At 50.6% G+C, this 140903-nt stretch overlaps 4 protein-coding genes and 1 long non-coding RNA gene across 11 annotated transcripts; 1 reads left to right on the top strand and 4 right to left on the bottom strand.

Moving 5' to 3' along the window:
- Positions 1-34228: 34228 nt before the first annotated feature.
- Positions 34229-44261, bottom strand: Dyrk1b (dual specificity tyrosine phosphorylation regulated kinase 1B). Of its 6 annotated transcripts, XM_038338332.1 has the most exons (12): positions 43339-43552; positions 42150-42313; positions 41347-41466; positions 41061-41249; positions 40618-40765; positions 39158-39444; positions 38452-38598; positions 38230-38370; positions 37918-37953; positions 37638-37833; positions 37192-37292; positions 34229-37106 (listed from the first exon to the last, which is right to left on the bottom strand). In XM_038338332.1, exons 1-12 carry the CDS (start codon positions 43415-43417, stop codon positions 36735-36737), a joined length of 1980 nt encoding a protein of 659 aa, XP_038194260.1. In that variant the 5' UTR covers positions 43418-43552; the 3' UTR covers positions 34229-36734. The 6 variants fall into 6 exon arrangements, 5 of the variants coding, with proteins under 5 accessions (XP_038194260.1, XP_038194262.1, XP_038194259.1 ...); XM_038338334.1 differs by lacking the exon at positions 43339-43552 and adding an exon at positions 44110-44261 and having other exon boundaries at positions 37638-37953; XM_038338331.1 differs by having other exon boundaries at positions 37638-37953.
- Positions 44262-44487: 226 nt separating this feature from the next.
- Positions 44488-53533, bottom strand: Fbl (fibrillarin). 2 transcript variants are annotated; one of them, XM_038338336.1, is made up of 9 exons: positions 53404-53533; positions 48920-49111; positions 48714-48821; positions 48526-48620; positions 47595-47765; positions 46330-46462; positions 45255-45367; positions 44693-44838; positions 44488-44596 (listed from the first exon to the last, which is right to left on the bottom strand). In XM_038338336.1, exons 1-9 carry the CDS (start codon positions 53411-53413, stop codon positions 44572-44574), a joined length of 993 nt encoding a protein of 330 aa, XP_038194264.1. In that variant the 5' UTR covers positions 53414-53533; the 3' UTR covers positions 44488-44571. The 2 variants fall into 2 exon arrangements, with proteins under 2 accessions (XP_038194264.1, XP_038194265.1); XM_038338337.1 differs by having other exon boundaries at positions 49037-49111; positions 53404-53530.
- A 56-nt stretch (positions 53534-53589) lies between these two features.
- LOC119820225 lies at positions 53590-58162 on the top strand. Its single transcript, XR_005286449.1, has 3 exons — positions 53590-53864; positions 56420-56542; positions 57128-58162. It is a non-coding gene; the product is annotated as an uncharacterized LOC119820225 (long non-coding RNA).
- Positions 58163-59759: 1597 nt separating this feature from the next.
- Positions 59760-92408, bottom strand: LOC119821866 (IgGFc-binding protein-like). The gene is made up of 18 exons (XM_038340970.1): positions 92354-92408; positions 88836-89185; positions 86876-87446; positions 84456-85060; positions 82081-82642; positions 80144-80736; positions 76192-76777; positions 75886-76085; positions 72826-72967; positions 71256-71593; positions 70457-71030; positions 69538-70154; positions 68661-69198; positions 67168-67736; positions 66068-66641; positions 64551-64750; positions 61514-61897; positions 59760-60035 (listed from the first exon to the last, which is right to left on the bottom strand). The coding sequence occupies exons 1-18, from the start codon at positions 92406-92408 to the stop codon at positions 59760-59762; spliced, it is 7734 nt and encodes a 2577-aa protein (XP_038196898.1).
- Positions 92409-96799: 4391 nt separating this feature from the next.
- On the bottom strand, positions 96800-139841 carry LOC119821865 (IgGFc-binding protein-like). Its single transcript, XM_038340969.2, has 20 exons — positions 139787-139841; positions 135538-135887; positions 131818-132388; positions 130566-131170; positions 127139-127706; positions 125303-125895; positions 122181-122766; positions 121889-122088; positions 120551-120692; positions 119314-119654; positions 118212-118785; positions 117302-117912; positions 116272-116818; positions 114776-115347; positions 113868-114441; positions 109915-110114; positions 106928-107311; positions 104278-104549; positions 103766-103909; positions 96800-97067 (listed from the first exon to the last, which is right to left on the bottom strand). The coding sequence occupies exons 1-20, from the start codon at positions 139839-139841 to the stop codon at positions 96800-96802; spliced, it is 8157 nt and encodes a 2718-aa protein (XP_038196897.2).
- Positions 139842-140903: the final 1062 nt, after the last annotated feature.

The raw sequence follows: 140903 nt of genomic DNA, 5'->3' as shown, positions 1-140903 counted from the left end.
TAATTGACAGACTACAGACCATTGTCCCAAACCATAGGGTGCTATGGATCATTGATTAGAATATACAGATTGATCATTTTGCATAAACTGTAGAACACCTTCCTGAATATGCATTGTGTCTTCCTACAGGACCAATAAGGGCAGCCTCTATACGTCTCTGTCCAATGTGGATAGTCATCTCTTGTTTGATTACAGAGAAAACCAGCAGAGGAGACAGGTGTTTTAGACATCTATTTAGGTGTTATAAGGACAAACCGCCTTTGGCAGCCTGCTGGTGAGCAGGAGTGGTCTGGTTGTGGTCTGCTAGAACCAGTAAGCTTAGCTCTCCTGAATCGTTGACATTTAAGCGTGACATGACAATAGCTTAGATGGGGAAAGAAATCAGACACATTTTTCATTACCTTAAAACGCTTTCCTAGACCTTCAGACCTTCCTTAGGCTTTTGTGGCCTCTGACTTTTTACACTTTCTTAGCCCCTCAGAGCTACCGAAGCCTTTGGGAGCTTCAGGCCTGCCACACAGTGCCAGCCTCACTTCCTCTCCGTGACCCCTTCATGTCTTTTTAAAACTAATACCACCTAGGTGACTCTTTTTTTCTATATTTTTCCTTTTTTATTGATTTTTATTGAGCTCTACATTTTTCTCTGCTCCCCTCCCTGCCTCTCCCCTCCCCTTCAACCCTCTCCCAAGGTCCCCATGCTCCCAATTTACTCAGGAGACCTTGTCCTTTTCTACTTCCCACCCAGGTGACCCTCACCTTTGTCACACGACAAAGTTCGGCTAGCAGTATGGGGCTCATTCCTGTATGAGTACATGAAGGTTCAGCATTAATACCTTATGTTTTTTAAACCCTGTTTTTATGATTTTTGTTTTCAGGACAGGGATTATTATACAAAAAAAAATAGAGAAAACTGGCATGGGGGTAAACCTCAGTGAAGGAGAGATGGATAAGGGAGTTCTAGGCATCGGCCTTTGACAGCCTGCTATAGAGCAGTTTTCCACCCTATTAGGATGGGTTATTGGTTAGAGGTGGGAGTCTCCATATGTAAGAGCTACCCTTGATAAGTGTAGTGAGAATAAAATAGAGGAAGAGAAAGCAATTTTATCTATAAAAGATTTTCAGATCATTTCTTTGTGCAGTGGTAGAAGTTGCCACCGGGGAAACTCAGGTGGGCCAGATTAGGCTATGGAAACGCACTGAGAGCAAGCTGTTTGTAACAACGGAGTGAGACTTCAGTGCAGGCTGGCGGGGGCGGCGCTCGCCTTTCATTCCAGCACTAGGGAAGCAGAGGCCTCTGAGTCTGAAGCCAGCCTGGTCTACAGAGCTAGTTCCAGGACTACACAGAGAAACCCTGTCTCCAAAAACAAAACAAACAGAAAATCCGAGTCACTGGTTGCAAATTGAACTCCACTAGAGGGGGTTTGTGTCAACTCCAAGTGGGAGCTGAGAAGGAAGAGAGAGGCCCAGGAGGCTTAAGGAAGCTGCAGGATGTAACAGGCAGCTCCTTTTGGGAGGCAAGGAAAATCTCCACACATAGGAGCAGGAAGGCACTAGGAGAGATGGCACAGGTAGCTTTGAGGGAAGGGGGGCCAGGACAGGTTACAGAACTTGGAGCATGTAGGCAGCCCCTAGGGGGAGGTGAGGAAGCCCCGGAAAGACCTGAGAGGACCCATGAGGGATCAGAGGTGTCATTTCAATCCAGGGCATCCTCAAGTGGATTGAGACTTGTCAGAGAGAAATGTCTCAAGTCACAGATGAGAGGCATCTCTTTCCACACGATGGGGACCCAGTAGTGCAAGAGGAAGCTTCCTGGCACACTGGCGTGACTTTTGCAGTGAAAGCAAACAAAGCAGGGAGCTCCACAGCGACATGGACCCAGTCAAAGGGAAGAGACGAGTGGTTAGAGCAGGTTGGGAGCCAACGGCTGGAGAGAAGCCTTGGTAGGTGGGATTGTCCATGTGGTGGGGCCTCAAAGGGCATTGCAGGGAGAACTGCCCACTTGGTGAGCAGCCCAAAGGGCATAGGATGTTTGTCTGTGGAAGCCAGAAAAGGGTGCTGCACTCCTGGAACTTGAGCTAGAGATGGTTGTGAGCCACAGTGTGGGTGCCGAGACTCAGATCGAGGTCCTCAGAAAGAGACACCATTGCTCTAAACCACTGAGCCGTAGCTCCAGGCTTACTGGAAGTTTTAGGACAAAAACCCCAGCTTAGGCTGGGCATGGTGCCCCATGCCTTTATTCCCAGCACTCAGGGGGCAGGAGCAAAAGGATATCTGAGCTTGAGGCCAGCCAGGGAGTCTACCCCTTTTCCTGGCTTCCACGGACACCAGACATGTGGGCGGTACACAGGCATACTTGTAGGCAAGATACCCATCTACCTGAAACAATAAAGTCCAGGGACTAGAGCAATGGCTCGGTGGCTAAGAGCACCAGTTACCCTTGTCAAAGATTCCCGTTCCTTTCCAGAAGCCATAAGGTGGCTTGGAACTGTCTGTAACTCCAGTTCTGTGGGCACCAGGCATGCAACTGGTGTGCACACATTTGTGTGGGCAAAGCACGGAGCACGCCCTTAATCCTAGCACACTGGAGGCCCAGGCTGAGAAAGGTGCATCTCTGAGTCTCAGGCCAGCCCCGTCTACATAGTGAATTCCAGGTCAGGTATAGCTTCACAGTCTCAAAAAGTCTGAAACTTAACTGGCAGGAGCCACGTGACTTCTTCAGGGGATGAGACCTGAGACTAGTGTGAATGGTTCTTGCGGCAAGACCCTGGAGACTCAGAGCCACTTGGCAAGAAGCTGTGGACTGTTTGCTGCCCAATTCTGGGCCTGAGCCGTGGGAGCATGTTTACCACCTGCTCTCTCCACCCTTTCACCTCGGTCGGCCTGAATGAGTCACAGTAAGTCATGAACTTTCAGATTACATATTTGCATAACTGCTCTGGAAAGAATGATTTTAACCACTAGGGTCTTTGAGAAATGTTATTAAATAGATGATATCAAGAGCTAATGGGAAAGGCAAATGGATCTCAGTGAGTTCAAAGCCAGCCCAGGGTAGCCAGGGTTGTTACATAGAAAAACCATCTCTCAAAAAACAATCAAACAAACAACAACAAAAAGATGAACTTAACTGGGCAGTGGTGGCACACGCTTTTTTTTTCAAGATTTATATATTATGTATACAACATTCTGCCTCAATGTATGCCTGCACGCCAGAGCAGGGCGCCAGATCTCAGTACAGATGGTTGTGAGCCACCATGTGGTTGCTGGGAATTGAACTCAGGACCTCTGGAAGAGCAGCCAGTGCTCTTAACCACTGAGCCATCTCTCTAGCCCCCTGGCGCACACTTTTAATCTTAGCACTCAGGAGGCAGAGGTAGGTGAATATCTGTGAATTTGGGGCCAGCCTGGTCTACAGAGCAAGTTCCAGGACAGGCTCTAAAGCTATAGAGAAACCCTGTCTTGAAAAATCAAACCAAAAATAAATAAATAAATAAATAAATAAATAAATAAATAAATAAATAAATAAATATAAAAATAAAAAAGAGTTAGTGGGAAAGTACAAGGAATGAAGCAGAATCGTAGAAGTCCACAGCCCCTCATTTCTGATAACCATGCCAATAGCCCAAGTAGTCAAGGGAGATGGATGTGAGGACAAGGGACAAGCAGTGCTAATTATTAAGAGTAAATTTCCAAGTTATGTTGCCTATAGAATAAATAGAAAAACCTGGCACATCCCAGAGGAAATGGAGTGGCCCAGAATGTAGAACGGAGTGGTCCAGCTTTGGCTGGGGAGTTGGTTGTGAGAACCCAGCTGCTACCACAAGAGACAAAATGGTCTCTCACCCTGCGTGATGCTGTAAGTGCGTGTGCTGCCAACTGGGCACACTGTCCTACCTGTAGGTGTGCCTCATTAGAAAACTCCCTTTGTGGCTTGCAAGACTTCTTATGCTTCTAACAGTGGAGCTATAGATCAGAGAGGTGTAGTGAGGAGCTGCGGACCGCGTTCCCGCCGCCCTGCTCCCGGCTGCCCGGCTAGCTTATGCGCCGAAATAACAACACACAAACCGTATTCATTTAAACACTGCCTGGCCCATTAGTTTCAGCCTCTTACTCACATCTTGATTAACCTATATCTAATAATCTGTGTAGCACCACGAAGTGGTGCCTTACCGGGAAGATTCTAGCGTACGTCCATCTTGAGCCGGAGCTTCATCGCATCTCTCTCAGAGAGGAGAGGTATGGCATCTGTCTGAGCCATCTACCTCACTTCCTTCTTCCTGTTCTGTCTACTCCACCCACCTAAGGGCTGGCCTATTAAATGGGCCAGCGCAGTTTCTTTATTAACGAATGAAATCAACACAAACAGAAGACTCTCCCACATCAGAGAGGTAATGGCTTACCCATGGGAAAGTTGGGGGATGGAAGAAGGAAGAAGCAAGGAACAAACTGGTAATTACGTAAGCATTTTTAGAAACTTAAGGAAGCAAGGCTGATTGTAAACTTGTTCGTGCAAGCCATTGAAGCTATATTAATAATGACAGCTGAGGCTATCCCGGGCCACTTATTTGAACAACAAGAAGTGGTCACAATTTCTACATGGGTCAGCTCATCAAACCTGACTTTAGCAAGGCTTTCTGCACTTAATGTACTCAGTTGAAGGGAAATATCATGCAGAACTATACTCAATGCATGTGCGTTAGAATAATTAGGATTATTAAAATGCCCAGGGGTTAGAGAGATTGTTCGGTGCTCACGAGCACGCTTCGCTTTTCCAGGACCTGATGAGAAAAGGTCCCAGCACCCATATTGATCAGCTCATTAACTGCCTATAACTCCAGCTCCAGGGAACCCTATGCTCTCTGGCTTTCTCTTCCCTTTCACAAGTGCACAGAGTTAAGAGTTAAGAATAAATAAGCCATGCTAGGTGGTGGTGGCGGCGCGAGGCAGAAGTAGGTAGATATATGTGAGTTCAAGGCCAACCTGGTCTACAAAAGCTAGTTCCAGGACGGCCAGAGCTGTTACACAGAGAAACCCTGTCTTTTTTTTTTTAAATATTTATTTATTTATTATGTATACAATACTCTGTCTGTGTGTATGTCTGCAGGCCAGAAGAGGGCACCAGACCTCATTACAGATGGTTGTGAGCCACCATGTGGTTGCCAGGAATTGAACTCAGTACCTTTGGAAGAGCAGGCAATGCTCTTAACCACTGAGCTATCTCTCCAGCCCCAGAAACCCTGTCTTGAAAGAAAAAGAAAACGAAAAAGAAAAAGAAAAAGAAAAAGAATAAAAGAATAAATAAATAAGGCTTTAAATAAAGCCAGGCGCGGAGGTCCATACCTGCAATCCAGTACTTAGGAGGTGGAGACAGGAGGCTCAAGAGTTCAAGGTCATCCTTAGGTATGCTATACACATCCTTAGCTACATTTAATACCAGGAGACTAGTTCTCAAAAAGCTAAAACAGAGCCAGGCTTGGCAGTGCATACCTTTAGTTCCAGCACGCAGGAGGCAGAGGCAGGTGGATCTCTGAGTTCAAGGCCAGTCTGGTCTACAGAGGAGTTCCAGAACAGTCAGGGCTACACAGAGAAACCCTGCCCCCCTCGAAAAAAGCCAAAACACCAAAAAAATTAGTTTCATGCTAGTGAGATGTCTCAGGGCTAAGAGTGTGCACAGCTCTGGCAGAGGCCCTGGTATGCATCCCAGCATCCACAAGGTGGCTCACAGCTGCCTATAATTCAGTCCCAGGGATCCCATGGCTGCTGTGGCACGGGAACACACAGACACACAGAGAAAACAGCTGCTAGCTAGCTGTCAGAGCTTTTGTCTGAGGAGGACCATTGTGGGCTTCTGTTTTCTCAAGTGGAAGATCTCTTGGGGCTCCTGTGGCTGTGTCCATTAGAGTAAGAGCCGTATCTCAGCAACAACTGACCTGTGCTCACAGGGAGTCCGAGAAGTGTTCTAATTTCCCGCCCCCATCATTATTCTCACTTGGGATGTTAGTTGCCATTACCAAGGTCTGGACCAGAGGGACCCCCACAGGTCCTGTGTTCAAGGCCACAAAGCTCCCTTCCCCAGCACCTTCCGGTTGCTAGTGGTTGGTTTAGCTCCTGGGACAAAGGACAGTCTGGAATCAGATTTCCGATTCCAGTGACTTCAATTATCTGGTCTCCTAGCTATCTATTTGATATCTATCTATCTATCTATCTATCTATCTATCTATCTATCTATCTATCTATCTATCTATCTATCTATTTATTCAGGGTCTCATTGTGTGGCCCTGACTGTCCTGGAACTGTACATGTAGACCAGGCTGGCTCAGCGTGCACAGAGATCCCTCTGCTTCACCCCTGTCTCTGCCTCTCAAGTCCTGGGATTAGCCGTGCGTGCTACCGTGCTTGGCTTGCTAATTTAATTTTGAGACAAGGTAGCATGTATTGCAGGCTGGCTTCAAACTTTCAATGTTGGTGAGGCTGGTCTTGAACTAGTTCTTCTGCCTCTACCTCCCAAATGCTGGGATGGCAGGAACACACCACCATGCCCAGTTTTGTGACCTTCCTTGGGTTCGTTGCCACTGTAAACACTGGCCAAATACGAGCCCAATTTTCCAGAGCTGTCTGTTCCTAGGTGTGTTGGTGCAGCAGGTGGGTTGTTGTATTTTAGCAAGCATCTGGGTCCCATGACTCCTGACTTCTCTGTACGAACCAACACCTGGAGTCTTGTGAGCGGCAGTGTCGAAAGCTTAATTCAAGTGTTGCTTTCCCTTGAATAGCAGATTTTCCTGGTTAAGAGCGGTTCTTCTGCATTCACCAGGGTCAGGAGCAAACTAAATTCTTAACTGCGATCCTGAGTCCTTAGCCAGCTTTGGGAACCTAAGATCACCACTCAGGGACTGGGGTTAGAAAACATGCAGTGTGCAAAAGTAGCCACTGGGAGGCGACAAAGAGCTGCTATTTATGCTCAGGAAGACTAGTCTAAGGGCAGTGAGAGACTTGAGGGATGGCTGGGTGGCCTGGGTTGTTTGGGATCCTTAAGGATTGCGGGATGGGTACACAAGAGCCACACCTGACTGAAGCTCATCTGTAATCCCAGTATAGGGAGGAGGAGGCGGGATTACCAGTGTAAGGCCAACCTGAATTACAAAGCCAGACCGTGTTTCTCTAGGCTGGAGAGATGACTCTTGTCGAGGACCTTAGTTGGATTCTCAGCGCACACACAGCGGTTCAGAAGCATTTGTAACTCCAGGAGATCTGACGCTCTCTTCCGGCCCCTGAGGGCACTGAATGCACACGGCGCTCAGACTTCCATGCAGGCAAAAATCCTTGCGCATCCTAAATCCCCAAAACAAAACCCCACACACCCATCAAGGGCTGGGACTTAGGTGTGGGGATGCATGCCTGTGGTCTTAGCACTGGGGAGGCTGAGGGAGAGGAATCCGCATGAGTTCCAGACAGAAAAGCCAGGGCTGCAGCGTCTGAAATCATCAAGCAACAAAACAAAACGGCAAGGGTTGGAGCTGCAGCTCAGTAGTTAGGGCCTGACCAGGATCCTGTTCTCACCACCACTCAAAACAACTAAATAACACCACTTGGCCCTGAGAGAGGGCTTGTTTGGTAAAGTTTGCTCTGCAAGTGAGTATGAGTTTGGAGTCCCAGGACTCTTATAAAAAGCCAGGTGTGCCTTGTACCTGTGGAGTTGGAGGACCTTTGAGACCTGCTGGAAGCTAGGCTACCTGTATCGGTGACCTTTAGGTTCAGTGAGAGACTTTGCCTCAAAAAATAACATAGAGCTATTGAAGATGAGCGTCAATGCTGAACCTCTGCCTGCACTTGCACGCACATACATGTTCACCGGGTACCCCCCCTCCCACAGGCACACATGGAGAGATGGGGGAGGAGGAATCATGTTGGAGACTGTCCATGGCACCGTATGTGTCCTAGACCTATGGAGGCTGGGGGCAAATAGACACCTCAGATGTCCTGTCCCACCTAGACATGGTCTTGTCCAAGGTCCGAGGCAGAAAAAATACTGAAGGATTCCTGAGGCATTTTTGAAAACTGGGCAATTAATCTTCAGTTTTCCACCCTACCCAGATGGCTGACATTGCTTCCTGGGCTGGGGAAGGCTGGGAGGTTTGCAGAGAATGTTCAGCCCCATCCCACCCTTCTTGGGATAAACTAATACTGTGCTAAGTCCAATCTAGCCTTCAGTTCATGATCCTTCTGCCTCATGGTAGAGCCCTTGCCTAGAATCCCCCAGTGAGGGGCTGGGGTGTGGCTCAGTGGTAGAGCCCCTGCCTACATACACAAGGCATGAAGGTTCCATGCCAAGAATCAAGGGGTGGGGAGATGGGTGAGAAAAGAAAAAACATTGCCATCTAAAGTTTGATCTCATAGTTTTCCCACAATGAAACAGGAGATCTAGAAGATTCCAGGAGCCTTTTGAGAACAAAAGTGTTAGCTCATGGCTTTTAAACCTGAGCTAGAACTTGGTCCTTCCCATCTTTTCTCTGGCATAGATGAAATTAGGGAGGACCCTGCTGTATCGGGATGGTGACAGTTCTCACAGAACATTAAAAGTAGACACATGTTGGAAGTTGGGGGTTCCTGTGTCCCTCCTTCTTGGGTGAGTAACTACATATAAATCTTTAGGTTCCAGAAAGATCTCAGATATCCAGAGAAGAAGTCATGGTTTTCACTGTGGTTTTGGCTTGGCAAGTATCCTGTATAAAAAGTCATCGAGTTTTATGCTCTAGCTGTAGACTGAGATTTCACTGAGGTGAGATGTGCAGAGCAATAACCCACACAGACACAGGGACATGTGGTTTGCAGAGCAATAACCCACACAGACACAGGGACATGTGGTTTGCAGAGCAATGACCCACACAGACACAGGGACATGTGGTCTGCAGAGCAATGACCCACACAGACACAGGGACATGTGGTTTGGAGGCTGGGAAGTTGGGAATAACTGGTTTAATGAGTGAGTCTAGGGTATGTTTTGGGTAAGTGGTGGGTGGTGGGAGAGAATAGCAACATCTGGAATTACTGCTGATGACTGCAAGACTCTGGGGACATCTGGAATTTACTGGTGTGTGTGTGTGTGTGTGTGTGTGTGTGTGTGTGTGTGTGTGTGTGTGTGTGTATGTGTTACTCTGTCCTTCTCCCATCTCTCCCCCATCTTGCATTCCTCCTCTCTTCCCTCCATATTTCCATCTGTTTGAGATGGGGGTCTCATTCTATATCCCAACTGATCTGGAACTCATGACATTCATCCTGTATCAATAGCTTCCCAAGTGCTGGGAGAACAGGCATAGGCCTCCAGGCATGACTTACAACAGTGAAAGTCACAAGAGATGAATTATGTCTCAGTCTGCCACTAAAACTTTACTTCAGATATGAGCAGCTTATGGTATATCAATTACATGTGGTAAAGCTCTATAAATCTGGGTCTGGAGAGGTGGTTCAGTGGTCAAGCTGTTCTTCCAGAGTAGCTGGGGAGGGAGGCCAGAAGAGTGTGTCAAATCCTTGGAACTAGAGTTACAGACAATTTTGAGCCACCACGAGGTTACAGGAAGTTGAACCCAGTACCTCTCTGCAAGAGCAGCCAGTGGTTTTTGTTTTGTTTTGTTTTGTCCTGTTTTTGGATTTTTGAGGCAGGGTTTTGAGGCAGGGTTTCTCTGTGTAGCGTTGATGCCTGTCCTGGAACTTGTTCTTGTAGATCAGGATGGCCTTGAACTCACAGAGATCCACCTGCCACTGCAAGCCCCGCCCAGCCACCACCACCGCCGGCCCAGCAATGCTCCTAGCTGCTGAGCCACCCTCTGCTCTCCTCCATTGCTTTTCTCCCGGGAGCTCGCTGATCTCGTGGGTGGGTATAACATAACCACTAGCTCTTCGATCCATCTGGATGCTTTCAGCTATACTTTTAAGATCATATTTTGGGAGATGGTAGTCCGAGGTAGCATGGCTTGACCTACTGCTTCAGCCTCTGAAATGGCTAGGACTGCAGGCGTGAGCTGCCACACCCTGCTTCGGGTGTATCTTAGACTCAGTTTCTGCCCGTTTCTCCCTCTCCTCTCGTGGCGGGAATCTGTTCTCCATAATGATATCCACATTTTGGGGGGCGGTGGGGCTTTGCTCATTTTGCCTCATTCTTTTTTCCTCTCAGTTCTTTGGACTATGTAATTGCTCTCTGGAAGTTTGAATAACATTTTCCTGCGAGTTCTACTGTTGGCTCCTCTACAGGACTTGCGTTTTGGCTAAAGAAGCTCCATTGTGTGCTAGACATCCATCATGGTACCCATGAAGCCGTTTGTCTCTGACCCCAGGCCCTGGAACGTAAGTTCCTGGTAACCCCATCCAGAAATGTACAGCTGTCATTATCTCCTTGTTCTGCTATGGCTAACTGCTTTTTTTTTTTCTTCTGTAACTTGCTTACACAGATCCCCAAAGGTTGTTTTGATTGTCTTACCACTTAACTTGGCAGAACAGAACAGACTTTACTTGCTTGCATAGATATTGAAGGTCTTCATGTGGTTTCCCCTTAAAAGTCCTTCCCCAAACCTCCCTCCACGGCAGTCTCAAGTTTGGTCCCGTGATGGTTCAGTCGGCTAGCAGCTAATCCACAAACCGTTCATTATAATTAGATTGAGTTTATGGTCTTTTCCCAAGGGTCCACAAACGCCTCAACATTTGACTTTGTTGTTTTGTTTTCTCCAGCCCCACGGTTGCAAATTTGTTCTACTTTTTAAAAGTTTATTTATATTTTTAAATGTTTTATTTATGATTGTGTTTTTTGTCGTGTGAATGTGAGCATGTGTATGTGGCTATGTTTATCTGAATGTAGATACCCGTGGGAGCCAGAGGCATCAGATTTTCTGAAGTTGGAGTTCCAAGCAGTTGTGAGCTTCCCAACGTGGTCCTGGGAACAGCAGTCAGTGTTCTGTAAGAGAATTACACTCTTAACCCTGGGGCCATCTTTCCAGTCCCTTTAAAGAGTTCATTTATTTTTAATCTTGTGTATACTGGTGTGATTTGAAAAATGGCCATAGACTCCCAAGGAGTGGCATTAGTGGAGGTCTTATTGGAAAGAGTGTGTCCCTGGGGCTGGGCTTTGAGGATTCAGAAGCTCAAGCCAGGCCCAGGGCTCAGTGACTCTTCCTGCCGATCCAGTGGAGAACACTCAGCTACCTCTCCAGTAACCTGTCTGGCTATGTGCCACTATGCTTCCCGCCATGATGATAATGGTCTAAACCTCTGAACTGTAAGCCAGTCAGCCCAATTAAATCTTTCCTTTATAAGAGTTTCTGTGGTCGTGTGATATGGGAGTCCCCTCTGTGTGCTGTGATTACCATTAATGAATAAGGAAACTGCCTTGGCCTGTTGATAGGGCAGAACTTAGGTAGGTGGAGAGGACTGGACTGAATGCTGGGAGGAAGAAGGCAGAGTCAGGGAGAAGCCATGGAGATAGACATGCTGAATGCTTGCTGGTAGGCCATGACCTCATGGTGATGCACAGATTAATGGAGATGGGTTAAATAGAGATGTAGGAATTAGCCAATAAGAAGCTAGAGCTAATGAGCCAAGCAGTGATTTAAATAATGTGGTTTCTGTGTGATTATTTTGGTTCTGGGCGGCGGGGACGAACAAGCGGCCTGCTGTGACAGTCATGGTGCCTCTTCACAGCAATAGAGACCTTAACTAAGACAACTGATGTGTTTTTATGTGGAGGTGTTCGTGTGAGCACAGGTGTTTGAAGATGCCAGAGGGGTTGGATCCTCTGGAGCTGGATTACAGAGGCAGTCACCCCAGGTAGGCGTTGGGAACTGCACTTGAGAAAGCAATGTTCACTCTGAAGCACTAACCCATCTGTCCAGTTCCCCCTCTGTGCTATTTTTTTTTGTTTATTTGTTTGTTTTTTTGTTTTTTAAGACAGGATTTTTCTGTGTAGCCCTGGCTGTCCTGGAACTAGCTTGTTAGACCAGGCTGGCCTCAAACTCAGAGATCTGCCTGCCTCTGCTTTCCTGAGTGCTGGGGCTTTAGGCATGTTTCTTTATTGTTATTTTTAACCCGTTCATACTTTCTTTTTTACTACTTTATTCATTTACAATATCTTAAGCATTGTGTGTGTGGTGTGCGCACATGTGTGTGTGTACAGCCGTGGTCTTTGGTTCCTACCTGTCAGAGACAGTATCTCTCCTTTGCTGCTGTGTACGCCAGCCTCACCAGTAAGACTTTCTAGCTCTTCCTTCTCTACCACCTTTGTCAAGAAGTGCTAAGACCACACAGGCATCCACACATCGTATAGCTATCACATAAGTCCTGCGGATCCTCCCAAGCTGGGTCATTTTCTTAATCCCCTTTTATTATTATTATTATTATTATTATTAATTATTTTTGGTTTTTCGAGACAGGGTTTCTCTGCAGCTTTAGAGCCTGTCCTGGAGCTAGCTCTTGTAGACCAGGTTGGTCTCGAACTCACAGAGATCCGCCTGCTTCTGCCTCCCAAGTGCTGGGATTAAAGGCGTGCGCCACCACCGCCCGGCTTTTCCCTTTTATTATTTTAACAAGATTAATTGTATCTAGCTATTTTATATGCGTGTGTATATGTGAGTGTGATTGGCCTTGATTTCCCATCTTCCTGCTCCTCGAGCCTTCTTTGTGCTGGGATTCTGCGTCGGCTGCTCAGACATATTTACCTTTTTGTTTCATTTGAGACGGGGCTTCACCGCTTGGTACAGGATGGCCTCAAACTCTTGGCCATTCCACTGGTGTGGCCTCCTGAGTACTGAGATTATAGTTATGATCGGCAAGCCTGACCTATCTGAACAGGTGTCTAGTGGTTATCACAAAGATTTGGAGCATTCCATGAGACATCTGGTTAGTCTCACAACTGCCGTATGCCACTTGCTAGCGTCAGGGGCCACGCTTTCCTCTTCTAGATTCCGCACGATCCCTCTTTGCTCACCTGTGTTTCCCAACGGAACACTCCGCAATGATGGAGGTATCCACCTGCCTTGGACCGTGGGATGCCAACTAGTTAAATGTTACCATGAGCACTCGCGATGCAGTAAGTACAAATGAGAGATTGGTTTAAATATTACTTTGTTTGGATTCACCTAGATAGTCATATGCGGGCTGGAGATGTGGCTCAGTGGTTAAGAGCACTTGCTACTCTTGCAGAGGGCCCAGCACCCACATTAGGTGGCTTCAGGGGATCTGCTCTGGCCTCCTTGGGCACCTTCACCCATGTGATGTACACACACACATATATAAATAATTTTTTTTTTTTTTTGGTTTTTCGAGACAGGGTTTCTCTGTGGCTTTGGAGCCTGTCCTGAAACTAGCTCTTGTAGACCAGGCTGGCCTCGAACTCACAGAGATCCGCCTGCCTCTGCCTCCCGAGTGCTGGGATTAAAGGCGTGCGCCACCACCGCCCGGCTATAAATAATTTTTTAAAAATTACTTAAAGGCTAGTGGCTATTTTCTTAGACAATGAGGTTCTAGGTCACACACTGAGTTCCCAGAACCCTAGAATTCCCTGCCCACACATTCCTGACTCAGTTTTTGGCTTCCATGTTTGCCTCTCTCAGGTCTGTAGCTCACCAACAACCAAGAAAGACCAGGTCTCAGTTCAAGGGGTGAGACTGTGTGATCTACAGGGGATGAACGAAGTTCCAGCATACAGACTTGGGGTTCCTGTACATATGTGGCTGTCCCCTCCAGAGTGAGGGCCACAGACAGGGCTGGGTTACAGGGAAGGAGCTGCAGTTTGTCTCTTTATCTACACTCTTAGTGATACGACTTTTGTTGCAGACGGGGCAAAAGGTCTCATAGTGTTACTGGCATGGAATTCACTGTGTAGCCCAGGCTGGCCCTTTACTCCCAGCAATCCTCCTGCTTCAGTTCTCTAGATGTTGGAATTGCAGGTGAGGCACTGCATTTGGCTTTGGGGATGCATGCTTGCTGCTCACATGCATGTATGTGCTCCTGGAGCCTTACGGTGTCTTTATTTTTGAGACAGGGTCTCTCACTGAACCTGGGGCTCACTGATTAGGCTAGGCCTGGCTGGTCACTGAGTTCTGGGAATCCACTTGTCTCTGGCTCTCCAAGGCTGGGTTACACGCATGCTGCCACCTCTGGCTTTTATACAGGAACCGAGGATCCAAAATCAGGTTTTCTTTTTTTGTTTGTTTGTTTTTGTCTTTCCAGACAGGTTTCTCTGTGTAGCCCTGGTTGTACTGGAACTCACTCTGTAGACCAAGTTGGCCTCAAACCCACAGAGATCTGCCTATCTCAGCCTCCCAAGTGCTGGGATTAAATGCCTGTGCCACAACTGCCTGGTGGGATTTTTTTTTATTTTTTTATTTTATTTTATTTTTTGGACACAGAGTCTTGTATAACACAGGTGGCTTCAAAGTCACCAGGTAGTGAGTCTGGCCTTGAACTCTGAGCTCCTACCTCCTCATCCAAGAGCTGTGATTGCAGGTGTGTACCACCGTAGGACGTTAGGGACGGTTCTGACGGGCTGCTCTCTTCTCATCTCTATGGTGGCTATATGGATGCCCGATATAATTTTATTTACTGTAAATGGAGAAATACGCACATACACATAGCACAATTTTGAAAGTGATGTTTAAAAACTAAGGACTTTTCAGAAGAGAGTGATAAAGAGCTTGTAAGAACCAACAACATTTTCCAGACTCAACAGATTAAAGGCTTGTGCCACTACCGCCCGGCTGTTTTTTTTTTGTTTTGTTTTGTTTTTGTTTTTTTTTTTTTTTGAAATAGAACATGAAGTTGGGTAGGGAACACAAAATATGATACAAAATAAAGTATAAAGTTATGAAGGAGTAATATTTTTAATGATTAAAAAATAAACAGCTGGGCACATGCCTTTAATCCCAGCACTCAGGAGGCAGAGGTAGGCGGATCTCTGTGAGTGTGAGGACAGCCTGGTCTACAAAGTGAGTTCCAGGACAGCAGGGTTACACAGAAAAACCCTGTTTTGAAAAACCAAAACCAAAACAAACAAGAACACCAGGAAAACCAATCAAACAACAAAACAAAACGAGGGATTGGGGAGCCGTTCCGCAGTTGAGGGGACCTGGGTTTAGTGGCAGCTCACAACCGCCCATATCTCCAGTCATAGGGAATCTGACGCCCTCTTCTGGCCTCTCTGGGAACTGATTAGAATAATTTACAGACACCTGAAGGTAAAATACTGGGAACACAAAAAGGAAAAGCAAAGCAAAGACCACGGTCAGGCTCAATCTCGAGCTCTCCTCACAGACCCATAGAACCTGCACCCTTCATTCCACCCTCAACCTGACCCCGGTCACCCTTGCTCATGCTCGGAGCCCCAGCCATGCTGACCTTCCGGCCCCAGCCAGGAAGGCCGAGTTACTTCTTGGAGGAGGTTTAATTGGCTCTTTATTTAAGGCCGTTCGTTTTAGCGGGTCCCCTGGGAATTGAATTAAGACTGGAGTGGGACAGCTGGTGTTCCAGGAATAATGTGGTAACTGCAACTTCCCAGGGGCTGGAAGAAAGGTGTCTACTTATATAAGAAAGCTGGAGACAGTTCTGAAAGCAGCCAAAAAAGGAGCAGGCGTGGTGGATGGAGCCATCAATCAGGTGCCCTGAACAGGTGGAGGCTGGGGAGACACCCAGCGGAAAGCCTGGTTCTGAGCTCCAGTTACCCGCTGTGGAAATTCAACCATGACAGCTGAAGCCAGACAGGAGGGAGAGGAGGAGGGGACAGAGGCCTGAGTCAGGGAAAACATCCAGTGCAGATCACCTGAGGTGACTGACTGAAGAACCACCAGGCGGGGCCTGAAGACCAGTATCCGGAGAACCCCATCTTGTGATTGTCACAGTGGGACTCCCTGGGTCAGCAGCATCAACTTGACCACAGCTCTTGCTAGAAACACGTTCCCAGGCTTACCCTAGCGAGTGTTACGAGGAAAAAGAAGGGGGTACCAGTCATTTGCTATCATCTTCTACTTGTTGGTTATTTTCTTCCCCAGCAGTGGGGACTGAACTCAGAGTCTCCTGAAAATTGGTGAAAGCTCTACCACTGAGCCACACCCCAGCCCCTCACTGGGGGATTCTAGGCAGGGGCTCTACCTCTGAGCCACACCCCAGCCCCTCACTGGGGATTCTAGGCAGGGGCTAGAGTCACAGTCTTAACCCCTCACTTGGGTCTAGGCAGGTTCTCTGTTGCTAAGCTTTATTTTCAGACCTTAAAATTTTGTTTTGTTTTGTTTTGACATAGGGTTTCTCTGTAGCTTTGGAGCCTGTCCTGAAAGTCACTCTGTAAACCAGGTTGGCCTTGAACTCACATAGATCGCCTGTCTCTGCCTCCTAAGTGCTGGTATTAAAGGCATGCACCACCACCACTGCCTGGCAAAATTTTTTTTAATGGATTTTAAATTTTTAATTAATTTTTGAGACAGGTCTCACACTGTGCAACTCTGGCTGGCCTGGAACTCGATATGTAGATAAGGTTGGCAGGGAACTCAGAGATCCTCTTGTGTCTGCCTGCCTCTCAGTGCTGGGATTATTAAAATCATGTGCCACCATGCCTGGAAGTTTTTAAATTAAAAGCAAGTAAGCAAGCAAGCAAGCAAGCAAACAAACAAACCAGAGTCTCCCTAAGTTGCCCAGGCTGGCTTTGCGCTCATGAATTCACTGCCTGTAGTCAGCCAGCCTTTGAATTTGGGATCATTCTACCTCAGATTCCCAAGTACCTGGGATTACGGGACTGTGCTACCAGAATGGGCTTTTTTGTTGTTGCTGCTTTTGTTATTTAATAAGTTACATTTTTATTAATACATTTTGAGTTTCATATATATACAGGTATATGTAATGAATTCTTGGTTGCTTCCCCCCATCCTTTCTTATTTTCCTCCCATCCCCCTTCCTTTTTCTTTTTGACTCATGGGCTCCCTCAAACTCACAATCCCCCTGCCTCTAGCAGCTAGAGGCTAGGATCACAGGCACGCAATACTGTGCCCACCTGCAGCCAATGTTTTACCAAGTCCTCTAGTTGAATTCATTGCCCAGTAAGTCTGGGAATCACTGATCTCCCTTTGAATTTGACTCGATACAAGGCACTGCTTTGAACATTTGCCTATGTGAATTCACCAACTTACATAACAACACTGTAAACTAGGAGTCCCACCATCCATCCCTGTTGTCCTGTCTGTTGTCCTTGTCCTATGACCATACGCCTACGCCCTCTCTCTCTCTCTCTCTCTCTCTCTCTCTCTCTCTCTCTCTCTCTCTCTCTCTCTCTCTTTTCCGATACAGGGTTTCTCTGTGTAGCCTTGGCTGTCCTGGAACTCACTCTGTAGACAAAGCTGGCCACAGATTGACAGAGATCCGCCTGCTCCTGCCTACAGAATGCTGGGATTAAAGGCATGTCCCACCGCCGCCCGACATTTGCCTTTTCTAACAACAAAGCACGTCTCAGTCTGAGGCTCTTAGGATGTGTGCACCTACCTAACAAACTGCTAGTAACACAGAGCCCACACCTGCATCCAGCTCCGTGCACACCCTTTTCTGAACAAGGGGGTAATTTTTTCCTTCCCTTCATCACCATCATAATTAGATTCTATTCAATTTTCTTTTTCTTACATCTTTGTATGAGAGCAGAAAGGCCTATCCAGCCTGAACTGGTGGGTCTGGGTATATGAGAGATACAGGGGAAAATAAAAGTGTCCACAAGTGAACACTTATTAGGGAGCATCTTCTAGTTAGTAACGATTCTGCAAAAGGTGAGAATGCACACGACTAAAATCAGATGCATCATGGGACATATGCAGTAGAAGAATTATCATATAACCTTAATCTATTAATCAAAATAGAGGACCAGTCAGGCCGGACATGGTGGTGCCAACTTTTAATCCTAGCACTTGGGAAGCAGAGGCAAGAGGACCTCAGAGTTCAAGGTCAGCCTAGTTTATAGAGTTTCAGAACATCCAGGACTAGGCTGAGAGACTCTGTCTAAAAAAGAAAGAAAAAAGAGAGCCGGGCAGTGGTGAACACACCTTTAATCCCAGCATTTGGGAGACAGGAGGCTCTCTGTGAGTTTGAGGTCAGTCACGTCTACAGAACAAGTTCCAGGACAGGCCCCAAAGCTACACAGAGAAACCCTGTCTTAAAAAACAAAAACAATTAAAAAGGACAACTAATTCACACCCTTTAGTAGCTAACATCTCCTTCCTTTAGACCTCATTTAAAGATCCCCCAGGCTACACTCTAGGAATCTTGAGTAGCTTTAAAAATATTTATTGTTTTTATTTTATTTTTTTAATTTTTAAAAACTTTTTCCCATGATATTTATTGGGCTCTACATTTTTCTCTGCTCCCCTCCCTGCCTCTCCCCCCTCCCCACTTCAATCCTCTCCCAAGGTCCCCAATTTACTCAGGAGATCTTTTTATACTTTCTACTTCCCATGTAGATTATATCTATGTAAGTCTCTCTTAGTGTCCTCATTGTTGTCTAAGATCTCTGGGATTGTGGTTTGTAGACTGGCTTTCTTTGCTTTATGTTTAAAAACCACATGTGATAATTGTCTTTCTGTTTCTGTGTTATCTTACTCAAAATAATGCTTTCTAGTTCCATCCATTTTCCTTCAAAATTCAAGCTGTCATTTTTCTGTTGTATAGTACTCCATGTGTAAATGGACCACTTTTTTTTAGCCATTCTTCCATCAAGGGGCATTTAGGTTGTTTCCAGGTTCTGGCTATGACAAATGAAGCTGCTATGAACATAGTTGAGCACATGTCCTTGTGGCACGATTGAGAATCCTTTGGATATATACCCAAAAGTGGTATTATTGGGTCTTGAGGAAGGTTGTTTCCTAATTTTCTGAGAAATCGCCACACTGACATTCAAAGGGGTTGTACCAGCTTGCATTCCCACCCTCCCTTTTCCCCACAACCTCTCCAGCATAAGTTGTCATCAGTATTTTTGATCTTGGCCATTCTTACAGGTGTAAGATGGAATCTCAGAGTTGTTTTGATTTGCATTTCTCTGATGACTAAAGATGTTGAACATTTTTTTTAAGTGCCTTTCAGCCATTTTAGATTCCTCTGTTGAGAGTTCTCTGTTTAGGGCTGTACTCCATTTTTATATAGGATTATGTGATCTTTTGGTGTCCAATTTCTTGAGTTCTTTGTATATTTTGGAGATCAGACCTCTGTCTGATGTGGGGTTAGTGAAGATCTTTTCCCATTCTCTAGGATGTCATTTTGTCTTGTTGACCATGCCGTTTGCTTTACAGAAGCTTTTCGGTTTCAGGAGGTCCCATTTATTAATTGTTTCTCTTAGTGTCTGTGCTGCTGGGGTTCTATTTAGGAAGTGGTTCCCTGTGTCAGTGTGTTCAAGTGTACTTCCCACTTTCTCTTCTATAAGGTTCAGTGTGGCTGGCTTTATGTTGAGGTCTTTGATCCATTTGGACTTGAGTTTTGTGCATGGTGATAGATATGGGTCTATTTTCATTCTTCTACATGTTGATATCCAGTTATGCCAGCACCACTGGTTAAATATGCTTTCTTTTTTCCATTTGCTATTTTTTGCTTCTTTATCAAATATTAGGTGTTCGAAGATGTGTGGATTGATATCCGGGTCTTCTATTCAGTTCCATTGGTCCTCCTGTCTGTTCTTATGCCAGTACCAGGCTGTTTTCAGTACTGTAGCTCTGTAGTAGAGTTTGAAGTCAGGGATTGTGATGCCTCCAGAAGTTCTTTTATTGTTCAGGATTGTTTTGGCTATCCTGTTTTTTTTTTCTTTTCCAAATGAAATTGAATATCATTTTTTTTCGAGGTCTTTGAAGAATTTTGCTGGGATTTTGATGGGCATTGTGTTGAATCTGTTATTGTTTTTGAGCTATACATTTTTCTCCGATCCCCTCTTTCCCTCCCCTTCCTGGTCTGCCCTCTCCCATGACCCCCACACTCCCAGTTTACTCAGGAGATCTTTTTAGGTTTTCTTTGCTAATTCCTACTTTTTCATATGAATTTGTTCCTTAAGGGCACAGTTTCAATAATTGCTTAAGGACGGGTTTGATATACAACTTGAATTAGATCATGTGACTAAGTCATATGCCTGTGTTCTGATCCTGACAACTCAACAAATGATGCCTGGATTGACTGAAAAGAGGGTGACGGTGGTCGAGAGGGACCATGGATGTAGGCCGTTTAATTACTCTTCACTCATGCATTCTAACACGTGTGTGTATGTGTGCGCAGGTGGGCACAGGTGTGTGTGACCCATACGTGGAAATGCATGCAGAGGACGGTTTTGTGGCTTTGTTCTCCAGGTGTGGAGACACGCCCCTTTTCCTGCTGAGCCACCTCTTCCTCCCCTCTTATGCCTTTTGCTTGAACACGTGTTGGCCATGTTTTGCTCCGCAGCCCATCTTTCTTTAGGCTGCGAGGGAACTGCTGTGCTTGGTTGGCAGTGTTGGTAGCAGACATGGGCATGCTTGAGGAATCCAAGCACAAAAGAAGAAGATCCAGGGCTGGAGAGATGGCTCAGAGGTTAAGAGCATTGCCTGCTCTTCCAAAGGTCCTGAGTTCAATTCCCAGCAACCACATGGTGGCTCACAACCATCTGTAATGGGGTCTGGTGCCCTCTTCTGGCCTGCAGTCATACACACAGATAGAATACTGTATACATAATAAATAAATAAATATTTTTTTTAAAAAAAGAAGAAGATCCAATGGACTGAGTCATTTTAAAAACCACTTTTGTAGCATCATTCTTAGTAAGAGATTTTCACATGGAATTCCTTGTTGTAACAACATATCTAGGATTTGTATTTGAATTTTTTCAGAGTGGTATGATTAAATCCCTTAGAAGCTTCAAAACCATCATTATAAGGTATAATTAATCACTTCTATGCATAAGTATAATGAAATAGCTATTTTAAGCATACAGATTTTTTCTGTTTTTTTCCCCTTTTTTTCTGAAACAGTGTTTCTTCTCTCAGTAGCTCTGGATGCTGTCCTGGAATATGCTGGCCTCAAACTCAGAGAGATCGACCTGCCTCTTCCCCGTGAGTGCTGGGATTAAAGGTGTGTGATACCACTGCTTGACTAAGCATACAGATTTTTCTATTTTATAGTAGACATTTTTTACATTGATATCCATAATGCATACTACATGTCCTGTTAGAATGGACTGTTACAGATGAGTCATATGGTTCTTCTTGTGCACACTGACTAACAATGTGGTGGACGTCATCTTGTTCACAGTGGTGAATAGTTTGTGCAAGTGGATCAGTCTCCCCAGCGAGAAAAGCACTATTTTAATGTAAAGAGTCATGATCATTTGGTCACATGTGTATACATGATTTGTGGGGTTCCAGTCTCATTTTTATTAGCATGTTCCAGGAAAAGATTTTATTCCCTCTTGTTTCCTTTCTGTAACAATTTTGGGGACATTAGTCTCTCTCTCTCCTCTCTCTCTCTCTCTCTCTCTCTCTCTCTCTCCTCTCTCTCTCTCTCTCTCCTCTCTTTTTCTCTCTCCCCTCTCTCTTTCTCTCTCTCCCCTCTCCCTCTCTCTCTCTCTCTCTCCCTCTCTCTCCCCCCTCTCTCTCTCCCTCTCTCTCTCCCTTTCTCTCCCTCCCCCCTCTCTCTCTTTCCCTGTGTATGTGTTTGTGTGTTTAGGAGCACATGTGTGAGTTTCACTTCCTAGTCCTTCTACCTGGGTTGTCATTCTGAAAAGCAAAGCTGTAGTTTTAATCAGGAATGTATTAACAAACAGTAACACCTTTGAGGAGTATCCATTCCTTTCAGGTGGAGCTGTGATGAAGTTCAATAGATTCTATATAACTTATATTGACTTGTTTCTAATGTATTTCAGACTGTGGACAGTCATTCTGAGGAACTTATTTCCTGCACTGGGCCTGTTTTCCTCACCGGACCCCTGTCCATTCTCGCCGCAGAACAGGGCAACTCTGACAGCTGCCAGACCCTGACTTTATGCCCCAGGCTCCTGCAGGCTCTCTGGCCTTTGGCTCTTGCTCAGGCTTGCTGAAGTCTCAAGGCTTTCCAAGTGACTTAGTGTGGACAGAAGTTTCTGTCCTGCCCGGTCCCGCAGCCCTTCAACCCCAAGGAAACACACAGAGGTCTACATTAACTATAAACTGGTTGGCCTATTAGCTCAGGCTTCTTATAACTTTTATAACTTATATTAGCCCATAATTGTCTGTGTTAGCCAATTTTGGCCTTTTGAGAATTATCCATACTAATATCCACAGCAGCCATCCCGGTTTACAATCCCACAAACTGAAGGAGCCTCCCCCCTTTATCAACGTCCTTTCCAGCATTTATTCTCAGTTGTTTTCTTGATTTTAGACATTTTCTGAGTTGGTAAAAATGAAACCAAACATTCTTAACAATTTGCATTTACCCAATTGTTAAGGACAATGAAAATTTTAAGGTATTTCTTAGCTATATTTATTTTTTTTTTGAGAACTCTGTTCAGATGAATAGCACATTTTCCCATGACCTCCACACTCCCAATTTACTCAGGCGATCTCGTCTTTTTCTCCTTCCTATGTGGAAAATTAATTTTTTTTAAGACAGGGTTTTTTTGTAGCTTTGGAGCCTGTCCTGGAACTAGCTCTTGTAGACCAGGCTGGCCTTGAACTAACAGAGATCTGCCTCTGCCTCCCGAGTGCAGGGATTAAAGGCATACATCACCACAGCCCAGCAAGAAAATTAAAATTTTATAATTGTTTTGTCTGCAAGCGTGTATGTGTACCATGCATGTGCCTGGCGTCCTCTAAGGTCAGAAGAGGACACTGGAACCCTGAAACTGGAGTTAGAGGCAGCTGTGAGACACTGTGGGTGTTGAGAACTAAACTATGTCTTCTGTGAGAGCAAGAAGTGCTCGTAACTGCTGAGCAGTCTCTCCAGCTCCATTTAATGTGTGTGTGTGTGTGTGTGTGTGTGTGTGTGTGTGTGTGTGTGTGTGAGAAATGGATTTCCTTTGGTTTGAGCCTATGTAGCCAAGTCTTTCTATCCACAATCAAAGAGGTCTTGACTGGAGCCCACAGGTCAGTGTATCATAGTTAACCTTTTGGAGCTTGTAGGTAACTGGCCCTGTGTTGAGGCCTGGAAACTGGGCAGGAGGACTGCAAACTGTGGCGTAGGTAGTTCTAGGACAGCATGGGCTACATAAAGAGGCCCTGAAGAATTTTTTTTAAAGACAGGGTTTCTCTGTGTAGCCTTAGAACCCTCTTTGTGAAGGGTCTAGAAATAAGAATATAGAAATGTAGGTACCAGAAATTAGAATGTAGAGAGAAAGACATATAAAGTTGTAAACCTAGACAAACTACCAACAGCTTTCTCTGGAGTTTAAGGATCGATTATCCACAGTGGCTTATTTTCTCAGCTGCTTAAGGATCTATTGACAGCAGTGGGTTATTTCATTTTACAACTGGCTGCTCTGTTTACAAGACCAAGCATCCCTCTGCGAACTGAGAGTCCTAAGATAACACCGCAGCCACCCAACCCGAGATTAACAACAGATATGAGCTGAGCTAACTTTTAAATAATGGGGTGTACCTGACTTTTGGGTTGTGCATTTTCCTATAACCTTCCCTGCTGTACGAAACTGGCAATGTCAGGGGAGTGCAGAGCTTTGGTAAACACCATCAGGGAATGCTAGGGAAAAACAATGGACTAAATACAAACACCAGTCTAACTAAAAAACTCTGGAAATGAAAATTGTGAAAAAGAAAAAAGAAAAAAAGGCAATTTGTATCTGTTTTACCTCCAGATTGTAAAGACCCCTTTGTTCATGCCTACTGCTCGTTGCTATAAAAGGGGGAGTTCGGAAACGGTCCTCTGCCACAGCCTCCCAAGCCCATCTCTGGCTGTGGTCTCTGCTAGCTATTAAGCTTTTTGTGCCCTATGGAGATTTTTTAATTTTTTTTCCTGGACTACAGTTTGCTTCTGGTTTAATAGACTTTGGTGGTCTGTCCCCATCTTTGTGGGACCCCCATAGACCCAACACTTTGTAGACCAGGCTGGCCTCAAACTCACAGAGATCTGCCTGTCTCTGCCTCCTGAGTGCTGGGATTAAAGGCATAAGCCACCACCACCCGGCATTTTATATATTTTGTTTGGTTTTGGTTTTTCGAGACAGGGTTTCTCAGTAGCTATGGAGCCAGTCCTGGAACTCGCTCTATAGACCAGGCTGGCTTTGAACTCACAGAGATCCACTCTACCTGCTTCTGCCTCCTTCATTGAATAATTTTTTTTTTAAAAAAAATATGTAGTATGCACACACACATTTCTATCACCTAGTACATGCCCTGTTGCAGTGAGTGGACCAGTCACTCAGCATTACTCAGTCCTCCTGGGAATGCAAATGTGTGGGCCCTGCCCCAGGTCAGTCCAGGGCTGTGAGGTCAGAGCATCCTTTCAGGAATGAGCACAGTGACACCTCCCACTGATTTCATTTGAGCTAGCTAGCTAAACTGGCCTGCCTCTCCAACTGCAATTGCTGTTGGTGTCTGGGGTCTGGGTTGGGTGCTTCCAGGTTCTTAGGCTTCTCAAGACTGTCATAGGCTGAAGAGATGACTCAGTGGTGAAGAGCACCACACAGATTCTGAGGACCTGCATTCAGTTCCCAGCACAAACCAGGCAGCTCATAACCTCCTGGAAGTTGAGCTCCAGGGGAGCTGACACCTCTGGCCTCCATGGCTCCTGCACTGGTGCCCGCTCATGCATACCATCTCCTTCCTCGACAATGAAATAAAAGCCTACACAGATTTCAAAGCAGCAAGGAAACCATCCAAAGCAAAGTGACAGCACCCATCAAAATACACTGCAGGACAGCAGTGGGTGACAAGAGTTAAGACACTCAAGGGTGGGGCTGTGACGTGTTAGCTCTTGCTAAGGACCTAGGTTGGCTCACAACTGCCTAACTTTAGTTCCAGGTGATCCAATGCCCTCTTCTGGCCTCCACAGTCACATTCATAAAGACACATAAATAATAAACCCAGAAAAAATAGGTGGCCAGCTCCTGAGGAACACCTGAGATTGTCTTGTACACACACACACAGTGTAACTGGACATATGTCAATGACTAACTGAAGAATATCAAAGGAAAAAATGGATTATTTTATGCATAAGTGCTCTGTCTGCATGTATGTTTGTGTGCCACATATGTGCCTCGTGGTCAGAAGAGGCTATCAGATCCCCTGAACTGGATTTACAGTTGTTAACAGTCATGTGCATACTGGGAGCCAAACAGTGTCTTCTGCAAGAACAATTGTTCTTAATCACTGAGCCATTTAATCAGCTCCTTTCTGACAGGTTATTTTTTGGTGACTTTAAAATGGGTGACTGTTCCAGGGACTGGAAGGCAGGGAAGGGGATCCTGGGAGCAAGCTGGCTGGCCAGAACAACAGCATCCGTGAGCTCTGGGTTCAAGTGAGAGACCCTCGATGCTAACTCACGTACATGAAACTGCATGGACTTCTCTACATGTGAAGACACACACATAGATGCTGACATTCATGTGCATGAAAATGCATGGATATTTCCACACATGAAGACATACATGTAAATGCTGATACTCATGGACATGAAAATGCATGGGCACCTCCACACATGAAGATAAACATGTAAACATTGACACTCGTGTACATGAAAATGCATGGATACTTCCACACGTGATACACACACATAGATGCTGACAGAGGGGCTGGAGGCTAGCGGAACTCAAGTCCAGTACAAGCTCCTGAGACCTTCCTTGGGAAGACCGTGGAGAATCTCTGGATGAGACCCTTTGTTTGAGACAGGATGTAGCCCATGGTGGCCTCAAAACTGTCATCTTGCTGTCCTAGCCTCCCAGAGGGCTGGGAGTACAGGCATGTGTCACATCTACCCAGGAAGAGACAAATAGCAAATTCAGACACCTGGGATGAGCAGCTGGGAGAGAGAAGCAAGAAGAACGCACCAAAAAGAACACACACCAAAAGCAGCGACGACAGGAGGTCCAGAGGACCCTGGACCAGTGTGGCTCAGCTGAACAGCCAAAACACAAACGGTCAATGTAATCCCAATTTATTATTAAAATTTTGTTGCATTAAAAATTTACATTTTTGGGTACGAATGTCATGTGCCACAGCACCTGTATGGAAGTCAGAGAACAAGTTGAGGGTGCTGGTTCTTTCCTTCCATTATGTGGGTCCTGGGGCTTGAACTGAGGTCCTCAGGCTTGGCAACAAGCATTGTCATCTGCTAAGTCATTTTGCTGGCCCTAATTTTAAATTTTCTAGTAGCCACATAATAAAAATAAAAACAATATAAGTAAAGTTAATTTTAATAATATATTTTATTTAACCCAAGATATCCAAAATATTACCATATCAACATGTGAGCAATATAAAAAATTATTTTTTTTTGTACCACATCTTTCAAATCAGGTGGGTATTTTACACTTAAAATATATCTCAATTCACACAAGCCATATTCTCAAGTGCTCCAAGCCACACTGATCCTGGTGGCCAATGACTGAACAGTACAGCCAGGCCCTCACTATGCCAGGCCGTCGCATCCTGGGCCCCTTAGAAGTGTGGTATCTTGGGCCCTTTCCAGATCCCAGAGAAGTCAAATGCACATTCAAGACTGAGGAAATGAGCCAGTTCTGCTAACACTTCTGTGGCTGCCTATTGCTCTCGTGCTAAGTGCCTAGATACTGAGCTTGGCAACCATCCATCCATCCATCCATCCATCCATCCATCCATCCACATCCATCCATCCACACATCCATCCACACATCCATCCACCCATCCTCCATCCATCCATCCATCCATCCATCCATCCACCCATCCATCCACACATCCATCCATCCATCCACCCACCCATCCATCCACCCACCCACCCATCCACCCATCCATCCCACTCAGGCATCATCCTAATGTCACTCACTCCACACATGGTCCCTGAGCACTGAGTGCCAGGACCTATGGTGGGTGGTCTGGGTGGTGCGGGGACACAGCAGGCAGATAGGCCTGACTCGCACCTTTTGAAGGTCCCAGGCAGGCAACAGTGATCATCCGTGACCAGTGTGGATGCCATGTGCTTCACAGTTTCTGTGAGCGAGGGGCATCCCAGGAGGCCTGACCTGGCCAGGGTGGACAGGGATCCAGAAACTAAGCCAAATAAGGGAAGAGGCCACAACTGTGGCAAGCAGCCATCAACAGATTAAATGTCCTACTGCAGGGGACAGGACTGCCAAGCAACCTAGCCTGCTGTTAAGATGGATCACTTTCAGGCCGTACAGAGGCAAGGAGACAGGCCCCAAGCATAAGATTACAGGAAGATCTCCAGGGCGACATGACACCATGCTCAGAAAAGTGGGATAAAGGGGACAGAGGACTAGGAAGGTACTCAGCTGGCCAGCAGAGGAGTAACCTGGGTCAGAGAACCCTGGTGAGCCTTTCTTTAAAAAGTCCTTCCATTAGCCAGGCATGATGGCACACACTTTTAATCCCAGCACTTGGAAGACAGAGGCGGGCTGATCTCTGTGAGTTCAAGACCAGTCTGGTCTACACAGTGAGTTTCTACCACGACTACACTGAGACTGTAGCTTAGGCTCACTGTGTGGTTCTTCTATGAAACATACATGAGTTTGCTCTGACATCTGAGCAGGGGATCAAACAGCAGGAAGAGATGAATGGGGGCTTTGGGGACACAGGGGTGTGAGTCTTCTGTGTCCTGTTTTCTTCAGGACAGCGGAGGACTCTGGAGTTCCAGCCACTGGTGAAGGAAGGCATTGACACTCCTCCTCTCACAGGTATCAAGGAGGGGAGTGTCTAACTGGCACCCAGGACCCAGAGAGCTGCCTTCAAATTCGGAACCTGAAAGCTTGAGCCTGGAGGCAGAGGCAGGAGAATCCGGAGGCAAGGTCAGAGCACACAGTGAGCCTAGGCTACAGGAGACCTTGTCTTCTCTCTCTCTCCCTTTTGAGACAGGTCTCACTGGGTAGCTCCCAGTTGGCCTGGAACTCTCTGTGTAGACCAGGCAGGAACTGAATTCAGAGCTCTGCCTGACTCTGCCTCCCAATCACTAGGATTAAAGCTGACCCACCATACCTGGTTTTTATTATTTTATTATTATTTTTTTTTTTTTTGGTTTTTCGAGACAGGGTTTCTCTGTGGCTTTGGAGCCTGTCCTGGAACTAGCTCTGTAGACCAGGCTGGTCTCTGAACTCACAGAGATCCGCCTGCCTCTGCCTCCCGAGTGCTGAGATTAAAGGCGTGTGCCACCGCCGCCCGGCTATACCTAGTTTTTGGAAAATATTTTCTGTGTATGAAGGTTTTGCTTGCATGTATGTATGCGCCCCACATGTGTGCTGGGCCCGCAGAGGGCACTGTGCTCTCTGGAAGTCAAGTTATGAGCTCCATGTGGGTCCTCCATAAGAGCGGCAAGTGCTCTCCTTAACTGCAGTCATCTCTCAGCCCCAAGACTCCTCTCTCCAGCCAACAAACAGGTGATAAGTTTACACTCCAAATGCCTCACTGAGAATCCGGGAAAGCAAAGGTGACTACCCACTGGGGCTGTTCCAAGGTGACTGAATCTTGGCTGTGGTGTGGCTGAGGCTCCAGGCCCGGGTTCTATTCCCAGTGTGTCTTCTGGGAAAACTATGCAGTAACTGCAAGCTTACGAAGGGCTCAGGACTGCTTGGTTTGGAGAACTTGTCTACTTGGAGTAGGCAGTTATCATTGCAATTTGGGCTTCTGAGACCAGCTGGTCTCAACCTTATGATCTTCCCGCCTCTGCCTCTCAAGTGCTGGGACAGGCCTGACTCACCACAACTGGCCAGCAGCCACTGTCATAGCAAGTGTCCACCACGCAGATCACTCTGAGACAGCCCAAGTAGCCACACTGACAATCATGGACGCCAACCTGCTATCCTCACGGCGGCCAACACCCAAAGAACCCGTCAGCTATCCAGATGCTGCGACACTGGCACAAGTCAGGTGACATCTGGAGATGCTTGGTGGGACAGCTGGCATGTGTGTAAGGGACAGGAGCTGCAGTGTAGATGTGTTTCAAGAGGCCTTGCAGGCCCGACTGTGACACACCCCTTCCCCTCTAGGGCCTTGCAGTAATGAAGCAGTTTTTGGAGGCTCTTTTCCCTGTGGCTAAACACTATCCAACTTCTTCAGTTAACTCTTCCTTACACCAGTTATACCGGGCTGGAAAGGGGGTTGGGAACGGGAAAGAATCGCAGAGGATGAGGTTGAGTGACAGAGGGAGGTGGAAGCTCCAGCAGACAGACTGGGCGGGCCGATGACCATGCTGCGGTGGCGAAGGAGACAAGCTCAGAATGAAGAGCAGGCTCTCTCTGGTGACCATGCAAGGGCTACTCTGAGAGAGGGTAGGGTGAGGCAGCATGTAGAAATTAGGGCCCAAGGATTAGTAGGGGCAGAGGCTGTTTACCAGGTTTCAGGGCCAGGAGAAGACAATACCAGCAGAGGCAGGAAATGATGGCCCAGGGGTGAGGAGAGCCCTACATAGGAGAAACTGGGGAAACGGGGATTTGCTGGATGCTGTCTCTGGGACCAGCAAAAGGACAGAGTCTGGTTGCAGGGAGAAGCCTCAAAATGCAGGCCTGGCCACGTTGCTAGGTTCCGCAACACAGACTCCACAGAGCAGTCAGAAAGGACAAAGAAAGGACAAAGGAACAGGAGCCTGTGTGGATCCTGGGTGCTGACCTGGGTCAGAGACACGCACACGGGAACACAGCTGTGCATATGTGTGGGGCTACAGATGCGTGATATTAGCTGACAGCAGGACAGGAGGCAGCCACACATCTCAAGTCTAGACCTGAGTCTAACACCGCTCTCCTGTAGAAGGGTTCAGAGTTGCTGAGGAAAGACCGAGAGCCTGCAGCGTGATGCAGCGCAGAGAGGAAGCTCAAGAAGAGGAGGCAGAGAGAACGCAGGAGTCTGCCTGGAAGGCAACAGCAACTTGAACAAAACACACGGAATCACAACAGTGCTCTAGACCAGATGGTAAATGGATACCCTGAGAGTTTATGCTGACACAGACTGTTGCAGAAATAGACAAAGGGAAGGCAAATACAAGAGTTCTCATTAGGACGCCACAGTGGTCGCTATAGGCCAGGTCCCTGGGGAGCACCAACAGCATCCTCCTGAATTTGTTAGTTACTGCGGACTATGCCCTGGAAGGTGTGAACGCAGCTCAGGTGCATGTGTTGGAAGTTTGGCCGCCTGGCCTTCACTATGATGAGGTCACGGGGTGTGCTCTCCAATAGAACTAAGTTCTTGTAAGACCCCAGTTCTCTCAAATATTAGTAAAAAAGCAAGCCTGCCAGCTCCTCACTGTCTGGCTTCCTACCTCTCCATCGACCCCTTTCCCACATGTTCCTTGCCATGATGATGTCTACCTCAAATCATGAAAAAAGGGGGGCATCTGGTCTTGGAGTTTCAGTTTCCCAAACTTAGCTCTTCTCTTTATACATTACCCAGCCTCAGGCACTTCGTTAGGGCAACAGAAAGCAGACCACTGCGCTATAGTTGAACACACGGGCACAAATCCTTGTGATAGCTTCTTCCTTCGGGAACTGCAGCTTAACGCTCCTCACTCTGAGCGTGGACTGAAGTCAGTGACCACTTCTTACAAAAAGAGGATAGGAGAACAGAAATCCTACAGCTGGGAAATCTGCAGACTGAGTGAAGGGTCATGGTCATCGGCACCACCTCAGCACACTTTCCAGAATTTAAATCCCAACCTAACCATGAGAAGAATACCTAACAGACAGACAGAGCAGCACGCTGTGCACTCCTGACCACCATCTTTGGAAAGCATCATAGAGACAAGGGAAGAATGAGAAACGGTCCCACAAGGAAGGATACATGCGCTATGGCCTCCTGGGCTGGATCCTGAACAGAAAAAGGGAGAGGTGTGGCTAGGACATGGGTGAAGGGAGTGCCAGTCAATGGGGGGGGGTCTGATGAAAGACACCGACACCAGGGGAGCCAGGTATGCCTGGGGACAGCCTCTGCATGACCCCGACATTTTCCCACAAGGCTAAAGTGATGGATAGGAAGTTCCCCCTCTACTAACTTGGCTACAGTGGTCCTGTGCCCTCATTTGACTTCTGTAGACCTTACCCATGTCTCCCGGTGCAGACCGGTCCAGGTGTGGCCCCTGGGTTTCCACCGCCCCCTGCCACCATGCCTTGCCCAAGCCTGTTTTCCTTGCTCTGCCTTGAGCACTCTGCAGGCGGGCTGCTGCCCCTGGCTGGTATGTTCTGTGAGCTCAGAGGCTGGCCCTGTCATCACTGTCTGGCTCACAGGGATGCAGGTAGGAAAGAAGAAACTGGGCCGAGAACGCTCCTGACCTAATCTTGAGCCCTTCTCAGCTCAGAGCCTGCTAGACTCTACTTTCTACGGGGATGCCCTCCAGGGTGTTTCCCACCCACTTCTCAGGTCCACACACCCGAGGCAACATCAACGGTTCATCCCACACACCCCTCCCCCAAAACAGGGCCAAATCCTCAACCTATTACACCAGCTGTCAGCACACTAACTGTGAGGCTCGGGGTGCCTGCCGAGCACAGAGCCCTTTGAAGAGGACACACATCACAACAGGAGCCCTAACGGGCAGCAGGTCTAACAGGGCTGTACTCCTGGCCCCTGCATTTCAACCCTGCTGGCCACATTGTGACCAAGAATGGAGGAGCTGTAGGGAACTGAGCAGGAAGGCCACACAGGGCTGGGGCAAGAGTTCCCTCAAGAGCAGCCAGCCACCTGTGCTGAGAGGAAGCAGTAGGTGCTGAGAAGTGGGAGCCTTGGCCTGGCAGCCGAGAGCCCAGGCGCCATCACAGGTCCTAACTCTCTACTCCCAGGAGGGCCTTCCCTTCTCTTGATGTCACTGCTCATGACCAACCCATGAGGCAGGGCGTTCTGAATTCAACACTACTTAGACTTGGCAACTGCTCACCACACCGTGCCCTGGCCCCCACCAGCCATCTCACACAGAGATTACCGTGGCCTTCCAGTCTGAGCTCCTGCTCTTATTCTTAACCCTACTTCCATCTTCCCCGTTCTGATCTCCAGGGCTCTCACGTTAGCAACATGGTGACTGCTCTTCCACATTCAGCGGCCAGCACGCTTCCTCCTTCCTCCTCTACTCAGGCTGCTCCAGACTTTTCATGCAAGCCAACACCTTGCATCCGACACCTGACCTCTTCTGCTACCACCATGACCAAGCTACAGACACCCACACTGACTGGACTGTCTGTCCTGCTGGAATGTTCCATGCCTCTGACGCACGGCTCTCAGAGGCCCTTGAACACTGCACTGCTCCCCATTAACTCAAAGGGATGATGCTTTCCATGACACTTGGCATCCAAGTCTAGTCCTCCCATGGCTGCTCAGGGACCCCCTTGTCCCTGTCACTCCTGTCTGTTTAGCTTTAGTTTCCCGACAGGGATGTCTTCCTTAAAGAACACACGGCTTCCCCTGGTGGCCTAGTCCTCTAATGCTTTCCTTACCGTCTCTGTCCTCCAACCAGTGTCCATGGCTCATCTCCCTGGCATTTCACTGAAACCTACCTTGTCCCGGGATGCAGGTTTTGGAACGACAGGGGCGCTTGTTACCGCTGTAGCACTGCCCCCCCCCCCAACTTGCTCACAAAGTGACCAGCGCCTGCGACAGGATAAATCAACAAGCAGGGAACAGGAACCAGGTTCAACCAGGACTTCATGCTTCCTAGCAACAGGAGGCTCAGTGTGACTTGGCTCTACAAGCCGCTGATTCCCCGGGAGCGAGTCAGAAGCAAGCGGACTCCAAGGCACTCCACTAGAGCCACCAAGGACTCACTGCTCTCCCCGTCTCGCCAAGGAAACGAGCTAGAACTACATTCCTAAAAGGTGGTTAACTATGCTTTCATTAACCTGCCCACCATCTCTTCAACATCTATGAAGAACTTAATTCTGATAAACTCCTTGTTGATATTAATGCTCGAGTACTCGGGACAGACTAAGGCTAAGGAACCTCACAATGCTTCAGGGATATCTCTGTGTCTTGATTCTTTATCTGCAGGATGGTCATAACAACACTATTTAGCTGGGAGAGATTCAAGTAGCGATCCCATAGTTAGATGACATCACCATTGAATGATTCTGAAAATACTGCTTTACTTCAGTTAGCTATTGCTAGTAGCAAATCATCCTGAAAGTGTTATAAAATTGCAATTGTTTATTTCATGATTCTGGAATATGAAAAAGGTTCAGGGTGTGTGGCCTGAGGACTCAAGTCTGTTCCAGGGTAGTGCCAGCTGGGTCAGAAGGTCCACGAGGTCATGCACAAATCAGGCCCAGCTGCAGTAGGTGGGGCAAAGACTGGACCTCTCTCTATAAAGACGGTCAGGGCACCAGGGTGAACGGAGAAGCTGACAGACTTGTGAAGGCCACTGGGCTCAAGTTACTGGCCCAGTCATTACTCAAGAGGAAGGAGACTCCCCATCTTGAGTACAGACAGCAGAATGAAGGCTGTCTTTAAGTGTAGCCATGGTAACACCTGTCTGGAACCTTTTAAAATATACAGCTGGGCCTAGAGAGTTGGCTCAGTGGTTAAAAGCTCTTGCTCCTCTTCTACAGGACCCAGGTTCAGTTCCTAGCACCCACACAGTGGTCCACAACTATCCCTAACTCCAGTTTCAGGGAATCCAATCTCCTCTTTGGCACCAGGCATGCTCATGGTTCAGACATACCTAGAGGCAAAATACTCATACACATAAATAAATCTAAAACAAACAAACAGAATCCCAACACAGCTAACCTTGCTTTCTGTCCTACTGTTTAAATTTTCCTGCAAGTCTCTGTACAGACAGTGGGGACTCACGGTCCTCTGAGAAGGACAAGGTATGACCTCAGCCTCTGGGTGTCAGTCACCACACACATACTTCTTTCTGGGTGGAGCCGATGCCAACCCCATGGGCTGGGATCTCTTATTGGAGCCAAAAGCACCTATCAAGTTTCCCTTCGATGCCCTTGATCCTGGTCACTCCCCATAGCTGTGCTATCTGAGTTCTTTCATGGCAGAGACACACCCTTTCTCCTCTGTTGTTTCCACATTGTATACTGCAGAAGCAAAATCCCTGCTGACTGCCTTGAGCTCTCAGAAACATTCAGCTGTACAGAAGGGGATGAGTGGAGTCCAGATCTACGCCCTGCTGGTGCCACATTTTCTTCTGTGTGGGAGAAAAAGCATAAAGTGACCCAAATGCTTGCTTCCAAGGACTTCAAGGGCTCCTGGAGGGGGAGGCGGTTGGCGACAGATTTCAGCATGTGCCAGCAATATGCCTGACCCAAGGAAAACGTTAAAGAAGGAAAATGAAGGAAAACGGACAGGGCCGTCAGAAGGACGACTCAGCAGAGTGGTCAGGCCGTGCTGTCCAGAGACAAACGATGCAGGCAATGAGAACACCGCGCACCCAGGTCCTGAGGCTAGCTAGTGTGGTTGGAGCAGAGACGAGTGATGATGGCCCCGCAGGTCATGGAAGGATTGGGCGTTCACCCTGAGTGAGATGGCATCTAGGAGGCTTCCCAGCAGGGAGGGACAAGTAGGTGGTCAGAGTTTCTTTGGTTACATGGGGAACGATGAAGGCAGGAAGACCAATGAAGATGTCATAGATGTTCACCGGTGTGAACTCTGAGTACCCTGGAGATACCCAAGGAGGTATCAGGTCAGCCTGGGGCAGTTCTCAACCACAAACAGAGATGGCGCCCCACACCCATTCTACATTCCTCACAGGGCCTACATGATTTGGTCCTGCTGAGGCCTCCAGGCTCAAATACACATTGCTAAATCAATTTGGACTGGTAAAAAACACACACACACACACACACACACACACACACACACACACACGCCAACCTGAGCCTATCTCCTATTCGTGTGACCCTAGGCAAGAAGTAACTTCCACCTGCCCTCACTATGCCTAAACTCGGAGAGGTCACCGCAGTTCTGGTCTTCTAGGACTGTTCAGTCAAAGTCTTTTACTGGGAGGCTGGGTGTGTAGAACACTTGCCTAGCATCTGGGGTTCCTTGGGTACCATCCCCGGCACCACAAACACACACACAAAAAAAACAAACCAAACCGATACTATCAATGGGGCAGGAGACCTCCCTTCCCAGGCCCTCTCTTCCTCATCCTTCTACTCAGCCTGTCAATGCAATCGTCTAGAAAGTTCACCTGTCCTTTCCTGGCCTCCTCAGCACCTCCCCTGCCCGGTTACACCGCAGACAGCTCCTGCCTAGGGGCCTGCCACAAGCCGCCAGACCCGAGTCTTTTACTGCAGCCTACTTCTATGTTTCAGAAAAACTGGGCTGTACACCTTCCTCTCATTGTGCTTCAGCCCCTTCGAAAAAGTCCAGCTCTCCACATAACCAAAGATCCCCAATAAATCTTAACCGGCATTCTCAAAAAGATCACTATCACTAGTGACCCACAAGTGACCAAGACCTTGCTCACCGCGGCCTCTGCAAGTGCCCTCCATTGCCCCGCCCAGGCACTGTAAAGTGGATTGACTACTCCCAGCACCACGACCCCCCCGCCCCTGCACACTATCCAATCACTACCCGTCCTCCTGACCCGCCAACATCCGGGCCCTAATGCCGAAAGCTCAGCGAACACCAGGCCCCAGCCACGTGCGCAGAGACTTCTGGGCTTTGTAGTTCCCCAAGAAAAGTGAGCATAGAGCTAGCCTAGCAGAACTCCATCTCCCAGGAGTCACCGCGCCCGCCCGTTGTGAGTGCTTAACAGTTTGAACCAGGTGGTTCTTCCAAGACTGATTGGGAGACAGCTGGTTCCAAATTGCCATGAAACAAAAATCACTTACCTGAAAGTCAGGGAGCGTCTTTTTGCCCGAGAATCTCAATATTCTGCAATGACTCCAGAATGGGGCTGGACACAGGTGGGGAAAAATCTGTCCCCATGGGCTGTCTGGATAGTACCAAGGAAGGCCCGTGGAGGACACCCAGAGCCTGACACAAAAAGCCACTCCTTGGTGGACTCTATGAGAGCCCTGACAGATGAGTGCAGGATGTTACTATTTCCAGCAATAGGCCAGAAAGGGGCCTTTTACCCTGGAAAAATGTGGGCCAGGATCGTTGTATCCAGGATGTGTCTATGGTTCTACAGCCCAACTTCCCACTGCCCCATGCCTGCACCAAGTATGATGTCCCCAGGAGGGATATACCCACACCACAAAGCACCCTTTCCCACACAACCTTCCCCACCATGCCTCTGAGGGTCAGGAGAGGGAGCCAAGGCCCTGCAAACGCTCAGGCAGGCATGTGAGAAAGCTCTTTACTGGGGGGTACAGCAAGGAGGAGCAAGGCCATCTCCCCCTACCTGCCCCCACCCCCTCCTAGGGCCCTAGGGTGAGGGGCAATCTCCCCTCTACCGGACCACCACTGTCTTTGGTACAATAAATAGAAAACAAGGGGGGAGAGGGGGCCAAGGGTCCAGTCTTAGTGGGGAGGGTGCGGCCAAAACCCCTCTCCCTTGACCCCCTGCCCTGGGCCCCAATCAGTGCAGGCCTCACCCACCCCAGCTGGGTAGCAGCAAGTCCAGTCAAGGGGAGAGATGAGGATGGGAGCCCAGGGCCCCCAGATGGGGGGGGGGGGTATGGCTTCAGGAGGGGCCCCAGGGAGGGGGCAGGGTCATGAGCTGGCTGCTGTGCTCTGGGGTACGCCATGGAGGCCCAGGCGAGGCCCCAGAGTGGCAGGGTCATCAGGGGGTGGGAGAGGTGGTCGACCTCCCGTCATCCGAGTCCGGAGGGCTGAGGCAGCCGGGTGCTGGGGGGCAGGTGCTGGATGAGGTGGAGAGCATTCTGGAGGGCTGCCTGCCAGGCTCACATCCATCAGCTCCGGGGGTGGTGGTGATGTTGGTGATGGAGGACGTCCAAGGCATCGGGGTTGGGGGGGTAACTGGGCCCCAGTCCCTGGCAATGTCGAGGCAGAGGTAGGGGCTGGATGTGTCTTGTGGAGCACATCACCCCCTGCCCAGGGGCGCAGAGGCTGGGAGGGTATAACCTGAAAAACAAAGGAACGGGGAGTGTTGAGATCCTGGAGCCCCAGGCACCTGCCACCACCCTCCGAGGACTCACAGCTACAGTACCTGGGGGCTGTTCATCTCACAGTCGGTGATGGGGGGCCCAGGCCCCCCACAATATCGGTAGCGGTAGGCCCTGTTGTCACTGGAGGAGCCACTGGAGCCTCCTGGAAACACCGGGATGGAGAAAAGAGGGCAGAGGTGCTAAGATGTGTGGAGTCTGTTCAACACCTACACCCCAAGATTGACCTTGGAGACCAGAGTCCTTGTGAAGGCTCTAAAAGCCCAATTTTGACATCTAGGATCTGAGATTGTGTGGGAGGCTAGAGTCAGTTTTAGGGGCTAAATCCCAAGCCTGGATTCGGAGATTCTGTTGGTCATGCGGGACTGTTGCACCCACCCCCTTACCCTGGAGCTCAGAATCTGGTAGCTCTAAGGCTCTGGGAACGAGGACCAGTAGTGAGGCCTCCCAGGCTGGGCCCTGCAGCACACATCTGACACTGGGCACCCACCAGAGCTGGAGATGGAGCTGGCGGTGCTAGAGGAGGGGCAGGTATCGAGGGCCGCCGGCGAGGTGGAGGCACTGCTGCCCGCCGGGCCCGTGTTGGTGGCCTCGTCGGCCGTGCGGCGGAAGAAGCCGTGCTGCAGAGCGCCCAGAGGGCTGATGCGGGCGGCGGGCTCATATTCCAGCATGCGCAGCACCAGGTCCTGGAAGCGGAGGTAGTCGGCGGGGCTGTGGCCCGGCTCCCCCGCCCGCCGGCCCCCGGGCCCGCCCGTCTGCACGCCCAGCACCTCCTGCAGCCGCCGTGTCCCGGGGCCCTGGTAATCCTGGCAGGGAGGGGGTGGGAGGGGGGGCAAGAGAGTGGCCGTCAGTGGGCAGGAGGGGCAGGGAGACACACATGGGGAAACAGAGGCACAAGAGAGGAAGAGGAAAAGAAGCTAACAAGAGCTGTGGGGTGGGATGGTGGATGGGGTGGGCAGGGGAGGAAGGAAAGAACAGACAAGGGGGAAGAAAGACAGGGAAAGACATAGGGAGAGGGGAGCCCCAAGTGTGAGTGAGGGGCCACCCAGGGAGGGAGAAGTGGCACAGGGCAGGGGCCGCACCTTCCTGAGTTCCTTTGTCCTTCGTAGGGTCCAGCCACCCCCAGGCAGCCGCTCAAAGTACTTGCGAGCCTTGGGTGCCTGTTCCAGCATGGGCGCAGGTGGGATGCCCAGCACCTCGACAATTCTGCTCATCTGGTCCACCTGCGGGCAGGTGGCGGTCAGGGGCGCCAGGTGGCCAGGCTCCACCCCTCCACCTCCAGCACACCCCTTCCAGGGGCACACCTCATTGGAGCCGCTGAAGAGGGGCTCTCCGGTGTGCATCTCCACAAGAATGCAGCCCAGGGACCACATGTCGATGGCCAGGTCATAGGGTGTGCCCAGGAGCACCTCGGGTGAGCGGTAGAAGCGGCTCTGGATATACTGGTAGATCTGGGGAGGGGGCAGTAGTCAGCGCACTAGCTCCCCTGCTGCTTTCACTGACATTCAACTGAAGACAAGTCCCTGCTTGAGAACAGGATGGAGCCTCGAGGCTCTCAGCAAGGCTGCACAAACCAGACACTGTCTTGCTGAGCTTCCAGTCTTCGTTGGCCTGCCTTAACCCTGGCTCCATCCCCAGCTCTGGCCCCTTTTAAGAGAGGCTGGCTATTCCATACTGAATTATACTAACTAGTGTAACTCCTGTCTGCTTACACAAGGCTGCAAGACTTAAAGGTCTTCTACCTGTGACCTGAAGAACACAAGTAGGCAAAGCAGAGCTCAGGCTCAGATCTCAACTTTACTACTCTGAGGAGTTGCCTGCCCCTCGGGGTCACCCACTTTCTTCCTTGCTTGGTCTGCTCGGGCCCTCTTCATCTCTGATTCCCTCCTTCCCTCCAGGGGGTCTCCCTATGCCCAATGTCATCTCTCAGATATCAGCTCCCAGGACCAAAACAAAGCCACCCCATGCCATCCCACCCGAGACACTGGCCCTGCCTAGTCAGAGCCGCACCCGCTGGCCAAGCTGGCAGGAGCTGCCAAAGTCCACGATCTTGATGGCACTGCGCTTAGGGTTGCAGAGCAGGATGTTCTCAGGCTTGAGGTCGCAGTGGATAATGCTGAGCTCAGGCGTGGCCAGAAAGAGCAGCGCTGTGCAGAGCTGCTGCGCCAGCTTCCGCGTCAGGTTCAGCGAGACACCGCGGAAGTGCGTGTTGCGCAGGAGGTCGTACAGGTTGTAGGACAGCAGCTCAAACACCAGGCACAGGTGATTCCGGAACATGAAGTGCCGCTTCAGGTGCACTGTGGGGAACCACAGGCAACAGCTTACAGACAGGTGACAGGGCAGTTGGCCTGGGGCCACACAGCAACCACCTCTGCTAAACTGCAGTGAGCCCTCAGGTGTATGTGCCCTGGGCTCAGTGGACTCGCAAAGCATGCTAATTCTCCCGAGGCTCTCAAACCTCCTGATTTTTACCAAAAGGAAGGTTTCTGTCAGCAGGGAATAGTAAACATGACTGTAATCCCAGCATTTGGGAAACTAAGTCAGAGGATGGTTGAGTTCAGGCCCAGCTTGGCACACAGTGCAGCCTGGAATAGTAAATAAAAAACAGAAAAAACCCTAAAGGGTGGTATAACTTGAGGGTTATATTAGCATAGGGCAAGGATGACCAAAGAAGTGTTGGAGCATGTTTGCCTAGCAAGCACAAGGCCCTAGGTTTAAGCTCCAGCACTGCAGAGGGAAAATCAAACACACTATCACCTTCTAATAGAGCTGCAAAACTATTCCAGGCCTCCTCATTTCACATTACACCACAGAGCCAGGCCTGGTGGTGCAGGGCATAGAGACCAAGGTCTCCAGATGAAGAAACAGTGGAAGCTCAAGGCCCGTCTGGATGACTTTGTGAAATTCTGTCTCAAAATAACTTAGTAAAAAGGGATTTGGAGATGTAGTTCTGGGATGAAGCCCCTGCCTAGTGTGTATGAAGGTTTGATCCCTAGGATGGCAAAACAAAACCCTAAGAAGCACCACCAAGAGCCCAAATGAACAAATGAACCTGCCTTCCTTTTGGCGGTATCTTTGTGCCAAGGGGCACTGGGTATCCTTTTAAGAGTCTATCAGTCTCTTTCCAGAGGAATGGGACACATCTCGAGAGAGTTCCAGAGACCACTACTTCTCAAATTAATTCTGTTGTGTATAAACTGTCACTTCACGTACGTGACAGCACTGAGTGCCTCAGTTTCCTATCTCCAACATGTGCACAAAGCTGCCCTCTCCGTCACCAGGCGGGGGTGAGGTAATTCATGTCAAGTGTTTGCAACAGTCTGGCCCTTAGTGAGCCCTGGATCAGCACTGACCACTGCTAATCAGGTAAGCAGAAGAGCAAAGCCATGACCACAGCAGGAGACTCCCTGTGGTGGAGAAGCCTGAAGCCCCTTAGTGGTGGTATCTCTCCCACAGGCGCCCGCACTCACCGATGTAGTACTTCATCTCTGTGTCGTGCTGGTTCATCAGCTCCAGCAGCCGCAGCTCAATCTGTGCCTGGTTCAGGAAGGCCTTTTTGTTCTTGATGATCTTGATGGCCACCAGCTCCTGGGTCTGGTGGTCATAGGCTTTCACCACCTGGAGACATGGAGAGTGACCGGGAGGTGGGCGGCCCACCAGCCACACCTTCCCAACTAACAACTCACAGCCCTGCGCTCACATCCCTTGTACTGGATACAAAATAACATAGTTCCCTTATGTGGAGTCTTGTTATTTATACTTCTACAGAAACTGAAACAGAGGGACACTAAGTGGCCCGAGAGACTGGCCAGGACAGGACTTGGCAGCAAGTGAACACTGGGGGTAGAGGGGGAACGTGGGTAAGGTTAGTAACTGTCTGCATCCAGACAGGATGAGTGGCGGAGTCCCACACCTGGCCAAAGGAGCCTTTGCCAATAAGAGAATCAATCTCATAGCGCTCTAGCCAGCGCTCGCCACTGCGCACAATGTAGTCGTGGTTGTCGTCGTCGTAACCATGGTTCAGGACCTTCTTCTCCTTTTTGGTGCTCGAGTCCTGGGGTGGCGCCTGTTGGGCCCGCCGCTTCTTCTTCGCATAGTATACCTGCTCAGGCAACCAGGAAACCGGACCCTTGAGTGACCCGGGCAAGCAGCCAGGACCCTTTCCAGCACCCAGCCAGGGAATCCCATTCCCCACCCACCTCATTGATGTGCTTGTAGGTCTTGATGAGGTCCACTGAGAGCTTGCGCAGCGGGGCTGAGGCTGCGTCCCGGAAGGCCAGGGGTAGTCTCCGAGGCAGCAGTCGCACCTCAGGCAACACCTGCGGTGGAGACGGGCGGACACTGAACACAGGCCTTCACCTCCAACTTTCAGGGGGAGAGTGTAGGGCCTGTCACACACCGGGGTCCCCCAGACATCTGTTCATTGTGTGATGGAGTGAATGATTTACCGCCCACCCAGCCCCTGGGCAGCTCTGCTCTCTCTATTTTCTTCTGAATCCCAGTGAACACCCTGAATGAGAAACTTGGGGTCTTTGCACCCGAGAGCAGTTTTGGGACCCAGGCCGTTGATTTCCCTGTAGCTCCATGTTCTCAGCCTCAGATCTATGCCCAGTTCCTAAAGCTCTTGGACCAGGATTAGACTTCTTGGGTTTCCCACTATCCTCAGCTCACTTTCCTTCCCATACCCTTGATTTCCCTTCCAGGTTTTTCACTCCAGACCTCTGGCTTGGTGTGGACACTAAGACTTGTATTCTGGCCTGTTGTGTGCAGTGACAGTTCTGAGTCTGACAAACATTAACCACTCTGTGAGAGACAGAGGGTCACAGAGAAGCACAGTGATTTGGTTCCCATAGCAGGGTAAGTGTGGACTTTCCACCCTACCTGAAACCCTGCCAGTATCACCAGGTCTCCAGCATCCTCAGAGATCAGGCTGATGTCTGAACCCTTTCATCCCCAGTCTCTTTCGCCCCCCAAGCAGGTAAGAAGCCAGGTGAATGCCTACCTGTGTGTGTTCCTGGGGCCCCGGAAAGCCAGAGAAGGGACCATGGCCTGGTGGGACGGCCATGGTGGGCTCAGAGGGCCACAGGGGTGTGAGGCCTGGAGCGGGAGCCCGGCCGGGGGGCGCCTTCTCGCATCCTGCACCTCGGCTGCCACCGCCGCTGAGACCTGAGAGCAGGTAGGAAGCAGGGAGACAACATGGAACAAGAGGGTATGTGGATCAGAGTCAAGCAAAGAGGTGGGCATGAAGAACACAGGGCAAGGGGGAGGCACCAGGTAGCAATGCAGAGGGGACAGAAACAAGTGGCGAATCAGTGTTCCTCAGCACATGATCAGTCAAATAAATGAGGCAACATAATGACAAAATGTAAAAGGGAATGGTTAGTCACACAAGGGTGGGAGGAGTGCATACAGGGCCAGGCCAGGAAGGACAGAGAAAGGCCAGTAATTGGGAGAGCAAAAGAGAAGACAGAAACCCTGCAGAGTCTGGGCAGTAGAATTCATTTTTCTTTGCATTTCTGCTGGTGCCCATTCGGAGTTCCTCAGATAAAGACCCAACCTTCACATGGTCTTCCCTCAACATCAGGGTCTTCTGGGCCACAGTGAGGGCCCCATTTCAAATCGAGTCTAGAGAACTCCAGGATCTCTCACACCACAGCAGTCCTTGTGGAGTGCCCAGCAAAGATCAAGGTTATCTAAGAACTCCTTTATGTGTGAGTGCTATGGGTGTTTCAACCACCAGGGCACACTTTCCTTTGGGACAGCTCCCTAGAGGAGTCTCCCGCACCAGGGACCCCTCCCCACTAGGACTTTCCCATATCCCAAGACCCCTACTCCTAGAAAAACAAGAGGGAGATGTCCGTTCTTGACAGTTCAAGAGACACTGTCTTTTCCTCCCTTACACTGGGATCCTCTCTATCCCCTTTATCAGATATTTCTAAACCGGGTCATTCTGCAATTGAGCCTGTTCCTAGAAGGGCCCAACAGCCAAATCCCTAAATAACACACAAGACGTTGCTCCCTGAAAGTGTCCTCCAGAACAAGATCTTCTCCCTAAGAGCCTTCCCCCTGTCAGATCCGTTCCACCCTATGACTCGCTACTCCAGGTCCCCTTTACTGGGGCTTCACCGACAAACAACCTCTTCCCCGGCCCTCCCACACTAGGACCGACTCTCCCAGCTCCCACCCCCTACCCGGGTCAGGGCTGGCGCTGGGCCCACAGGGGGCTGGGGAGCGATGGGGCCCCCAGTGCGGTGGGCGAACGGCCAGCATGGCGGTGGTGGCGGCGGTGATGAGAAGGTGGCCGCCTGTCCCCGGCCTGGCCAGTCCCGCGGCGGTGAGGGCAAGCGGGACAGGCGGCCCGGTGGGTGACAACAGCAGCCGCCGCCACCGCCGCCAGGGGGGCGGGGAGAGGAGGGGACGAGGGTCAGACCGGGGCACGCGGGGGAAGGGGACAGCAGGTGGACGGGGGAGGGGCGGGTTAACCCTCGCCCTAAGGCCCAGCCCCGCCCCGCGTGGCCACCCGCCCCCAGGGACCCTGGCGTCCCGCCCCCCACCCCGCAAGCCCGCCCCGGCCGGTGGAGTCCCGGCGGGCGGGGCCCAACAGAGTTCGGCAGGCCGCACCTCCCATGGCAACAACCACGCCATTGGTTGTTGCCGCCAAGAGTTTAGCCAATCAGCACTCAGGGCAGCTGTTGCTAGGCGACAGTGAAGCGGCCAGCGCAGCCGAGCCCAAACAAAGGGCGGGAGTGGGGCCGGGCTGCCCCCTCCCAGACTCCCTCTTAAGACGGCTCCCTCGGGCTGGGCCCCTTCCAGAAATCCGGCCGTAAATAGTTGGGCGCCGCTGCACTGGCCCAAAGCCCCCTCCTTTCCCTTGCTAAGTCTCGCGGGGATGGGCAGGGCGGATCCCAGTCTGCCCCCCACCCAAGCGTGCCACCCCGCCCCGCCCGTCGCCACACCATTACCTGAGGGCGTGGGTAAGGGGACTCAAACTGCTCGGGGAGCCCGAGCTCAGACCTGCCCACTGGCTGAGGGTGTCCGGCGGACGCGGCAAGCCAGGGCCCCGATTACCCAGTAATGCAACCAGCAAAATGGCGACCACAACAAACCGGCCCCCCTGTCCCGGCTCCGCCCCCACACCGCTCACGTGACTTAGGAGAGCACTGTGCGCCTGCTCCTTCAGAGCGCGGAGCCGCGCACATGCGTAGCAGATATCAATGGAGCATGCACCATGTGACCGGATGAAACTTTCCAAGGCACCCCCCCCCCTTACAAGCGCACACAAAGTTGGTCAAGGGCGCATGCGTCTTTTGGCCACTGAGCAAACAGTACCAGACAGGGGAGACAGATGAGTCTTTTAATAGAAAAAAAAATACACGTGCAACAGTAGCAACACACATTTCTTCGAATCCAGACAGCTCCAAGTTTCAGTTCTTCACCTTGGGAGGTGGCCTGTGAGGAAATCAGAGAGGGTCCAGCTGTCAACATTTTTGGCTCCCAAAGCCCAGGGAGCTCAGGCTGCAAGGAGAAGTCTAGTCTGGTACTTACCTGTACACACCTACAACCACAGCGTGGTCCCGTTCGTAGGGCTCAAGTGTCAGCTGCTCCTGGGGCTTCATATTCTCCTGCTGCATCTTCTTCACTTCAGATGCAAACACAGCTTCTGCCGAGGCTGTGGAGTCAATGCAGTTCGCCTACAGAGAGAGGAGAAAGGACAGGTTAGAGATTTGGAGACCCAGGGCTGGGCAATTATAAAACTCCATTACAGAAATTTAAATTTGGCTTGGACTGAAAACAGGATGTCCCACTTATCTAAGGCAGTGTTTTAACTCCGGGATTTTCTTCCATGTCCTGGTAACAGTAGAACAAATGCAGCAAGAGGCTAATTCTGAACATGGTGAAGAAATACAAACAACCTGGGAGTTTCAAATGAAAATGTTTCTAAAAACACACTTTGTACTTATTTTCTCTGTACCAGTAATCTGTTCTAAGCACATATATCATTGATTAATAAACGAAGAAACAGAGTCTCGTAGGCTAAGCAGCATGCTCAGACACATAGATCAAGCACCCACTGTTGCTGCCCCAACTTACATTCCAAGCCTCATACCTTAATGGAAATCACAAAGTGTCCTCCATTCCTCAGGAAGGTATGGGCATTCAGGGCCACAATCCGGGTTTGGTCTGGCTGTGCCACATCGGCAAAGATCACATCCACCATGGCTAAGGAAAAAGGGACAGCAGTTACCAAGTAGAAAACAGAGAGCTGCCCAGAGCCTCCCAATATGGGGCCTGCACTCCATCACCACCAGGTTCCTGGGAGTCTCCTGCCTCCAGTCTCACTCCCCACCACACACCCTCCCTCCAAAGCACCCCAAAGGTGGGGTCAGAACCCAGACACATCACTCATCCACTCCTCTTGTAAAGCATGGTTGCCACCTACTCTGTGGCCAGCCCTGGGCTGGGCGTAGGGGACACAGAGACGAGTCAGACCCTGCCCTCGAGATGCTCCCGGGTCTGGGGGGAGACAGACATGTCATCAAAAAGACAAGTAAAAGTGAGCAGTTAAAGGCAAGACGTGGGCAGGGCTGTCAAATGAGGGCAAGGACCAGAGAAGGGGCCAAGTGAACCAAGAAAATGCAAAGAAAAAAAGGAGGGGGAAAAACCACTCCCAAAACCAAATCAAACCAAAACAAAAAAGTACAATGAAAAAACAATGTTTTTAGGCAGTATGATTTAAACATGAACACATAAACAAAGTGATGGAATGAAAAAACATCTTTAAGGATTTGGAAAAGCAGATGGTTAAGTATCGAGTACCTCTGGGGGAATTCACGAGGCTTTCCATTTTTATACTAGACCTTTAAGGTGGTTTTTTTTTTTTTTGTTTGTTTGTTTGTTTGTGTTTTTTTAAAAAGCACTGGGTCATACTTGCTGTGCTCAGGCCTGGAATGTCATCAGATAATATAAAGAAAGGCAGGAGACAGGGCAGTGTAAAAAGGCATCAAGTGTCGGAGGGGAGCAGAAGTGCATGGGACTCAGGGAGGAAGATCAGAGATGACCGGCACAATCTCCACCTGCAGCTCCTCACTCTAACTCCATCTAAATTTAGGGTCCATTGGCCTCTTCTGGGAAATATGCAGTGGCTTATCCTACCTTCCCTGGGCCGCCCCCAGGCCCCTCACCGATAAGCATGCGGTATTTGTGTGGGTGTCGGGCATCTTCAATCACAGGAATAATGTTGGTCCTCTTCTTGGCCAAGTTGATGAGGTCACGGCCAGAACGGTGGGAGAACTCAACTGCATAGACCAGACCATCCTAAAATAAATCAACAGTGATGAGCACACACTTGTTCTCCATTATGGTTGCCAAAATTGGGCTCATGTGCCACTTGTAGCAGGCCCTCAGACCCTCAATCCTTAACTCCATTGTCCAGATCGGCCTGGAGATGAGAGTCACTTGCCATGGTTATTCACAACCAACCAAGCACAAGATCCTAATTCATCTGGCCCAAGAGCCCAGGCTCCCAACACAGGCTAAAGTCCAGGGCAGAGAACAGAGCCACAGGCATTTGCAATGGGCCAGCACTCACAGGAAACATACAATTTTGAAAACAACCTTATTCTCCATAGTGCTCACCCTGGCTCAGAAAGCTCAGTGTTTCTCTGAAACCACACACTATTAAATACCAATAGAAGTCTGAGTTTTGTTGCGGTTTGTATTTAGACAAGGTCTGACTGTGTAGCTTAGGCTAGGACGACAACAGTGTGTGCTTTCACACCTGGCCAAGCACAGGGCTTTCACCCATCAAATTAAAGAGTCCGCAATTGAGCCAACAGCAAGAGGCTGTGAAGTGGGACATCAAGGAGGCAGGTGCTCTCTGCACTGCCATCGCCACAGAAAACACATGCCCACCAGTAGAAACCAAGGGCTGCGGATGTAGGCCTATCTGCCTAGCATTCAAGAGTCCCTGGGGTCAACCCCCAATATGGGGGGTTAGGGAGATGAGAACAAACTAGGTTTGGGGGCCATGAGTATTTTGTGTCTATGTATGTAGAAGCCGGAGGACAATGTAGGTGGTGTTCTTCAGGAACTCCTCCGATCCTATTTCTGAGACAAGGTCTCTCTCTGGTGTAGCGCTTATCCATAGACAGCAGCCGACGACCAGCAAGCTTCCATGGCTGCTGCTACCCCTAGTGCTGTTATTACAGGGGTACACACACACCACCACCACACTTTTACATGAATTCCGAGGATCAAAATCAGATCCTCATGCACATGTGATAAGCACTTTAATGACTAAGCTACCCTTCCAGCCCTGGGACATCAATCTTTCAAGAGGTCAACCAAAATAGTTTGGTATCTATGTTCCCAGCTCTGGGTCATTTTAACACAGTGCAGGTAAACAGCCAGGCTCGGCTCCCTCCATCTCTACCACCTATCCACTTACCGGGCCAACGATATCAGAGACGTGAGAGACAGTGGTGCCTGAGGCTGCCCCAAGGTAGAGCACCTTGGCCCCTGGCTTGATATGGATCTGGTCTACGCCGCCCAGGATTGCTGCTGCCAGCTTGGAACGGAAGGGGTTCCAGGCTCGGTATTCAATTTTGTCATCTCCCTCCTGACCCAGGAGAGATGGGAACAGAAGTCAGTCAGTGCTGGGTTCCTGTGCAGGACACCATCCCATAACCCTAGGGCCCTCAAAAGAAATGTTGCAGCCCAATCACTGTATAAGAACCAAAAGCAGATGTACAATAGGGACAAGGACAGAACACAGACAGTAAACACAGAGGTGACAGAAAGATCTGGCACTAGGCATTACTTCCTGCCCTAGCTGTTTCAGGTGTTGGAGACAGCCTTTGATTAGGACATGGATCCTGCCCCGAGCAGTAAGTACCCACTGAACTAACACACAAACTGCCTCAGGAGACGGTGACAGGCTAGAGAGACCAAGCCAGGAGAGAGGATGGCAAACAAGAATGGACCATGAAGGGCTGGGGATGTTTGAACTAGACTAGAGGGGAGCAGGTAGGCCTCTGGCCGGCCATAGAGAAGAGGACGTGCTGGGGTTGTGAGGATACGACAGAATCCTGTCAGGACCAGGAGGTACCTGACCAGAGACAGAAGATAGGGAGCCGGTACAGTATGGAGCTGGGGAACAATAGGGCAAGGCTAGGGAATTGGGAGGGGAGCTGGGAAGTGAAGAACTGAAGGCTATGGCGGGCAGGGAATCTCAAGGCGCATGGAAGAGTGTGCATGGCCTAACTTATGCACTAACACCCCCGCCCCCCACTGTCACATGTAGGACACAACAGCAAGACTGAACTGCAGTTGGCACCATCAGCTAGAGCTGGTACTTAGGACAAAGATTTAGAACTCACTGAAATAGAGACTCTCTTCTCCCCATACACAGACTCTCCAGGGACCAGATTCTTTGTGACAAGGGCATCCTCCTTTCCGCGACAGATAAAGACGCCTGGTGAAGGTAGCAGAGAAGAACAGGGCTGAGGACTCAGAATGCAGCCACAATCCACTTCTAACTACAGCTGCTGCCCTGCCCACCACTCACCTTCATGCCGATGTGGTTCCACCATCACATTCTTCCCTGACTGGTTTCCTCTCTTGCCTCCCCGGCCACCACCTCGACCCCGGCCGCCCCCAGACTGGAAGCCTCCACCTGCAAGAGAAAGCTGCAGGTGGAGAGGGAGGTCCCTTCTCCCCCCTCCCTGCACCCGCCAGGAGCCTGCTCCACCTCCCCATGTCAACCTCACTCACCTCGTCCTCCTCCTCCTCCACCTCCTCCTCGGCCCCTGAAGCCTCCACCTCCACCTCCACCTCGACCTCGGCCTCCACCAAAGCCTCCTCGACCCCCGCCAAAGCCTCCTCGTCCACCTCGTCCTCCTCTACCACCTCTGTCACCACCGAAGCCTCCTCTGCCACCAAAGCCACCCCCACGGGGGCTGAAACCTGTAGTAGAAACAAAAACAGGGAAATGAAGGTTAAGACGTTTAACCTAACTTACCCGGTAGTTCTACAAAAGTGAGAAATCAGCAAAGCACGTGGCTGTAAGCTCCTGGAGCAAATGTCCACTGCAGTCCTGGAGCAAATGTAATGCAGACCAAGGCCACCCAATGTCCCACCAGCAGAATGGACACATAGACCAAGTAACAGTAATCAACAGTTGTGCAGCACAGATGAACAAACCAGACCCTCCCAAAAGCAGAGAAACAAATTCCTATACAACTACACCCAACGACACACACTGCTCTTCTGAAATAGGGTATCAAGAACCCCAGGCTGGCCTCGAAGTCACCATGTAGCTGCTGATCCTCCTGCTGCCACCTCTTAAGTGCTGGGTTTACAGGTGTGCACCCTTGGACCCGGCACCTTATCTGTCCTGATGAAGCATACCAGGAAGGGACCACTAAAAGCAAAACACGCCACAGACGATCTAACGGTTAGGGATGAGAAAGAATGAGGATATTCTGGGCTTCTTGATGGGGCACCATTAGTATCGGTGAGCCCTGCGCACATGCTTAGTTCAATGGGACCTATGCCCTTCCAGCATCTTCCCATGAGTCTGCATGTATATGGGTGGGGGGAGCTCCAGCTCCTAATCTGATGCTCAGTTTCTCCCTTCTTTCAAGATTGTAACATTCCTTGGGGGGGGGGGGGGTTAAAAAAATCCCCAAATTTAAGGATGGGCAATGGCCTAGATGGGCAGATTAGAGCTCATCAGAAATCAGGCACGGTAGCAGATTGTGATTCCCATACCCCAGGAGGCAGAGACAGAGACTCTAGCCTCCTCCCTGATCACAAAAAAACACCCCGAAAATAACAAACCAGTTCAGGGGTGAAGCAGCACTGTCCACTCAGCAGCAAACAGTGGGTGGGACTAACAGGTGTCTGATGCTGTTGTTGTGTTTGCTATTTTGCTTTTCTATGATGGAAACTTTTGAGTACTATGGGCAGGGGCACAAGAGTTGATCTGAAAACATAGTTTGAGATTAGTGTTGGCTTAAAACTATCTCACTTGATCTAAGACGTCAGATATAAATCTGCTCAAGTTTTGTCACTGTGCCTTGAGACTACACTATCACCAGCTTCAAACAGTTTTTTTGTTGTTGTTTGAGACGCTAAGTCTCACTACGTATTCCTGACTAACCTGGAGTGATGTGCACCAGGCTGGCTTCAAACTCAAGAGATCCACCTGTCTCTGTTTCCTGAGTGCTGGGATTAAAGGAGTGTACCACGCTGACAGTATTTTTAATGGTATTAAAAACAAAAACAAATCAAAAAAACCTTTGCTGATTCTCTTCTTACTTTTTGCTCTCTTTCTGTGACACTTAAGGGGCTAGATACTGTAGCTCTAATATGTCAGGCCAGGGTCAACTCCCCAGAGTTCACAACAATAAAAAAGACCTTGAAACTTGGTATCTATTCCTAATTTACTTTTATTTGGGATGGGGGAGGGTTCCTCTGGGTAACAGCTGGCTGTCCTAGAATTCCCTTTGTAGAACATGCAGGCCTCGAACTTACAAAGATCCACCTGCCTCTGAGTGCCAGGATTAAAGCTGTGCACCACTACCGCTAGGCCCTAATTTAATTTTTCAAGTTGTTAACAGTTTCTTCTTCAAAACTCTCAAATAATCCCAAGCCTCACAAGAGATCCCATCCTGTTGCTTCCAACCTCGCACTTCACAATCCACAATAAACTCAGAATTCTTCTCTTTACAAAGAATCTCTGAGCCGGATGGTGGCGCACACCTTTAATACCAGCACTCTGGAGGCAGAGACAAGCAGATCTCTGCAAGTTTCGAGGCCAGCCTCATCTACAGAGTGAGTTCCTGGATAGCCAGGGAGACAGTGCGAAACCCTGTCTTGAAAAACCAAAACCAAAAATAAATAAAATCTGAGAAGGGCATTTATTAAAGAAAAGTTTCCCACAAGACCTTATATAATGTATAGACCCAAACCATCATGCCGAAGACATGCGCCCTACCCCAACTTCAGGTTCTCTGCTGGGCCCTACTCAACAGCCAGCTTTGAAATCTATCTCTCACATGAGCGGTTCCCACTTTCCAGCTCCTGCAAACAGGGCTGTGCCCATGCTACTTGGGTCTCTAATGAAGCGGTGCTGATGCTACCTTGTTTTCTTGTCATATTGCATTGGATACTGCCTGGCACTCTCGCTGGCCGTTACAAGTTCCAAATGCACAACGATTCGCAATTATTCTGGTTACCCCAACATCCCAGCACCCCGCACAACATGAAGCTCAATATGATAAACACCAGCAAGGCTCTGGCATATCCCCAGCTCTGCTGACGCAAGTCTCTAGGTCCATCTTCACAGAGAAACTGCTGGAAAACCATCCTGTTCATTCGAGTGGATGGTGAAGGGGAGTCCTGGTTCCTCCTCTCCCGGCTCATCCAGGAGGACAGCCATGCCATTGTCGTTCAGGACCCTAATGGACGCAAGTTGCATGGGAGTCTGTTATAAAATCAGGTGACTCTGTACCCACAAAAGTACTTAGAAGAGAAGCCACCCGCCAGGGCCTGACAGAACAGAGGCCTGGGAAGTTGTGGGAATCTTCACGGGGAGCAGTGGGCCAGGGTCAACTCTAGTCCCAGATACTCAACGTGTATCTTGGTCTATTTCAGGTCCTGGAGTTTTTAGGGAAAGGAACAAAAAGGACTCATGACTCATAAAGACTCCATGCCCACATATAGTCTGCTGTTTTAGAATCTGCTTCCCTCCAGGAGCCCTCCCACCTCAGAACTCCAGCCAGATGAGGGAATCCCAGGCCTGCAACCCCACTGCCAGCGAGAGTGAAGCCGAAGGCTGAGTGTGAGGAGAGCCCAGGCTATACAAGATCCCATTTCAAAACGACAAAGGACTTTGTTAGAACGTCCACTAGAGCCTACAGCAAACCTCTGCTTAAAGATCTCCCCGGGCTGGGTGTGGTGACAGGAGAGGCAAACAGCTCTGTGAGTTCAAGGCCGGCCTGGTAAACAAAGCGAGTTCCAGGACAGCTAGGGCTGTTACACAGAGAAATCCTGTCTCAAAGAACCAAAAACCAACCAAACAAAAACAACTCCCCAAAGCTGCTTCTGCACTCAAGGCTCAAACTGTCAATGCAGAGTCCACGGCTAGAAATTTCTACAGCTTCTCATTCTATCATTTGCCAGAGCAAGGCTGGAGGGAAAAGCACAGACCACAGAACGGCAGTAGAACACACAGACTAGCAATCCCTCCACCCTACTTCACCAGACTTCCAGAACGCGGGACTCCCAGATACTCAACAGGTCTGGGACCAGGAGCATGGGTGATTATCCCCTGCAGCGACTCTCATCTGTCCACAGGAACATGTGTGCACACATCAGACAAAAGCCTGATCCTTCGGCAACGGTGAGAAGCTCACGTTATCATTACGGTAGCACAGACTGGTGTCAAGCCCCAGCTTCCCGAGTACTGGGATTGACGAGCATTGCTATAGCCCAGAGTAACATTTTACCAAAAAAGTCCCTTATCCAGTAAGAATCCAAGAAAGAAAAAACAGACCATCATTATCCACCTGTAGTGGATTCATCAGAAAAAGGCGGGAAATAAACGAATACATTTTTGTCGGGCTCGGTGGCACACGCCTTTAATCCCAGCACTCGGGAGATGGAGCTCTGAGGTCGAGCCAACCTGATCAACAGAGAGTTCTAGGCCAGCCAGAGGCACATGGTGAGACGCTGTCTCAAAAGTTAAACCAAAACCAACCCACTCCGCTAAGGCCGGGTTTGTAACGTTTCTCTCACCACAGAGCAGGTACACTCAAGTCTCCAGATCGTCGACTCCAGCACGTCTAGGACCCCGCCCCTCCCGGAAGCGTGGCGATCGAGACCCTCACCTCACCGACCCGGAGGTCCTCATGCCCCCCCCCTCCCGGGGAAGCTGGGTTGGGGACCAAGGTAGCGGTGACGGCAGGTGACAGTGGGTGACAGGGAAGGCTTGAAGTGGGTAGAAGGGCCCCTAGCCCGGAGCCGTTCCATTTGCGACCCAAGCTGGATCCCCCGTAGCCACGCGCAGAGAGCGACCCGAGCCCCAGCTCTGGGCTGGGGTCAGGAGGGCCGCACCGGCCGGCAGGGAGCGACGAGCCTGTAGGCCTGTGTCTGGGAGCCGAGCCACCGGCCACATTCCCCGGGTCCCGAGCAGCCGCGGTGCCCGCCCGCCGCTCCTGGAGCCCCGCTCCTGCCCGTGCCGCGGTATCTACCTGGCTTCATCACTGCGTTCTGGTCGCACGGCTCCGGCAATCAGCGGCGTCCCTCACTCCACGAGTATCAGGCTTTCGCACGTGGAAAGGAGCGCATGCGCGCGACGACGTAGGACGCGTGACGGAAGGACGTAGCTCCACCCCTTACACGCGCCCTCCTCCGGAAGTGGACGTCTTGGGCGGGAATTCTGGAGACTGCGGGCTCCGCCTTATTGCTTCGCTCCTGTCTCTTTCCCAGAGCGCTAAATTCAATCGCAGATCCGCTGCGGCTTTCCCCTTCACTAGCTTTCCAAGAATAAAAGGTTGTACTCAAACTGTGCTTTTTAATTTTTTCGAAGATTTATTTATTTTTATTTTATCCTTAGAAGTGTTTTGCCCGCAAGGATGTCTGTGCACCACGGTCATGCAGTGCCCGCAGAGGTCAGAAGAGGGCGTCGGATCCTCTGGAACTGGAGTTACAGGTAGTTGTGAGCTGCCAGGTGGGTGTGGGACCCGAACCTACTTCTTCTGCAAGAGCGGTATGTACTCTTCACAGCTGAACTGTCTCCAGCACAGCCTGTGTTTCTTGTTTGCTGTTGTTGATGTTTGTATTTTGAGACAGGGTTTTGCAATGCGGCCCAGGCTGGCCCGGAACTGGGGATCTCTACTGTCTTCAGGCTGTACCTCGCTTTTCCTGTCTCTTCCCTTTGTACTCTAAAAGCCCTCCTTCACTCACTTGCCCCAAGAACAGGCACCTCACTGCTTCTGTTCCCTTCCGCTGGCCAGTTTCTGGGAATCTTCAGTTACCCTAATGTTGCCCCAGCTGCCTCTGAGGCCACTGCCCCGCTGTCAGTGCCCTTACTACTGCGGCTTTGCAGTTGGCTCTGCGGTCTGTCCCTCCTCTTCACGTCCTGGATTCTTTCCACCCCACCAATAACGATCAAAATCAGTCAAAAACGGTGTTGCAGAAGGTCCAAGGTTAATATTGCCCCACCAGGGGGCAGCACAGGAACGACCTGGTCTCCAGGAAAAGCATCCCAACAGCTACATCACACAGCACAGCCTTCCAGGGAACCGAAAAGACCTTTTGCACTCATCACAGACTATTTTGTTGGGCTATCAGGGAAAGAGTTTACCCTCTGGCCTAGGTGAAGTGGCCGCTAAGGTTTACAAGGGCTTCTGATGGTAAAAAGTCCATGTAAATAAGTAATAGGGCTGGAAGAATGCCTCCCAGCAGGAACTGTCTTTCAGAATTAAGTAGTTGTAGCAGTATGACTCGGCCGGTTGTCTTTCATTCAAAGCTGCCAAGTACCAGGGAAAGGCTGATTGTCACCTAGCCTCCAACATCCTTTTGTGTGTTTTTTTTTAAAGACAAATTAAAGTGAATTCTTAACATGAAATCCTGTCATAGACATTAACAATGCTTAAGCTTACACACACACACACACACACACACACACACACACTGCATGGGCTCATGCAGAGACCAGCTGCTGTCCTGCTCTCTGCCTTATTGTCTTGATACAGGATCTCTTCACTGGCTCTGGGGACCAGAAACCTCTTGTTTCACCACTGCCTCCCCAGCCTTGGGCTTCCAGGCACACAGATGACCACTCAGTTTTGTTTTTTGTTTTGTTTTGTTTTTTTACATGGGTGCTGGAATTTGAACCCAAGTCCTCATCCTTTCTCAACAAATTTCTTACCTGCCCAAGCTCCTAGTGTTTCTAATTACTTAATTTAAAATCGTTATTGATAAACAGGTCACATAGTATAATTTTCCCATTTATACAATTCAATGACTCTTTGTGTGGCGTATTCATGGGAATTTCAAAACACTTGGCAATTCCAACATGCCTAAAACGTGTTGTGCTCATATCTACCCCTTTAGCCTCATCTCCGTCGCGTTCCTGATGCTCCTCCTGCTTCCGTCTCCTTTTTGGTGTGACTCGTGTGCAGGTAGCCATAGCTGCCATGTGTTGTCGAGTGCCATGGTCACAGCATGTCCAGGAGACAGCATTTAACAGTGTTCTTCACCGTCATCCAGCTCTTAGGATCTTTCCAGCCCTCTTCCTCAGTTCCCTGGGTCTTGGTTAGGATTGAACACTCATCGGTCACTCACTCTCAGCACTTATGAGTGACTTCTGAGTCTACTCACGAGGCACGGCAGTACTGTCGCCACTGCAGATGGACGATTCTTTGTCCAAGGCTGAGGGCAGCACAAATACTTAGAAGGCAGTTTTAGATGTCCAATTAGCCCAACCAGTAGTAGACCCCACCCCACCCTGCCTCTTTCAGAGTCTGCGATCTCCTCAGCCTTGGACTTTTAATAAGGCTCACAGTGCTAGGCATGAAGTCCTTCCTGTGGAGCAAGCCGTAGAGCCAATCAAACAGTGGTTAGTTGCTCCCCAGCAGTCATGCTACTGTTGCGCCAACGGGCATAACTTGCCTCGTCAGTTGGTATGGTAACAGGCAGGACCCACAGTTGGGTAAAACAGTTGATGACTTTTCTGCCCCAGCAGGCTACAGAGCACACTCTGGTACCATTAAACTAGCTAGCCAGCAGGGAGGAAGCTTCCAGTTCAGTTCCAGCTTGATTTATTTGTATTCTGCAACCAAAGTATGTGGTGCCTTCAGCAATACGAGTCTACCATCTAGTTCTGATGGACGACCACGAGAAATGGCCATAGCCTGTATTGTTTGGAGGGCCTCCCTGATGAAGACTCATAGGCATTTTAAGCATGGCACTGAGATTTTCATTTAGTGACTTTGGCTTCTAGGAGTATGCAGACATGTCAATTCATGTTTTAGTTTTTAATTTTTTATAAATAATGTTTTCAGTTAGTGTTCATGCTTTTGGTTAATCATCCCTCATACCCCATCTTTTCCCCATCCCTCGCTCCATCCCCATCTTAACACTTCCCACACCCCATATCCCTCCCCTCTTTAACATCACATGTGTGTTCCTACTTCCCTTTAGGGTCCCTCCCTCGTCATGGTTCTTTTCTTGCTTTCTGACCTCTGCTTTTTCTCATTCCAGTTTGAACACAGAATCCTGAAAATTTCAGATCTAAGATCCACAAATGAGAGAGTGCATGTGGCATCTGACTTTCTGTGTCCAGGTTGCCTCACCCCGTAGGATATTTTCCAGTTCTATCAATTTGTGAGTTCTGAAGTACAGTAATTTTAGTATCTGTGCTGGGTAGTTTTATATAACTTGACACCAGCTGTAATTCGAGAGGAGGAAACTTCAATGGAGACATTGCCTCCACAAGGCAAGTCTGCAGGGCATTTTCTTCATTAGTGATGGGGGGGGCAGCCCATTGTGGGTGGTACCACCTCTCCACTAGTGGTCCTGGGTGCTGTAAGAAAGCAGTCTGAGCAAGCCATGATGAGCAAGCCAGTAAGTAGCACTGCTCCGTGGCCTCTGCATCAGCTGCTGCCTCCAGGTTCCTGCGCTGTTTGAGTTCCTGTCCCGACTTCCCGGATGATGAACTGTTAAATGGAAGGGCTAGTGAAGTAAACTCTTTCCTCCCCAGCTTGTTTTTGGTCATGGGGTTTCATTCCTGCCATAAAAACCCTAAGACAGAATACAGGGAGCTTTCATGTTCTTACAGAAATGTAACTATGGAAATTAAATACTTTTAATGTTTTCCTCCTATAATTCCTCAGCATGTAAATATCAAAAATATCAAGTTGGTATATCTTTGTATTATATTAAAATGTTTTTTTTGTTTGTTTTTGACAGGGCATCACTGTAGCCCTCAATGGTCTGGAACTCACTGTATTCCACAGCTCTTCCCCCGCCCCCCCTTGCTCTTTTGTTCTTTTTGCCTCCTCTTCTCAGTTACACCCTGAGCCTTGGTGGTGGGGTGTGGATATAGGTCTGAGCACCGCATTAAAACTTGGAAGTCTTAAAGAGACCTTGGACTTTTAGAATGCTGAAATTTATAAAGACTTAAGTGTTTGATGGTTGAATCCTGATATTACCCAAGAATCTGGGGGACAAGAATTGGACGATTAAGCTAAAGTGCTCTGTTTGTGTGGCAGGTTGATGAGGGATAGTGGGTTCTGGAAGAGCCCACTGTGGGTGGTACGATTCCTAGGCTAGTGGCCCTGGACTGTAGAAGAAAGCTAGCTAAGCATGGGCCTGAAAAGGAGCCAGCAGGCGGTGTCTCTCCGATAGTTCTACTTCAGTCCTTACTTGAGTTCCCGGCTCCCCTCAGTGATCGGTGGCATCCTGTGAAATGAAGTCAGTCCTCCCGCATCCTTAGTTGCTTTTGGCTGTGGTGTCTGACAGGCAGAATGAAACTGGAATCTAGGGTTAGATCCTCATTCTCCTCGGTGCCGTTGCTAAACCTTTCTCTCTGCCTCCTGGCTAAGCCCATGATATTGAAAGCTACCAGGCGCTGCTTCCATTCTCGTGACCCTTCTTTGGGACTTTAACTTGTCCCCGTGCTGCAGCCCAGTCAGAATCTCAGTCGTGTGTATCCATGTCCCACCCGTCACGCCGTCTCTCTGCTTGACTCCCTAACGTCGATGTCCCATTGGGTCACTAGACTGTTTAGGTCTTCATCAGACCCTGCCCACTTGTCACCGCACTGCCCTCAGTCCCCGTCACTCTCGGTCACACACCGTCTTCATTCATAGCCTCCAACCAAAACGCCAGCTACAAGACCTACAACGCTCCCGCTACTCCGCCCCAGCATCCTAGAGGCTGGATGTAGAAGACTCTGCCTGGTTTATAATAAAACTCTTGAAAGAAATTTTTATATTTACTACATTCTTGGCTCCATTTTTTTTCTTGGACCCATTCCAGTCCGATTTACCTCTCCATCATTCCACCAGAAACTCAGTAAGGACTTGAACCAGCGGTATCATCTTGTTCTGACATGTAATACAATATAACGGGAGCTTAATATGCTCTTTCAGCCTGGCGCTCAGCGCCCTCCTTTGTTCTCTGGGCTGGTTTGAGTGAGAAAGGTCCCCAGAAACTCGGGTCTTTGAACACTTGGTTCCCAGAAGCAGACGTTAGTTGAAGAGGTTTAGATGGGAGAGACTTGGTGGCAGAAGTCCCTCACCAGGTTTTGAAAAGTAATGGTTTTGCCCAGCTTTTTTTTTTTTTCTCAGTTTCCTGCTCTGGCCTCCTGTTGCTGTGTTTCTCCCGCCATTGTGGACTCCCCTTCGGAGCCATGAGCCAAAACATAATCATTTTCCTATAAGTCACTGTTGGTCTTGGTGTTTTATCATAGTGTGATATTTTGAAAGAAAATGGCCCCCAAAGGGAGTGGCACTATTAGGAGGTGTGGCCTTGTTGGAAGAATTATGGCCTTGTTGGAGGAAGTGTGTCACTGTGGGGACGGGCTTTGAGGCTTCCTATCCTCAGGATACCACACAGTGTGGCTGTCAGTTGACTTCCTGATGCCTGCAGATGCAGGACACTCAGCTATTTCTCCAGCACCAGGTCTGCCTGCATGCTGCCATGCTCCTCATCATGATGGACTGAGCCCCTGAACTGTAAGCGAGCCATCACAATGAGATGTTATTCTTTATAAGAGTTGCCATAGTCCCGGTGTCTCTTCATGGCAGTAGGAACCCTAAGACCCACAGCACTGTGGGGTAGCTGGTCCGTTTGCCTAGCATCGTCTCTGTTCATTTGCCTTGTTGACTGAGCTCAGGAACTAAATCCTCACTCCAACTCTGAGAAAATCCCAGCCTTCCTTCTATTTACAGGTGATGGGACCAAGTCAGGGAGGAAGCAGGCGACTCACCAGGCTTGTCAATGGTAAAGCCAGAATCTGTCTGTCTGTCTGTCTGTCTGTCTGTCTGTCTGTCTGTCTGTCTGTCTCCCTCCCTCCCTTCCCCCCTGCACCTCTTCCCCATCCTGTGCCCCATCATTTCACCATCCACTCCTCTAGTCCCCGGTCTCTTTGACTCCCGATCTCCCCAGTGCTTCCCCACTCTGGGCATCTGCTCCTTCACCTGCTGTGCCCCACACATGGGCCCCCGTCCTCTCTTAGTAGACACCCATCATAGACGCCATCATCATCCATGTCTCCCACTGTGGGGAGGAAGTTGGGGAGGCAGCAGGAGGCAGACACACTGGCACACAGCTTGGGTCAAGACATTTACTCAATGCTTTCAGATGTGGCCTCAGTGGCTCAGCAAGGGGGAGGGACAGGGAAGGGACACCCAGGGCATCCTTCAATCACTGTAGCGTCTGGAAGATGCAGCTCTTGAAGTGTCCATTGCCAGTGCTGGCTGATCAGCTGGAACTGCAAGAGACAGACACTTGGCACTTCATGCTGCAGACTAAGTACCCACCCGCCCACACTACCTCCTCCCCCAGTCCCCTAAAGTCTGGCTTCCATTCTCCAGCCTCACCATGAGGAGAAATCCTGTGCTCTCCACTTCTCCATCAGTGTCTTCCCCTGAGATTGACGCACATCATTATTCTGATACCCATCGAAGTTTCCACAGGCCCCACACAGGATGGCCGCATGGTCATCACCGACCATCACATCCAGATGCCCATCTATTCCAAGCCGGACCTGGACCCCTGCCTTCTGGTGGACCAGCAAGGAGCCATCAGGCAGCCTCTTCACAGACACAGATGTTAACACGCTAGCTGGGAGATCCACTCGGAGACCATTCACCTGGTGTGGGGGAGGGGGAAATGGAGAAGTGAGACTTGAGTGACAGAAGAGCTGAGGGACCACCACGCTGGCTTCCTCGTGCACAGTAATGATTCAAGGAAAGGGACAGGCAGGCGCTGGAAGGGGTGGGGCCTGGAGAGGAGCGTTACATGAGAGATGGACAGGTGGGAAGACAGCTGGATCTGTGTCCACACAAGCTCACTGTGCATGCTTATCCCCATTACAGTATGACTCAAATTAACTTACTAATGCTTTCACCATGTCAATATTTGCCAGTGGACAGAAGACTGGATCAATGGATCCTCCCCAGATTCCGAAGCTGGGGAAGAGCTCCTTGGATCAGACAGATAAGTACGCAATTGAGCAAACCTGGGGTCTCTGCAAGTTCTAGTTTTCAGAATAAAATAATGATTTAGCATGTCCTGGTTGATACCTCTTCCCCATGCACCGTTTCCTCACATCCTCTCATTGTAACCATTCTCGGCTATTGGTACAATCACATGCTGAGCTCTTAGAGGGGATCTCGGCTACCGGCACAATCATGTGCTGGGTTCCTAGAGGGGATCTTGGCTACCGGTACAACCATGTGCTGGGTTCCTAGAGGGGATCTTGGCTACCGGTACAACCATGTGCTGAGCTCCTAGAGGGGATCACAGAACCTAGAAATTGACTTGGGGAATCCCAACACCTGTGATGCCAGCTTGGCAAATCAGAACATTCCACCCCCAGTACGAGAAGTGGGCGGGCAGTCCAGGCTGTCTCAGTGAGATGCAGTCCTGGGCTTTGCTGGAGCAGTTTCTGCTCAGTTCTCAGTGAGATGCAGTCCTGGGCTTGTGCTAGAGCAGTTTTTGCTGCGGTTTCTGCTCAGTTTTAGTGAGGCAGGTGGCACTTCCTTCATGAAACCAAAACTATCTAGGAATGAAGTTGCAAGCCAGGCGTAGGGACACTCTTCTTTAATCTCAGCACTAAGGAGGTAGACCTGGGTGGATCTCTGTGAGTCCAAGGCCAATCTGATCTACAGAGTGAGTTCCAGGACAGCCAAGGCTACACAGATACATACAAACATCTGGTCTCAAGAAATTAAAAAAATAGAGATTGGCGTCAGGGACAAGCCTGAAACCTAGAGGTGTGAACTGACAGGGTAGCTGGGGTGTCTGGGATCGTCTCTGGGTTTCCCAGATATGGACCCAGTCCATTCGTTTTCCCCTAAGGCAGTTTGTATTTGTTTCCTGCCACTGGTAACCAGCGGAGGCTTGATTAAGACCAATAGCAAAGCTATGCTGTTACTTAGTGTAAGAACGCAGGCCAAGGAGAGGGGCCCAGGCTGACCTCTGGAGACAGGTACAGATCCAGAAAAAGTGCAGAGACCTAGATGAGGGAGACACCACGAAACCACTGCATAGCCAGGATGTGGGGTACTGTGCTAGGAAGAAGGAAAGCCCAGGGAAGCCGTCCGTGCCCTCTGTGCCCAGGCTTACCCACACACCCTTGCTTCGGGTCACAGTCACAAGTCCATCCTGGAAGAAGATGTGGACTTTGTCCACGATCTTGTCATTGCCATCACAAGACTGGACATCAGCAACCACACGGTACCAGGGCACAGTTTTCTGGATTCCCGGGCAGCGAGAAGAAAGCTCATAGACACCAGGGGAGCTGATGGCATTGTGAGCCCCATCGAAGGTGATAAGGTTGCCTTTCACAGAGAGGGAGCAAAGACCTTTGGCTGGCCAACAGTTCCGGACTCCCGCGCGTATCTCACAGACTTGGCCAGGTGAGCAGCCAGTTGGATGGCATGTCAAGCCGGTGCTTGGGGAGCAGAAGCAGTGTTCGCTGCAGTCTGAGGTCATCAATGAGGTGTTCACCTGTGCACAGAAAGGGGTGGATGCTGTGCATTCACACGGGGAACCTGTGGAGGCTCCCGGTGAGAGATGCTGTGTGCCTCTCCCCAGTGGTAGTCTCTGATTTGTCAATAAGACTGCAGAGGCCAACCTGTGACAAGCTCATGTTTTGACTCAAGAGCCTTGACAGTGTACCCCATCACTAGCCTGTCTCAGATTATGCCGTTACTATGAGAATAAGCCTGGGCTAGTCCATTGGAGGATGAATCATCGTATGGTACAGACAATGATCCCAGCCTAGGCCACTTGCCGTGGTTTGAACATGGCTTGTTCCCCTGAACCATGCAGGACTTCAGTCCTCAAAGTTTTGTATTAATGATGTGAAGAGATTGGAGACTTCATCCAACTATGGAGTTAAAAGTCAGGACTCTAGGTAGGTTGGGAAAGTATGAATAATCCTAGACGCTCTTGAAAAACTCGTATTAGTCTATGGCATATGATCATTGTAACTGTAAGGGAATCTAGGGCAGAATGACTATTCGTGAGGCATGCAACCACCTGGAAATAAGAAAAGCAGGGGTGATGTGTGTCCCAAGCAGATCCAGCCACAAGGAGGCTGAGTAAGTTTTGATTTATCCAATTAGTAGGAAATGTTCTTTTCAAATGAATATAAACATTAGTTATTTTAGGGGAAAAACGACTAGGGCTGAGCACTGTGGCACACACGTTTAATCCCAGCACTCGGGACAGAGGCAGGCAGATGTCTGTGAGTTTGAAACCAACCTGGTCTGCAGAGCGAGTTCCGGGACAGTCAAGACTTTGTAGTAAGACCGTGTCTCAAAAACAAAAATTCTTTTTCTTTGTTTCTGGTTTGCCAGAAGTTTGGCTGTGCAGATTCAGGCTCAGAGACCAGTGAGTCAAAGCCATAAGGACGATATACATGGCTAAGTTTTGTAAAGAAAGAACCCATCTTCCCTGGCGAGGCTGAATGAGAAGGGAAGGGACAAAGTACTCAGGATGAAGTGATGTGTATCTTACTACAGTCCTTGCCTCTAAGTCAGAAATAGGAGATGTGTGGCTTTGGGAAGCTGACCGCATTGGTAAAGTCTCTAGGATGGCATATCCAAGATAGAGGTCTTATGACTCCTTAAGGAGAGAGACTACATGTTGACGGGGACATGCAGCTGCCGCCATGATGACAACATGCAGCCGGGGGTCTCCCGAGAGCCTGCGCCATGCACCTTGGTCTTCCAGTCTCCAAAGCAGCGAGTCACACAAACCTCCGTTATCCACAAAGCAGTCCTCCCTAGGCATTGGTTTATAGTGACAAAAGGCCAGTGGCCTACAGCAGCATCTTCCTCTGTCCCATTAGGTGACAGATAACTCCTACCTCAAACTGCAGTGACAGGACTAGACACACAAAAGGGGTCATTGTTTTTAATCTATTCATTTTGTGGTGATATAGTGACTAATTACATGAAGATATTTACCACTACAGGAGAAACTAACTGGAGGAGAAAGGTAGGTGCTGGGAACATCTCCGAGTCTCCAGAGCCCACGCATGGCAGTGCCTCTCCCTGAACTGGTATCTCTTCTCTGATCATCTTACCCTGATTTTTTTTTTCCCAGACCCAAGACTCTTGACCCCCTTGCCCTGAGCTCCATCCTCAGGCCTCAGTCTTGCCATTCCCTCCCTGGAGAGCGCATCAGATGTTAAGGATAAAAAACGGTGTCTGCTTCCTCAGGGGCCCTGGGTCAGAGAGGGTAATGATTACAGATGGTTGGAATGAAGTACCTGTTGAAATCTGGCTGGAGTCAACCGATAATGGTATCGAATAACTGGGAATTTCCTGGATTTGATTTATTATCTGTCACATAATTGATTTCCTTATTCTCACAGCACCCATGCTTAATGACCCTGGGGTAAAGTAGCCACTGTGTTTGCAAGAGAGTCTCAAGTGGTTAGCAGGAAGTAACAGGCACACACGCCCGAAGAGAAGGTGGTAGAGCAGGCGTGGCATCAGTGGATGAGCCTCAGGAAAGGGCACCCACACACACATTTACACTTGTTCTAAAGCTTAATTCATTAAAAGAACAAAAATTTGAGAAGAAAAACAAAAAAATGTTGAAAACTTGGCAAGAAAAAACTCAGTGTAGTTATCACAGCAGAGGCATCCCCCTGGGTCCAGAAGCCCCTGCGGGCCGGGCGGTGGTGGCGTACGCCTTTAATCCCAGCACTCGGGAGGCAGAGGCAGGCGGATCTCTGAGTTCGAGGCCAGCCTGGTCTACAAGAGCTAGCTCCAGGACAGGCTCTAGAAACTACAGGGAAACCCTGTCTCGAAAAACAAAAAAAAAAAAAAAAAAACAAAAACAGAAGCCCCTGCGGGTACTGGACTGGAGGATGCTGAACCCATTCTATACAGTGGTGTAGTGTTTGCATGTAATATACCACGTTCTACTGTACACCTTAAACCATGCCCAATACAATGCAAATGCTACATCAACAGTATGGTACTGACTAGGAGGTGACAACAGTTAAATCTGTATATGCTCAGGACACTTGTCACACAGCTAGGGACAGGTGGTGGTCCCCCATGACCCCATCCTTGAACAGAAACCCAGAGCACAGTAACTCTGATTGTCCCTCCAGCTTCTCCTGCTTGGAGTCCCTGCTCACCGGCATATAGTGGCCATTGTAGGTGCAGCCGCACTGTTGGGCCGGAATGCACACACCCTGGGAGAGCAGGAAGTGATCGTCACACTCACATCCTTCAAAGCACTGAGTGGTGCATTGGGTGAGGCCAGCGAGAGCAGCACAGGAGCCCTGGCAGGAGCGTGTGCAAATAGAGTAGTGGCTGTGGGCAGGACACCGGAGAGCTGTAGGGAGAGGAGGCAAGGGTGGTCACACCTGCTGCAGGACACTGACTAACTTGACTTACTGACCTCCTAGCCCTGGCCAGGATGGTGCTGAAGATGCGAATGCTGAAGGCAGTTCCCAGTGCTGTCTTACAAAGCTCACATCCAGATTTGCAGACAGCGAGAGCTGCCGTGATGCATTGGGGGAGATCAGGTAGGGGGTTTGTGAAGATGCGAAATCTAGGACAGTCAGGCCTGGAAAACTGAAATGGCTGGGGTATGATGGGAAGGTATGGAGGAAAGCTGGGCTTGAATTCAGGGGACCAGCCATAAGACAGGGATGGGACCGCAGGGGGAAGCCCAAGAAGAGGGTGGGTGTGGGGTGGGGTGGGGTGTGCAAGCAGATTGTCAGGATGGGTTGGGGAGGTGGGGTGTTGACTCAGATGGCATCGGGAGGCTCGGGCTAGTCAGGGTGAAATGGGGAGGCTCTGACAGTGTGGAGTTGGTATTGGGGGGCAGGCAGAGTATCAAGTTGAGATGGAAGGTGTAAGCAAAGGATTGGGATGGCACAAGAATGGGTTTGAGAATGGGGCAAGAGAAAGACACAGAGATATCAAAGATAAGGCACCAGGCCCCAACTAAGTTTGGCAGGCTGTTGTGACTGTCATCAGATGGCCACTGGGGCAGGAGAGAAGGATCAGGCTTGGGGTAAAGTCTGCCTGCAGTTGGAAATGCAGCAGATGCAGAGGTGTGAAGGACTACCAGGCACATGTCCAGAGAGCACAGGGTGCACGGACCTTGCCTCCTGTTTTAGCTTGAGACAGTGCCCACTGTCAAAGCCAGACTGATTCAGTGCTGTTAGATGGCACCTGGGCACTAGGTCCTGCCTAGGAAACTGAAGGAGAAATGGCTCTTTGCTGGAGCACCAGGGGCCATTGTTTTGGCATGGGGCATCTGAGGGGACCTGGTCCTACCTTGTAATTTGGAAAGAAGTGTATTGTTTTAGATTGGGGACCCATTGCTTGTGGTCCTGCACTGAACACATGAGAGGCTACTCGGTCTGAGGGAGGGGTCAGTGAGCCACAGCTCAGGACTCTTGTGGGCTCTCAATCCATCCAACTCCCTTCCAGGTCACTGCAGAAAGCTGAGAACGGCCCTGGGAAGAGGTGGGTGTGAGGTCTGGGGAGAGTGGACTCTTAACTAGAGTCTGAGACCCCGAGTCAGAAGAAGAGGGGGAAAGCCACAGAGGATGGTGGGGCAGGGCTGGAGGAGGCCCTGTCACAGGCAGGGATTTCTCCATAGCCCAGAAGGTTCCAAGAGGGGTCCGCAGACACTCACGGCAGAAGTCTTTTGTCCTCCACGGCTGCACAGTTGCACCAACTGCCTGACAGGCTGCGGTATAGGCTGCCAGGCTTTGACAGAGGTATGCTTTGTCGCCCTTCTGGGCACACAGGTCAAATACACATTGGCGGAAGTATTCCAAGGGACTCAGAACCTGGTGGCAGGCCGCGAAAGGGCCTTTGGGGTCCTGCATCTTCCCACAGGCTTCGTTTTTCTCATGTGCTTCTCTCTCCTTGGCCGAGCACACAGGACAGCCTTGGGCCCCACAGCCCTCACCACAGCCCAGGGAGGAGCCAGGAGCTCGCCAGGCAGCTCCAAAGGCCTCAGCACTGGGGGCTAAGGCTCCACTGGGCAACGCAAAGTCGTCAGTCCAGTTCCCATTGAAGTTCCCAGAGAGGCCACAGATACGTCCACGGAAGGGACTAGGGATGGACAGAAGGATATGGGTATCACCGTCGAAGAGAACCTTCAGCCCTCTCTTTGTCTGGAAGAACATGTTCCGGCTTTCAACAGTTATAAACATGAAGCCTAGAACCACGGGCAGGTTCACAGCTTCACCGTCCACAGTCACCTGGGTGGAAAGGTCAGCCAGGTTAGAGGTCAGAGCATGCTGCTTTAAGGAAGGCCCTATTGTTCTGCCATAGAACGTCATCTCTCTCAGACCCTCATGGCAGAGCTAGGGACTTTTTAGAGTGGAGTGAGGTCAATTCAGGCTCCCATGGTAGGGATGTCTCCAGTAGGTTACAGGTTGGGACCTTCAATTCCTAAAACACCTGGTTCTGTGGTGATCTCAGGACTCTTTTTGGGGGGGATTTGTTTGTTTGTTTGTTTTGAGACCAGGTTTCTTTGTAGCTTTGGAGCTTGTCCTGGAACTAGCTCCTGTAGACCAGACTGGCCTCAAACTCACAGAGATCTGCCTGCCTCTGCCTCCAAGTGCTGGGATTAAAGGTGTGCGCCACCACCGTCCAGCCCGCTCTCAGGACTCTTTAAGTTGTCAGTGTCCCCTAAGACCTTCCAACGTAGGCACATGACTCCAGATGACCCTATATGGGCCTGTTTCCCTCTATCAGAACATGAGCAGGTTTGTGTCTACTCACCTGTGGCCCTTGAGCCAGGACCACAACATGGCCTGCCACGGTAACCACCACTCGCTGGGGTTCACCAGCCAAGTTCTTCTCAAGCACAATGGAGAACTCCTCATCTCCAGGTTTCGGGTGGCAGACTTGTGCCAAGATGTAGGTGCAGGAGCCATAAAGGTCATACACCAGTCCATCGGGTGTGGCATAATGAATGCCATTAAGGACCATCATTAGTTTAGAGCTCTTGGGATGGCAGGCACGGGCACCATCCACTAACCGGCACTCCTCGTGGAGACCACAGGACTCTATCTGGCAGGTGACCTGCCCATCTGCCCCACACACACAGAACCACTCACACTCAGGGCCTGGGTAGAACGTGGCACCCAGCTGGTAGTAGCGTCCATTGTAGAGGCAGCCACACTGGCCCACGGGCACACAGGTGTCACCACTGAGCACAAAGCCAGAATCACAGACACAGCCCTCACGGCAAGTGGTTTCACAGCCCTCTGGGGCCGAGAGGCTTGGGCAACTCACAGGGCAGGAGTCACCACAGAGCTGGTAGTGACTGTTGGCAGGACACTGGAGGGCTGTGGGGATAGAGCAAGGGAGAGTCAGACAGAGGCAGTGGTGGCAGCAGAAGGGCTAGTGTGTAAGAGCCTGCCCGAGACAAGCCGGTGCCCTGGATTGCTATGGGACTTGACGTAGGACATATGACAGGGGCACTGATTTGGGAGCTCAGGTGTGGGGGTGTGACCTTGTCTCCCTGAGGAGGGTGTGCCATCCTGACATCTAAGGCAAGGGACTGTCCGGGGGATGCAACCACATGCATCTGAACAGAACAGACCAGAACCGACTATGGCTGCATCAGGGTGCATGACTAGGGACCCCTGTGTGTGGGAGATCAGTCACCCTGACTGAAGAGAAGGAAGATGGTGCCGACATGACTGGAGCACCCGCTGGTCTCTCAGACATCCTCCATTTCAGGGTGCGACCTGCCAGTGTGTATGTGATTGGGTGCCATTGACAGGGTGCCCCTGACTCAGCAGATCTGCCTGAATGAGCTGCCCCCACCCCCTGATTCAGTCTGCTTGGATCTGCCCTGGACAGGTCCTGATTCCAGCTGAGGGGTCTGACGTCTGACCAGTGTGTGGCAGGCGGTGTAGGGTCTCACTGGACTCTCTGACTACTCTTGTGTGCGTGGCAGTGGTCCAGTGTGGGAGATGGTGCAGGGGCTTCTGACAGGGGCTCCTCACTGAGTAACTGTCACTGGTCATATCCAAGTCCACTAGCAAAATGTCCCTTCCAGAGTGGTCTGCACCCAGGCTGTGTGTAGCTGGGTCCTTCCCTACCCCACTGGTGGTTTTCAGTATCAGTGCCAGGATGCATCTCTGACAAGAGGTGGTGGGGCTGGGCCTTGAGCTTCATTGGAGCAACAGGGCTCTTGTCTAAGAGCCCCTGGAAAGAGTTGGGGGAGACCCTGTCTGTGTGGAGCTGCAAGGGTCAGTACTCACGACAGAAGTCTGTCTTCCTCCATTCTCCAAGTTGGGCCCCAGCATCCTGACAAGCTGCCACATAGGTGGCCACGGCAGGACAGAGACCTCCTCGATGGCCCTGAACTTGACAGGCATCCAGCAAGCAAGCCTTGAAGTACTGAGTGGGTGGCACAAGGCTGTGGCAGGGTGCTAGTGGACCTGCGGGGTCTGAGATGATGCCGCAGGCGTTGGGACCACGGAAGGGTTCCCGTTGCTCAGGTGTGCAGGGTTGTGGGCACTGATCATTCATGCACTGGTCACAGCCTGGGGCTCCGCCCACCTTCCAGCGCTCAGGTTTCCCCACTGCTGCCTCATCGTCATTGGGATTTTTGTTGTAGTTCCCGCATAGGCCACAGAGGGCGCCTGAATAGGCTGTAGGCACGTGCAGGCGCAGGAAATTGTCTTCAAAAGCCAGGGAGAGCCCCCAGGTGGTGTTTACCACCAAGCCTGTGCCGCTCATGTGAACAAGCAGTCGTGAGTCCAGCTGGAAAGGCAGCATTATCAGCTCTCCATCCACCTGCGGACGTGGGAGGGAGGTGTGAATTGAGCGCTGTCTATACAGGCTCCAATCCAGTCTATACCATTCACTATTAGTGATCTTAAGCATATAATCGCTGGTTATCAATAGTAAAGACACAAGTAACATTTGTTCTCTGTGCTACCATGAAGCAGGTACTTTCAACACTCCTCCCTACAGAGGAATAATGGAAGGCTAGTCTGGGAAAGCCATTGCTTCTAGCCATTCTGGTCTCACAGTGGAGGCTGAACCCAGCATCATGGTCCTGCCAAGCTGGGAATGGTCTATCCCTTATTCTCTCCTGTCCAGCAGAGGCTTCGTGGCCCACAGCCCACTCACCTGTAGCTGCCTTGGCCAGCGGGCGCTAAGGGTCAGGCTGAGGCCGTAGATATTCAGAGTGACACTGCGGGAGTAGCTGACCGCCTGGCTGCCCCTGTGCTCATTAACCACAGTGACATTGAAGTATTCAGTCCCTGAGGGTGGTGCATGGCAGGGTGCGCTCAGCAGGTACTCGCAGGTGCCTTGGAAGTCAAAGCGGTGCCCATCTAGGGTGATGTAATGGGGATCACCCAAGACTATGCACTTAGCTATACTTGTAGGTTGGCAGCTGAGCTGGCCAGAGGGCAACAAGGCACACTTCTCATCTGCTCTGCAGCTGGCAGATGTGCACACCAGTGATTCACCTCCAGGTCCACAGCGACACCTCTCAGAGCAGCTGGCATCAGTCCAAAACTCAGTGCCTGCTTCATGGTATGTGCCATTGGCCCAGCAGCCACAGCCACTGTCCAGGGGAACGCACTGCCCAGCACTTAGCACGAAGCCCTGGTCACATTGGCACCCCTCCACACAGGGCCCGTCACATGCAGCTGGGGTTGTGTGGCGTGCAGGGGGTGGGCAGCTGGCTGGGCAGGGTGGCCCACAGAGCTCGTAGTGGCTGTTGTCAGGGCAGGACATCTCTGTGGGTGGATGAAGGGCGGGAGAGAAATGAAGAATGGTGTTGGAATGGCCTCTGGGCACGGATTGGCAAGAGTCATCAGCAGAGACAGAAGGGGACAGGGAGACTACCAGATCCAGTGACTCAGTCAGGGAGGGAAGCCGAGACAAAGTAGAGCAGATGGCGTGAGAGGCAGACAGAGATGACAGAGAGAACTGGGGACACACAGACAGCCAGGAGACAGCGACAAACAGAAGCCAGCAGAAAGACCCAAAAGGTGGGAGTGGAGCCAGCCCAGCCCTTGCCCAGGTCCCCACCACTCACCACAGCCAGCCTGAGTCCTCCAGTCTGTGATTTGGATGCCAGCAGCCTGGCAGGCAGCAGCATAGGCGGCCAGTGACTGGCATAGAATGTCTTTGACTTGACTGCCCATGCAGACATCCAGCACGCAGCCCTTGAAGAAGTTCTCAGGAGGCACATGGGCATGGCAGCTGGTGAAGGGGCCCACTGTGTCAGGGGCCAGAGGTCCACAGTAGCCAGGGCCCTCATACTCCTCCAGTTTGTTCTCTGGACACACTGGACAGGAACCCGGACATTCATTCCAGCATAGAGGGTCCCACCCTGGAATCTGCCAGCTGCCACCCCAGGTGGGTATTGAGGATGCCGTTGTGCCATTAGGGAAGACTTGGTCATTTTGGGGGTTTTTGTCCATGTTTCCACAGAGCCCACACACTGCACCATAATAGCTACTTGACAGCACAACCTCTACCCTCCAGTTCCAGTCATAGATGACTTGAAGCCCGAAGTCTGTCACCAGCATAGCCTTGGAGCCCCCATGGACCACAGAAATCCGCCCACCAGCCAGGTAGACAGGCAAGGCCGTCAGAACTCCATTCACCTGGAGAGAGAGGGAGGCCAGTGGGGTCAAGGGAGCTCTGCTGTCCCCATTCCTTCCCTCCTCCTGCCACGGGCTTCCTCCTGACTGACATGGTCACCACCAGCTCTTACCATTGGCTCTCAGGTACAAAACCTGGCATCCGCATCTATTTAAGACCTCTCATTTGGTCAAGATTCCCACTCCAGGCTTTTTCGGGAACCTGAGCAGCCATCCTACCGAACGTACCTGGACTCTGCCAATCTCCTTCTTGTGGATGGCGATGCTGGTATTGTAGGTAGTCACAGTGACCCTCTTTACATTGGACACAGCAGGGTTGCCCTGGCTCTCATGCTTGGTGATGACCGTGAAGGGAGTCAGCCCGTCAGTGCTGACCCCAGGACAGACACTCCCTGCTAGCAGGTAACTGCAGGTCCCGTGGAAGTTAGTGTTCAGGCCATCGAAGGAATGATAGTGAGGGTCTCCCCACACCAGGCATTTGGCATCATAATTGGGTATGCACACACCCTTGCCACCTTTCTCTGTGCATGTTTCCTGTGACCGACAGGTAACACCTTGGCACGGGTCTGTGGAAACAGGAGACACATGCTTGAGTGGCTCCCCACTACAAGCATACCTGTTCCCAGAATCTAACTCAGAACGTGCCAGGGATATTGACTCTGAATGTTGCTATAGGGGAGACCAGATTTCCAACAACAGAGTTGACACCTAAGTCCTAGGTCCTAGGGTTGCTGTGGAAGAAAAAGTCAGAGAGATGGCTCTGCAGTCAAGAGCACTTGTTGCTCTTGCAGAAGACCTGGAATTGGTTCATAGCATTCCCACGGAGGCCCGCAGCCATCTGTAACTCCAGTTCCAGGGGACCAAACACCTTTGGACTCTAGTTCTTTGTTCTTCGGCTCAAGACCACAGGTTTGGGATTTCCTGGTGAGATTTCTGGGTCTGGGGCCTCAACCTTTCACACTTGGACTCAGTCCCCAGCCTAAATCTCATGCATGAGGTGTTAGCTCCATTCACGGGGGGTGGTGTGTTCTGTCTTAGGAGTCTCATTACTTGGATACAGCGAGTGTCCATGTCCAAGGCTCCATGTTAGTGTCACTATATCCATGTCTCCATTTATGGGACACACATACACACTTAACAATTAGTTAGCTGAGCCTTGGGCCTTAGTCGGGGACTATGTACAGACTAAAGCTGCTGCAAGCTTTGGTTTGGAATCAGTAGACAACAGCTGGGAGAATGACTGTGTGTATTTGTCTGCAGGGTCAACCAGCTGTGAATCTGCCCTGAAGTTTAAAGTTCTGTTCCTCAGTATTATATAACGTAAGCAGAATCATCCTCTAGATCATCCACAGCTATCTATGTGCCCTGTAAGTATAAAACACACCCCCAAAGGGCTGTGGAAAGGACCCCACAGCTGTTTGTGTTAGGGAGGCATAGCAGTGGCACCTGAGAAAGTTACGGAGCGAAAACAATCAGTCCTCCACAGTCAATAACCCCATGGCTTTGCCTAGCGGGGCTCCCCAAGTGGTCCACCTGTTAAACATGCGCTGTCACTGCTGTACAGTCCCACCGCCCTGCGCAGTTCTCCACCATCAAAATCCTGCCCTGAGGGTCCCGCAGCCTCAAATCCCTTTAAGGTTCCTTGACAGGCAGACTGGGTAACCTCTGCCCTTGGCTCCGAAGTCTGACACCTCAATCCACAGGTCTTTGCACCTCTCACCATGAAGTCATGTCCCCCTCAGCTCCCAGCCCCTGTCCTGTGTCCCCCCCACACCAGCCCAGCTCCACTGTACAGCACCTTTGGTGACGCAGGTCAGGATGCCTCCTGAGGGCTCGCACACCTGTCCTGGCTTGCAGCTGTGATCCTTGCACACCATGCCTTCTCCTGAATGGCACACACACTGCTGCTGGCAACTTTCAATGAGAACCGACTCCTCTGGCTGTGGGGACAGAGAGCATGCCATCAGTAAGGAGAGGGGCGCATGCCCAGCGTTCCGGGCAAAGAGAGCACTGGGGTAACAGAGTGGCGACTCTGCAGCGTGGTCCGCGGTCAGTGAAGCTGAGGCGCAGGTGACCGCGAGGCCCAGCTCATTCACTATTGGTGTAGTTGCCCATTCATTCCAAAGTGTGCACTGTTTAGGAGAAGTAGAGAAGTAGAAACAGTCAATGAAAACAAAGCAAGCAGGCAAAGCGGTGCGTGCCATTCATATCTTATCACTAGCGAGGCTGACGCAAGAGGATTGCTGAAAGTTTGAGACCAGTCTGGACTGCATAGTGAGTCACTTAGGGCCACATACCAAGGCCATCAAAACAAAACAGCAAAGGCTCTGGTGCAGACTGCTCATTCCAGACCCAAGACAAGATGACTTGATGTCATTATGTCCCGCTGTCCTCATCTGCAGGCTGTGGATTCAATAGGACAGGGAGAGGACAATACGACGGAGTTCACATAATGCTTAAAGTACAGGTGAAAGCAGAGAGACGCCTGTTCAGTAACCCAGGCTGCTTCATAACGGGGTAACGGTGAAGCAAGAATGGGGGAAAAGACAATTCTTGTTAAAGCTAAGTGATGCGCAGGTGTACGGTGATAGATGTCACTCTCTATGTGCTCGGTGAGCACGGTGAAATATTTCACTCTTCTCGTAACATTACGTTTGATTTCATAATGAAAAGTCTCTATCTGTGTGATGTGTATATGTACATCAGACAGGCCTGTGGGCAGTGCCACCCACGCATTTGCTTTCATGGGAAGAGAAGTACAATGTGGGCACTGCTCTCAGAATCTTCACAGTTCTATAAACAAGGCAGAGTTTCAGCACACACAGAGACACACGCAAACACACAGACAAACACACATGCACAAGGACACACATACAAACATCCCCCACAGGCAGACACACACAAACAACCCCCACACACAGACAACACACACAAACACACACGAACATCACACACACACAGACAAACACACACAAACACATACAGACACACACACACACACCCCACAGGCAGACACAAAACACATACAAACACACACAAAACACCCCCCACAGGCAGACACACACAAACACACACACCCACAAACATCCACACCCACAAATTAAGGCAGCGCTCTATGTGGGGGAGTAGAAGGAGGAAGCACAGGGAACAAGCAGCTGCTATAACATAAAATCTCCTCTCTGGTCATGGGACAGAGAAGAGGACACATCTCTCCTTGGGGCACTGGCAGCTGTTATAAACTGGGACTGGAGTAATGGCTCAGTAATTAAGAGCACTGGCTGCTTTTCTGAAGGACTAGGGTTTGATTCCCAGCACCCACACGGTGGCTCTGATCTGATACCCTATTCTGGCTTCTTTGCTGGCACCCGCCAGGAGCACACATGGTGTGCAGACATACAAGCAAACAGAATGCTCATATAAAGAATAAAAATAAATCTCAAAAACTATTATAATCTAAGATATTGGAGAATCAGGTAATCTGGTTCCCTGCTTGTCAGCTATAGGACTCTCTCTTGCTGTTGTAGCTTCTTTGAGCAGAAGGACTGTCACTCGAACAAGCTAGCCAGATTAAGCTCTTGTCAGCAGCTGTGGTTTTGAGCACTCCATGCATCTGCGGAGAAGGTTAGAGCTGGTTGTTCTGGCCCCTGAATGTGCAGCTTTAGCCAAGACTTGGTTTTTACCAGCCCTTTCCCCATCACAGATCTTTGTGAACTCTCAGTGACTCTATACTCATTTCTAGACTGGAGGCAAAGTGCTTCCCCTGCTGGCCTGGTAGTGACTGTCCTTGACTGGTCCTGAAGAGGCGAAGTTGTGATTGGTGCAAACACCCCTGTGAGGCAGTGTAAACATGCTGTTCAGCTCCTCTAGCCAATCAGCCGCGAGACAGCCCAGTCCCCTGTGCATGGAAATCACCAGTTCCGTGGTGTCAGGAGAGTAGGCCAAGTAAAAGGCCTCCACTGAGTGATCTTTTTGGCCTGCTTTTCAGTAATGAGGGCTGAGCTGGCAACACGAAGAAAGCAGCAAGACAGATGACAGAATGCGGTGGCAGCAGAGACAAAGGAGTGGCAATGGCAGCCCAGCAAGCCAAGGTGCAAATGTTGCAAGCTTGACAGCTGAAGGAGAGATCAGCTGAATTAGCGGTGGGCAGGACTGCAAAAGCAGCAGAGCGGCTGATTGACAGCTGCAGTGGAGATAGAGGGCGTGGCAGAATTAGGAAGGATGAAGGAAGAGTTCCAGAGAGCTTTGCATCCAAGGAACTCCCATACCCCAGGCTAAGGGTGGAACACTGACTGCTGCCAAGGGCTAAGGAACCTTTTACCTCTTAGGCCTTTACAAGAACCGTGATACTTCAAAGCTAAAGGTCTTGTTACCCAAGCCTGATCCAGAGCTGTGACACTAGAGGCTGCCACCTGCTCTTGTCTGCTTGCTGCTCTCAAGCAGCTGCAGAACAAAGTGCCCAGGACCACTTGAGAAGCTTTTCCTTTCTTCCACATGATCTTTATCTCAGTAGAGCAGGACTCCACCAAGCTGACTGACAATGGGAAAGCCATCTTGGCCCAGGCATGGTACAAAAAGGTTAAGTTTCGACTTTAGGAGCCAGGAGAGAGTTTAAAGGCATCACGATTCATAGTGACGTTTGGAAAAGTCTTTACCACTGCCATGAGGAGGGTAGACCAGAAGGAGGAAAATTAAGGACTGGACGAGGACAAGGTGTACCCAGTCAGGGTGAGAGGAGGGGACAGATGTGGGCAGAGGGATAGTCAGGAAGCTGGGTGGTGGGAAGGCTATAGCGCTGGTGAGAAGCAGGGGTTGGTTCAGGAGGAAGTTCCAGGTTCTGTTTGGATGGCCGGGTTCCTACCTCATAGTAGACACCACCGTGGTGGCAGCCACATTTCTCCATGGACACACAGCCTGTGGTGCTCTGCAGGTAGTCGGTGTCACATTCGCAGCCCTCGGAACACGTGTCCAGGCACTCTATTGGAGTGGTGATGGTTGAGCATCCCAGGGAGCAGGTGTCTGCGCAGATCTCATAGTGGCTGTGAGCGGGGCACTCCGTTGCTGTGAGAAGGGGGCGCTGATGAGGGCGCCAGGGTGGGGGCTGGGGTTCTTCCCCTCCTCCTCCCCAAGTTTCCCCTTTCCCAGCCCTCAGTGTCCTGTCACTCACGACAGAAGGTTTCGGTCCTCCACGGCCTGACGTGCCCTCCAGCTGCCTGGCAGGCGCTCACGTAGGCATGGATGCTGCTGCAGAGAATGCTCAGGTTACCACCACCTAGGCAGAGATCAAAGACACAGTCTTTCAAGGGATCCTGGGGGTCAATCAGCTTGTGGCAGTCAGCCAGCGGTCCCGTAAGGTTGGTGAGCAGCCCGCAGAACTGGTTATCATGATACTTTTTCTCCATGTCTGGGGAACACTTTGGTTTGCAGTCCTGTCCCGGTTTGCAGGCAGGCTGGGGCCTGTAGGAAAAGCCTGGCACAGGCTTCTCCCAGGAGCTACCCAGATCACTGGGACTGACAGCCTGTGAGCCATCGGACTTCTGGAAGTCATTCTTGGGGTCTTCATTGTAGTCCCCACACATGCCACACATGTGTTTATAGTAGTTATGGGGAATGGTGACACGCACGTTGCTGTTGAGATCATAGGACACATGCAGGCCAAATCTGGTCTTGATGACCACATCTAAGCCATGCTGGAAGGCCTGAACACTGCCTTCATCCAGAATCACAGGCATCTTTGTGGTCACGCCATTCACCTGGAAAGTGGGGAATGCCAAGATTCAGAGAGCACGCTTCGAGGCAGTCAGTCACTAAATATTCCTAGTCCGTCCCTAGATGTCCCTGTCTGACACTGAAATCTGGAGTGACCCCATGTTTCTGGGCCTTAGCTTCCATATTTGTGAAATATGTATAATAAGAATGTCTTATCCTAGCCAGGATCTTTAAATATGACCACATTTGGGAAAGGGTCTTTGTTGGTGTCAGTAAATGTTACAGTCTTGACATGAGGACACCATGGATCAGGGTGGCCTCTAAATCCAATGACAAGTGTCCTGGGAGGTAGTGGAGTAGGACAGAGCCCACAGTGGGGGCGGCATGGGAAGACCCAGCAGTCGGGATGGAGCCTAGGGACATTCTAGAGCCACCAAAAGCTGAGGAGGCAAGAAAGCTCCACCTCTGCAGCCTCTGGAGGGGGCGTGGCCCTGTTGCCATCTTGACTTAAATAAACATATGTGATATTTAAAAAGTTGATAAGTTACTGATGTGAGAGAGTCTTCTGTTTGTGTTGATTTCATTCGTTAATAAAGAAACTGCCTTGGCCAGCCCTTAGGTGGGTGGAGTAGACAGAACAGGAAGAAGGAAGTGAGGTAGATGGCTCAGTCAGATGCCACGCCTCTCCTAAATTAGAGAGACCGCCATGCCTCTCCTTTGGGAGAGAGATGTGATGAAGCCAGCCGCCGGGTTAGACATGCTGAATCTTTCCCGGTAAGACACTGCTCGTGGTGTTACACAGATTATTAGATATGGGTTAGTCAAGATGTGAGTAAGAGGCTGAAAATAATGGGCCAGGCAGTGTTTAAAAGAATACAGTTTCCGTGTAATTATTTCGGGTGTAAAGCTGACCATGAGGGAGCCGGGCAGCGGGAACGCAGCCCGTCAGCTCCTCACTACAAGTAACATTTTCTTTAGGTATTTATTTGTGAGAGGGAGCACAGACATGGACATCAGAGGACAGATTTTGAGAGCCAGTTCTTTCCTTCCACCACATGGGCCTCAGAGATTGAACTTAGGTTGTTAAGCTTGCTGGTCAGTGCCTTCACCCGCTGAGTCGGCTCACAAGCCCAACATGTTGCTTTAAGTCCGCAAGCTTGTGGCATTTTGTCACAGCAGCCACCAGGGAACTGTTACACGTCTCAGAGGGGTAGTGACCTCACCAGCCTGGGTGAGGGGATCCTTCCTTACTAGGTGACATGGTGACTGATAATACAGGTGTACTGATAATACAGCGTGCCTGGAGGCATACGCTGGTCTGAAGCTCAGCCCACCCTTTACCCCTCTGAGCCCTTGGGCAGGGATTCACCCGTGTTTCTGCTTCCTGTCTGTCTAGGGGGATCGGGCGCTTTGTCTGCAGAGTGTCATCTAGGGAATCTGATACAAAATGTGTACAAAGGCTTGGGCTGTGGACCGCACCCCAGTGAGCCCCTCCCGTGGCTGGGGCTGTGTTTGCAAGTGGACAGTCAAGGGCACTCAGAGTTGCTGCTGTCCCTGTGACTGGATGCAAAGTCAGGCTCCATCCCTCACCTGAAGATCGCCTGAGGGCTCTGGCTCCAGCCAGGCCTGGAGGTGCACACCCGGTCACCACACATGTGCTCTTCCTCACACACACACCCTGCAGACTGGGTGAGGAGATGGGAAGGAGGCAGGGGAAAGACATGCTCAGACATGTCTAGAGTGTCCTAAAGACATCAACAGCCATTCCTCCCTAGCAGGCTGTCCATGAATAAGGACAAGTCATTTAGCGTCTGGGCTCGGTTTCTCCTTCTGCAGTGAGGGACAGTCACAGGGATGCTAGGGTTTGGTGAGACGTGAATAATGGACAGAGACTGTCGCCATGTGTCTGGAGCTGCTTACTTGTCAGGTGCTAATCTGAGAGTTTGGGGCTCATTAGGGAAGACGCTCCCCTCTGTAGCCCATGCCCAGGGCATGTGTCAGCTCTTGTACCTACGGTTACCAGAACAATGGCTGTGCGCTGCATGTCAGCGGGGATACTCCCGTGTATCTCAAGTGTCAGTCTCCATGTAAGACCCAATGCTTCCAATTCAGAAAAGCAATGGGTATGGGACAGGATCCAGTGTGCTGTTTCTTATCAACACATATCCTGTTCTTGCTACAGGATTTTAACAGTCATGGGACCTTGTCTTCCAAACAAATGTACCCAATCATAGTGCCTTCTACAGCTACAATCTTAGGTTAAATTGATGGTGAGGGTACCAGGTGTTTAGTAGCCAATGGGCCCTGGGGGCAGCATACAAAATAGGTAGCTATTTTACTGTTGTTGCTATGGTTGTTAACGGACGATGGGGTCCCAGATTGTCCTCTGTCCTTGAAACTCTTATCTCTTAATTTTTCTATGCTGTGACTGTATTGAGTGCTCCTAATAGGTAGGAAACCAAGGAGGTGGCTAGGGCAGTGTTGGATAGAAATTTCCTGTGAATACATTTCATCCTTGAGGGAGGCTCAGGAGAACTCAGAAGTTCTAATGAAGACTAAGAACATAATAAGGGCTAGCAACTCACAAGTCACAGGAAGTTCCTAAAACTTAGCAGATTCACAAGGTCTCTCCCACTTGCAGAACTAACTAAAGTTGGTACAGAAAGCTCCAGGGTTTCAGCTTTCCTCACTCATCACCTGTGCTTGAGTGGACTTTTGTTTTCCCAGCTTCCTTTTGGTTGTTTATGCTCCTTGGGTTTATATTCCTTTATATAATCCAATAAACTCTTGGTTTACCACAATAAACTTGGGTGGTATTTTTACTTTGGTGTGTTCTTGGTTCCATCTAGAAGTGAGCAGTGTGTGTGTGTGTGTGTGTGTGTGTGTGTGTGTGTGTGTGTATTGGGGGAATCAACTGTGTCCACCCAAGAGTAAACATTTTGATCTTGATGCCCCTCTCTCTGCAGCAATGCACTGCCCTCTTCACCATCACTATGAGCTGTGTAACGAGGCTGTCCATTGACCTGTGGAGACCTGCTGGTGCCTGGAGGCTGCAGCTCAGAATGCCACAAGGCCTGTGTCTGTGATGCAGTGAGTAGTGTGTGTATCTGTGTCTCCCCAGACATGGTGTCATACAACAGGCAGAACCAGGGATGGTGTGAGCACACTGTAGGATGAGGAGAGGATTGAGCAGAAGGAGAGACAAAGCCACATGGTGAAAGGCTCCAGGTCCCTGAGGCCTCCTTACTCTAGGCTTTCTATCAGTATTTCCTCTTGTTGAGGTCATACTTTCTCCAATACTCTCTTGGGCCTCTTAATACCCCCTCCGGGACTGGGCACCATCCATGCCGTACCTCACACATCAGCCCTCAAGACCCATATCTCCTCTAGGGCCCCACCTCCTCTCTCACCTTGACCTTCCATTGATTCTGTTCCAGCTGCAGGGTGTAGTTGGCCACCTGGACGGTGATCATCTTTGTCACAGCGACTTGCTCGTTGCCCCAGACCACATTCTCCTGCAGTACTGTGAACGGTTGCAGGCCGGGCCGGGTCCAGCAGGTTTGAGCCAGCACATACACAGAGGTACCCATAAAGTCAAAGTGGCGGCCATCAAAGGTAGTGTAATGGATAGTTCCTGACACCCGGCAGGTGGCCGAGTCCACAGCCACACACCTGAGGATGCCATAAGACACCTTACAGATCTCCTGTGGGCTGCAATACGAGGCTTGACAGGACACCAGGCCCCCCTTATGACAGTGGCAAATGGAATTGCATTCAGGTCCAGGATAGAAGTCATCTCCCACATGGTGGTAAACGCCCTGGTATAGGCAACCGCAGGAGGACAGCGGTACACAAGTCTCACCACTAAGGACAAAGCCTTCATCACAGACACAGGCCTCGTGGCAGTCTGTGCCGCAGCCTCCAGGCACTGGCAGGTCTCCACAGGTCAATGGACAGCCTCGTTGACACAGCTCATAGTGGCTGTGAGGAGGGCAGTTCATTGCTGCATAGAGAGGGGCCATCAAGATCAAAATGTTTACTCTTGGGTGGGTACAGCTCATTCCCCAATATACGCAAGTACACACACACACACACACACACACACAGCCCTATTTCTAGAAAACACCATGTTCAGTAGGTCAAGGGAACACCCACTTTTCATCACAGTTTCTGAGCCTCAGAAATAAGATTCAGTTCTGATGTAATTGTGGGTTGTGGTCAATCTGTAGTATCTTAAATGATACTGCTAACATTGGGCATAAATGCTAATACATGCTACGTAGTTTAAATAAGCTTATGCATGCCTGTATATACAATCTATGCAATATGTGAGTAGGTTTAGCATTAGCTTCTTCGTTAGAAAAGATTAAGTTAGTAATTTCAAATATTAAGTGCCACTTAGTAATTAAAGATAACTACATATACTATGGTGAAAGCATTTCATGTTACAACAAACAAACAAACAGAGTCTGGAGAGATGATGACTCAGCTGTTAAGAGCACTTGCTGCTCTTGCAGGGAACTTGGGTTTGGCTCACAACATGCATATAGTGGTTCACAAGGCTCTCTAAGTTCAGTCCCAGGGGATCGGATGCCCTCTTCTGACCTCCTTGGGCACTGTATACCCATCAGTGCATAGACATATATGTGAGCAAAACACGCACACACATAAAATAAAAATAAATAAACCTTTAAAAAGCTTAAATAAACTTTAAAAAAACTCAACCAACCAAATCAAACCATTTCTTATTTCCCTCCCTAAACCCTAGTTACTCAAACATATCTGTCAAGCAGCTCTACGAAAGCAAAAGGAAGCTCCCAGCCAAACAGCCTGGGCTGAGCTCGCTGGCAGATCTTGCCAAACTTGTGCCAGGAGGCTCTGTGGTCACACCTCAGTGCCACAATAAAATCGAAACTGAAAAAGACGTCCAAACCCCAAACCCACTGAAACCAAGCCAAAAGAACACCCGCCCCCCACCCCGTGCGATTGTAGCATCCCGTGCTACGATACTGTGGGCTCTAGAAACATTGGTCGTTTAAATGCAAGTAAAGTAAAATGAAGGAAGAGGGAAGATTCTGTCTCTGGGTCACAGCAGCCTCACTTCAGACGTTCCTATTGTCTTTGGCTGACAGCTGTCCCTGGCAGTCAAACTTGGGAGGGCCAGGTGTAGCTGGTTGTAAGTGCTGTTGTCTATGACTTGTTAGTGTCATGTTGCTACCCCTCAGTTCCATGGCATAAGCACAGCCCCTTCCTCATGAGATGTTGTAAGAGGTTCAAACAACGTTACTTGTATATTAATGAACAAACATCAGATCCAGCCCCCCTGGTTGCCACTTCTGGTACTCACGGCAAAGTTTCTCACTCCGCCAGGGATACACAGTGACCCCTTCAGCCTGGCAGATGGCGGTGTATGTGGTAAGTGCATCACACAGTGGCTTAGTCTGGCCCAGCATGCGGCAGCTATCATAGATGCATTCTATGAGGGCGCTGTTGAAGGCGGGCACTTTCCAACATTCCCTGAACTGACCGTCCTTGTCACGAAGGATCTTGCACTTCTTTCTGTTCTTCATCACTATCTCGCTGCTCATATTAGGACACAGAAGCTGTTCGTCTGTTCTGCAGCCAGACTTCATTGTCACCAGCCACTTCTTCCCGAAGTCTCGAGGGTCAAGGGCCTCCCCTTTACTCTGCAGACCCAGGTCATCACGAGGGTCCCCGTTGAAGTTCCCACAGAGGCCACACACAGCTTTAGCATAGTTGCTGGGCACCTTGGCAGTCACATGAGTGTCCCAGTTGAAACTAACGGTCAGGCCGAAGTTTGTGCGCAGGACAGCATATTTGCCTTTGCGGAACGCCACGATTTTTCCACCTGCGGCTTGGAAGGGCAGGTAGTGAATGATGCCGTCCATCTGGGCAGAGATACAGAGGACCGTCAGGTCAGGGTACCTGTTTCGCCCATCTCCACAGTGCTGATAGCATTCTAAACCTCTCCATTTAGTCTGCTCTCAAGACCTTGACATTTAGTTGTTTTAATACACACTGTTAATGAATAGTCAAGTCTTAGGTACAATGTCATTAACACCTGTTAATAGTTGTGTCCTCTCTTTATCTAGAGCCATTCCATACCAAATACTGGGTGATATAGAGCCTGGCATATGGAAAGTTATGCTTCCCACTTTTGATTTGTCCACTGTCCCTCTCCCCAGGGCACTGGTTATTACCCAAACTTCCTTCTGATAATTATGAGCTATTGTTTGAATATCCAACAACTCATTTACACACACACAAACACACACACACACACACACACAAATTTTAGACAAGGTCTTTCTGTAGTTTTGGCTGTCTTACAGCCCATAGTCTGTCTCTATGTAGACCAAGCTGGCCTCAAACTCACAGAGATGTTCCTGTCTCTGCCTCCCAAATGCTGGGATTAAAGGTAAATGCCACTACACCAGGTACTGTCTGTCTGTCTGTCTGTTTGTCTATCTATCTATCTATCTATCTATCTATCTATCTATCTATCTATCTATCTATCTATTGAGACAGGGTATCACTGGAACTAATTGGCCTGGAACTCGATATGTAAACCACTAGATTGAAATTCAAGAGTGCTGGGTGGTTTGGTATGCGTCACCAAACCTGGCTTTTATCTTTTTTTTTCCCTCATGGGTAAGAGCTGTCTGTAGACTTGACTTTACCTGTAGCAAGACTCAAGAATGACAGAGATGCTATCTTTGCTCACAGGGTGGGACTTACGGTGGATTAGCAAACCCTATTTGGGAAGGCTTGAAGCAGGACACTTGGCCTCTAGGTATGGATTTGTGTGTGAAGGGTTTTTCTTTATCCCTTGCTGAGCCAGCTGGTCCAGGGCTCTGTGTTTTCAGTCCTACAAAGTTATGAATAGTACAACCAACAGCCTGGAAAGGAGTGATGGGGTAGGCCCCAACGGGGGAGAAAGAGGGTGCAGAGACAAGGCTGCAGCCAGGCAGACCGGCTTTTCTTTTGTTTGCTGAATTTTCTGAGACAAGATCTCACTATGTGTAGCCTTGGTGCTATGTCTGGGTGGACAGACATTCGCTCAGTCTGAGAGGCTGAATGAGGACCTCCATTTACTCCCTAACCTAACGCTCACTTTGCTCCTGACATTTCACGTCCCATACCTTGCTCGGTGGGCCATTCCTAAGAAAATGCATCACTCTATCATTCCAAAGTTTCTAAAGAACAAACCTAGGGACCACCAATACCTGATGAGCATCAAGACCTCTTTTAAAGACACTGCAGACGCGGATTCATCAAATCTCCACAACCACCCAGGAAATGGTGGCTCCTGGTGGCAAAGAAAGACAGCCTGGGGGACCATCACAGAACTGCTATCCCCAGGAGGGATAGCAGGGGCCAAAGTCTGGGGTCTGGACCTTAGCCATAAGATAGTTGAATGATGGTGCTGGAGAGATGGCTCAGCGGTTAAGATCACTGTCTGTTCTTCCAGAGGTCCTGAGTTCAAATCCTAGCAACTACATGGTGGCTCACAACCATCTGTAATGAGATCTGGTGCCCTCTTCTGTCCTGCCTGCAGGCAAAATACTGTATACATAATAAGTAAATCTTTAAAAAAAAAAAAAAGGTAGTTGAATGAATCCCACTCCATCCGTCTTCACCCCAACCACTAATCTTTCAGCAGATTTTTGCCCTTCCCAGTCCCATGGCCACTGCACGCACCAGCACTTTGCCTGGGTAGTCCCGGGGCACCTCCAACGTCACTCCATAGGCCTCCAGCTGCACAGAGTGTACAAAGCTCACACTCTGACTTCCCCGACGTTCGTTTTCCATAATCACTTTGAAATCGGGGAGGGAGGGGTGCTGGCCACACGTGGTGGTGAGCATATAGGAGCAGGTGCCCATGAAATTGTAGCTCCGCATATCCAAGCTCCTGTAGTGCGGGTCTCCGGACGCCTGGCAGCTGCGGAAGTATTCCGGGTAGCAACCCAAGAAGCCATCCTGTACCCCACAGCGCTCCCCAGCCACACATCCTGATGTGTCCCTGCAGATCACCTTCAGGGTGGCTGCATCACAGGTGCAGCGTTGCCGACATAGGTCATCAGCAAACACTTCCTGACCTGGGGCCAGCAGGCGGCCCTGGTAGGTACAGCCACAGGATGACACGGGCACACAGTGGCCACGATTGGCCACAAAGCCTGGAAGACACACGCAGCCCTCCACACATGGGCGCCCAGAGCAGTTGGTTGGTAAGGCTTCTGAGTTGCAGGAGGCTGGGCAGGCAGGGCTGCAGAGTTCATAGTGGCTGTTGGCTGGGCAGATCAAGGCTGGAAGGTTGGGGAGAAAGGGTTGGGTCACGCTAAGGTGGGGGCTCCCCCAGACAATGCTGCCTTCTCAGAGCTCCACACCCCTCAGTTAATGGCACTCAATCCTTTTTGATGCTCAGGGCCCAATGGTCTCCCCCACTCCATCGCTGAACAATCAATCAGTGGGCAAATCCCATTACTTTCACTATCTGAGCCCACCCAGAATGTTTCCACGGCCCATGAACCCCAGCAGCCTCCTGCCTGGTGCCCTGGTCCCTTGTACCAAATCTGTTCCTTACAGCAGCCAGAGGGACTGGGAATGCAGGATCAGACCATGTACCTCACCCTCACCCTCCCATGGCTCCATCTGGGGGTGGGGAGCAGAGTCCTCCCTAGGGCCAGGGGTTTCCCTCATCATCTCCCTGCCCCCCCATTCCCCTATTGACTCACTCTGCCCCAACCTCAGTGGACTAGTGCCAGGTCCCGAGAGTCCCATCTCAGGCCTTTGCACTAACCATCCCTCTGCCATTGTTACCCTTCCCTCAGACAGATGCTGCAGATACAAACAAAGGCTGCAGGAGCCCAGACAGCCTGGATTCCAGCGCCACCTCTCTCCTTGCCCATGTGTCTAGGAGCAAATGGCTCTGGGCTGTGAGTGCTGCAGTCTTGCCAGAACTAAATGGGATGGGAAGACCCTGATTTCACTGGTTAGACAGACTGAGCGAGGGATGCTCCACGCCATCATTGTGATGGCTGGACTCCATTGCCTGTGCGCTCTGGGATCCAGGGCCATTGATTTCCAAGTCATCCCCGAGCTTCCCGATACTGTCATAGGAAGGTATTTCATAGTTGATCTGTCTGTCCCTCCCCTCCCAGGACATAGAGTCTGCTGGAGTGGGGACATAGCCTGACTCAGTCACGCTGAGTCTTTAGCGGCCAACCACAGAGCCTGCGAGATGGACAGGTGAGGAGGGGCAATGGACTCATTGGTTTTACCTTTGCCTTAAGTTTGGACAGACTCAGAGAGGGAGGCCTCCTGGACAATGGGGTATCGCAGTGATGCAGGCAAGTCCAAACAGTGTCTTTGTCTCCCCTGGACTAACCACCCTTCTGAAGTCCTAGTCTTAAGCCTTGGACCTGAGGCCCCTTCTTCCCTCACCATCCTTTATGATCCTGCAGCATTTCCCCGAGCTGCCTACAGGCCACAGACACACCAGCATGGCCTCCACAGTGCCAGCGCGGGAGAGGCTGTTGTGAAGACCCGGCATGTTTGCTGACTAAATGACTGCATTAGTGGATGGGTACCTGGGTAGAAGTCATCTGGGTCCTAGTCCAGAGGCAGGGACATCACGGGAGTGTAACAAGCAGAGAATGACCAATGGTTTTTATCTTATAACTTGGCAGACTGCCTTTCCTGCCAAACCTCTCTGGTTCCCTGGGTCAGAAGTCCACATCCTTTTTCTCCCCCTTCCTGCCTATTCTGGTCCCTCCCATCGATTTCAAATTGGTCCTTCTTTTTCTAGGAACCTCCCCCCCATAACTGCACAGACCTTCACTGGCATCACGGATCCCTCTAGAATGCCCGCTGTCTCATCCTACACCCCTTTCCATCTACTCTCCAGCTTTGCCTCAGCGCCCTCTCAGGCCAACCATTGCATGAGCCTGTTCAGTAGTGTGAGCCTTGGGCCCACTGTAGCAGAGCGGGGGTGTCTCGGCCATCAGTGTTCTCGTTATTGCCTGTCACTAGGCGGAAGCACAGTCAGAGCTCAGTTACTGCGCAGATTCAGCGGTTCCCTGGGCCCTCACCAAGACCTCCCTACCCTGGCTGTAACTCACGGCAGTTGGTTCGTGACCGCCATTCCCGCACCGAGATGCCCAGGTCCACACAGGCTCTAGCGTAGGCGCTGAGGCCATGGCACAGGGTGAGGCGCTCCCCTCCAGTCACACACATGTCGTACACACACTCTTCCAGGAAAGGCTGGGGGTCCAGGAAGCCGTGACAGTCCGAAAACGGGCCCATGGGCAGAGTTAGCATGCCACATAAAAGGTCTCCCTTAAAGAACTTGGACTGGCTTGTGGTGCAGGAGGGACAATTGCCGTAACAGCCGTCATCACATAAGGGGTCCCCATTATCCAGCTTCCAGCTCTTGGTGAAGTTCAGGACATCAGGAGCTTGCTTCCCATCGGGCATGCGGAAGTCGTCAGCAGGGTCTCCGTTATAGTTGCCACACAGCCCCCACACCTGGTCTTGGAAGCGCGTGGGCAGGCTCACTGTCAGCTGGCAATCCCAGTCAAAGGTGACCACCAGCCCAAAGTCCAGCTCGATCACGCCTCGCGTTCCACTCTGGTACACACGCAGGCGACCTTCTCCCAGGGAGGCCGGGAGGCTTGAGTACTGGTAGTCGATCTGCAGAGAGGGGGCGGAGGTCAGACCCCTGTGTAGTGTCCCCTTCAGCCCTCACCTCCTCCACTCGAGTCCCCAGCTCTAGGCACACAGGGCGCCTTCCTTTCCTGCCCTTCCTTTGTCATTCCCTAGGGATGCTGACCCTAGGGATGCTTGCTTTGCACCTCTAGTGGCCTGAAGTGTTCTTCCCCAAGATGTAGATGTGCATGAAGACCCTGCCCCCGCCCCGCAAACACGTGCTGAAAGCCACCATATTGCTGGCCCTGCAGAAAGGGATTGATGCGACTCCAGATGGAGCCTGTTGGGGTTCATCTGAAGAAGGAGCACTGACTCCCCACTTAAAGCAACATTTTGTGTAACAGAAAGTGCTCGAGGGAACCCAAGCCACACAAAAGCAGTTTTGAAGTGAGGTTTGGTCACCTTGCTGGCCACCTTACGATACTCCCTGTGACAGAGGAGGGAGCTTTGTTCAAGACACAAGGTGCTAATGGAATTGCCTCAGGCATCCATCCACAACTGGGTCCTTACAGCCCTCTCAGGGTCTTACCAGCACAATGCTTCACTGTGCTGAGTCTAAAGGAGGCTTTTTAAAAAAAGATTTATTTATTTCTTTTTATGTGTATGAGTGTTTTCTGAATGGATGTAAACCACAAACATACACAGAGATCCGCAGAGGTCAGAAGGTGGCATCAGATGCCCCAGAAATGGGCTTATAGGCATGGTGTTGGAACCCGAACCCCAGCCATTTTTAAGTTCAGCAAGTGCTCTTAAATGCTGAGCCATCTCTCTAGCCTTCTTTCTTCTTTGGCCCCATTTTGCCTCTTAATTTTCACCCTTCTCCTCAGACACCCTCTCTGCCTCTACAGATGACGTATGACAGGGGACCAAAACAACTCATATCTACAGCAGTGAGGTGACCTCACAAGATAAGTCCCCGCATTGCGATCACCCCCAGATGAGAAAGACTGTTCACAGTGGCCAGGCCACACCTTTGGGTGGAAGTAATCACTTCATGGGAACCAGATTGCTCCCCTCAAGAGCTGACGGCAATATCAGCGTCTCCAGAACTGGTCTAGAACCAGAGTTGAAAAGATGAACATTCAAACCACGCCTAAGCACCAGTGCCTGCTCTCTCTCGGCTGAGCACGCTCAGCAGAGAAGCTCTTCTGTTTCCCGACTCCATAAGCTTGCAAAGTTCTTGCCATTCCTCTCAAGAGAGACGTCAAGGTTAAGTCTAATTGTTCTACCCCAAGAGGCCACTTGGAGTAAACCACCCCACCACCCATCTCTTCTCTTGGTGTATTTGGATGATAGTTAGAGCCAAGGGTTTCGCTCCTTTTTTTTTTTTTTTGAAAGACCTGTAGTTTAAACCCAAAGCCATGGAGAACTCACCCGGGCAATGCCTATTTCTCCATAGGACAGGGACACAGTATGGTTGTAGGCATGCACGGTGACGAAACGCACGTAGGAGACTTTGTTGGTGCTCCGGTGATCATTCTTGGCTTCTACTTTAAAGGCCAGCAGGGAATTCTTGGTGCTATGCAGCTCAGCCATGGTGTAGGAGCAGGTGCCCATCATGTCATAGCGGCGGCCGTCGAAGGTGGTGTAATGGGGGTCACCCTGGGCACGGCACACAGCTGTGGACTCTGCCACACACCTGGCCTTTCCACTCACCATCTGGCAGCGCTGCCCAGATGTACACCGCATGCCTTGGCAGGAAGTCTCTGCTGCGGAGAGCCGAGCTGGGGAGGGAAGCGTTAGAAACAGAGTTAGAAACAGAGTTGGAGAAGTTCATGAGGTCAGAACCCTGGAGCCCTCCCTCAGTGTGGACTATGGGCAGTTGGCTCATGACCGCCCATTTTACAGGCATGGAAACGGAGGTTTGAGGTCTCGTGGAGAGGGAGTCTCCGGGTTTCCTGACACCCCAGGGCTTCTGATTTCACTGTTTAGCACAGCATGGCCCAGAGGAATGGCAGGCGGTGGAGAGGGAGCAGGAGCAGCCATTGGAACATCAACCGCTCACAGTTCCATTTCCCTCGTCCTGGTCTTCCCATCCGGCTGGAATGGCCAGAGGATAGGAACTGGAAGACAGGGCAGGGCAGTGTGGGAAAGTCTTTCTGTGTAAGCAGGGGGCCTGAGTTCTGGTTCCAGGCCCATGAAGAGGTGGGGTGATAGCAGTGGGTTAGCTCAGTGAGTGGGAGGGAGCAGGACAGTCAGATCCCGGGGCGGCTGGTCGGCCAGTTCAGCTGACTGAGAGCTCCCTGTTCAGAATCCCAAAAGCAAACAGACAAGATGGTAGGGATGAGAAGAGGATACCTGACATTGACCTCTGGCCTCAACACATGTGTGCTGGGGTATGCATATCTGCATACACACATGCATGCCTGGGTGTGATACCTGCTGACAGACAGATACATACATGCATGCCCAAGTGTGCATACATACAGATACACACATTCAGAACACACACACAAAAAAAATAAAAAAAATAAAAAAAAAAAAAAAAAAGACAGAACACACACACACACACACACACACACACTTTTTGAAGGAAGGCAGAGACACAAGCAAAATGGAAAAATTATGGTGTAGGAAGCCTTGGTCTGAGTCCTAGCCAAGGCATGCAGCGTGGAACTCTGGGTAAGTTGCTCTGTCCTAAGTGTGCCTATTTGCCAAGGAGGAAGCTTCTTCATAGAGGTCGGAGAGGGGTGTGGTAATAAGCTAAAATGGAAACAAGTTTTGGAACTGAACCCAAGGATTGAGTATTAGTTGTTATAATTAATTAGCTACTCATCCCCATTCCACTGGTCAATTATAAAGTATCCCTTGAACTGGAGTGGTATTTTTCCAGGAGAAGGAACCCCCGGGTCTAGGTTCCCAGTCTGAAGAAGACCATCTGGGAAGAAACAGCCCTTCATGGTCAGCTTCCAGCCCTCAAGAGCTCTCCCCTCTGACCCTCCCGGCAACAGCTCACCCTGCACCACCCCGATTTTCCACCACAAGCTGATCTAAGGAATTTACACGCTTTCATTTGTTCCACTCCCGACACAGCCCTGTTGTGGTGTGTGTGTGTGTGTGTGTGTGTGTGTGTGTGTGTGTGTGTATGTGTGTGTGTGATTATCCCTACTTCAGAGTCACAGAAACTGAATCCTAGAGAGGTGGAGTGATGGCCAAAGATCACGCAGGCACAGCTGGGGTTTAACCCCAGGCCCTCTGCCTCTGGCCCTGTGTCCTCACAACACCTGAGCTACCTGATGGCATCTTCGGAATGTGCTGAGCCTGACATCTCACACAGGGCCAGATCCTGTCCCTTCACTCTGCCAAAGCACACGAAGCACCCATGGGGCTGGAACGCAGAGACACCCCACCCCGGGGTCCTCAGTATTACTACTTTGGAGCTCCTGGCTTTGGGCATCAGCGCTCCTACATGAGGTGCAGCACTGCGGTTAGCAGCAGGTGCAACTGTAGCAGTTGCTAAGGTAGCAAAATATTGACCAGCCCCTTCCCAAAGAGCCCTCCGCCCTGGCTCCCTTCGTCTCCCTAGGACTCTCTCTATAGTCTCCCCACAAACCAGCCCACAAAGGCGGATTCTGGAACAGTGGGGGATTTTCACAGTGCCCTGCTTCGTATGCTTTCGGTCACTCTAGGTGGTATTTTGAATCATGTTCCTGGCAAAAAAGGGGGGGAGAATTAAGGAAGGACACCAGGGCTGCTAATGGTGAGAGGTGGACAAGCCAGTTGATCCTGGGAATCAGAGAAGAACAAGCAGGAGAGGTAGGGAAAAAGTGGTCAAGAGAGGTAGGGGCGGTGAGCACAAAGCCGTCGGTGTCCAGGGTTCCACAAGGGCACAACAGTGCCAGTTCTTCCAGGCTGGGCTTGGCACCTAATATCCACTCTGCCACGGTGTGGTCAGAGTGGACCAGCACAGAATGCTAGAAGCTATTGTTGCTGACCATCTTAGCCTTGACACTGATACTGGCCACAGCTGACTCTCCGCACCTCACTGTGACCTTCTGTGAGGTGCCATCGGCCTGGTTGAGGATGGTGACAGGGTGGTGCTCTCTGTCAGACTGGAGATGAAGACGCAGAGAGAGGCCGTGCTGTACCCGGGCTCGGAATTCTGCAGAAAGGCCGTGAGGAATTCTTCCCCACCAGTGTTCCTGGGGTCCACTGTGGCCTCCTGGGTCAACCCTTAAGAAAATGCAGTTGTGGGTCCATTTACCTATTCCTCCCCACTTCAAACCCAGCTCATTGCCCTGTGCCCGAGACTCTCTTGACATAATTCTCCCCCTCTGCTCCCATTTCCTTCCTTACCCATGCAGCATTTTTTCATCTGTAATCCCACCCAATCTATGCTGCCCCGATGCCTGAGAACTTTGCACAGGGCTCTTGAACTCGAATACGGCAGGGCCAGATGGGGACTAGAAATGTGTGAGATAGTCCAGGTGGCCAGTGTGGACCCCGGAGCACCGTGCTCCACCTAGAATAAGTTGCCACTGTTTCCTTTCGCTGATGGGATTGTGGTTTGGTGTCCTAATTTTCATACCTCCCCTTCTACCTTCCAGATGAAACTGGTTGGCTAGCTGAGGCTTACAGTCTGACTGGACTCTGTTGCCAGTGGGGTTTCTGTCTTACTAGGTCTTGGTGGTGTGTACAAGAGGAAGAAGGGAAAATGAAGGTTGCGGAAGTATAGATGAAGTCTCCTAAAAATAGAAGCGGGTAGACGTCAGCACTCCAAACATGGGGGAGGAAATCCTACCTATTTATTCCCAGGCTGTGACTTCCATGTCAGCTAGCCTGGGGGATACTGGCAATGATTTATGGAAGGAGTATAAGTGAGAGATGCTGACCCAGGCAGGCAAGCTTCCCAGATACGGACAAGGACATGGACAGGGCTCATTCTGACTTACCCCACAGGAGGGCTGCTCCGGCCCAGAGGGCCCACCAGCTCCACAGGGATCCCATACCTGCAGCAGGGACAGACGGAGGCTCATATAAGGCTATCCTGGTGGAGACTGTCATGGAGGTGGCAGAAGGGGACAGTCCTGGGTGCTGAAAGGCTGAGGAGCGAATCAAGTTGGGCAGGTGTGTGTGGTCGGGGTGGGCAACTTCTAGCTAGATGTAGGGAGTGAGCTAGGGAGTTCAGAGTCTGGGGAAACAGAGAGAGGAATTGGATATCCAGATGCCCTGAGGATACCCCAAGCGAAAAGATAAGAGGTCTGGAAACAGGGGCCAGAGGAGAACAGCTGTCCTAGGAGAAACCCGCTCCTTCTCACCTGCAGGTCCCTGGAGCTGCAGGAGTAGACTGTGGACTGAGCTATATAGTGGAGTTTCTCGTTCCCTCAGGCCACACCACTGGCCACATGCCAGGCAGACAGTGCCAGCTTCCTGGAGGAGGCCGCTGATAGCAGGCCAGGTAAAACAGTGAGTCCTGACGGTCCATGGAGGGATGAACCTGTAGCTTGTGCTCCAGGAGGGCTGAGATTAGCTGGCGCCTGCACCTAGAGGATGTGGGAAAATTTGATTCAGAAAGAGTGGTGTCCTTAGGGGGACAGCTGGGGAGTAGCGTGACAGTGGCCTGGGTTTCTTGAGCAAGGTAGTGGGGATGGAGGGTGAAGTAGCATTGATTATGTTTGTTGGCTTGCTGGCCAGATTCCCATCTTTGGCCTCTACCTACAACAATATAAAGGTCCATATCCGGGTTCTGGCTCCTTGAAGTCCCCATGGGCTGATCCCTGGTCCTAAGCCACCCACATCTTGTTTCTAAATCCTCGTGAGGGAAACTGTCTAGAGATGTATGATCTGAGGCCTTGACTTGGGTTCTTGTGTTGGATATGAGGTTTCCAGCCCAGAGAATTATTTGGTTTGGTATTTGAGATATCCCCCTGCTTCATCTCTCTCTATGGAGAAGGGACTAATTTGGGGATGGATCTATGCCTTATCATCTCCGACGTTAGAATTTTCCTGAGCTGTCACATGGGTCTTTCAGGATGCAGAAGTAACAGAGAGCATATAGACTTTCTGGATGTGATCCATGTCTCCCGAAAGGCTGGCACAACCCATGACGCTATTGGTTGAATCTGAAAGGTCTCCCACGGGCTATTGCATTTTAACACGTGGTTGCAGCAACTAGTACTGTTTGATGAGGTTGTGGGATACAAGGTTTGGGGCACGAGGCCTCACAAATCAAAGCAAGCTACTAAGGACAGGCCTCGGAGTTTATACATGCTTCTGTTCCTGTCCTGCTCTGATGCTCACTAGCTGGATGTAACCAGCCACCCACGCTCCCACATGGATGGAGATGCTCTAGCCAGAATGCCCTACGCAACGCGGTAGACTGCACCCTCTCAAACCATGAGCCCAAATGTTTTCTTCCTCTCTCGTTACTCTTTTAGGCATTTTTTTTTAAAAATCACAACCATGACAGAAGTAACAGATGAGAAAATCGGTGAAGAGAAGAGGGGTCGTTCGTGTAACTAAATCTGACATTATGGTCCTTGTATGTCTGGAACTAGTTTGTTACAAAGACAGCCATGGAAGGATTTGGAGGCAGAGGCTGGAGGAGCCCCAGAAGGTGGAAACAGAGCACGCGGGCCTAATGTGGTGGAAAATCGAAGGCCCGGATGCCAATAGAAATGCGGACAATGGAGACGGTACTTACGAGCTTTCAGGAAGGAACAAGGACTTGGGGACTAGGATAAAGGCCATTTATGCTACATTCTGGTTAAGACTCTTACTCCATGCTGCCCATGAACAGTTTAATTGGGTGAGGCTGAATCTGACAGGAATGGAGTGATTCATTTGGTAGAGGGATTATCACTGGTTTCTTCTAGTCAGGCACGTAGCAGGAAGGGAGCTAGGAAGTGGGAACCACGTGCAGCTTGGGGCTCGAGTACATTTGAAGCCTCGGACAAGGTGAAAGCGAATAGGGAAGATGGAATTGTTGAAAACATCAGAGAAGCTTCACACATAGGAAAGGCACCCCAGGGAAGAGGCTCCCTCAGCGTGGTTGGTTTCCAGGGTATGAAATGCACAGAAAGGATCTTTTTTAAAAAGAGAAAAGTACATACAGCCAAAGGGGTGCCTGGCTTGAAATGTCCATGTAGGGAAATGTTTCTCTGGTTCCGAGGCACAGGGACTAAAAGCCATGGTCTGTTGGGGAGTATTATTTTAGGGTGTGTTGCTTTTGTTCAAGCTTCATTTGTTTAACTCTGTGAAGCTGTGTCACTGTGCCTGTCTAAAATGCCTACGGTCTAATAAAGAGCAGAATGGGTAATAGTGAGACAGGAGAGGGGAATGGCAGACAGAGAGGATAAATATGAGGAGAGATCAGGGAACAAAAAAGAGAAGGAGGAAGACTTCAGGGGCCAGCCCCCGAGCCAGACACAGAGCAAGAAGGAAAGAGAAGGTATACAGGAACAGAGAAAGATAAAAGCCCCAAGCCTAAAGCTAGATTGGATAATTTAAGCTAAGAAAAGCTGGCAGAAACAAGCCAAGCTAAGACTGGGCATTCATAACTAAGAATAGCCTATGTGTGTGAATTATATGGGAGCTGGCTGGTTGGTCCCCTCAAAAAGCTAAAAGAGTTAAACATCGAACAATGGTCCTGATTACCTGGTTACATCTTGAGTTGGCAGAACTTGGCATCTTGCATGCGGTGCTGCTTTGGCCGTCATGCATGAAGACCACAGTAGCGATGTGGTCATGGAAGCTTTGCACAAGGTTCCAGGGGAAGAGAAAAAATTTATCAGGCATCTTCTATGTGGCAGAGATGGAATCCATGTAGGGCAGCCCTCCCAGGTCAATGCCTGAGGTAGTGGAACTAAGGTCCAAGTTGCCACGGACACCCTAGGATGGTGGTGGTTCCAGAAGCCTTGCATGTATGTCAAGGAAAGCTACAGGCACTGACGGGAGCCGGAGTAAAAGGTCGTGAGTGTTGCAGGGGCAAAGCCACAGGGGTAAGGATGACCAAGCCCTTAAGAACCCAGATGGTGCCAATGGTGTGATCTAAGTTCTGGGCTCTAGTGATAATGTTTAATATCCGCCCTCCCGGTTTGGGGTATGACTTTGCTCCAGTCCTTCCTTACCTCCTACCCCAACAGGAATGTTTACTCTGGGCCACTAGGTGTTGGAAGAATGTTAATGTTTTGTTTTTTAAGGGCTCATAGCTAACAGTGCCTCCAGTCTCAGAAGAGATCGTCAGACTTGTGGCTAATGCGGAAACTGTGGGGACCCTTGAAGTCGGATTAACCACTTTACATGATCAGGTGGCCATGCGTCTACTAGGATCAGTGGTGGACTGTTAGGGTTTGGAACTGAAATGCCCCAAAGGATGTGTTCGAACGCCTCTATGTAAGGAGTGTTTCACTGCTGTGTCGAAAGTGGGAGCCTGAGGAGGGAGCTGAAGGTTTGTTTAGCTCACAGCTGTGCTGACTTCAGTCCATGGTCACCTAGGTCCATCAATTTTTCAGCCAGTGGCAAAGTCACCAGTGTCACGGCAGTGGGACAGGGCAGAAGGAAACAGAAGTGGGGGCTTTCAAGGGTATGTCCTCAGTGACCTTGTTTCCTCAACCAGGCCCTGCCTCTTAGGCTCCGTCACCTACCAATAACCCCATAAAATTATAAATGCGCTAACAGATTAACCCAGTGATAAAGTCATAAATTGCTTGGGGAACTGAGGCCGGGAAGGCAGATGTGAAGTGAAGAAAATGGTAGCAGTGTCTTGGAACCTTGTCTCCGATCGAAGGCAGCTATGAGGAGCTGCGGTTGAATTCTCTCTGCTGTATCAGGAGCTGAGGTGCCACGGACTGTTCTCATTGCTGCACACACACACCAATGAGGGATCTGCCTCCAACAGAGAGCCTGACTTACTTATCATACCTCCTGCGTTGTGGTTGACCCTCTCTTGTGGGCTCTTCAAGAGGACCATGGGAAGAAAAGCTCTAAAAGGGAGATCCAGTCTGCTATGACTTGAGAGGGGGAAAGGCCACCTTATTTCCATGACAATCCTACCCGACTCATAAATATGCATCAAAACCCTTTTCTATAAATATCAAACCTAAGATTTTATGCTGCTGTCTTCTCATTTGGGTCAGCCTGTCCCACGCTCTCATGAGGGCTGTCCTTTTGCCTGGCTTTGCTTAACAAACTTCTTAAACTCTCCTTCTTTCTGAGTAGAAAGATTTCCTTCAAGAACAGAGAACTGAGGGAAAGCTCCATCCCGGTCATAGCTCAGGTAGCAAGCAGTGTGAGCATGGGACCATGCTTTCTGTGAGGGTTTGGGTTCCACGTGCACTCTCCATCCTGGCTTGTTTTTGCAATCCTCTTTCCTGTGGGGTTTTTAAGGACCGCATGCTTCATGTGAGTTGCGGAGAATCTTCTGGGGTAGTGGCAGCAGCAATGCTGAGCCCCATCTCCCCATTGTTACAGAGAACCACCCAGTACTTAGCGAACGCCTCTGTGCTGAATATAGAGAACTCTGGGGAGATTTCCATTCCCCAGTCCTGAGTTAGATGTGATAATAGTGTCTTGCTTGAGAGATATGGCCAGTGGAGGTTCGTCTTCCCCGCAATGCCCTGAGTTACTCTCTTGTGCTGATAAAAGTGAGGCCAGCCACAGGAGACCCTGCAGAGATGAGACAGCTCTGAAATGACGCCACAGTAATGCGCTGATTAGCACATGGTGGTGGCCAGTCTTGCTCTCCAAAGCCTGCCTTGCAATCCTTTGCCTGCAACCCTCTCTGCCTCGCTTTTGACACTGTGTACAGCCCTTGCTTATCTCTGCTCCCACCCGGCTGTACTATTTATTTGCCTGCCCTCACAGGCATAAAAACCCAGATGCTCAGCATTTTATCAAAGCCTCATGTAAAACGTGTGTGTGCACGGATGCACAAGCCATGTGAGCTGTTTGGCTATAAGTCCTCCTTGAAGCAGGCCCAGGATCTCAAACTCATCCCTTCCTCTCATGCTGAGTCGGATGCCTGATGCCCTGATGTGGGAGAGTTATCATCTGTGCCTAGGAGGAGTGGGTGTGGCTCTGCTCAGCCTGGGTGGGCTCTAACTGTGCTTTCCCTAGGATCTTCAGTCTCTGAGCCCAGGTGAGCATGTTGTGTTATATTTTTCTCTTTTTGCTTTTTTGGGGGCCCACCACCCAGCTCCCAAATAAATCACACACAGAGGCGTATTCTTAGTTATGAATGACCGGCCTTAGCTTGACTTGTTTCTTGCCAGTTTTTCTTAACTTAGATTATCCCAATTATCTTTTGCCTCTGGGCTTTTTATCTTTCTCTCTTTCTGTACCTTTCTTCCTTCTTACTCCCTACCTGGCTGGGTGGCTGGCCCTTGATGTCCTCCCCTCCTTGTTCTTTTGTTCCTCATTCTCTCTTCTCCTAGAGTTTCTCCTTCTAGTTATCCTCTCTGCCTGCCAGCCCCGCCTATCCTTGCTCCTGCCTTGCTATTGGCCGTTCATCTCTTTATTAGACCTTCAGGTGTTTTAGACAGGCACAGTAACACAGCTTCACAGGGTTAAACAAATGCAGCGTAAACAAAAGTCACACACCTGAAAATAATATTCCCCAACATGAGCACTCTCATGTCTTGCCATTTTAAGGGACTTTGGGATAACAAAAGGGGGCAGAACTGACAGGATGCCCAATCTCAGGGATCTTAGGCAGCCCAGTTAGTTATAGCATGCACAGGTGGAAGTGTAAGGAAGCAGATGACTAAATCTGAGGCTCCCCGGGGAAGAGGCTGCTCTCTCCTCTGCTCCCTGGCCAAGGCCTGAGTAAGGGACACCTTTCTCCTTATGGTGTCCTGTTTTTCTGGATGTGGAACCAACCATTCATCCTCCAGGACTTGTCCTTTGATGCAGGGGAGAGGGACTTGGTCCTGCCTGGACTCGAACTGCCAGGTTTTTTTGATTCTCCATGGGAGGTCTTACCCTCTCTAAGTAGATCTCTGAGTTCGAGGCCAGCCTGGTCTACAGAGTGAGTTCCAGGACAGCCTGGGCCCTTAACAGAGAAACCCTGTCTAGAAAAACCAACCAAACAAACAAACAAACAAACAAAAAGGAGGGAATAAAAAGAAAAGACAATATTTTTCATCAAAGAAGGATTTTGTACAGTAAAGTAAGATTTATGTTTTAAAGTGAAATGCCTGGATTCTTTCCAAAATGAAAAAGGTGAAGGCAAAGCAGAAGCCATACGCAAGCTGCAGAAGGTCCAGGTAGTAGACATTGAAGCTTCAGGATTATAAGTATCACACACACACACACACACACACACTCTTAAACACACTCTTAAAGGATTCAAATTTCTTGCTGGGCAGTAGTAGCACACACCTTTAATCGCAGCACTGGAGAGACAGAGGCAGACAGATCTCTGTGAGTTTGAGGTCAACCTGGTCTACAGAGTGAGTTCCAAAACAGCCAGGGCTATGCAGAGAAACCCCGACTCTCAAAAAAACAAAAACAAAAAAGGGTTTAAATTTCATAAAGTCAAAACACAGCATATTGACATAAAATAGGAACCTGGTTCTTTATTTAGAACAAGGAGGTTTTCTTAAGATATTGATCTGTTCTTGTTAACATTTATAAGAACTGGCTTAAAGAACAAGTATTTCATGCTTATCAAGATAATTACTTGTGTTTTCTGCTGTTTATCAGTCTTTTTAACTGTGTAGGAACCCGAGTCTTTAATAAAATCAGGACTTGTTTCCAAACACATTTGTTGCGACTGGTAAGAGGAGCTGGAATGAAGGCTGCTGCTTCTTCCTCGGGATGAGCGCACGTTTCCTGGGGGTGGGGGTGGGGTCAACCAAGGCTTGGGGGTCAAAGCTGGAGAGGGTAAAGGGATCAAGAAAACAGCCAGTAGCCGGGCGGTGGTGGCGCACGCCTTTAATCCCAGCACTCGAGAGGCAGAGGCAGGCGGATCTCTGTGAGTTCGAGACCAGCCTGGTCTACAAGAGCTAGTTCCAGGACAGGCTCCAAAGCCACAGAGAAACCCTGTCTCGAAAAACCAAAAAAAAAAAAAAAAAAAAAAAAAAGACAGCCAGTGTTTGGCCCTTGCCCTGCAAGGTCATCCAGGACCTAGGAGGACACGACATCTCTAAATGGCCCTAAAACTCTGATGTCACCTGTACTATTGATCAGAGAGGCCGTGGAGTCACCAGGGGTTAGATGTCAAGGGTGTACATCCTGGAAAGAGGAGAGTCACCAAGGGAAGAAATGTCCCCTAGATGTCCAAGAGAAGCCACATGGTCAGCAAGACCCTGGCACATCAGCACAGCTGAGAGAAGAAAAGCCATGGGTCTAATTAGGGGGCACTCCTGAGAGTAACCCTACTGGGTCTCTATTTATCCTAACAGTAAAAGATGGATTGTCGCCAGCTGCATGGTCTCCAGCACCTAGCAGGAAAGGACAACTCCAGAGGGAGGGGAGTACCAGTGAGGGGCGGGGGCAGTGCTTCTCACCAGCCCAGACTGCCTGAGTTTACTCAGGGTGACCCTCTGGGTGAAAGGGAGAACCAACTCGCACAAGTTGTCTTCTGAGGGCCACATATGTGCTCGCTCTCTTTTTCTCTACCCATCTCTCTCTCCCTCTCTCTCCCCCTTTCCCCCTTATGTAACAGAAAGTAAAGTTAATAGTAAGGGATCCACAAGTACCCGACCAGGATTCTGACCTTGGCCTGGTTGAGCGGAGTGCCCAGGCCCTCCAAGGATGGCACTCCAGACTGCGGGTTCCAGCCCGCTACATCCTCCAACGGCGGTCAAGCATTTGGGGCATTACTAATTTGGTTCTCCTGTCCTTCAGAAAACCCTAGTTTTTAGAAAGTGCTCATGGTAAGTGCTCTTCAGAGCAGGAACCAATTGAGAACTTATATATCTTCTTTAAAAGGAACCTCAAGGGCCGACATTTAATGAACAACCTATTGGCTCATATCCTAACTCCTGAGTTGTAGTGACATCTTGTTTGTAGTCTAGCAAATAAAGCTTGCCTGAGAGATCAGAGAAGCAGTGCAGCCAGCCCCTAGAGAGACCTTATGCCTCTACCAATGCTCAGACCAAAGGGGTGATCCTGCCTCTAGGAATCCTCTCTATGAAACCTCAGACTGCGTGCCCAGATTGGATCCTCAAACTGTATCTGAGCTCCTGTCTCCTCCCGCCTTATATTACTCTCTCTGACCAGCCATATCCCTTCCTGTCTCCACCTCCCTAGTGCTGGGATTAAAGGCAATGTGACTCCCAAGTACTGGGAATAACGGTGTGAGCCATTGCTACCTGGCTCTCTTGCTGTCTTAGACTGGAACAATTTCATATAGCGCAGGGTGGCATTGAACTCACAGAGATCCGCCTGCCTCTGTCTCCTGAGTGCTGGGATTAAAGGTGTGCGCCACCACTGCCTGGCCTCTATGGCTAACTGGTGGCTCTGCACTCTGCTCTTGAGGCACAAACAAGACATCACTATACCACGTCTGGGGCTTCTCTCCCAGGGTGTGTCTGGATAATATTTGTGCCCACATGTACCTGTGCCTCACTAAACAAATGCTCCCTAAACTGCTTTGAGCATGCTTTTAAGATACTGTATTTTTTCTGTTAAAAACTAATTTATCTGGCTCTGAGTGAATGTTGCTCACTCTCTGTTTAGGATCTCCTCGGTTGGAGATATTCTCTTGGGGGAATGTCACCCCAGCTAGGTCTGCCATCCTCATCCTCAGGCTCAATCTACAGTCTCCATTTTATTCCAATCTTCAAAATATATCCACTAACTTTCAGCCCAGGGACCCTCCGGGTTTAACTGGGTAGCTAGCAATACTGAGTAGCTATACTCAATGGTCATAGCTCAGTCCATCTCCCTGGTTCCTTTTGCTTTATGAGGGCTTATAAAAAAAAAACAAAACAAGAACTAAACATTTGGCTACTCCTTGTGGTACAGCAGACTTTTAATTCTTGCTATCTTCCCTCCTGTGTCTTCCTATCCCCGGGTCCCTTTTCCTCACTGCTAGAATTCCCAATCATTCCCTAGATGGATACGGCCACGGCTGGCCTTTCTATTGTAAAATGTATTTCACTCTGCAATTCTGGTCCCTGCTTCCTCTAATGGCTACCCTGGTTTGGTTCTTCCAGAATTCAATAAATTCAACTTCAGATGGTCATATGATGAAGATATTGCTGCATCTTTTTTGGGCCAGATCTCACATCATCATCTGGTACACTAGATCAAATGGGACAGCATTTCTGTGGGACTTGCCAGCCAACAAAACAAGCAGGTATTTTATATCAATGATTTCTGCTGCTGCCTTGCTTCCTAACGTAGACAGCACAACACTGGGGCCATAGGCAGCGTCTATGTCTTAGGAAGTGCTGAAGGGAGAGACCTCTACTTTGCCCTCTTAGAAGCATATAAGGCTCCATATTGATTGAGAGAGGAATGAGACCAGGTAGGCAGGGGTTAGACATGGTGGAAGAAATCACAGCTGTGGCTTTTGATTGTCAAAAATATCCCTTGGTGATTGAACATCCTTGATGCTATAATTAGGTCTTCCCACTATATCAAAACCAGAGACTTTGGAGAATTTCCCAGTTGCCACATATGCACGCCAGGGGAGGGTTTGCATGGTCAAAAGATCCTGACTTCATTATAATATCATTTGCATTGCAACTTTGTGTTTGTGCCTCCCCAGACTTTTCAAGAGAATCATAGGAAGAAATACTTTAAAAGGATGAACTGGTGCACCATGATTTGGGAGAGAAAAAAGGTCATCTTATTCTCATAAATCTATCTCACACATATTCCTATCTCATATCGCTTATCTCCAACATATTCATAAAAAACAGCAAATCCGCCGCCTCTGGCTGCTGTTCGCCCGCCTCAGGCCCGCCCACTTGAAGCACTCAGATGTGAACCATCACTTTGTTTTGCCCAATATACTTCAGCTTGAAGAGTTAATGTTTCTCAGCTGAATTCTTCCCTTCGCGGAGAAAAGAAATGCACTCTCCAGTGCAGTAACAGAGTCACTGCCCGCAGGCCACCTCTGAACATGTGTACAAGGTTGAGCTATGAGCATGCAAAAGTTTGAGCGGCATTTCCTACCCAAACAGTAACACCATCTGCACCTTCTTTTCTCTCTGCTGCTCTAAACAGTCCCTGCTCTCCTTTATAGAGGACTTTCCAGCATGCCCCGCCCACCAGTAACAATGTACCCAACAATGTATCCAGGTAGAACAGATAAGACTCCCAGCCCTTGCTCTTCCTGGCAGGCTGGCATCCTTCCTTCCTGGTCCCTTGGCCACAGGCATACAGAAAGATCTATTCCCATCCTTATAATTAGCATACTAACCCACAAGCTTTCCCAACACACTCCTCCAATCATGATGCTTCTCCAAATTCCAGTAGGTCCCCTGAACTCTGTGGCTTCTCAGTGCCTGGCTTTCCTCTCGTCCAGTGACTTATGTCCTCAAGCCAAGCTGTCAATCCCATTATCACACTTCTGCTTTATGGTGGGAATCCAGTGGTGGGGATGACTCTAGAGGTCCCAGCCTGCTCATCTCTAGGCAGCATCAGCTCCTGAACTACAGACTGCCCAGAGACTCGGCTCAGGCACCTCACTTTCTGCCCACCAGCTTCTGCATCTCCACCTTATTCTCTTTAGTACTAGTACTCCAAACATCCTTCTGTCCCAGCCTCCATTAGCTGGCCGTAAACTCATGGTCCTGCACTTCCTTCTGACTGCACTGCCTTCAGCACCCATCTAGATCCCCACCCCAAAGCATCACACACCTTCACTCACATCCTCAAACTAAACTGACTCCAGCTCTCCGACTGTGCAGCCCTCTAGAAGCCCAATGTAGACGGATAAAATACGCGGCCGCTCTAGCTACTTTGTAGCAAAGCTCCTTGAAAGGAACTTTTGTACTTCCTGTCTTTGTTTCTTCACTGCTTCGGGGACTCATTCCAACCAAGCTTTCCCGCCCATCAGCTGAGCAAAACTCACAAAAGACCTCCATGTTACTAAAACCAGTAAGGCGTTTCCTGCTAGCTTAAAGCCACAGCCTCTGCCGTGCCCTTCTGCTTTGTCTTCTTGTTTCCTCCTAGCTTTCAATGGCCTCCCTCAGCTTCTCTGTTCATTTGCCTTGTTGACTGAGCTCAGGAACTAAATCCTCACTCCAACTCTGAGAAAATCCCAGCCTTCCTTCTATTTACGGGTGATGGGACCAAGTCAGGGAGGAAGCAGGCGACCCGCCAGGCTTGTCAATGGTAAAGCCAGAATCTGTCTGTCTCTCTCCCTCCCTCCCTCCCTCCCTCCCTCCCTCCCTTCCCCCCTGCACCTCTTCCCCATCCTGTGCCCCATCATTTCACCATCCACTCCTCTAGTCCCCGGTCTCTTTGACTCCCGATCTCCCCAGTGCTTCCCCACTCTGGGCATCTGCTCCTTCACCTGCTGTGCCCCACACATGAGCCCCCGTCCTCTCCTAGTAGACACCCATCATAGACGCCATCATCATCCATGTCTCCCACTGTGGGGAGGAAGTTGGGGAGGCAGCAGGAGGCAGACACACTGGCACACAGCTTGGGTCAAGACATTTACTCAATGCTTTCAGATGTGGCCTCAGTGGCTCAGCAAGGGGGAGGGACAGGGAAGGGACACCCAGGGCATCCTTCAATCACTGTAGCGTCTGGAAGATGCAGCTCTTGAAGTGTCCATTGCCAGTGCTGGCTGATCAGCTGGAACTGCAAGAGACAGACACTTGGCACTTCATGCTGCAGACTAAGTACCCACCCGCCCACACTACCTCCTCCCCCAGTCCCCTAAAGTCTGGCTTCCATTCTCCAGCCTCACCATGGGGAGAAGTCCTGTGCTTCCCATTTCTCCATTGATGTGTTCTCCTGAGAGCCAAACTTATCATTGGTCTGGTCCCCATCGAAGTTTCCACAGGCCCCACAGAGGATGGCCCCATGGTCATCACCGACCATCACATCCAGATGCCCATCTATTCCAAGCCGGACCTGGACCCCTCCCTCCTGGTGGACCAGCAAGGAGCCATCAGGCAGCCTCTTCACAGACACAGATGTTAACACGCTAGCTGGGAGATCCACTCGGAGACCATTCACCTGGTGTGGGGGAGGGGAAATGGAGAAGTGAGACTTGAGTGACAGAAGAGCTGAGGGACCACCACGCTGGCTTCCTCGTGCACAGTAATGATTCAAGGAAAGGGACAGGCAGGCGCTGGAAGGGGTGGGGCCTGGAGAGGAGCGTTACATGAGAGATGGACAGGTGGGAAGACAGCTGGATCTGTGTCCACACAAGCTCACTGTGCATGCTTATACTGCTCTAATATAAATTAATTAATGTGTATGCTCATGCCCTGATACAAATGTGGAGGTCAGTCGGTAGCTTATGGGAGTTAGTTCTCTCCTTCTACTATGTGGGTTCCAGGGATCAAACTCAGGTCCCCTTAGGCTTGTTTCCTCACTAAACCATTTCACCTGCCAATAGCAACTTATGAGTTTTGGGAGGATATCTTTCTGATACATTGATCAGGATAGAAAGAGGAGGAGTGGTGGCGTGGATCAAAATGTCTCCACAACTTTCCAAGGTCTGGTGCAAAACATTCTTTACCAGATAGAAAAGCAAACCAGGAATTCCAGATGTGAAATATTAAATCATAATGTTCAAAGTGAACGACTCTCCGCGTTGTCTGCAAATAACTGGATCTCCAGCAAATGCAACCCTATCAGCTCCTCCTTTGGGCTTGTGTCTGAGTGAAGGTGATGATCCCAGCAGAGTAATAACCATGCGGGAGATTTCCAGTTTCCTATCAGAGGCTGCAGACTCAGCAGCCTTGTGACTGTTTCCCAGAGTCTGTCTGTTCGCCCTGATGTTTAAGCTTTCTTATGTTAGATTCTCCGTGAAACTCTTTGGAAAAGAGATGTTCCCACTCTTTCTCAAATGCTAATCCCTTGAGTCTCTTCCCCCATGTAATCGGGGATGTAGGTAGATAGGTGGGAAAGACAGACAGATCTCAGAAAACAGACGGGTGGAGGGAAGGAGGGAGGGAGGGAGGAAGGGAGGGAAAGAGGGAGGGAAGGAGGGAGGGAGGAAGGGAGGGAAGGAGGGAAGGAGGGAGGGAGGGAGAGAGGGTCAAAGACTGAGTAGATGCAGACGCTGGAAGCGAGGAGGGGAACAAGGGATGACTGCAGCAAAGGACACACAGAGACGCAGTGGATGGACAGTCTTGCTGGCTACAAACTGCAGTAAGAATTGGTTGAGTCGTTTCAGTGACCAGCATGGTGCCTTGAGAAGGCTGAGCTTATTCACAGAAGTCAGGATTTCCCGGTACCTCAGGTACTGGCAAGAAGTGGTGACCTGGACTGGCCTCTCGAGATGATAACAGTGGGAACCATGTTTGGCCATGACAGGCAGACAGTGCCAATGTAACCAGCATCATTGGAAACTTGAAGTGACGCTTTATGAACTTCCCTGAAGATTTCCCAGGCTTTGTCATGACTGTTGCTGGGGGATCTAAAAACTCCGTGATTCCAGCAGGGGACCCTTGGGAGCGAGCGCCTGTGTCCTTAGGATTGCACTAGGTGGCTCCTTCCTCTTGCTGGTTTGGCCTCATGTCCTTTTTACTGTGATCTTTCTTAGTTATTAGCATAACTATATGCTGAGTCCTCTGAGGGAATCATGGCGCCTCTCTGAGAATGGCTCAGGGGGAATCCTGACATGTGACCCCAGCCTGGCCAATTATAGCATGCTATACTTAAGATCACATTAACTAATTCCAGTATTGGGCACATGGCATAAACCAGCCTAGTGAGATGCATCACAGGGACTTTTGTTAGATCACTTTTTTTTTTTTTTTTTTTTTTGGTTTTTCGAGACAGGGTTTCTCTGTGGCTTTGGAGCCTGTCCTGGAACTAGCTCTTGTAGACCAGGCTGGTCTCGAACTCACAGAGATCCGCCTGCCTCTGCCTCCCGAGTGCTGGGATTAAAGGCGTGCGCCACCACCGCCCGGCTGTTAGATCACTTTGTACTAAGGTAGCAAAGGTGGCAGACTACAGGCCTAAAGACGCTGGTCATCTTTGTGCTCCGGGAATGAAGCTGAACAATTGGTCAGCAAGTCTGAAACCTAGAGGTGTGAACTGACAGGGTAGCTGGGGTGTGTGGACCGTCTCCAGGTTTCCCAGATATGGACCCAGTCCATTCGTTTTCCCCTAAGGCAGTTTGTATTTGTTTCCTGCCACTGGTAACCAGCGGAGGCTTGATTAAGACCAATAGCAAAGCTATGCTGTTACTTAGTGTAAGAACGCAGGCCAAGGAGAGGGGCCCAGGCTGACCTCTGGAGACAGGTACAAATCCAGAAAAAGTGCAGAGACCTAGATGAGGGAGACACCACGAAACCACTGCATAGCCAGGATGTGGGGTACTGTGCTAGGAAGAAGGAAAGCCCAGGGAAGCCGTCCGTGCCCTCTGTGCCCAGGCTTACCCACACGCCATTGCTTTGAGTCACAGTCACAAGTCCATCCTCGAAGAAGATGTGGACTTTGTCCACGATCTTGTCATTGCCATCACAAGACTGGACATCAGCAACCACACGGTACCAGGGCACAGGCTTCTGGATTCCCGGGCAGCGAGAAGAAAGCTCATAGACACCAGGGGAGCTGATGGCATTGTGAGCCCCATCGAAGGTGGTGAGGTTGCCCCCCACAGAGATGGAGCAAACACCATGGGCAGGCTGGCAGCTCCGGACTCCATCTTGGAGCTTACAGACTTGGCCAGATGGGCAGCCAGTTGGATGGCATGACAGGCCGGTGTTTGCGGAGCAACAACAGAGCAGGCTGCAGTCTGAGGTCAACAGTGAGGAGTTCACCTGTGCACAGAAAGGGGTGGATGCTGTGCATTCACACGGGGAACCTGTGGAGGCTCCCAGTGAGAGATGCTATATGTCCTCTCCCCAACGGTAGTCTCAGTGGCCCTCAGAGGTCAGGCAATTCATCCCGACACCACTCTGTCTCTGCCTCAGATTGTGCCCAGTTATTGTGAGAACAAGCCGGAGTTAGGCCCACCAGACAATGAAAGACCACATGGCGATAATGTTACCAACTCTAGGCGATTTGTTATGGCTTGAATATGGCTTGTCTACCTGAACCCATGCAGGAGTTTATTCCTCAAGGTGGTATGTATGAAGAGATTGGAAACTTCACGTTTAGAAGTGAGGACTCCGTGGGGTGATTAGATTAATAAAGTCACCAAAGTAGAACTCCCAGGACTGAAACACGGTGGCTTTTAAAGGCTAGGGAGGGGCTACACCTCGACAGAGGCAGACACATGCTCCTGCCACGGCATCATGCACAGAGGGCTTCATGAGCGCCTGCATCACGAGTGCTCTTTAGGCTTCTAGCCTCCCAAACTGTGAGCTTTATAAGCCCATTTCCTCCATGAAGTAGCTTGCATTTGCTGTTTTCTTACAGCGACAGAGTAAATTCATGAAACATCACGGGACCCATCAAGTGAGTATAACACCCAAATCTAAGTGAGGAGAATCCTTGGCTCAGACTGGAAATGTGGCTATAAAAACAAATAAAACGGGCCTAAGTGACATATTAGAAGTGATCTGTAACGCTGTAAGAGCTAACTATATGTGTAAGGGTGGGCAGTGCACTCTACAGGGTACGGGTAGTGACCGCATGGATGGACACATTCCCATGTGTGACAGGGCCCCATGTAAGAGAAACCATTCTGACCTTAGAACCTAGCATGTAGGCCCCGAAACCTGCCAAAATGGAAACAAAGACCTAATCCATTGAAGACCTGGACCATAGATCCAGAAAATTCCCTAAATGTACTGACCTTGCTTTCTGGCTTCTGTAGTTCTGCTTCTTGCTAATTGAAGTGTGACAGGCAGGATGTGTTTTAGTACATAAAAGAGAAGGAGGACTGCAAGACTCGGGGCTACATGATTTAGACGAGTTCCCCATGCAGATGCTGGCTGACAGTAAAGACTCTGATTTCAGCTTTGTGCGTGTCTGCATGGTGGCCCCTGCAGGACTCACCTCATTAATACACGGACCTCCCCTGTGTCTCATCCCTCCCCAGCTCTCCTCTCCACGCCCCTCTCAGGCTCCCTGGGCTCCCAGAGCCCCGACTCTGGTCCTAGGCTCTGCAGACAGTTTCTCTTCTACTTCCTTTCACTGGGCTTTGTGAAAGCAATGCAGAGTCTGACCCGCAGCGGCCCCGGCCCAGAGAGAAGGAACTGCTATAGCTGACTTTACTGGAACAGCTGGGGAAATATGGTTACAATCTACAGATTAGATAACAGTGTGGAGTCAACATTACTTTCCTGGTTTTGATAATTGTCATCTGTCATATAAATAAATTTCCTTATTTTTAAATGTGAGATTAGGAGGTGCAGGTAGATGCTCTAGAACGAGCTAAAAGGTAAAAGAAGGGGATCAGCACTGGGCTGGGGCGCACAGCTGATTGTGAGAGCACTGGAAGGCTGCGGAGCAAACCCAGGGGATCCTGGACGACTTCCAGGAAACACTAAGACCTGAAGGAAGAAGAGTTCGCCTCCTTTTGCAAATGGCAGACATGTCTAGGAAGAGTCTCTCTGTAAAATGGGAGGAACAGCCTGCATATCTATCTTGCTGGACTGCTAAGACTAAAGATGAATTAACATTTCAAACAAACTTGGCCACACAAAGAGCTTTCAGAAGCATCAACAAGGACAAATTAACTATTAAATCCCAGCTCACACTGTTGAATGATTGGCAGCTGAGCCACCCACTGCACTGCTATAGATTCTATTCTTGCTGAATGTGATGTACGGGAGGATGATCCTGTGTTCACTGGGTACCAACTGTCCAGAGCATCAAATGTCTATGGAGCCAGGATGCTGACCCAACCGTTCTGCAGGTGAAGAAGTTCAGAGAGGGAAGGGTAGTGGAGGAATGCTCCCACACCAAAAAAATAGCAATTCCCAATTCCCGGGACCAAGCATGCTACCTTAAGTGGAAATGTGTGTTTGCAGTGTGATTAATGTTGTTTAGATGGAGAATTATCCTGATTGTCTAGGTGGGGAATCCCGTGGACACTCATAAAAGGACTATACAGGGAGATGTCAGGTCACCCAGAGAAGTGATGGCAGATGCTGGAGTGGTGTGGCCAAGCCCAGGAATGACCAAAGCTACCAGAGGGTGGGAGAGCAAGTAGATTTTCCTCCAGAACCTCTTAAGAGAGTGTCAGCCTTCCATCGCTTTGACTTTAGTGCAGTGAGCCTGATTGACTCTTGGTCTCCAGAACTGTAGGGAATTAAGTTCTCTTGCTTTGACCTGCTGAGTCTGGGGTGACTCAGTACAGCAGACACAGCTGGAGACAGGTGATGGTCCCCATGTCCCCATCCTTGAACAGAGACCCAGAGCACAGTAACTCTAAATGTCCCCCCAGCTTCTTCTGCTTGGAGTCCCTGCTCACCGGCATATAGTGGCCATTGTAGGTGCAGCCGCACTGTTGGGCAGGAACGCACACACCCTGGGAGAGCAGGAAGTGATCATCACACTCACATCCTTCAAAGCAGCGAGTGGTGCATTGGGTGAGGCCAGTGAGAGCAGCACAGGAGCCCTGGCAGGAGCGTGTGCAGACAGAGTAGTGGCTGTGAGCAGGACACCGGAGAGCTGTAGGGAGAGGAGAAAGGGGGGGGGGTCACATGTGCTGTAGGATGCTGAAGACCTGAATCTACTGAATCTTAGGTCTGGGATGAGTGATTGCTGTAATCTGGATGTGAGGTACCCCCTATCCTCATTCACAGAAAAAGAGTGGGTCTCCAGCTGCTGTATGCAATGACTGAGAGGCCTCTGACCTAGTCAATGGATTCATGATTTGCACAGCATACCCACAGACTCGACAGCCTTTGGTGAGACACATACTTAGTTGTATGTAGTTTACTAGGGTTCTATCTTGCCTCTGGTTTCCTTTTCTTTCTGATTCTTGGCTACCATGAAATGGGCAACTCTGCTGGTCATTGCTGTGGGACAATGGTCTGTACCCTGTCACTTGTAGTTTAAATAAATGCTGATTGGCCAGTAGCCAGGCAAGAAGTATAGGCAGGGCAACCAGGCAGGAAGTGGAGGCAGGAAAAGGAGAATTCTGGGAAGAGAAAGATTCAGTCTGAAGTCGTCACCCAGACACAGAAGAAGCCAGACACAGAGCAAGCAAGATGTGATTGCCTCACCGATAAAGGTACCAAGCCATCTGGTTAACACAAACAAGTATTATAGCCTAATATAATTTATAAGAGTTAATAAGAAGCCTGAGATACTAGGCTAATCAATTTATTATTAATGTAGACCTCTGTGTGATTACCTTTGGGATTTAACGACTGCAGGAACCGGGTAGGACAGAAACCTCAGTCAACAGGTCATGCCCTCTCTTCCAGCACAGGTTCCTTTGACAGACAAGTCACCCCCACACAGAAACCTGTGAGCCCAAAACCAGAGCAAAGCCACCCTCCTCTTCAGATGTCCAGGTATTTCTCATGGCCACGAGAAACTAACACAAAAATTGTTAAGGAGATGTAAGGCTGCTGTTGCGACTCTTTCAGGCAATGTGGCTCATGTGTTATTAAAAGTGGTTTCTGGGAGGTGTTTGGAGAAGTGGGCTAGAGAAGCCTGGAGCCATGTGAGTGGAGTGCATAAGAATTCTGGTGTGAGCTCAGAACAGATAGTATGTCTGAGAGGTGTCAGGTGGAAAGCTCCACCCGACAGAGCACGTACCAAGGCTGCAGAGCCTTCCGCCTATAGCATGGTGTTCCTAGCAGGTTTTAGTCAGGTTTATAGTCAGTATCGAGAACAAAATCAGAGCATAAATATTTGACAAATGGTTTCTAATGAGATCAGAGGTTCTAGAATGAAGCCAGGAACATTGAACTTGGAGAACAAGAACCATGATCTGAGGATGTCTTGGGAATCATCAAGACTGGGCTATCATAATCTGAAAAGGGGGAAGTGTGAACTTGAAAGACCTTTCCCTTGAGGAAAAGAGAGCAACTGGGACACCTTATTCACTCAGGGCCACCTAGATGCTTGTTTACCCAGAGTTAATTTCACTACGCTCACCCTCCCAGGCACTGTCTGAGCTGGTGATAGACACTGAAGTCATCTGCATGGAGGTGAGTCTGTGAAAACGTGGAGTGCAAGAGGTAGGGGGGCCGGTGGCTCCCTCCCAGATTTAAAACATGTCCTCGAGAGGCCAGGCCATGGGTAGCGAGGACAGGATCTGTGTGTGGACTCCTGAGCGGGTGAGGCAAGAGCTGTGAGGATGAAGCTGAAGATGCCAGGGAGTTAGAGAAAGCAGGGATGTGGAGTACGTGGAGGAAAGCAGCAGGCAAGAAGTATGAGAGAAAACTGGGCAGAAGCAGAGGCACTCGTGAGGCAGAGGCAGGCAGATCTCTGAGTTTGAGGCCAGGATGGTCTACAGAATGAGTTCCAGGACAGCCAGAGCTATAGAGAAACCCTGCCTTAAAAAACTAAAAAATGAGGAGGAAGAAGGAAGAAGGAGAAAGAAAAGAAGGAGGAGGAAGAAAAAGAGGAAGAGGAGGAAGAGGAAGAGGAAGAGGAAGAGGAGGAAGAGGAGAGGAAGAGGAAGAGGAAGAAGGAGAAGGAGAAGGAGAAGGGGAAGGGGAAGGGGAAGGGGAAGAAGAAGAAGAAGAAGAAGAAGAAGAAGAAGAAGAAGAAGAAGAAGAAGAAGAAGAAGAAGAAGAAGAAGAAGAAGAAGAAGAAGAAAGAAGCCATGATGCCTGTAGCTGATAAGGCCTATAGACTAGGGGCTCCCATACTCTTTGAAGCTCACACCGTGTCAATATTACCGGGCTAGGTTTTGATCTTACTTTGGTTCCATCTTTCCCTTATATGTGTCCAATCTTCCTTTTTAGTACAGGAATGTGCACTCCATTATACAACTGGATGTTGGAAATGTGTCATTGTGGTTTGTTTGTTTGCTTGCAGAGGCTCACATCTAAGTCTACATTGAGTCTTGGAAAAGACTCTGGATTCGGACATTTAAGCAACGTGGGAACTATAAAGACTTTGGGGAGTTTTGGAGATGGATTGAACATAGTTTTTGTTATGACATGGATATGAGTCTGCTGGTATCAGGGGTAGAATGTTTGGAGATGAACTGTTCCCCCAAAGACTCATACACTGAAGACTTGGTCTTCTTGGTGGTCTAATGATTGACTGGTACTTGAGTCATGAACGCTCTGGCCTTAGCAATGGCCAGTCCACTGATGGATATATGCTTTTATGTGTTACTGAGGAATAATGGATATTTTTGGAGGTTGGGCTTGGTTGAAGAAAGTATATCATCTAGACTGGGCCTTTCAAGAATATCTATTGCCTGCTCCCGGCTTTGATCTCTGTGCCTGTCTCTGTCACCTCTATCTGCTTCTGCCATAACCCCATCCTACCTCAGGCTCAACCATGCATTCAGTCATCCTGAACATAATGTCTGACACCTTGAGCCAATGTAAATCCTCAAAAATGGTTTCTTTCAAGCATTTGCCACAGTACAAAACCTACCACAATGCTGCAGGGGACACAGTGCGGAGGACCCTGTGCTAAAGGGCTTGTGTCTAGTGGGATCGACAGCTCAAGTGACCACGGCTGGAGGCTGATTGAGAAAATCAGATACAGGCCTGAATGGGATGGGGAGTCATAGGCCGAGGCTTGAAGCAAGGACAATAGAAAGACAGGCATAACTCTGGGCTCTCACTAAGCAGTATCAGAGTGGTGTGTCTGTCATCAGATGGGCACTGGGATAGAGAAGAAAGATCAGGTTTGGCATAAAATGCTGTACTCAGATTTAAGGATCACTAGAGATTACCCAGGAGGCCATGGATACTCAAGCCTCGTACTCAGGAGGAAGTCCAGAGCTGGAGATGCTGTCTAGGGTTATCACTGGGACAGTTGCTATGCGGTGGAGGGGATGATGGCACTGTGTTTAGTTCCTGCCCTCAGGAGACTGAAGGAGAAATGACTCTGCCATGAAACAAACATCAGCCTGGTCATGCAGAGTCTGACATGGCTTGTCCCTGTCCTGCAAACTGCAAAGAGGTGTATGGTTCAGGATTGGGGGGTCTGTCGGTTACCACCGTGTCTGAGGGAGGGGCCAGTGAGCCACAACTCAGGACTCTTGTGGGCTCTCAATCCATCCAACTCCCTTCCAGGTCACTGCAGGAAGCTGAGAACGGCCCTGGGAAGAGGTGGGTGTGAGGTCTGGGGAGAGTGGACTCGACTAGAGTCTGAGACCCCAGGTCAGAAGTAGAGGGGGAAAGCCACAGAGGATGGTGGGGCAGAGCTGGAGGAGGCCCTGCCACAGGCAGGGATTTCTCCATAGCCCAGAAGGTTCCAAGAGGAAATTCAGACACTCACGGCAGAAGTCTTCTGTCCTCCAGGGCTGCACGGTTACACCAGCTGCCTGACAGGCTGCGGTATAGGCTGCCAGGCTTTGACAGAGGTATGTTTCGTTGCCCTTATGGGCACACAGGTCATACACACATTGGCGGAAGTATTCCAAGGGACTCACAACCTGGTGGCAGGCCGCGAAGGGGCCTTTGGGGTCCTGCATCTTCCCACAGGCTTCGTTTTTCTCGTATTCTTTTGTCTCCTCTGCCAAGCACACAGGGCAGCCTTGGTCCCCACAGCCCTCACCACAGTCTGGGAAGGAGCCGGGAGCTCTCCAGGCTTCTCCAAAGGACTCAGCACTGGGGGCTAAGGTTCCATTCGGCAGCACAAAGTCGTCACTCCAGTTCCCATTGAAGTTTCCACAGAGGCCACAGATATGTCCACGGAAGGAACTAGGGATGGACATGAGGACATGGGCATCGCCGTCGAAGAGAACCTTCAGCCCATTGCTGGTTTGCAGAATCATATTCCGGCCTTCAGCAGTCACGCTCACACGGTCTACAGTCACGGGTAGGACCACAGCTTCATCATCCACTGTCACCTGCGTGGAAGAGCCAGTTAGGATGAGGGGACAGCAACTCAGTTGAAGGCACGTCCTCACAGTTCCCGCACAGAGCGTTGTCTGTCTCAGATCTTCTGTGAAGAGCTAAGTCCCTTTGGGGCTAAAATCAGGTCCTGTTAAACTCCTAGGATGGGTCCATGACTACAATAGACTCTGAAGTGGGACCTTTTACCCACAAACCCAGAACTGTCAGGGTAGGGCGGTGCTATGCCCATACTTTGGAACTCTCCAAGCTCTACTGAAACCCTAGAGGGTGAGACTAAGGTGGAGTCGTGTCCCTACCAGAACTCTGGAAAGGTTTGTGTCTACTCACCTGTGGGCCATGAGCCAGGGCCACAACATGGCCTTCCACGGTAACCACCACTTGCTGGGGTTCGCCAGCCAAGTTCTTCTCAAGTACAATGGAGAACTCCTCATCTCCAGGTTTCGGGTCACAGACACTGGCCAAGACATAGGAGCAAGAGCCATGAAGATCATACACCCGTCCATCAAGGGTGACGTAATGGATGCCACCATTGGCTAGGCAGTGGCCACAACCAGAGGGATAGCAGGCCTGAACACCGTTCTCTATCCGACACTCCTCATAGGGCTTGCAGTCTGAGCCTTCCTTGCAGGTGACCTGCCCATCTGCCCCACACTCACAGAGCCCCTCGCACTCAGAGCCTGGGTAGAACGTGGCACCCAGCTGGTAGTAGCGTCCATTGTAGAGGCAGCCACACTGGCCCACGGGCACACAGGTGTCACCACTGAGCACAAAGCCAGAATCACAGACACAGCCCTCACGGCAGGTGGTTTCACAGCCCTCTGGGGCCGAGAGGCTTGGGCAACTCACAGGGCAGGAGTCACCACAGAGCTGGTAGTGACTGTTGGCAGGACACTGGAGGGCTGTGGGGATAGAGCAAGGGAGAGTCAGGCAGAGGTAGTGGTGGCAGCAGAAGGGCTAGTGTGTAAGAGCCTGCCCGAGACAAGCCGGTGCCCTGGATTGCTATGGGACTTGACGTAGGACATATGACAGGGGCACTGATTTGGGAGCTCAGGTGTGGGGGTGTGACCTTGTCTCCCTGAGGAGGGTGTGCCATCCTGACATCTAAGGCAAGGGACTGTCCGGGGGATGCAACCACATGCATCTGAACAGAACAGACCAGAACCGACTACGGCTGCATCGGGGTGCATGACTAGGGACCCCTGTGTGTGGGAGATCAGTCACCCTGCCTGAAGAGAAGGAAGATGGTGCCGACATGACTGGAGCACCCGCTGGTCTCTCAGACATCCTCCGTTTCAGGGTGCGACCTGCCAGTGTGTATGTGATTGGGTGCCATTGACAGGGTGCCCCTGACTCAGCAGATCTGCCTGAATGAGCTGCCCCCACCTCCTGATTCAGTCTGTTTGGATCTGCCCTGGACAGGTCCTGATTCCAGCTGAGGGGTCTGACGTCTGACCAGTGTGTGGCAGGCGGTGTAGGGTCTCACTGGACTCTCTGACTACTCTTGTGTGCGTGGCAGTGGTCCAATGTGGGAGATGGTGCAGGGGCTTCTGACAGGGGCTCCTCACTGAGTAACTGTCACTGGTCATATCCAAGTCCACTAGCAAAATGTCCCTTCCAGAGTGGTCTGCACCCAGGCTGTGTGTAGCTGGGTCCTTCCCTACCCCACTGGTGGTTTTCAGTATCAGTGCCAGGATGCATCTCTGACAAGAGGTGGTGGGGCTGGGCCTTGAGCTTCACTGGAGCAACAGGGCTCTTGTCTTAGAGCCCCTGGAAAGAGTTGGGGGAGACCCTGTCTGTGTGGAGCTGCAAGGGTCAGTACTCACGACAGAAGTCTGTCTTCCTCCACTCTCCAAGTTGGGCCCCAGCAGCCTGACAAGCTGCCACATAGGTGGCCACGGCAGGACAGAGACCTCCTGGATGGCCCTCAGCTTGACAGGCATCCAGCAAGCAAGCCTCGAAGTACTGAGTGGGTGGCACGAGGCTGTGGCAGGGTGCTAGTGGACCTGCGGGGTCTGAGATGATGCCGCAGGCCTTGGGTCCACTGAAGGATTCCTGTTCCTCAGGTGTGCAGGTCTCTGGGCAAGGCCCAGGCTTGCATTGGTCATCACAGCCTGGGGCTCCGCCCACCTTCCAGCCCTCAGGATTTCCATCTACAGCTGTCAGGTCATCATTGGGATTTTTGTTGTAGTTCCCGCACAAGCCACAGAGGGCGCCTGCATAGGCTGCAGGCACGTGCAGGCGCACAAAACTGTAGCCATCGAAAGTCAGGGAGAGCCCTGCTGCGGTTTTCACCACTACATCTGCTCCACTTAGGTAAATGTTCAGTCGCTCATCCAGCTGGAAGGGCAGAGCAACGAACTCTCCGTTCACCTGCGGGGCGGAGAGAGGTGAGAGGCGCCGAGAGTTTTGCATGTTTCCACCACTTACAAGATAAGGGATTCAAAGTAGGTTACTGCCCCTGCTATTTTAAGAGTAAAGACATGTGGAGTCATGGACTCTTTTTGTTTTTGTTTATATTGTTTGTTGCCTCCTGTAACAAGGAACGACTATTGTAGGCTAGGCTTCTGCAAGTCTCTGCAACCCTCCTACCGCAGTCTCTGAGAGCTGAGTTAACAAAAGTGAACCACCCCATCAGACCATGTCTCTGGTTCTTTGTGCTACCATGAAGTAGGTACTTTCAACACTTCTCCCTACAGGAATAATGGAAGGCTGAGTCTGGGGAAGCCTTTACTTCCAGCCTTCCTGGTCTCACAGTGGAGGCTGAACCCAGCATCATGGTCCTGCCAAGCTGGGAATGGTCTATCCCTCATCTCTCCTGTCCAGCAGAGGCTTCGTGGCCCACAGCCCACTCACCTGTAGCTGCCTTGGCCAGCGGGCGCTAAGGGTCAGGCTGAGGCCGTAGATATTCAGAGTGACACTGCGGGTGTAGCTGACCGCCTGGCTGCCCCTGTGCTCATTAACCACAGTGACATTGAAGTATTCAGTTCCTGTGGGTGGCGTTTGGCAGGGTGCGCTCAGCAGGTACTCGCAGGTGCCTTGGAAGTCAAAGCGGTGCCCATCTAGGGTGATGTAATGGGGATCGCCCCAGGCTTGGCACTCAGCTATGCTTGCTGGTTGGCAGCCGAGCTGGCCGGAGGGCAACAAGGCACACTCCTCACCCAGCCCACAGCTGGCAGACGTGCAATTCAGGGATTCACCTCCACAGCGACACCTCTCAGAGCAGCTGGCATCAGTCCAAAACTCAGTGCCTGCTTCATGGTATGTGCCATTGACCCAGCAGCCGCAGCCACTGTCCAGGGGAACGCACTGCCCAGCACTTAGCACGAAGCCCTGGTCACATTGGCACCCCTCCACACAGGGCCCGTCACATGCAGCTGGGGTTGTGTGGCGTGCAGGAGGTGGGCAGCTGGCTGGGCAGGGTGGCCCACAGAGCTCGTAGTGGCTGTTGCCAGGGCAGGACATCTCTGTGGGTGGATAAAGGGTGGGAGAGAAATGAAGAATGGTGTTGGAGTGGCCTCTGGGCATGGAGTGGCAAGAGTCATCAGCAGAGACAGAAGGGGACAGGGAGACTACCAGATCCAGTGACTCAGTCAGGGAGGGAATCCGAGACAAAGTAGAGCAGATGGCGTGAGAGGCAGACAGAGATGACGAACTGGGGACACACAGAGACAGCCAGGAGACAGCGACAAACAGAAGCCAGCAGAAAGACCCAAAAGGTGGGAGTGGAGCCAGCCCAGCCCTTGCCCTGGTCCCCACCACTCACCACAGCCAGCCTGAGTCCTCCAGTCTGTGATTTGGATGCCAGCAGCCTGGCAGGCAGCAGCATAGGCAGCCAGTGACTGGCATAGAATGTCTTTGATGCCACCGCCCATGCAGACATCCAGCACGCAGCCCTTGAAGAAGTTCTCAGGAGGCACATGGGCATGGCAGCTGGTGAAGGGGCCCACTGCACCAGGGGCCAGAGGTCCACAGTAGCCAGGGCCCTCATACTCCTCCAGTTTGTTCTCTGGACACACTGGACAGGAACCCTGACATTCATTCCAGCAAAGAGGGTCCCACCCTGGAATCTGCCAGCTGCCACCCCAGGTGGGTATTGAGGATGCCGTTGTGCCGTTAGGGAAGACTTGGTCATTTTGGGGGTTTTTGTCCATGTTTCCACAGAGCCCACACACTGCATCATGATAGCTACTGGGCAGCGTGACCTCTACCCTCATGTTCCAGTCGTAGGTGACCTGAAGCCCGAAGTCTGTCACCAGAATAGCCTTGAAGCCCCCGTGGACCACTGAAATCCGCCCACCAGCCAGGTAGACAGGCAAGGTCATCAGAACTCCATTCACCTGGAGAGAGAGGGAGACCAGTGGGTCAATTTCCTTTCCCTCTGCTCTTCTCTCTGAGTCTCTGTTCTAGATGTTTCCCTCCCCAGAAATGTGCCTGGGTTCAAATCTAGGCCTACTCCATTGGGGATCCAATAACCTTTCCACAGGGTCGCCTAAGAGCATTGGAAAACACAGATATTCACATTATGATTCATAGCAGTATCAAAATTATAGTTATGAAGTAGCAACGAAAATAACTTTATGGTTGGGGTCAGCACCCCTTCAGGAACTTTATGAATATGTCACAGCGGTAGGAAGGGTGAGAACCACTGCTCTACATGAAGGCTAACATCATGAGTCTACTGTGAACTGTTAGCAAGAGGGCTATGCTTAATTCCCAGGAAAAGGCTGCCCTCTCTTGGAATTTCCCCGTGTGGTTTCATGTCTATGTGAAAACAGACTTTCCAGCTCCTAACTGCTGTTAGTTACACGAGGGTGCATTTGGCCTCATGCCCCTAGGTGTTCCTGAGACCATCATCTTTAACATACCCGGACTTTGCCAATCTCGTTCTTGTGGATGGTGATGTTGGTGTTGAAGGCGCTCACAGTGACCAGTCTCACATAGGACACAGCCGGGTTGTTGCCCCGGTTCTCATTCTTGGTTGTGACAGTGAAGGGAGTCAGGTCCTCGGCACTGACCCCAGGACAGGCAGTTCCTGCCAGCAGGTAGCTGCAGGTGCCCTGGAAGTCAAAGTTCCAGCCGTCAAAGGAGTGGTAGTGAGGGTCACCCCACAGCCAACATGTGGAATTATAGTTGGGCACACACACGCCCTGACCGCCTTGATCCTTGCAGGTCTCCTGAGGCCGGCAAGTGACGTTGAGGCACGGGTCTGTGGAGAGAGGAGAGATACGCTGAGGCTCTGCCCGCGGCAAGCGTGACTGCTCCCAGCATCCCCCCAGGTCTCTGCTGGGGACACCAGCTCTGCCTGTTGCTGCAGGTGTGATCAGTGTCCTGATACCTGAGCCCTAGGCCCTGAAGACCAGACCCTGAGAAGCCAGCACTAGGAGTCCAGAAATTTCATATGTTATGCCTGTGGTCCTCAAGTTAAGTCTCTGGGCTTGGATATCCCACAGTGCGAAACTCCATTCCTGGGTGTTCCATCAAGCCCCAGGATCTCACTTCTGGGGCTTGTCCTCAAGGCCTCCCCCTCCCAAGCCTCCACTAGTGTCCCTCTCTCTGTGACTCCAGCTTAGTGTCCAGGCGTCCAGCCTTCACACTCGCTTCTCTGTCTTGTTGCCTGTTTGAAATCAGCCTGGAAACTTTGTCACAGAGGGAGTCTGTGGGGAGAGGGGCCCCTGTCCTGACAACCTGCTCTGCTGAGCTACTGGCCTGTTGCCCATGGGACCCTGGCTCTCTAGCTGGTCACCTAGAAGCACTAGGTGGCTGCTTCCAGCTGATTTCTCCAGCACTCCAGGGGGTGGGGTGGGCTTCACTCCTGCATCTCCACCCTGCAGGATCCTCTGCCACCCAGTGCCTGCAGGGTGCCTTCTCCAGTGAGATCCCTGTGTAGTTCTCCACCATCAAAATCTTGCCCTGGGGGTCCTGCAATCTTAAATCCCTTAAGGTTCCTTGACAGCCAGACTGGGTAACCTCTGCCCTTGGCTCCGAAGTCTGACACCTCAATCCACAGGTCTTTGCACCTCTCACCATGAAGTCATGTCCCCCTCAGCTCCCAGCCCCTGTCCTGTGTCCCCCCCACACCAGCCCAGCTCCACTGTACAGCACCTTTGGTGACGCAGGTCAGGATGCCTCCTGAGGGCTCGCACACCTGTCCTGGCTTGCAGCTGTGATCCTTGCACACCATGCCTTCTCCTGAATGGCACACACACTGCTGCTGGCAACTTTCAATGAGAACCGACTCCTCTGGCTGTGGGGACAGAGAGCATGCCATCAGTAAGGAGAGGGGCGCATGCCCAGCGTTCCGGGCAAAGAGAGCACTGGGGTAACAGAGTGGTGACTCTGCAGCGTGGTCCGCGGTCAGTGAAGCTGAGGCACAGGTGACCGCGAGGCCCAGCTCATTCAGCTACTCATCCACTATTGGTGTAGTTGCCCATTCATTCCAAAGTGTGCACTTAATTGATTGTCGCTGCTCAGGAGGAGTGGAGTTAAGGAAGGTTCCGGAGCACATGGCCCTGCTGAGCCAGGCTCCACTGTTCCCGAGCTGGACGTCTGCACAACACTGCTTAGCTTCTTTGAGCCTCAGCTTCTTCACCTGTAAGTGACAGCTAGACACAGGACCAGTCCAAGGAAGGAGAACTGAGTCAATGACACATGTAAAGCAGAACCAGGACCGGAGAAGGAGCTCTTCAGCAATGCAGGCTACTTTGGGAAGGTGAGGAAAGATGAAGTTAGGCTTGTGGGGAGCTCGGTTTTGAAGCCAAATGATGAACAGGAATATAGTGATTCAAGCCAGTGTTCTCTCAACAAATGCACATTTGAGAATTTCCATAATATGAAGGCAGGCTATAGATATGTGGTTTGTGTGTGTGTGTGTGTGTGTGTGTGTGTGTGTGTGTGTGTGCACGTGTGTGACGTATGTACATGATAAGATGTGTTCATGATAACAGCATGCACACATCTGCTCCCAGGAGCCCTCACTCCTGCAAAGGAGCCGGACTTAAGCAAACACACACTCAGGTCAGAGGGCTCCCTGTGGGAGAGAACAGGGAAAGTGGAGGGAGCAAGCACCTGGTGTCACAGGCAAAATCTCATCCTCCAGACCTGGAAGAACACCTCTGCCCAGATCTGGGATTTAAAGTTAAGTCTTGATCTGGGGAGGAAGTGAAGGATTTAAAACTTCAGGACCCATGATCATACTTCAAAAGATTTCTCCGCATTCGTAGGGAGGGCATAGCAAAGGAAGCAAAAGTGGGGACTGGGAAAGGACAACATGGACCAAAGTAGGGTTGCAGGGGTGGGGGAGGACGGGGGACGATGGGGGACAGAGGTGAGCAGAGAGATGTTAAAGAGGCTGCACGGTGGAAAGGCTCCAGTGCTAATGAACAGTGGGAGGGGGTGCCCAGGACGATGCCCTGGGTTCCGCACAGAGGGATGGATTCTTACCTCATAGTAGACCCCATTGTGGTAGCAGCCACATTCCTGGACGGGCACACAGGCTTTTCCATTGTACAGGAAGCCGGAGTCACATTCACAGCCCTCAGCACATACTTCTGGGCACTTGGGTGGGGCACTGAGAGCCCAGCAGCCCAGGGAGCACGTGTCTGCACAGACCTCATAGTGGCTGTGAGGGGGGCACTCCATTGCTGCAAGAAGAAAATGCAGGTTGGGGTGGGGATTCTACTCCTTTTCTGCCCCAGCCTCCCTGTTCCCTACTCCTCAATGTCCTGTAACTCACGACAGAAAGTTTCGGTCCTCCACGGCTCCACTTTTCCTCCAGCTGCCTGGCAGGCACTCACATAGGCATGAATGTTGTTGCAGAGAATGCTCAGGTTCCCCTCACTCTGGCAGAGATCAAAAACACAGTCTTCCAAGAGACCCTTGGGGTCTATCAGCTTGTGGCAGGCAGCCAGTGGCCCCGAGGTGCTGGTGAGCAGCCCACAGAACTCCACCCCATAATACTTGTCTTCCAACTCAGGGCTACAAGCAGAGCCACAGCTGTCCCCTGTGCAGGGAGGAGATACTGGCGCACAGGGGGAGTCGGGCACAGCTTCCTCCCAGGAGTTCCCAAAGTCAGTGGGGTCGGATGCCAGTGAGCCATTTGGCTTCTGGAAGTCATCCTTGGGGTCCCCATTGTAGTCTCCACACAGACCACACATCTGCTGGTAGTAGTTGGATGGGATAGTGACCTGCACGTAGTACATGAGGTCATAGAGCACACGCAGGCCAAAATCAGTTTCAATCACAACATCAGACCCATGCTGGGAGACACGGATCTTGCCCCCATCCAGATCCACGGGCAGCTTCATGTCCACACCGTTCACCTGGGAGACAGAGAATGCCAAGCTTCAGAGGACACACTTTGAGGCAGCTGTCCCTAAATGTTCCTACCTAACACTGAAATCCTGTGTGATCTCATTTCTCTAGGCCTCAGTTTCCATATTTGTAAACTATATATAGTAATAGTGTCTTGTAGTGGATGGAATGATGGTTTCCAAAAGGTAAGTCTACGCAGCAGTTAAGAACATTTATCGCTGCTCTATCGGAGGACCAGGGTTCAAACTTCAGCACCCACATCCAGCAGCTCACAACTCCTGTCACTCCAGCTCCAGTGGGCCTGACGCCCCTTTCTGTCCTCTGCAGCCACCCACAGCACATGCGCATACGCACAGAGACATGCATAAATAAAAAGATATGTCTGCCAAGAGCCTCAGAGAGCAACCATATTTGAAGAAAGATCAGCAGGTGTAACTAGAGTTACTGTCTTGAAGTGAGATAATCCTAGATCAGGCTGGACTGACAAGTATCCTATGAAGGCAGGAGAGAAGAGGAAAGAAGAGGAGGGGCAGGAGAGGGAAGACAGGGGATGGGAAGAGGGAAGATCCAGGCAGGGATGTGGAGGTTGAGGACACTCCAAGCGAAGGGACAGCTGGAGCTACCAAAAGCTAGAGGAGCAAGAAGGTCCCCCTTCCGCCTCTAGAGGGGGCGTGGCCTTGCTGCTGCCTTGATTCTGAACTTTTGACATCTAGAATGGTGAGAATAGAAGTGTGTTATTTTAAGTCAGCAAGCTTGTGGCATTTTGTCACAGCAGCCACCAGGGAACTGTTACACGTCTCAGAGGGGTAATGACCTCACCAGCCTGGGTGAAGGGATCCTTCCTTACCAGGTACATGGTGACTGATAATACAGGGACTGAGCCTGGAGGCACACGCTGGTCTGAAGCTCAGCCCACCCTTTACTCCTCTGAGCCCTTGGGCAGGGATTCACCCGTGTTTCTGCTTCCTGTCTGACTAGGGGGATCGGGCGCTTTGTCTGCAGAGTGTCATCTAGGGAATCTGATACAAAATGTGTGCAAAGGCTTGGGCTGTGGACCGCACCCCAGTGAGCCCCTCCCGTGGCTGGGGCTGTGTTTGCAAGTGGACAGTCAAGGGCACTCAGAGTTGCTGCTGTCCCTGTGACTGGATGCAAAGTCAAGCTCCATCCCTCACCTGAAGATCGCCTGAGGGCTCTGGTTCCAGCCAGGCCTGGAGGTGCACACCCGGTCACCACACATGCGCCCTTCCTCATACACACACCCTGCACACTGGGTGAGGAGATAGGAAGGGGGCAGGGGAAAGACATGCTCAGGCATGTCTAGAGTGTCCTAAAGACATCAACAGCCATTCCTCCCTAGCAGGCTGTCCATGAATAAGGACAAGTCATTTAGCGTCTGGGCTCGGTTTCTCCCTCTGCAGTGAGGGACAGTCACAGGGATGCTAGAGTTTGATGAGATGTGAATAATGGACAGAGACTGTCGCCATGTGTCTGGGGCTGCTTACTTGTCAGGTGCTAATCTGAGAGCTTGGGGCTCATTAGGGAAGATGCTCCCCTCTGTAGCCCATGCCCAGGGCATGTGTCAGCTCTTGTACCTACTGTTACCAGAATAATGGCTGTGTGCTGCATGTCATACTCCCTTGTATCTCAAATGCTGGTCTCCGTGTGAGATCCAGTTCTTCCTATTCAGAAAAGCATGTAGCAAGGGTCTAGTTCATGGATTCTGGGTTCAAATCCTGCTGTTGTGTGAATGATCTCTGCAAAGGTCATATTATTTGACTCCCAGCCAGAAGCACTATTTTGGGAGGTTCTGGAAATTCTAGAAGGCGGAACCTAGCTGAAGGATGTAGGTAATTGGAGGCAGGACTTCACGGCATTCTGCACCTGGTCCTGTCATTTCTCCCTCTGCTGTGTCCTGTAAGCAGCTCCCTCCCCCACATGTCTACACAGCCACTGTGTCCTTCTCAAGCTCACAGGGACAGACACACAGGCACTAAACTCTCGGAAACCCTGAACAACAATGAGTATCTCCTCCCTGAAGCAGCTCTTTCAGGTCTCTGCAACAGAAAAATATAACTAACACTGGATTCTCTCAGGGACCTCGGGACAGTGGTAGGAACTCTCCCTCTTAAAAAGGAAGCAAATTATGGTGCCTCCAACTCCACAAGGCTAAAAGGAGCGTGTGTCTATGCCAACAGCTATAGATGACAGGATCACAGACTGGCCTATTTGAACTTTCTTCTGTGTGACTGTAGCATGTTCTGTGTATGGTGAGAGCCCAGCGAGGAGCCTGGGGCAGGCATCACACTGAAGGAAGATGGAGGACATGGGGAGATGAGGAAAGAGTCAGTAGGATGAGGCAGAAGAAGAGCTGGAGCCATATGGTGAAAGGTCCCAGTGCCTGGCCTCGCTCTGGACTTTCCACCAATACCTCCTCCAATTGGGACCCCCATTTCCCACTTTCTCCAGGGACTCTGCATGCTCTCCTTGTGCTGCCCACATGGGGCTCTAAGGGATCCTCCTCCCATCCCCGGCCCCTGCTCTCACCTGGACCTTCCACTGACTCTGCTCCAGTCGCAGGGTGTGGTTGGCCACCAGGACGGTGATCGCCTTAGTGGCACTAGCATACCCATTGCCCCAGGGTGCATTCTCCTGCAGGACAGTGAACTGGGGTACACCGGGCAGGGTTCCACAAGTTTGTGTTAGCACATACACGCAGGTACCCATGAAGTCAAAGCGTTGGCCATCATAGGTGACGTAATGAGGATCTCCTGATGCCTGGCAGGTGGTAGTGCCCGCAGGCACACAGCCCAGGACTCCATTGGATGGCTGGCAAGTCTCATGTGAGCCACAGGATGAGGGCTCACAAGAGAGCAGGCCACCTTCATAGCAGTGGCAAAGAGAGTCGCATCCAGGTCCAGGGTAGAAGGTTTCTCCTGGTGGGTAGTAGGTGCCCTGGTGTACACAGCCGCAGGAGGCCAGAGGCACACAAGACTCACCACTGAGGGCAAAGCCGTCATCACAGACACAGCTCTCTTGGCATTCTGAGCCACAGCCTTGGGACACCTTCAGGTCTCCACAGGAGATTGGGCATCCATAAGAACATTGCTCATAGTGACTGTTGGGTGGGCAGGTCAGTGCTGCAGGGAGAGGCCATCATAGTCAGTAACTCCTTCAGAGGGCACAGCGGACACCCCCCAGACACATGTCTATACACGCGTGCAAGTTACCCAGCTGCAAGATGTCTGTATTTTTAATGGGGCCAGGAGAACAACTCCTATAACATTTTATTTGATCCTATCAATTAATATTTGTTTCTAATACCTAGTGAGATTTGGGATTACCTCTAACGGCTCTTCAGGTTTGGTATAAATCTGGTGCAATGCGTGTTTTAAACATGCACACACATGTAATTTATGCAGTGCATCTGTGGATATTGTCTTTCTTTCTGACCATTCTCCCTCCCACCCACCCCTCCTCCTGCTCTTGCATTTTCTTTTAACTCAGAACCTTTGACGATCATGCAAAGCATTCTACCATTCTCTAGCAGCACGCACGCACGCACACGCATGCACGCACGCACGCACGCACGCACGCACGCACGGCCGTAATAGCAGTTTTAAATGACAATACCATGTTGATTCTTTGTGGAATGGATGATGGGCATAAAGGATCCACTGTCCTAGCATGCTTTGTGGTAGGTTCAACTTTTCCCACAACGAAAGGTTCTTAAAAGTCAAAGATTACCACTTTCTGGGAGTCTTGATGTTTGCAATTATCTACTCTTCAGATGGAGCAGCTAGAGGGGCCATTCCACTCGCAGAGTTCAAATTTCCCTCCAAGGGCAGGGAACCTGGCACCATCTACACAGTTTGGCCTCATGCTGAAAGCTAGTCAAGCTGTGTGTTAATGTGCACAGTTAAAACATATGCAGTACAGGGCATACTCAAGCAAAGTTTAAAACTCAGATGTGTGCATGGCTTTCCAAATCTCTGCGAAAGACAAGCAAAACTGCTTGCCCGCCCTTCCTGCACCCACATCTGAAGCAGAGAGATGTGCGTGGGTTAAATGGTGAGTGGGACCAAGGAGAATGCAGAGGGTCCAGGCTCCTTCCAAACGCTGCGCCGCTGCTTCTCTCTGACCCGCAGCGCACATAAGCAATCTGACTTGGGGCCACCATAGATTTTCAGTCACCAGTGTCACCGTATGCTATTGTGACTTCCTGGTTGTCATGAGTGCGGACATGTAACTACGGGTTGGTACTCTTCCAAGGTATAAACACAATCCCTGCCTCACCAGGCATCCAAAGGATTAAGCAATGCTTCTTGTATATTAATGAACAAACATCAGACCCAATCCCAGGTTGTCACTCTTGGTACTCACGGCAAAATTCCTCGCTCCTCCAGGGATGCACAGTGCCCCCAGCAGCCTGGCATGCAGCAGCATACGCAGCCAGAGCATCACACAGTGGCTTAGACTGACCGGGCAGCAGGCAGAGATCATAGACACAGTCACGTAGTGCACCCTGGGGGTTCAGCAACTTGTGACACTCCCTGAAGGGACCCGCAGAATCAGTAAGGATCCCACATTCCTTTTTGCTTTGTTGTTGCTGGGCCACAAGTGAATCCAGTTGAGAACAGTCACCAGGATTAGTTGCTCCACACCCAGGTATTATCTCCTCCTGCCAGCTGTTTCCAAAGTCCAGAGTGCTGTTGGCTTGGCCTCCGTCCTTCAGAGCCAGATCATCCTCTGGGTCCCCATTGAAGTTCCCACAGAGCCCGCACACAGCCTTGGCGTAGCTGCTGGGCACCTTGGCAGTCACACGAGCATCCCAATTGTAGGTAACGGTCAAGCCAAAGTCTGTGCGTATGACAGCATCGTTGCCCTGGCGGAACACCTGAACTTGCCCGCCTGCAGCCTGGAAGGGCAGGTACTGAAGGATGCCGTCAACCTGGTCAGAGATTCGGGCAGAGCAGCAGGTCAGCGTGTCTGTGCTTTCGCTCAGCTGGCTCCAGTCACCCCACCCTCCTGGGTTCCGCCTCAGGGCTTCACAACCACTACTCCCTCTGCCTAACACATCACCCATCACTCATTATCCTCTCCACTGGGATCCAGATCTCTCCTGCCTTCCCAAGCCTGTCCCACCTGTCTCCCTGGTACTTGTTTGAGAATGTCCCCACGGGCTCACGTGTTTCAACGCCATCCATAGCTGATGGCACTGCTTCAGGAGGCTTTGGAACCTTTAAAACGTGGGCCGAGCTTGGAGAAGGACAAAGCTGGGAGGAAGGATTGGCGGGACCTAGCCCACTGACCTCTCTCTTTGCTTTCTGGTTCACTGAGATGTGAGCAAACCTCTCTCTTCATATTCCAGTTACTATGGAGCCAATAGCCATGTCTTCCGACCCCAGTGTACTGTATCCCCTCAAATCTTCCTACCCCAGCGTTCTGTATCCCCTCAAACCATGAGCTGAAGTGAACTCCTCTTGCTAAGCATTGGGTAACCCATCGGCAAGTTTTCCCATTAGTCTAGCCTCAAGGGCTTTGCACTCTGCCTGATCACCATCCACCAACTCTGCTGCTTCTGCTTTATCCTCCTGGGCTTGCCTACAGTTCAAGTGTCTGACACAGAATGCCCTGCTACCCCTTGGCTCTGCCAGCATCTTACCCATCATCCCTCAGGCTCTGCTGTCTCTGACTTTACAGCCCTCGCCCCCTCTGAGCTCCTCCTGTTCCACAGCGCTCAGCAATCGCACCCAGCTCTCAACATGCCAATGTCCCTGCCAAACCTCTCATTGCAGCCTCCAACAATCTCGGTCTGCTTCCCACTCTCCTCTAGTCAATACCCCAGCATAGCCCTGCCCCTGCATCTCCAACCATGCATGGACTTGAACTCACGGAGCTCAGTCCAGACTTGGGGCTCTTGTACTTGCTGTACCCCTGCTTGTAAGATTTTCACCCCAGCTCTCACATAGCTGCTGCTACCTCCTTTACATTCTACTTCAGGTCGAGCCGCTCTACCCAGCTGGCACTACTCATGCCCACTTTTCTGACCCACAATTTCCCCTGCTTCTGCATGCCACCTCCCAGTGTTGCTCTCGAAGGAGTATTCTCTTCCTCTCAGCGCTATTCTAGTCTCTGCAAGACTACCCAGTCTCGGGCTTCATATCTGCCGTTGCCTCTGCCTGGAACACGCCACCATTTACCTGGCGGCATCTTCTTTGTTCTCTAGGCTGCACCTGAGTTCAAGAGCTTGGTTCCAGCTAGCCCCTGCCTCGTCTCTGCTCACCGGCTTCGGTCCCTGCACTCAAGCTCCACCAGCATCCTTGCTGCTTGCTGCCCACTCGAGCTCATCCCTGCCTCAGGACCTCCTTCCTCCTGGAACTCCTGTCTGTCCGCTTCCTCACCATCTGTTGCATGGCTCGCCTTGGGACAAGCAGTAGACTATAATAGACTCCTGCAGGTTGGAGACGCACTCCGCAGTTAGCTGAACTACTCTCACAGAGAATGGAAGGACTGAGTTCAGGTCCCAGAACACATGGTGGGCAGCATACTGCCTGTAACTCGAGCCCAGAGGGATCTCATACCTCTGGGTTCCTCTGGTGCTATATTCACAACCCACGTCCTCCAGTTAAAAATAATAAAATCATTTTTTAAAGTATGAACTCCGGAGCAAAACATCAGAGTTCCAAAATCTAGCTCATGGGCATCTCAACTCACTATAGTCCTCTCAGTAACACACAACTGTGTCTCTGTAGGCGATTTCACTTCTCTGTGTTCCCGCTTTTCTCGGCCAAAGGTGAACGACTTTGCTGGCTTGCTGTGGAGAGGAGGTGAATGAATCTGCGCCATTCACTTAACCCACTGAAGTTGGTAGTGACATCATGTATGCTAGCTGTTATTGCCCAGGCCTTGGGCAAATGTCACTTCAGAGGGGTTAGAAAGCAAATACCTGTTAACTGCTATCCCTTCTCCTGATCTGGAGACCCTCCCCCCCTGCCCCGGAATCAAACCCTTACCAACGAACAAGATTTCCTTCACTCTAAGATCACTTTGGGGAGCTAGGGGTGAAAGTGTGTGAGAGGGTACTCGGGGCCCAGAGCACGGAAGTTCTCTCTTGTCTCCCATTTCCAATGTTCCTGTCCCCTCTCCAGGGGATGGGAAACTCCAGCTATCACCCTAACTTCTTTATTATAAGTATGGAGCATTGTGTGAACACCCAACGGCTTGCTTCTGCAGTTTTACTTTTGCTGTCTACAGAGGAAATGTGTGCTTCTCTGCTCTCAGTGGGTGGGGGCTGGGCCCTTCCGAAGGCCACCCTGACACCTGTAAGCGCTGCTCCATCTTGCTCCCAGGGGCCCGATGAGGGTCTGGGTTATCTAAGACGCACACCCAGCTAGATACTGGCATTCCATATGTCATCTTGCTCTAGGAACCATCATCTTTCAGAAGACGCCCAAGTCTACAGCTCTGAGGTTTCGGAAGAAAGACAACAACCAACAACATCTACTGGGCACCAGGGCATCTTTGAAAGACCAGGCAGGCGTGAGTTCATCAGAGCTCCACAACCACCCAGCCAATGACTGCTGCTGCTCCAGATGAAGCCTCTCTTATTCCGTCCTTTCTCAGAGGAAAATACAAAGGCTACAGACAGTCAGACTTGAGAAAAGATGGCGCTGCCTGGCTTCTGGGCTTCCCTCTTAACCACAGATTTTTAAATAAGCTCCTCCCATCACAACTACAGCCACTAACCTTTCTGGGGATTCACAGCGTCTCCCCTCCCCCACCCAATTCCCTGCCCAGTGGCTCTCACCATCACTCTTGCCGGGTACTCTCTGCGCACGGCCACCTCCACACCGTAGGCCACCACCCGCACAGCTCTGGTGTAGCTCACAGTCTGGCTGCCTCGATGTTCATTTTCCACCAGCACCTTAAACTCGGGCAGGGCAGCATCCTGGCCGCACGAGCCCACCAGCAGGTATGCGCAGGTGCCCATGAAGTCAAAGCGCTTTCCGTCAAAGCTCACGTAGTGCGGGTCTCCGGACGCCTCGCAGCTGGCGAAGTTGTCCGGGTAGCAACCCAGGAGGCCGTTCAGCACACGGCAGCGCTCACCAGAAGGACATCCTGATGTGTCCTTGCAGATCACCTTTTGGGTAGCCGCATCACAGGTGCAGCGTCGCCGACATAGGTCATCAGAAAACACTTCCTGACCTGGGGCCAGGGGGCGGCCCTGGTAGATGCAGCCACAGGATGACTCGGGCACACACTCGCCACCACTGGCCACAAAGCCTGGAAGGCACACGCAGCCCTCCACACATGGGCGCCCAGAGCAGTTGGTTGGTAAGGCTTCTGAGTTGCAAGAGGCTGGGCAGGCAGGGCTGCAAGTACTGTATTGGCTGTTGGCTGGGCAGGACAGGGCTGTGGAAGGACAGAAGTTGTGTTGGACAAGGGTGGGGCTCCCTCAGACAATGCTGCTTCCTCAGAGCTTCACACCCCTCAGTTAATGGCACTCTTGATGTTCAGGGCCCAATGGTCTCCCCCACTCCATCCCTGCACAACCAGTCAGTGAGCAAATCCCATGACTTTCACTGTCCGAGCCCACCAAGAATCTGTTTCCACAGCCCATGAACCCCAGCAGCCTCCTGCCTGGTGCCCTGGTCCCCTGCACCAAATATGTTCCTCACAGCAGCCGGAGGGACTGGGAATGCAGGATCAGACCATGTACCTCACCCCCACCCTCCCATGGCTCCATCAGAGGTGGGGGAGTAGAGTCCTCCCCAGGCTCATGGGGTTTCCCTGATCATCTCCCTGCTCCCACCTCTCTCACTCCCTACCTATGCCTGTGCCTTCTCCATCTCAACCTCCAATCACTCTGGACTCCCTATCCAGTGATGTGTCTGTCCCAACCTTGGGCTAACTTTGGCAAAGCTTGGATGTCTTGGCCAACCTACGTCTCTGGCATTCTCCAACATCAGGCTGAATCACAATCACGACTCAGATATTGAGCAAATGCAAGGGGGTTCCCAGGCCCTCACCATGGGCTTCCCATCCTGGGTGCTACTTACGGCAGCCGGCGTGTGACCTCCAGTTCCCATCAGAGACGCCCAGTTCCGCACAGGCCTGGGCATAGGCGGCAAGGCTCCGACACAGGCTGAGGCGCTCGCCTCCAGTCACACACAGGTCAAACACACAGTCCTCCAGGAAAGGCTTGGGGTCCAGGAATTCGTGGCAGGCAGAGAAGGGGCCTGTGGACAGAGTTAGCAGACCACAGAGCCGGTCTCCCTCGTAGTGCTGGGTCTGGCCTGCCGTGCAGGTGGGACAAGTGGTGTGGCAGCCGTCATCACACAGGTAGTCCCCATCGTCCAGCTTCCAGCTGTTTGCAAATTCCAAGGCATCTGGAGCCTGAACCCCATCAGGTGTGAGGAAGTCGTCAGCAGGGTCTCCATTATAGTTGCCACACAGCCCCCACACCTGGTTTTGGAAGCGCGTGGGCAGGCTCACTGTCAGCTGGCAATCCCAGTTATAGGTGACCACCAGCCCAAAGTCCAGCTCGATCACGCCTTGTGTTCCACTCTGGTACACAAGCAGCTGGCCGTTACTCAGGGAGGCAGGCAGGCGGGAGCGCTGATTGTCAATCTGCAGAGAGACCCGCAGAGATCAGACCCCTGTGTAGTGTCCCCTTCAGCCCTCACCTCCTCCACTCAAGTCCCCAGCTCTAGACACACAGGGAACCTTCCTTTCCTGCCCTTCCTTTGTCCTTCCCTAGGGATGCTGACCCTAGGGATGCTTGCTTTGCACCTCTAGTGGCCTGAAGTGTTCTTCCCCAAGATGTAAATGTGCATGAAGACCCTGCCCCCAGCCAATGTCTGCCAGGGGTCGCTGACTCAGTGAGGCTATCCCTGATCCCCTTCCTGTTGCCTCTTCTCCTCTGCTTCCCAGTCCCATGCAGTCTAGCCTTCTCCCACAGTGTGCTGGTTCCCACATTCTCCATCCGTCAGAGCCACTAGAAGGCCACCTCATGGCTTCATCTCCAGTGCCTCCAACAGTGCCTGGCGGAACAGCAGGATCACTACTAGCATGAAGCCAATGTGAGGAAGGGACCTGGCAGGCCAGGTGGCAGCAAGGGGCAGCTGCAGGGAAGCAATGAAACAATTCATGTCCATGCGACAGGGAGTGAGAGACGGGACGCTGCGGGTAGAACTAGTCAAGACCAGCAACCGCCACGATGATGATAAATCTCCCGAGGCTGCCAGCTTCATTAAATCCTCACTGTGGCATGTCAACCAGTACAGTAAGATCTCTGCCCAGGGGCAGCTATAACACAAGCACTGGCACGTTCTGAGTGCTGTACAAAGTGGCACAGGGTCCTGAACACTTCCTGTTTGCCATCAATCTTCTCTGGAACACACCTTTGCTTTAGAAGTGTCTCATTTCTGTCCTGCACCTAACCTCTGCCAACTGCTATGAAATAAACTCATTCCCCACCCTGCCCTGTGCTGAAAGACCCCTGGGGATGACTCAGAGAGATTAGCATCAGCAAACAATGCAAGCTGAGGAGTCAGACTGTGACCAAGGAGGCTCTGGCAGAGGGTTGGGGCTGGATTGGAAGCCTTGGGAAAAGGCCATACTGAATTCTGCCAGCTAAGGAAGGCTCCCCAGAGAGGGGACAGTCCAGTCGAGCCTGGAAGGACCAATAAGAGCCCCAGCTATTCTGGAGGAGGTAGGAGGCTTGCAAGTGTGAGGCCAGCTAGGCAGCCCAGTGAGCTCTGTCTCAAAAGAAAATGAAGAGAGCAGGAATGTTGCCCAGCGGCACAGCACACAGCTAGTATTTGTAAGGGACGGAGTTCAGTAACAACATTTCAAAACTTCAATATATTTTTTGAAAAAAAAATTACTGACAGAAGTAGTTTCTTGTATGGAGGAAAAAAAAAACACCAACAGACAATGTCATTTGCAGAAGTGGCAAGTTTCATAATTTGCCCTTTGATGAAATTCTTTGTGAATCTCTACACTCCTTCTGTAGATGAGGCTGGCCTCAAGCTCACAGAGGTACCTGTCTCTGCCTCCCAAGCACCAGGAGGCACAACTAATCTAGGAGGGAAACATCAAGCCAGTGATATGCAGAGACACCACGTGAAGACAGAGGGACCGTCCAAGGTGATGAAAGGTCCTCCGTCTTAAGGGGATTTTGGTGACACATCTGTGAAGACCTGGGTGGAGTGCACACGTACAGTGTGTGGTTTTGGTTGGGAGGGGAGATGTGGGTCACTGTGGGTTGAAACTGGGGCTTTCTAGCTGTGGAGGTGCACTTGGCAGGCAGAGGCAGGAGAACCTCTCCCTGAGGTTCAGGCCATCCTGGTCTACACAGTGACCAGGGTTATAGACTAAATAAAAGTTAAACCGGAAGCTAGGGCATTACACACGCCAGGCAAGTGCTGTACACACAGACCCTCATTTGCGGAGTCCACCTGGGCTCTGGACCACTGGGCTGCGGTCCCGTCTCTCCTTAGCTTTTTACCCACTAAACCCCCCGGGCAGGCCTTGAACTTAGGACCAGCTCCTTGAGTACCTTGGATTTATCCCATTCTATCAGGCTCAGCTATGAGTTTTAATATACAAAAATTTATCTGGAAATTAAACAAAACTTATTTATACATCACATTCTAGCTAACGATGTATATGTTGAAGTCGTTTTGGTGACGTGATCTGATGTCTGTAATTGACTTTCAAGGACATAAAAAATGAAGCTGTCAATCTGATGGGAATGTACAGATGGGTATCTGAGGTAAGCAAAGAATAATTAAAATGTTTAGAGTCTATGCAGGGGACTGGTATATGTGTTCACTGTCTAGACTAAATACCCTGGCTCAAACATCTGAAATCTGAAATAATAAAATGAATCTGACACTTTCTGAGCATTAACACATGGGTTCAGTCCCCAATGCCAGAAAGATTAATAAGATAAAAAACTGTGTGTAGTTTACATAGTGTGGAAAATTATCCTTAGGCTTTGTGTTAGAAATGTAATGGAGCCTAAATGGACTTGTGTTTGCCATCACGGTATGTACATGCAAATATTCCAAAATTTTAAAAAGTTCAAAATCTGAAGCATTTTTGGCCTTGAGCATCTCAAACCGGGGACTCTCAACATGAACAGTGACTAAGGCTTGTTTAGAGACCTAACCGTTTCCATGGTGACAGTAGGGCAGGTAGATAGCTGCGGCTTGATTTCGCTGCCCAGCAAAGCATTCACCAGACTCAGCACAGAGACCCTGCAGCCAGCCTGTGTGTGCCCCTTCCAGGTGTTACCAGGAGACCTAGCTCTCGGGCCTTGGGAAGGAGATCACTGCTTGTCCTTCAACCTCCTTCCTCACTTGTCCCTCTCACCAGACAATGCCACCTCGAGGAGGTCCTACAAGCGTTAAACTCACAATGTAGAAGGAAATGGATCCGGCACCAGCCAGGCTCACCAGTAGTGATTACGTCACGCCAGAGATCCCTACTGTTGGACAATTAGATTGCTTCTTTTTCCATTTGCTTTTTTCCCTTTTGCTATTCCCAATAGCACCCAACTGTTTTCCTCCTGAGCAGTCACTATGCATCCCTAATGTTTCTAGCGGTGGAGCTGGTGAGGGGAAGGTTTGAAGGAACCGACTCTGGTTCTCACGTCTCACCAGTTCCCCACCGCCTCACCCACAAAAGGCCTTGAGCTTGGGGCCTGACAGCAGGACGTGGCCTCCTGGTTTTGATTGGTGGCTCATGGGTATTAAAGTCTGAACACTCACCCGGGCGAAGCCAATTTCTCCACGAACCAGTGACACAGAGTGGCTGTAGGCGTAGACAGTGACCAAGCCCACGTAGGAGACTTGGAGGCTGCCACGGTGCTCGTTCTTCGCCTCCACGCTGAAGGCCGGCAGGCTCATGTCCTCTCCAGTCAGCTCAGCCATGGTGTAGGAGCAGGTGCCCATCATGTCATAGCGGCGGCCGTCGAAGGTGGTGTAATGGGGGTCACCCTGGGCACGGCACACAGCTGTGGACTCTGCCACACACCTGGCCTTTCCACTCACCATCTGGCAGCGCTGCCCAGATGTACACCGCATGCCTTGGCAGGAAGTCTCTGCTGCGGAGAGCCGAGCTGGGGAGGGAAGCGTTAGAAACAGAGTTGGAGACGTTCATGAGGTCAGAACCCTGGAGCCCTCCCTCAGTGTGGACTATGGGCAGTTGGCTCATGACCGCCCATTTTACAGGCATGGAAACGGAGGTTTGAGGTCTCGTGGAGAGGGAGTCTCCGGGTTTCCTGACACCCCAGGGCTTCTGATTTCACTGTTTAGCACAGCTTGGCCCAGAGGAATGGCAGGCGGTGGAGAGGGAGCAGGAGCAGCCATTGGAACATCAACCGCTCACAGTTCCATTTCCCTCGTCCTGGTCTTCCCATCCGGCTGGAATGGCCGGAGGATAGGAACTGGAAGACAGGGCAGGGCAGTGTGGGAAAGTCTTTCTGTGTAAGCAGGGGACCTGAGTTCTGGTTCCAGCTCCGTGAAGAGCTGGGGTGATAGCAGTGGGTTAGCTCAGTGAGCGGGAGGGAGCACTCAGATCCCAGGGGCGGCTGGTCGGCCAGTTCAGCTGACTGAGAGCTCCCTGTTCAGAATCCCAAAAGCAAACAGACAAGATGGTAGGGATGAGAAGAGGATACCTGACATTGACCTCTGGCCTCAACACATGTGTGCTGGGGTATGCATATCTGCATACACACATGCATGCCTGGGTGTGATACCTGCTTGCACACAGGTACACATGCATGTGTGTATGCAAGTATTTGCCTGGGTGTGCAAACCTGAATGCACACATGCATGCCTGGGTGTGCATACCTGCTCTCACAGATACACACATGCATTCCTGGGTGTGTATACATATAGATACACACATGTTGTTCGTACCCCCTTGAAGTGGGGTGGCATTTTGCCAGGATAAGGAACCCCCAGGTCTAGGTTCCCAGTCTGAAGAAGCTGAAGAAGACCATCTGGGAAGAAACAGCCCTTCATGGTCAGCTTCTAGCCCTCAAGAGCTCTTCTTTCTGACCCTCCTGGCAACAGCTCACCCTGCACCACCCCGATCTTCCACCACAAGCTGATCTAAGGAATTTACATGCTTTCATTTGTTCCACTCCCACCACAGCCCTGTTGCCGGGTGTGTGTGTGTGTGTGTGTGTGTGTGTGTGTGTGTGTGTGTGTGATTATCCCTACTTCAGAGTCACAGAAACTGAAGCCTAGAGAGGTGGAGTGATGGCCAAAGATCATGCAGGCACAGCTGGGGTTTAACCCCAGGCCCTCTGCCTCTGGCCCTGTGTCCTCACAACACCTGAGCTACCTGGTGGCATCTTCGGAATGGGCTGAGCCTGACGTCTCACACAGGGCCAGATCCTGTCCCTTCACTCTGCCAAAGCACACGAAGCACCCATGGGGCTGGAACGCAGAGACGCCCCACCCGGGGTCCTCAGTGTTACTGCTTTGGATCTCCTGGTTTGGGGCATCAGCGCTCCTACATGAGGTGCAGCACTGCGGTTAGCAGCAGGTGCAACTGTAGCAGTTGCTAAGGTAGCAAAATACTGACCAGCTCCTTCCCAAAGAGCCCTCCGCCCTGGCTCCCTTCGTCTCCCTAGGACCCTCTATAACCTCCCCACAAAGCAATGGAGTTCACAGCAGGGGCTTCCCGATGCAGTGCTGTGGGTAGTTGTGCCTCGGGTCGCTCTTGTGGGTAAATATCTAGGATCTTCTTCTGTAAGGGTAGGGAAGGGTCCGAGAGGAATCAAGGAAGTGTGCCATGGAGGATAGACATGAGATAGAAAGGTTAACTAAGCCGGGAAGCCAAGGAGGAATAGGTAGAGAAGGCACGGCTAGAAGGCCAAGGCCAGGGCTCGTTTCCCATCACTCACTCTCTCCACAGGCAGCTGCTGTCCCGTAGCCCACAGCCTGGGCCAGCCCGAAGGTGAGTAGCCCAAAGCTGGTGGAAGCCTCAGCTGTGTGCATCTTGTCAGCAGTGCCAAGGTCCACTTCCGCATAGGAGAACTCACTGCCTGGCACAGCCACCCAGGTGAGCTTGGCCCCCAAAGCCTGCCCATCCATGGTTAGCTCACTGGTAGCCTTTGTCTGTGCAACCACCAGGGCCACACCCTCAGTGCCTGGCATACTCTTGATCACATAGGCAGAGCAGTAGGCTGCCACATCTGGGATCAGGACCAGGTAAGGGTCATAGGTCATTTGACCCTTTTTGGCCCCTGTGCCAAACAGCACAACCTGGATACCCACGTCTGCGGACAGGTAGAGTGGCCGGGTTGGCCGGATCTCAAACTCAGCCACATCGCCCATCTGGAGGCCTCGGGAACCAATGGTTCCCCCGTGGTTGTACGTCAGTTTTGTGGTCTGGCTGGCTACAACATAGGCTAGATCATAGCGGGACTGGAAGGCCAGAGGGGGAACCACATACTGGGTTCCCCAAGCAGATGTGGGGAGCAGTTGCTCCACCACATGGTTGCAGTTTGTGTGCTTCTGGACACAACTGTGGCCAGAAAGAACAGCCACTGGGCTGCTGGCTGTGACCCTTGACCCAGAGAGATCTGCTGTGCTCTGTAGCTGGGCTGCTTCATATGGTTCCAGAGTCACAATCACACTACTACCGGCTGGGTGGAAAGTGTTGCGGAATGTCACTGCTGCCTTCAAGCTGATAATAACTGAGGCACCGGCTCTGCCAGCCACCACAGCAAACTCTTTTACATGTTGGGCAGAGATGCCTGGGGGTGTGAGTACAAAGTACTCTGTGCCCAGGGCTCCAACAGGCCAGAGCAATGTTAGCTCCGCTGTTCCGGGCTTAGCATTTAATGCCTGCACAGAGATGCGGTGGTCAGAATGGACCACCACAGCACGCTGGAAAGTGTTGCTGCCAGTCATCTCTGCGTTGGCATTGATGTTGACCATGACTGACTCTCCAGGCTTCACTGTGACCTTCTGTGAGGTGCCATCGGCCTGGCTGAGGATGGTGACAGAGGTGGTGCTCTCTGACAGACTGGAGATGAAGACGCAGAGAGAGGCCGTGCTGTACCCGGGCTCGGAATTCTGCAGGAAGGCCGTGAGGAATTCTTCCCCACCAGTGTTCCTGGGGTCCACTGTGGCCTCCTGGGTCAACCCTTAAGAAAATGCAGTTGTGGGTCCATTTACCTATTCCTCCCCATTTCAAACCCAGCTCGTTGCCCTGTGCCCGAGACTCTCTTGACATAATTCTCCCCCTCTGCTCCCATTTCCTTCCTTACCCATGCAGCATTTGTTCAATCTGTAATCCTTCCATGCTTTTGTTGCCCCGATGCCTGAGAACTTTGCACAGAGCTCTTGAACTCAATGCCTCAGGGCCAGACGAGGACTAGGAATGTGTGAGATAGTCTAGGTAGCGGGACTGGGAACTGGAGCACCGTGCTCCACCTGAAACAGCTTTTGCTGGTTGTTAATGTGAAAGATTGGAGCCTTTCACCTGTTTTAAGGAAAGCTATTTGGCTAGCTGAAGTTCTAAATGAACTCTACATCCTGTCTGTGTGGTTTCTGTCTGAATATGACTAGGGGATTTAGGGGAAGCGGGTGAAGGGGAGAGGGATTGTAGAAGTGTGGACAGAGCCTCTGAGAACTAGAGGCTAGTGGGCTTCTCAGTGTCTGTGTCCGTGTGTGCGTGTGCGTGTGCGTGTGTGTGTGACAGAGTATGTGTGTGTGAGAGAGTGTGTGTGTGAGAGTGAGTGTGTGTGTGTGAGAGAGAGAGAGTGTGTGTGTGTGTGTGTGAGAGAGAGAGAGAGAGAGAGAGAGAGAGAGAGAGAAGAATTCTATCATATTTCTTTTACTACCTAAGGGCTTCTCCCACTTCCGCTAGCCTCTGTCTCATTTAAGTTAGCCTTGGGGTGGCATTGAGAAGCGGTTTGTGGAGGGGACAAAGCTTGAGGGTGCTGACCCAGGCAAGAAGACTTTCCCCAGATATAAATGGGGGCTTGATCTGACTTACCCCACAGGAGAGTCGCTCCGGCCCAGAGGGCCCACCAGCTCCACAGGGATCCCATGCCTGCAGCTGGGAGAGAGGGAGGGGAGATGATGTTGTCCGGTTGGAGACCATTCCAGATAGGACAGAGGGGACAGTCTCAGGAGAAGGTTACCTGGGTGTAAGGAGGCTCAAATGGGAAGAGAAGTTGACTAGATAGGACCAGATGGGTCTGGAGCGGGGGACGAGGCTGGGAAGGAGGAGAGGAGGTCAGGCAATAGGTAGGGTATTGAATATCCAGGGGTCAGAAGGTAGAGGTAAAAGAGGCAGTCTAGAATTCAGATCCAGAATAGGGTGCTAGTTGTCCCTCTTCTGCAAGAATCCCAGCCCTTCTCACCTGCGGGTCCCGGAGCTGCAGGACCAGATTGCAAGCTAGGCTATATAGTGGAGATTCCTGGCCCCTTGGGCCACACCCTGAGTCACCTGACAAGCATATTATGCCAACTTCCTGGAGGAGGATGCTGATCTCAGAGCAGGTGGAATGGGGAGCCCTGAAGACCTGCCAAGGGTGGAGGATGAGTCTGTAGCCTGTGTTCTGAGAGTGGTGTGAGAACAGCTGGTGGCTACACCCTGGGAGCTTATGGATCAATTCAGTCCTGGAAGGGCGTTGTCCTCACGGAGACAGCTGGGGAGCAGCATGTTGAGATCCTGGCTCCCTGGGCTGGGTTAGGGTGGTGGGCAGGGTCTGAAATGGAGATGGGAGGTGGTAACTGGTCATATTTGCTGGCTCACTGGCCAGATTACTTTCTTTGACCCCTGCCAGAAACAACAGTAAAGGATCCATATCCGGGTCCTAGTTCCTTGTAGTTCCAAGCTGAGCCTTGGTTCTTCGCCGTCTTCTTTCCAGTCACTAGTGGAGGACAGGGGTCTGGGAGTGAGCAGGGGGCTGAGGTCTCACCTAGACCTGTGATGTATATCATCACATCCTTGCCCCATTAGGGTGTCCTGGGATTCTCCCCTATGATGTGGAAGCATAGAGAACTATCTTTGCTGGGCTCCTTGATGTTCTGAGGTGCTCTTTATCTGCTTGTGGTAGGGAGGGGGGTAGAGTGGAGGCCCTGGAACTCAGGCTGTGTGTGACAGA

This window comes from Arvicola amphibius, chromosome 8, assembly GCF_903992535.2.
Source record: "Arvicola amphibius chromosome 8, mArvAmp1.2, whole genome shotgun sequence".
Taxonomy (NCBI): domain Eukaryota; kingdom Metazoa; phylum Chordata; class Mammalia; order Rodentia; family Cricetidae; genus Arvicola; species Arvicola amphibius.
Note: the sequence above shows the minus strand (reverse complement) of the source record. Positions and strands in the feature narration are given on the sequence as shown.

Bases quoted from the DNA above. Each gene is read 5' to 3' on its own strand.
- LOC119821866 (XM_038340970.1), bottom strand. From the start codon at position 92,408: ATGGGATCCCTGTGGAGCTGGTGGGCCCTCTGGGCCGGAGCAGCCCTC. The intron at 80,737-82,080 runs GTGAGTACCAGA...CTCTCTATGCAG, and splicing joins GCGGAGTGAGAAACTTTGCC to CAATGAACTGCCCTCCTCAC. The intron at 61,898-64,550 runs GTGAGCAGGGAC...TTCTGTGCACAG, and splicing joins ACAATGGCCACTATATGCCG to GTGAACACCTCATTGATGAC.
- LOC119821865 (XM_038340969.2), bottom strand. From the start codon at position 139,841: ATGGGATCCCTGTGGAGCTGGTGGGCCCTCTGGGCCGGAGCGACTCTC. The intron at 120,693-121,888 runs GTAAGAATCCAT...CTGTCCCCACAG, and splicing joins ACAATGGGGTCTACTATGAG to CCAGAGGAGTCGGTTCTCAT. The intron at 114,442-114,775 runs GTGAGTAGACAC...TCTTCCACGCAG, and splicing joins CCCTGGCTCATGGCCCACAG to GTGACAGTGGATGATGAAGC.
- Fbl (XM_038338336.1), bottom strand. The intron at 48,822-48,919 runs GTGAGTGAGGTT...TTTCTCTTGCAG, and splicing joins TGGAGGAGGAGGAGGACGAG to GTGGAGGCTTCCAGTCTGGG. The intron at 45,368-46,329 runs GTGAGGGGCCTG...CTTTTTCCTTAG, and splicing joins CAAATACCGCATGCTTATCG to CCATGGTGGATGTGATCTTT.
- Dyrk1b (XM_038338331.1), bottom strand. From the start codon at position 43,417: ATGCTGGCCGTTCGCCCACCGCACTGGGGGCCCCATCGCTCCCCAGCC. The intron at 42,314-43,338 runs GTAGGGGGTGGG...ACCTGCTCTCAG, and splicing joins CAGCGCCAGCCCTGACCCGG to GTCTCAGCGGCGGTGGCAGC. The intron at 41,250-41,346 runs GTGGGTGGGGAA...TTGCCTGAGCAG, and splicing joins CCTACAAGCACATCAATGAG to GTATACTATGCGAAGAAGAA.